Raw genomic sequence first — 144179 nt, forward strand, 5'->3', positions numbered from 1 at the left:
GCAAGCTGCAAAGAAGGCAGAATCAAGTAGTGGTCTCCTAGGGTAAACAAATTCAAGAATCATGGGCCTGGCAATGGAGGGTTCAATGATTTATACTAAACAGATAAGCAGCATTAAACAACTTGCCGATCACACTGATCAACAATCACACATGAATTTTGTGGACAACAATATTCAACAGTTCATATTATTTCAAGGCTTTGTTCATCTTTAATTACAATAAAAGAGCACTGAATAAATGAATATAAATTAGCTTTGAAGAAATAACCTGAAAATGTTCACATGATATAACAGTGCACATAATTTTTGTAATTATTTCAGGTCCTGGAACATTCCCTTCAGCAACATCTGTTTTACATGGAAATGGAATTTTCTTCCTCTCTCTAAAGATAGTCAAAACAACAATGTTTTCCTACGAGTCGGGTACAATCAGCTCACCCCCAACTAAGAGAGCATCAAAATTAAAAGTACGACAGAAACCACAGGATCAGTCTAGCCTAGCACCCACACCAAAAATACAATGGGGCATTTTGAATTTTTCTGATGAGGAAATGGTAAAATTTTCCTTCCCATCAAGGGTTATTATAGTGTGGGAAACATTACTGCAAACAAGTACTGAAGCTGGAGTGAATCACATGATCTCAGAGGGAAATAGATAAATACGAGAAAAGTTAACAGGAAGAGAAAGTACAGAAATAAGATTTTAGAAAGCTCTGACGTGGAGTTACCACAGACAAAATGGATTGAATGAATGCCCTTGGTGATTCCATGAATGCTCAAACTTGCTAATTCATAACTTGGGAACATTTTTAGTTGTCAATTGAAACAAAGACTATAATATGCTCTATATATAAATGAATGAAAATCATTCTCTTACTATAAAGTAAAACATCTCAAAATAGTCTCTTATGAACAAGATGATCTACAAACTTACATGGGCCACAGCACAAGGAACCCAGCATCATTATCCATTCACAACAAAAGAATCTACTAAAACAGCTTGTGCCAAAATCCAGTGCCATAGTTACACTCAGGGCAAGTATCCATACCGATAGGTTGAACTCAGCTACCTTAGTGTCACATACATCCGTGCAGGCAAAAACAATTCTTCCACATTTATTTGGTACAAGGAAAGACTGAACTTAGGCAATGAGAACTGATGTTAAATAGGGCAGCTGGTAGGAGCACAGAGAGGTAATTTAATTCTAAATCTGAGAAGTTTATAGCAGCATGTGCTTGAATCAGTACTGTCATTAAGAACTCCCAAAATCATCACCAATTCAGAAAAAGTAACCTTGTCAATTTTTAGTGGCAATTCATTGTGAACCTAGCTGGTTTGTGAACCACAGGCAACCTGTGAACTCAATAAATAAAGCAAAATATAAATACAAAATAAAGCCTAGGTTAGCCAAATATAAAAGGTTACAAGGCTAAAATATGAGAACTGCAAAAGACCTGCCATCATGGATACAGTATGCCTGTCTGCCTCCCCTCCATGTTACTTATGTAACTATATAATTAAAATTAAAGAGCCCAGGAGCAATGATGGAATGCAGTATCAAATTTGCACTGGTGCATCAGATTTGTTTATTCTACAAACATTAGATTTTCTGCACATACCAGAACTTACTTCAATCCAGAAGAACTTAAAATCCAAGAGTTGGTGCTAAACATTTTTTTTCAATCAGTCCCTCACACCACATGGTATTTCTCGCTCCACAATTAATTTAATATGCTTTGTCCCTTTGTGGCTGCCTTCCCTTCTGGTTTCTCCATTAAGAACCTTTGTCCATTTTCTCTATATTACCATCTGTCATGTTGAGTCTGTGTCCATCCTCACACACAAGGGCAGGCCAATTGTCACAAGCAATATTTCAGTTCAAAAGCATCTGTGGGTTTGAACATCTGACCTTTTAAGAATGCAGCATAAGAAAACCACACATGGGTTTTTAAGGTGCTTGTGGAGTTCTGAACAAAACTGTAAATGAAGGCTTACTATGGCCTGCTGTACCCGTTTTAAAATTAACTAGATAAATTTTCCTGTTGAAGAGTGAAGAGCAAAAGAGTACATGACCAAGTACAAGTGACAGTGGGTGAGAAATTCTCATGTCTGCAATGGATTTGAGCAGAGATGAAATTATTTTGCTGCAACCCCATTGCCACATCAGCCTCCTCCCATTATTAGTTTACTTAAGAATTGATTTTAAATGTAACTGCAATTTTATTTTACTTTATGTACAGATTTTCCTTCCAGGTTTGCATTGTGCTTTGTAAGTCACACAAATGCCAGCAATGATGGTAACAGCATGAATCATCATGGCTACACGACACGAAAATAAACAGCGATTCTGTGTTCTCATGTAGCCTCATGCAGCAAACCATGGAAAGAATCAGGGACAATCAGCACATTTGTTGAACTTCCCTCAACCCCCTTTTTAAAATGTAGATATTTTAAGTCTCCACTCCAATTCCAAGTCAAAGCCATATAGTCTTAAGCATGTAATACTTGCATGTGACATGGGTAAGTGTTTTGGTCAGTGTTCCTTTGAGAAAATATTAAATATCAATGATTCTGAAGATTCATGCGTTAATGAAATAAATTGGGATTAATACACACCTAAGTGGTATTAAATTAGACAATGTTTCGCTTAAGACTCTGGCACAATGTTCATCAGAAATTTACACACTTGCACTTCATTTACACAAAAAAACATTTGGAAACCAAAACCTTGAATTTACACAGAAACAGAGAATACAGAAACACAACAGATCCTACAGCACCCGTGGAAAAAGGGTTAGCATTTCAGGTTGAGGAAAGGCCATCACCCTGAAACATTAATTCTGTTTCTCTCCATAGATGCTGCCTGACCCATTGAGTATTTGCAGCATTCTCTGTTTTCATTTCAGATTTCCAGCATCCAGTATTTTGCTTTTGGGCCTGAACTGATATAGTTCACAGGGGCAGTCTACAGCATTTCAGATACAATAAATCATTCTGAAGTCCAGTCAGTTATGCAGATGAACGTAGGAGCCATTCTGCACAAAGCAATGTACTAAAAACAGCTGCATGATAAAACACTAGTTACTTTCATTTTTGACAGCATTAATTGAGGAAGGAATAGGAGAATTCTTGCCTTTCCTTGGATAGCATCATTAAATCTTTCACGAGTAGCACCTATCTGAATCTAAAACTTGCAAACAGAGCATCGGCACAGCTCAAGTATGAGCCTATGTTTTGCGTTCAAATTCTAAATGAAGTTAAATCTACAACTTTCAGACTCAAGGGGAGTGTTACCAACGCTCATACGAAAAAAAAATCACAATTAATACTTTGTTGCCTCTGATAGTCTGAGCAGTGATGAGGGGCAGCTGGAGCCCGAAAATTGGCCCTATCTCCTCCAAATTGCCATACAATGACAGCCCTACCCCCGAGCCCACTGTCCTCATCCTCCCTGGTTAGTGTACGAGCTCAGCTGTAACATCGCTTGTATTTGAGCAACCTACTAACATGGATTGTTGAGCACCTGCATGAATAACCATCTAGGAGGGGTTAAGAGGATGGAGCCATGGAACCATAAGCCAGTGTTAACACATTCAGGAAACATGTCAAAAAATCATCATCTGCTAAAATATCAGCTTGACCCTTTGGTAGCATTGTCACCTCTCAAATCATAAGGCAGAGGAATAAAATCCCATTACCATCCCGAGTATGTAACCTATGCTAACATTTCAATGCTATATTGTCAGAGGTGCCACTAAAAATTACCTCATCTACTCAGTCGCCATAAAAACACTAAGCACCTGGTGCCCTGGACAACATTCCTCCCTCAACCAAAAACAGATTTATCTAGTCATTTATCACATTTGCTGACTGTGTGCAAAATGGTTGCCACTTTGCCAACATAACAATCATGATTAAAAAAAAATGGAGGCAATGCAAATGAAGCAGTTTGATATATCCTGGTGATGTGAAAGATACTAAAATGCACATTACTTCTTTGAAACATAAAAGCTAATGCACCAGTTATATTCTAGGAAAAAAACCTACAAACCTAAAGAACCAGGAGACAGTCAAAAAGTGGATAGTTTCAACACCTAGAGCCAGTGCTTCAAAAGATTACAGACACTGTCTAACGCAGCTCTGTGGCATGAATGAGGTACCCGGATAGATTCTACAGCTCTGTAAACGATAATAACTGTACCCAAATACACAACAGACACAATAAAAAAAACTCCTATACACTTTTAAAAACATTTTATTTGGAAATCAATTTTCCAAACACAACCGACATTTATGGTTCAACACTTAAATCGGTCATGTGCAATGCCTTTCTCAGTCCCATAAAGCAGCCATGGAAAATTGTGAGCTGTAACAGTTGCAAATGCAATAGCTCTGTGACATTGTCAATCCAGTTCAAGCGAAGTGAAAACAAAGCCCGAGTGCGCACATGCACAACGACATTGGTGGAGAAAGAACAAGATACTTCCAGATGAGGAAGGGCATCTGAATTCACCTATTTAGAATTCTAGGTTGCCCCTCTCCTATTGCTGTATTTCATTATTTCCAGTTGATTCCAAGACTTCCATCTCCATCCCTCAGCAGGTAAATCAACTGATCATCTGAATAAAGAGCCTCCTCCTGACATTAGTGCTAAAGGTACCTTTTACAAGTTTAAACCTGTGTCACCTTGTTCTACACCCACAGGTTTATTGGAATCCCAGGTTAACATTTTAATTACTAATTTAATTAACCTACCAATTACTATCTTATCAAGGTCACCTTTCAGATGCTTTCTCATCTTTCTCCAGAATTCAGACATAAACCAAGTGGCCCTTCTCAAAGCTGCCTCCAATGCTTGAATGACTCCTTCATTTCTTTTCCAGCAGAGTTGGACACAGTACTCAGGTGTGGTGCGATCGGAACATTATACCCTTTGAACACAGTTTCCTTTGATTTGCATTCTCCAATTTTGTTATTATAGTTCAATAATTTTCTTTGCTTTGTTTGCTGCTGTGTACTGTTTGATATATTGAGTGCCAAGTCTATCAAGAGGTGAACATGAACAGCATGTAGAGTGCACTCTGCAAACGATACAAAGTATATTCAATGAAAGCAACAAATAATGTACCATTGTTTGTACCCACGAACAATTCTAGTAATACTTATTAAGGGTATTTTGCTGTATTTCTGAAGAAATGGGGTCTAACTTAAACCATTTCACCAACGCCCTGTGATTATTTGTGATGAATTGCACATCACACTTCTTGCCAGCATATGGGCATAAAAACAGAAAAAAGTGAATGATGGGAAAAGGTCCTTCAGCCCATTGAAGTTCATCCTTCTAGTTATCCAATGTTACCTTTATACCAAGTGCATTTTTAACACAGCGGTTTTGTCTCTACCACCCTGACTGCAAGATCAATTCAAACATTTATAAAATTGCTGCCCTCTGATCATAAAACCACATAAAGTACGTCACTCTCAAGTGTTTTACATACCTAGTTGCTATAGAATGTACCTCCCAGGCTAACTCTTCACAGCAGTGCTGAGGAAGTGCTGTCTTTCAAATGAAATGTTAAACCAAGGACCCAAGATCCCATGACACTATTTAAAGAGCAGATGAACCCTTGTCAACATTTATTTCTTAACCAAATCGCACTTATACAGATTTTTGGGTCATTTATCTCTCTCACTATTGCTGGGGCTAGACTGTGCACAAATTGACTGCCATGTTTTCCTATGTTACAAAAAGGTTACAATACTTCTAAAGTTATTAATTGGTTATTTTGCACTTTGGGAGGTCCTGAAGATGTGAAAGTGCTATGTAAATGCACTATTTCTTTCCTTTCCTAATGCTATGGATATTAGATCCCTGTACTCCTACACTTACCACAGATATACAAGACTATATATTTTCGAAATAACTTATTGTGCACCATTTTTTACTTCTCTAAGGAAAAGAATGCAGCACTTATTGGAGTGAAGGGCAGCCAATGTTGATGCTAAAATAGGGAACATCTTTTCCAGCCTTTATGTTTCATGTAAAGGATTTTAGAACCAGTGAACCAGGAGGCTACTGTTTGACCATTTGTGTCAGTGCCAGTTCTTTGCTGAAGCGATCCAAAACCAATCTCACAGCATAACTCTCACTCATCGCCCTGTATCGTCCCTAATCCAGAACTTTGAAAAGGGAGATTTAGAAACATGATCAATGGATGTCCATAATAAATTCAATGCACTATCATACATTTGATATAAATTATCTTCTGCGGCAGGTCTATGGGCAGTGCGCTCAACTCATGACATCAATGAGAAACTTCATGATATCGCTGGAGGGTTGGAACTAGATAGAATATCCAACAAGTAGTTTGAAACCATAAACCTAAAAAACAAAGGCAGCCTAATAAGCAACAGTATTCAGATAGGCCCTTTTAAAATTATGTGCAAATTGAATCTCTTTAAATCAGAAAAAGTATCCCAAGCAGTGGCAAATGTCCATTTATACCCACTACATGGTCTTTTGGATTAAACATGCACACCTAAATTCAAAACCACTTTTTTCCTCCTAAAGCGTGCAAAGTTCTCTCAAGTCAGTCAGCGAACTTACCTAGGACCATATAACAGTGAAGCCCGACTTTGATCCATGCTTTGTGCCAAGTTAGATGCACTACAACTGGCCTCAGTGGCTTGACTAAGCGAACTAAAAGTTAACTCGCACCCGTTTGTTATCCAGCAGCCTTTGCTGGAAGAGCGCATGCTGACCCTGGAGGAGGCCAGGATTGAGTGCATGTGTGATAGAATGCTGACAGTCACACAAGGCTCATACATGGATAACAGCCACAATAATGGCAGTGTCCAAAGGTATCCATGCCTTTGCAACCCTAATTTACTACAGTATCAATTGCTTTAGAGAAAACGGGCAGGAGAAAAAAAGTGTTACTCCCAGTCTCTGCACTATTCCTCCCAAAAATGCTCTTTTTTAAATGACCCTTTTGAATTGGTTTTTAAGTGTGCAAAATAGTTCATGGTAACACACCTTTCTTCACTCCCTGGTCTGCCTTTGTGTGCCCAGAAACTCACAATCCTGGAAAATGCATGTGTAAACTTGCATCAGGCCACAGCGCAACAAATGCAATGTGCTAAGTTGTTAATAAAAGCATACAAAACAGTTGGTGTAGAATATGCTGCAATTCACAACATACTCTTGCCATAGACACAAAGAAAAAGAGTTGCTACAATTAAAATGAATTTACTGGCACTCAAATTCAAGCATTTGGTTGGTAAATGCTGTACTGCCAGATGAACAATTCTCCCAAGTCTGCTATTATTTATCAATCAGGTGGTAATTTTACACTTTTTAAAAAGTTGCACATTTTGCCTAAAAAGATTGGTCTCAATGAAAAACAATAAAAGGGAATAGGCACACAAGTAGCATTTATATAGCATCTGTAATACAGAACAACACCCTAAGGCATCTTAAGAGTCACAACACAAACAATGCCATGCCAAACAAGAAATTCCAAAAGCATGCAGATGTGCTGGAGGAGGACGGTGCGATTGACAACAATGAAGCTGACAAAGGGGTAATGCACCAGTCAGAGAACACAGCTCATGACTTGAATTTGGGAGGGGTGAAAATCTGGAGAGATTCATACAGGCAGTTGCGGCAGAATTGGGTACATCTTTAGGAAACATAATTTTCAAGAACCTTGGGGAAACATTATATTTACACTGGAAACTGCGTAAAGAGTTCTTCTGTTAATGCTGGGTATATTTCATGAGTGCTATTGAACAATGTCATTTTGTTAACTGCTGACAGTTTTTAACAATTAAAAGGACGTGGAGGAAGACTGAAGGGATGCCCCTATCTATCTATATATAGATATCTATATATATATAAATATATATATATATTAGAGCTGCCATTTTGATTCCAGCCACAGGCAGCTGAGACACATCAGGGAATATCTATGGCCAGAATGATAAAGGCTGTGACTATATAGCTGTTTCAGTGTTACAGGATAAATAGCAAGCATAAAACCAGTCATTAATAATCAGCCAGGGTGTCAGTGAAAGTCCTTCTCCTGGCCTTCGCATCAGCTGGTTGGAGAAATAGGAGTTAACGTATTCCTGATGGATAGTAGCAATTCCTGCTGGAAGCGTGTGTATGAGGGCATCTGGCAAGTACAGGCGCAGTCTCACTGTCAAACAGCTTGCTGTCTAAGCTGACACATGATGAAATGGGCACCTGTGTGAGCAACTGAATGTTGCCCATGGAAATACATCCAAGTAAGGGTAATCTTCAAAAGTTCATTCATTTCAAAAAAAAAATTCCCTTTTATTTGGATAAAGTTGCCTTATTTAGTTGATTGTTAGCCAACAAACCAGCAAGCAGCACAGGAATCTGTTATATTACAAAAGGTTCTTAAACTACATGCAAAAACCACAAAAACCTTGCTGAATTGCATAGTTCATTTCTGCCCAGTTATTTCTAGAGTTTTTAGAAAATCTGGAAATAAGTTCTCAGTAATTGAGAATTACAGACCAAACTTTTAATGCATCAGTGCTGATTTTGACAGCTCACGCTGAACTTATCTGCAGTAGCAGTAATAATTTTAAATGAGTTAAGATGTAATTACGTTATTAGCCGTAAGTCCACAAAGGACCATAGGCGTCCTTCTCTGTTAGAGAGACACAAGCGGTTATACAGCTTGAGGGGCACCACTCAATGTGGGGCAAGGCAAGGAGGCAGGCCTCCATGAACTATCAGCCAGTACAGTGATTGAACCTGTGCTGTCGGTGTCATTCTGCAACACAATCTAGCCATCTTAGCTAACCAATACCCCACAAATCAGTTAAAATGAGTAACAATTAAGCAAGTGATGCTTACAGGCCACCTCAAGTCCTCAGAGATCTCAAAAGTTATTAATGGCAAAGTTCTAATATGTATTCTTATATAACTGACATTTAATTAGATACCGTGTTTTGAACCTCCATGTAGTATTAACCCACCTTTTTTAAATTTTATATAAAAAGAGGGAGTTTAGGGTCAACTGAAAATACAATTTATTCCAATGGGAGACAAATGATTCACAAACAAAAAAGTACAACTGGTGAATTTCAACATGACCTCACCTTTACAAATGATTGGTTTGGAATGAGTGGTTCAAGGAGGTATTGAAATCAAACAGTTTTGTGAAAACATTCATGTTTACAAACAAAAGGAGTGCAAATAGAAAAAAACTATAGTAAAACATTTAATGCTTCACAGACTGAGGACATTTCGCATTAATTCTAAAGGTGCAATTAGAATTTATACCCATCCTTAGCAGGCATATGAAGCTGTAAATTTATCAACTCAGTGGTTTAAATTTAAAAATAAGGTTTGGGAAGGACAATAACATGAAACTTATTAATTAATTGGACGATGTGCTTAAGAGTCAATGCGCTTAAGAGTCAATGCTTAAACTCTACAATTAAGAATTTCTAACAAAGTTGATTCTGAAGCAAGTATTTTTATCTTTACGTAAAAGTTTGAAAAGCAACAAGCTACAATTGCTGAAAATCCAAAACAAAAACAGAAACCGCTGGACACACTCAGATTAGGCAGCAATGAAGAAGCACAGTTCAATCCAACCCTCTGCGTATATATAAAGTATGTCTCTACTTTTAAACCTCAAGCATTCTCAAGTCAGGTAATGATCATTAGCATACAGTTCCACTCTGTCCCAACAATGAGTCTTAACCAAACCTTATGCACCAACTGCCAATGGGGCATTTCCATTTGCTGCACAACAGATTCCTGTGGGTAGCAATGAAAGACTGATTTTCAACAAATGATGGTGTTTTGTGTTGTGGGTTTGCATGAAATAGGGCAAGGCAAAATAATTCAAACCCATTTCAATTCGGGCTGCTGCAGTGTGCAACGAGACTGCATTTCCACTTATCGTGCACACACGTTCCTGTTCATGGAACACATTAGAACTACACTGAAGTAAACGTCTATCTCCTCAAAGTAGGTATTATAGCCAACTTCAGGTTGATGGTTAATTCAACTAATAAAAAAGTTACACATCCAAATGATCACTAATGCATTTGGATGGAACATGCATTGGCATCTGCTATGCAGAAGACAGAAAAATGGACAAACATGCATTTATACATAATGTCTTTTACATCCACTGGATATGCCAAAGCTCTTCAGTTAATTCATAGAATCAAAATAGTATAGTACAGGTGGTGGTCACTTGGCCCACTGAGTCTTTCAAACAGCAACCCAGTTATTCCCACGCCCCTGCTCTTCCCCAAATTCCTATAATTTTTTCCTCTTTTTGAAGGCTGTATCCAGCATGCTATTAGGCAGTGCATCAGAATCCTAGCCATTCATTGCACAAAAAAGTATTCCCTCCAGTTGTTGACCCTTCAGCCAATGGCTACAGTTTCCCTTTATTTACTCCATCTAAACCATTCAGGACACTTCCATAAGACCCTCTCTTCGAAACAACCCCAGCCTCTCTAGTCTAACCATGCCACTTTCATCCCCTATTCCTGGAATTATTCTAATAAATCTTTTCCCTTCTCTGTCCAAAGCCTTCATGTCCTTTCTGAAGTGTGGGGCCCAGAACAGGACACAATACTCCAGCTGGGGCTCAACTAGGAACAGGAGTAGGCCAAATAGCCCGAGCCTATCCAACCATTCAATGAGATCATGGCTGATCTGGGACCTAACCCCATTTGCTCACCATTTCCCTATATGCCTCAACACCTCTCCTTCGTAAAAATTGAACAATCTCAGGTTCAGAAGGAAGTTCCAAATTTCTACCACCCTTTCTGTGTAGGAGTGTTTCCTAATTTCACTCCTGAAAGGTCTGGTTCTAATTTTTAGACCATGCCACTAGTCCTAAATTCTGTAACCAGCAGAAATAGTTCCCATCTACACCATATGTTCCTTATATCTAGAAAACTTAAACCATATAACCTCTCAACCTTCTAAATTCCAGGGAATATAACATAAAATTTCTCCTCACAATTTAACTTTAGAGTTCAGGTAAGTCTACAGTGTCCTCCCTCCAAGGCCAATATCTGTTTCCAAAGATCTGGTGCCCAGAACTTCCCCAGTATCCAGACGTAGTCTAGCCAGGGCTTTGTATAGCTCGACATGGCTTCTAAGCTTTTCATGTTTATTCTCAGTTTTAACACAGTTACAAATTGAACAATAAGATAAGTGACCAAATAATATTGTTTTGGTGATGCTGGTTGAGGGAGTTTGGCTGGGATACCCCCTTGCTCCTCTTCAATAGTGCCATGGGATCTTATACATTCCTGAGATAACAGTAAGGGATTCAGCTTAACATTCCATCCAAAGACAGCACTTTTGAAGGTGCAACACTCCTTCAGTATTGCACCAAAATGCTGTCCTGGATTATGTGCTCTGAACTCTGGAGTGGAACTGAACCCACATCCTTCCAATGCATATGTCCTGCTGCTGAGCCAATAATGTTCCAAAGCACTTTCACAGCCAACGGATTCCTTTTGAAGTGTAGGCACTGTTGTTACCTAGACAAACATATCAGCCAATTTGAACAATTTGCACGCATTAAAAGTGCCACAAACAACTGTTTTGGTGATCCTGTTGGCCAGGGCATAATGTGAACCAGGAAAATTCAGGATATCTGCTTGACATAAAATACTCAATAAAGATAAAATAGATAAAAAATCTTGTTTACCTACGTGGTAAAGGGTTATTATCTATACTCTCACAATCACAAGACAGATAAGAAACACAATCTGCCTTTCTCTCCCCCCACCACCCCAATTAGAATGCTTATCAGACTCTTAAATGCTCAAGATAGTTTTGTCTAACCTACCCAAAAGTAGTGTTCATTACTCTTTGAAGACATTTTTCCAGGCCGAAATCAATTTTTCACCAGACTGGTGCCATATCGTGTCTAACCAGATTTAAGCTTTCTGTATTGCTTTATTTATGTAGTTTCACAAGGACCTCTTACATTCACTTTTATTTCAAGGGAAAAATGTACCGGTTCCTGTAGTCTTCCTCCATACCTTCAATCCTGGCTCTTCTCTTCACCCCCTTAAAGGACCTGAATATTTCCCTTTGCTCCTAATCAAAACTTGTCACAGCACTCAACGTACAGACTGATTAGAGTGCCAGATCTACACTTTCAGCATTACATCCTGTGACATGTACTCTGCCGATGTAACAATATAGCAGAGTATTTTGTTTCTTTTTTATTACAGCTTATTCTAGGATTCACATCCTGCACCATATTGCACTGCACTTTATTAACCGTGTGGTAACTTTCTGAATGAATAAAATGTCTCTGAGCTTGTTGGAGATTATGCAGTCTACATTTCAAGAGCAATTTCTCCATCAAATTTCACTCCAAGTGATAAATTTACCTGCAGCTCAGCGCAAAGTTTGAATCTGAACCGATTCTGCGTGCTCTATTCTAGCGCTGTCCACCAAGGTAGGATTTTCCCCCTGCATTGTGCTCATTTAGCGTGGCAGTCGCAGTTTGGCGTTTGTTTTCATTGAAAAAAAATTACAACTCTTTTCTGTTGCTTGCTCCTGCGGTACGGTCCCCACTGCGCATGCTCTCCTCACAGACCCTTATCCAGAGCCCCTCAGCTCACCAAAGAAAAATAACACGAAACGGTCAATTCCCGCTTCCCAGCGGGTTACCTGCTGCCGCTGGCCCCCCTTCCATCCCATAGACCGCGTGTGAAAACGGATTTCCCCGGGTGAAGAGGCTCAAGCCCCGCGTCCTCCCCACGGAGCAACTCCACAACACAACACGCACACTGACCGAGCATGCGCCGCCCGGGCACTCGCTCCTGGGCCGCTCCGGCGCACGCGCCAAACAAGGACCGCCCCCTCTCCGTGCAGCCCAGCGCTCCCAGCTGCGCATGTGCCAAACGTACACCGCCTCTTTCTCCTCCTCCCCCCCCCACCACTCGCCATAACGACGCATACGTCACTCTGCAATGTCAACACGCATCTGGAGACGGCAGGAAAGACAGGAGGGTAGCACCGCATTGCGGACACTGCAGGAACAGCAGTGAATGGTTTACGCTGCAGGATTGGACTCAAACTTAGTGCGTGCAAACATGGGAAGGTGAAAATGCAGCGAGTATAGACACCACCGTATCAATGCGTTTTGAGCAGTCCATTTCACAGCAGAGTCTATTTAAACAGCACACAACAACAAAAACAGAAAATGCTGGAAAAACTCATGTCTAACAGCACCTATGGAGAGAGAAATAAGAGTTAACGTTTCGAGTCTGTATGACTTCTTCAGTGCTCATAAGACCATAAGACATAGGAGCAGAAATTAGGCCATTCGGCCCATCGAGTCTGCTCTGCCATTCAATCATGGCTGATAAGTTTCTCAACCCCATTCTCCCGGCTTCTCCCCGTAACCTTTGATCTCCTTACCAATCAAGAACCTATCTATCTCGGTCTTAAATACACTCAATGACCTGGCCTTCACCACTCTCTGGCTAAAGAAGTTTCTCCTCATCTCTGGTCTTCCCTTTACTCTGAGGCTGTGCCCTCGGGTCCTAGTCTCTCCTACTAATGGAAACATCTTCCCCACGTCCACTCTATCCAGGCCTTTCCGTATTCTGTAAGTTTCAATCAGATCCCCCCTTATCCTTCTAAACTCCATCAAGTATAGACCCAGAGTCCTCAAACGTTCCTCATATGCTAAGCCTTTCATTCCTGGGATCATTCTCGTGAACCTCCTCTGGACCCTCTCCAGGGCCAGCACATTCTTCCTGAGATACAGGGCCCAAAATTGCTCTCAATATTCTAAATGTGGTCTGACCAGAGCCTTATAAAGCCTCAGCAGCACATCCCTGCTTTTATATTCTAGTCCTCTCGAAATAAATGCCAACATTGCATTTGCCTTCCTAACTACCGACTCAATCTGCAAGTTAACCTTAAGAGAATCCTGGACTAGGACTCCCAAGTCCCTTTGCACTCCAGATTTCTGAATTCTCTCCCCATTTAGAAAATAGTCTGTGCCTCTATTCTTCCTACCAAAGTGCATGACCTCACACTTCCCCACGTTGTATTCCATCTGCCACTTCTTTGCCCATTCTCCTAACCTGTCCAAATGCTTCTTCAGCCTCCCCGCCTCCTCAATACTACCTGTCCCTCCACCTATCTTTGTATCATCTGCAAACTTAGCCAGGATGCCCTCAGTTCCTTCATCTAGATCATTAATGTATAAAGTGAAAAGTTGTGGTCCCAACACTGACCCCTGCGGAACTCCACTAGTCACCGGCCGCCATCCTGAGAAGGACCCCCTTATCCCCACTCTCTGCCTCCTGCCAGACAGCCAATCTTCTATCCATGCTAGTACCTTGCCTCTAACACCATGGGCTCTTATCTTACTGAGCAGCCTCCTGTGCGGCACCTTGTCAAAGGCCTTCTGGAAGTCCAAGTAGATAACATCCATTGGCTCTCCTTTGTCTAACCTACTCGTTACCTCCTCAAAGAATTCCAACAGACTTGTCAGGCATGACCTCCCCTTGATGAAACCATGCTGACTTTGCCTGATTTTACATGCACTTCCAAGTATTCTGAAATCTCATCCTTAATAATGGACTCTAAAATCTTACCAACGACCGAGGTCAGGCTAATCGACCTGTAATTTCTCGTCTTTTGCCTCACTCCCTTCTTAAACAGGGGGGTTACATTAGCGATTTTCCAGTCCTCTGGGACCCTCCCTGACTCCAGTGGTTCCTGAAAGATCACCACTAACGCCTCCACTATCTCTTCAGCTATTTCCTTCAGAACTCTGGGGTGTAATCCATCTGGTCCAGGTGATTTATCCACCTTCAGACCTTACAGTTTTCCTAACACCTTCTCCTTGGTAATGGCCACCATACTCACCTCTGCCCCTCGACTCTCTTGAACTTTGGGGATGTCACTCGTGTCTTCCACTGTGAAGACTGACGCAAAGTACCTATTCAGTTCCTCCACCATTTCTTTGTTCCCCACTACTACTTCTCCAGCGTCATTTTCCAGCAGCCCAAAGTCCACTTTTGCCTCTCTCTTACCCTTTATATATCTAAAAAAAACTCTTGCAATCTTCTTTTATATTACTGGCTAGTTTACCCTCATATTTAATCTTCTCCCTCCTTATTTCTTTTTTAGTTGTCAGAGGTTTTTGTTTCAGCACTCAGTATTTTGCTTTTATCTTAGCATACAACAACAGTTCACTGTCATTTAAACAACAGTCTTCATGAATTACAGCTAACACAATGCATGATCAAAACTGCAGCCAAAGGCTTCGGCTCAAAGCAGCATTGAGTTGTATTTTGTGCTCAGCAGTGAAGCAACATCCTGCGCTGTGGACAAGGATTAAGTGATTGCTGGATTACTCCTGGTGCCACGTGCGAGTGACGATTAGTAATAGACATGCAAGGAACACTGCGCCTGAGTGAGACGGAGACTGAGTAGCGAATTAGGGTCACGTGGAAATTCAATGCATAGGGGAAGAGGTATCGTATACATAGGAATTATTCTAAGTTAATTAAGTGAGTAATTTAATTAAGTTAACTAAACAACATAAGTAACAATGGCAGGGCAGGTGTTTTGTTGCAGCTGTGGAATGTGGAAACTTTTGAATGCCAAGGTGATCCAAGACAAACACATCTGCAGAAAGTGCAAGCAGCTAGAAAAGTTCCGGATCAGGATTATTGAACTGGAAGCCAAACTGCAGACACTGTGCAACATAACAGAAGGAGGAAATACCTGGACGCTTTTTCCAGAAGATGGTCACACCTCTTAGAACGGGGTCGTCTGTTTTGGTCAGCAGTGAGGGACGGGGATGTGACTGAGTGAGGCAGGTAATGGGACCAAGCAGGCAGTAGTGGAGGAGCCTCAGACTTTGCAATTGTCAAATAGGTTTGAGGTGCTCACAACCTGTGCGGACGAAAGTGAGGTCTGCAAACTGGATGAGCACGCTGGCCATTTAACCATGATATAGGAAGCCATTCAAGGTGGGGGGTGGGGTAGCAAACAGGAATGTAGTGACAGTAAGGAACAGTATAATGAGAGGGATTGACACTGTTCTCTACAGCAAAGAGCCAGAGTCAGAAGGCTGCATTGCCTGCTCGGTGCCAGGGTTCGGGACATCTGCTTAGGGCTGCAGAGGAACTTGCAGTGGGAGGGGGGAGGATCCAGTTGTCGTTGTCCATGTAGGTACCAATGACATAGGTAGAACTAGGAAAGAGGCTCTGCATAGTCAGTTTGAGAAGCTAGGTACCAAATTAAGCAGAACCTCAAAGGTTATAATCTCTGGTTTATTACCTGAGCCACATGCAAATTGACATAGGACAAATAAGATTAGAGAGATGAATGCACAGCTCAAAGACTGGTGTGGGAGAAGTGGGTTCCAGTTCATAGGACACTAGCACCTGTACTGGGGAAAGTGGGGGTGGTACCATTGGGACAGTCTACACCTGAACTGTGCTGGGACAAGCGCTCTTGCGAATCACAGAACTAGGGAAGTGCCATAGGGGGAGTGCAACGAAAGTTCAACTGACTTAGTCCCGCCATGCTTGGAGTGTCTTATGAAGAGGGATTGGAGAACTGAAACCTACAAAATAAAGGAACAGACACGGTAGGTGCAGGTGAGATGTTTCCCCTGGTTGTGGAGTCTAAAACCAGGGGACAGAATTTCAAAATAAGGAGGAAGCCACTTAGGACCGAGATGAGGAGAAATTTCTTTACTCAGTGGGTTGTGAATCTTTGGAATTTTCTACCCCAGAGGGATGTGGAAGTTCAGTCATTGAGTATGTTTAAGGTAGAGATTGATAGATTTCTGATTAACGATAACGTAAAGGGTTATGGGGATAGTGTGGGTAAAAGGCATTGAAATGTTTGATCAGCCATGATGAAGCTCGATGGGCTGAATGGCCCTCTCCTGTTCCTCTGTTCCTTGAGAGGGCTTTAAAATAGACAAGGATGGGTGAGGGATCAAGCTTGGATAGATGCAGAAAATCAAGGGTTAGATTGAAGACAGGAGACCATAATAGTAATATAGGAAATGAGGGTCATAGGCTAGCAGGAAGGGACAGAGAGATAAACCTAAAAGTACATCAATAGTGAAGACTACATGTTATAAAGATAACAAAAAGATGAAACTAAAGTCTTTGTATCCAAATGTGCATTGCATTCATGAAGTAAATGAATTGATAGTGCACACTGAAGTAAATAAATATGATCTGATAGTGGCTACGGAGACATGGCTGCAGGATATCAAGGATTGGATGCTGAATATTGAGAGGTATAAGACATTCAAGAAGAATAGGAAGCTAGATAAAAGGTGGAAGGGTAGCACTGTTGTTCAAGGATGGCATTGGTGCAATAATCAGTGATGACCTTGGTTCAGAAGATCAGGATGTAGAATCAGTTTGGGTGGAGATGAGGAATAGTAGGAGAAAGTAGTCACTAGTGGGAGTGGTCTACAGGCCCCCAAACGGTAACCACAATGTAGGACAAAGTATACAAGAAATATTGTTGCATGTGATAAGGGGACTGTAATAATCATGGATGATTCTCCTTTGCATATAAACTGGAAAAATCCAATTGGCATTAGGAGCCTGGATGAAGAGCTCATAGAAAGCTTTCAAGATAGTTTTCAAAATGAGAGCAGCACACCCTGTAACCAACCAGAGCACTGGTTATATTAGACTTGGTATTGTGTAATGTGACGGGATTAATGACCTCAGAGTAAAAGCACCCCCAGGAAGCAGCAATATGATTGAATTTTACATTCGATTTCAAAAGGGAGAAGAGTGGGTCTAAGACTACTATTTTAAACTTAAATAAGGGGAACTATGTGGGCATGAAAGCTGAGCTAGCTGAAGTGAACTGGGATACTAGGCTAATGGATAGATTAATAGAAAAGCAGTGGCAGACATTTAAGGGGATATTTCAGAATACTGAGAATAAGTATCTTCCTACCATAAAGAAAAAATCATCCTTGGTTACATAAGAGATTAGCGTGTAAAATTAAAGCGCATGGGATTGGGGGTAGAGTATTGAGATGGATAGAAAACTGGTTGGCAGACAAGAAACAAAGAGTAGGAATAAACGGGTCTTTTTCCGAATGGCAGGCAGTGACTAGTGGGGCACTGCAGGGACCCCACATATTATGTGAATAATATATATTCACAATATATATTAATGACTTAGATGAGGGAACTAAATGTAATATCTCCAAATTTGCAGATGACACAAAGATGGGAAAGGGAAAGAGTAGGGCCCATTAGGGATCAAGGGGGCAATCTATGGGTGGAGCCAGAGGACATCGCTAGAGTGCTGAACGAATACCTCACATCCATCTTCACCCAAGAGAATGAGGATGAAGGTATGGAACTCAGGGAGAGAGACTGCGATGTTCTTGAGCAAATTGATATAGGGAGTGACAAGGTATTGGGAGGTAAAAACAAAAAACTGCAGATGCTGGAAATCCAAAACAGAAATAGCTGGAAAAACTCAGTAGGTCTGGCAGCATCTTCTCCCCCCACCTTGAACCAGCTTATATTTCACCCCTCTCCTATCTTTACTTAGTTCTGTTGAAGGGTCATGAGGACTCGAAACGTCAACTTTGTACTTCTCCGCCGATGCTGCCAGACCTGCTGAGGTTTTCCAGGTATTTCTGTTTTTGTTTAGGTATTGGGAGGTGTTGGCAGGCTTAAAAGTGGACAAATCTCCAGGTCCGGATGATTTGTGTCCCAGTCTACTGAGGGAGGCAAGGGAGGAGATCGCAGGGGCTCTGACCCAAATTTTTAATTCCTCTCTGGCCACAGGGGAGGTGCCAGAGGACTGGAGAACAGCTAATGTTGTTCCGCTATTTAAGGATTGTAGAGATAAGCCAGGGAACTACAGGCCAGTGAGTCTCACATCAGTGGCAGGGAAACTATTGGAGAAAGTTCTGAAGGAGAGAATCTATCTCCACTTGGAGAGGCAAGGTTTGATCAGGGATAGTCAGCATGGCTTTGTCAGAGGGAGGTCATGCTGAACAAATTTGATTGAATTTTTTGAGATGACCAGGTGTGTAGATGAGGGTCGTGCAGTTTATGTAGTTTATATGGAATTCAGCAAAGTCTTTGACAAGGCCCCACATGGGAGACCTATAAAGAAGGTAAATGCACGTGGGATACAGAGTAATTTGATAAGGTGGATTAAAAATTCTCTTCGTTGTAGGAGACAGAGGGTGATGACAGAAGGATGCTTTAGTGACTGGAAGCCAGTGTCCAGTGGCGTACCACAGGGATCTGTGCTGGGTCCCCTATTATTTATCATTTATATAAATGACATAGATGACTATGTGGGGGGGTAGGATTAGTAAGTTTGCGGATGACACAAAGATTGGCCGGGTGGTTAACAGTGAGGTTGAATGTCTTGGGCTACAAGAAGATATAGATGGGATGGTCAAATGGGCAGATAAGTGGCCGATGGAATTTAACCCTGAAAAGTGAGACGTGATACACTTTGGAAGGAATAATTTGACAAGTAAGTATTCAATGAATGGCATGACACTAGGAAGTTCTGAGGAACAAAGGGACCTTGGCGTGTGTGTCCATAGATCTCTGAAGGCAGAAGGGCATGTTAGTGGGGTGGTGAAAAAGGCATATGGGACACTTGCCTTTATCAATCGAGGCATAGATTACAAAAGTAGGGAGGTCATGTTGGAGTTGTATAGAACCTTAGTGAGGCCACAGCTGGAGTACTGTGTACAGTTCTGGTCGTCACATTATAAGAAGGATGTGATTGCACTGGAGGGGGTGCAGGGGAGATTCACCAGGATGTTGCCTGGGATGAAACATTTAAGTTATGAAGAGAGGTTGGATAGACTTGGGTTGTTTTCGTTGGAGCAGAGAAGACTGAGGGGCGACCTGATCGAGGTGTACAAAATTATGAGGGGCATGGACAGGGTGGATAGGAACAGCTGTTCCCCTTAGTTGAAGGGTCAGTCACAAGGGGGCGTAAATTCAATGTGAGGGGCAGGAGGTTTAGGGAGGGATGTGAGGAAAAACATTTTTACCCAGAGGGTGGTGACGGTCTGGAATGCACTGTCTGGGAGGGTGGTGGAGGCGGGTTGCCTCACACCCTTTAAAAAGTACCTGGATGAGCACTTGGCACGTCATAACATTCAAGGCTATGGGCCAAGTACTGGTAAATGGGATTAGGTTTCTCACGTGTCGGTGCAGACTCGATGGGCCAAAGGGCCTCTTTTGCACTGTGAATCTGTGATTCTGATTTCACAATAGAAAATACATAAAGCATTCCCGTAATAGCTGTAAATCAAGAGATGGGAGAGGGGAACTTGGCGAAATTACAATCACTAGAGAAGCCTTACTGAGCAAACTGATGGAGCTGCAGGCTGAAAAGTCTCTGGGTCCTGATGGACTTTATCCTCGGGTCTTAAAAAAGGTGGCTAATGAGGTAGTAGATGTGTTGATGTTAATTTTCCAAAATTCGCTAGATTCTAGAAAGGCTCCATCAAACTGGAAAGTGGCAAATATAACCCCTGTATTCAAGAAGGGAGGCAGAAAGCAGGAAACTATAGGCCAGTTAGCTTGACATTTGTTGTGGGGAAAATGTAAGAATCGATCATTAAGGAGGTTATAGCTGGGCATTTAGAGAAACTCAAGATAATAAGGAAGAGCCAGCATGGTTTTGTGAAAGGGAAATCATGTTTAACCAATTTATTGGAGTTCTTTGGAGTAACATGTGCTGTGGATAAAGGGGAGCCTGTAGACGTCCTGTACTTGGATTTCCAGAAGGCATCTGATAAGGTGTCACATCAAAGGTTATTTTGGAAAATAAAATCTCATGGTGTAAGGGGTAACATATTAGCATGGATAGATGATTGGCTGGCTGACAGAAAACAGTGTGCATAAATGGGTCTTTTTCTGATTGGCAGGATGCAATGAGTGGAGTTCCGCAGGAGTCTGTGCTGGGGCCTCAATGTTTTACAATTTATATCAATGACTTAGATGAGAGGAGTAAAGGCACGGTAGCTAAATTTACAGACGACAAAGATAGGCAGAGAAGTATTTTGTGAAGAGGAGGTTGCAGATGGATATAGAAAGTGTAAGGAACATATCTTTTTATTTTCTATTGGTTTGTGGATTAGAATTACAATGACTGCAGTTTAAAGGACATGCCCACTGTATATATCTCTCATCCTGTTCCAGTCCTGGAACAGTGTGTGCCATGAAAGACAGGATGGTGACGGAAAGGAGTCCTGGACCAAGGGAGCTGCCTGACAACATCATTTTAATTGGCTCCTGACCAGGTGACCAAGGTTTTGTGTGAAGAGCAGTGCAGAAGAAAGCTCCTGGCCTGCAAAGAGAAAACATCTAAAATCTCTTTTCCTCATATCTCTATAACCTGCTCTCTCTCAGAGGAAACTCCTGTAAAAAGGAAAAGGGGAAAACCACTGTTAGAGATATTGAAAAGCAAGTTCTCAACCAGTGAACTAAATACTGAAAGTGGTGGGAGACCACTTCGTGTCATCAACAAGAACTGAAAGGAATTTGGAAGACATCGATCAAAATCAACCCATCGAATCCTGTACTCCAGATTGGTGCTATTGAATTGCTTTATCCCATCCTTAGAGTGTGTGTGTGTGTGTGTCTGTGTATTTAAAAGAGGTAGAGTTTAAGTTTATAGTGTTAGAAGTTAGCAGTTCATATTTCTTTCTTTTGCAACTAGTTAAAGACAATTTGTTCAATAAACAGTTGTTTACTTTATTTTACAAACCTGGTGCTCATATTCCGTTAACCTAAATTAAACAGTTAGGTAGAATTGGGGCAATCTGGTGGTTTGCTCAAACTTTTTCACATTTGTGGCAGCTCAGGGAACACTGGGTCTTAATATTGCTGCGCACTATCCCTAGTGAGTCGTGACAAAGTTTGGGGGCTTGGGTCCGGGATATTTTGGAACAAAAGACGACGACAATTTGGCTGTAGATTTAGTAAGTAATAAAAGCTAAAGGGAAACGCCAGGTTTGTACTGTTAAAAATATGACGGAACTGGAAACTGCTAAAGCTTTCCTGCAAGTGGAAGGGATGTCCCTAAAGATTTTAGAAGGGATCCCAAAAGCCAGTTAATTGAATTAGCAAGTAAATTAAAAGTAGGATTGCCTGGCAAGGCTAGGAAGGCAGAGATAATTAAAGAGATGGCATAGCATTTGAAATTTGAAGGAATACCCGAAAGACCGAGTTCTCCAAGGGGTGGTTCATTGCATTGGGCTCAAATTCAGTTGCAAATTAAAAAAATTGGAACTAGAGGCAGCAGAAAAGGAAAGAGAAAGGGCATTCTAAAGGGAACAGGCAGAAAAAGAGAGAGAAATAACAAAGTTACAAAAGAAGGAAGAGAGAGAGAGAATTCCAGCTTAAAATGCTGACAGTGAAAAATATATACCAGTAGGTGAGGCAGGACATATTTCCAGATCAGAACCTAGTGGGGAGATGTTTAAATTAGTACAAGCTCTTCCAAAATTTGAGGAATGGGATGTTAAAGCATTCTTTATTTCATTTGAGAAGATAGCTAAACAGATGAACTGGCCCAAGGAAAACTGGACATTACCCATGCAGAGCAAATTGACAGGTAGAGCACAGGAAATTTATGCTTCACTGTCAGAGGAGATTTCTAGGGATTGATGTGGTGAAAAAGGCCACTTTGAGTGTATATGAGTTGGTCCCTGAAGCATACAAAGGTTTTGAAATTTAAGGAAAACAGCCTGGGCAAACTTACATTGCATTTGAAAGGATTAAGCAAAATATTTTTGACAGATGGATACGAGGATTGGGAGTTGAAACTGCCTATGAAGTTCTCAGAGAGACCATTCTCTTGGAAGAATTTAAAAACTCCTTACCTTCTCTAATAAGAACCCATTTTGAAGACCAAAGGGTTGCAACTGCTCAACAAGCAGCAGTAATGGCTGACAATTATGAACTGATCCATAAAACTAAATCTTTTTTCCATCACCCCCATAAATTTGAAAAAGGATAGAAAATGGGAGAGTGAAAGAAAGGCAAGTAGCCAGGGTAAAGAATGGATAGCCGGGGATACCTTGAGATCTCCTTCACAGATAAGGAAGGTACTGAGGGTGGAGGTGAAACTGGAAGGCTTAAGTGTTTCCATTGTAATAAAATGGGACACATTCGTTCAGAATACTGGAAGTTGCAAGGGAAGCCCATAGGACTTATTGGAGTTCGAAAACTGAACTCAAAAAGAAAATGCCACGGATCAAATTGTAGCTTTAACTACAAATAAGGGTGTGGAGGTAAACACTGCTGTGAATGCAGGTGAAGTGAATAAAGTAGATGAGATATATAAAGGGTTTTTGTCTAAAGGAAAGATAGCCCTTTTTCATCAAATGATGCAACTAAACCCATAACTAAGGGACGCAGGAGCTACTCAAACTCTTGTGCTGGAGAAGGACCTGGTTTTCTCTCCAGTGAGTTCAATGAAAGCTATAGTATTGGTAAATGGGATAAGTGGAGAGTATATCCCAGCTCCATTGTACGAAGTGCAATTGGAGTGTGATTTGTTGCCTGGATTGATGATTGTAGGAGTGGTTAAGAAATTACCCATAGATGGAGTTGATTTACTCCTAGGCAATGATTTGGCAGGAGTGAAGGGTTATAGCTTCGCTCATAATTATTATTTATTTTTATTCATTCGTGGGATGTGAGTGTCGCTGGCTAGGCCAGCATTTATTGCCCATCCCTAATTGCCCTTGTTCAGCAGACATTTTTAAGACTCAACCACATTGCTGTGGGTCCGGAGTCACATGTAGGCCAGTTCAGGTAGGAGAGCAAATTTCCTTCCCTAAAGGACATTAGTGAACCAGGTGGGTTTTTATGACAATCAACAATGATTTCATGGTCATCACTAGACTTCTAATTCCAGATATTCATTGAATTCAAATTCCACCATCTGCCATGGTGGGATTCAAACCCAGGTCCCAGAGCATTACCCTGGATTACCAGTGCAGAGACAATACCACTATTCCACTGCCTCCCCATAAAGTCCGAGAGAGGCTAAAGAGACGGAGAAGTTACAAGAACAAGTTCCTGGTATTTTTCCATCATATGTGGTGACCAGAGCAATGGCTATACAAAGTCCATCATCTGAGGTCGAAGTAATACCACAAGCAGATGTTAGAGTAGCTGAAACTTTCTTTTAAGGATTAGAATAATTCAAAGGAAGTGTTTAGCATGTCTTCATTAATTGAGGCTCAGAAAGCAGATCCAGAGTTAAACAAGTTAACACAGTCAGCTCACATTGAAGCTGAGACTGAAGGAGTTCCAGAGTGCTATTACCTTTAAAAAAAGAGTTCTGATGAGGAAGTGAAAACACCCTCATAGACCTGCGGATACAGAATGGGCGCTTGTTCATCAGATAGTGGTACCGCCCAAATATTGTAAGAAAATATTGCAAGTAGCAAATGAAATCCCTATGGCAGGACATGCAGGAATAGGGAAAACCCAAGCATTGATAAACAGGCATTTTACCTGGCCAAGGCTTCATAAGGACATGGTGCAATTTTGTAAAATGTGTCATACATATCAGGTAGTAGGTAAACTTCAACATGTAATTAAACCAGCACCTTTAATACCCATACCAGTTTTTGAAGAACCATTCATTCTGTCAGGTGTTAGTAGATTGTGTAGAACCATTACCCAAAACAGAAGCAAAATATATCCTTACAATCTTGGATATGACAACCTGATTTCCAGAAGCTACTCCTTTAAGGACAATTACAGTTAAGGTGGTGTTGGAAAAGTTTACTCAGTTTTTCACTTGTTATGGCCTACCAATTGAAATACAATCTGACCAAGGTTCTAACTTCATGTCTAAAATTTTCCAGGACATAATCAGTAATTTGGGTAACAACTAAAGTCTCCCACCTAGCATCCATAGACACAGGGATCTTTAGAGAAATACCATCAGATTCTCAAAACTATGATTAAGACCTATTGCCACAAATACCCAAATGGTTGAGACAAAGGATTAGATTTCTTACTATTTGCTACCAGAGATTCTCAGAATGAATCTTCTGGATTTAGTCCATTTGATTTGATCTATGGTCATGAAATAAAAAGGTCCATTAAAAGCGATTAAGGAAAAGCTCCTAAAGCAGAAAGATAAATCCTCCATGTGGGATTACGTGTCCATGTTTCTAGGAAGACTCACGAGCATGTAAAGTAGCATGACAGCACTTAAAAATTTCCCAAGCCAAAATGAAAGAATGGGCAGACAAACATGCTACAATTAGAACGTTCCAAGCAAGAGATGAAGTATTGATATTATCTTTGCTGAGTGAACCCTTGAAAATGAAATTCATTGGCCCCTAAAAGATAGTTAGGAGAGTTAGTAAAGTGACTTATTTGATGGAGCGTAGGAAGAAACTGTTGTCACATAAACATGCTGAAGCAGTCATCGCAGAGAAGATAAGACAGAGCAAGTGTGCCAGGTAGTAGGAGTAGTGGAGGATGACAGAGACAGTAAGGACAAGGAAGAAGGAGAGGTAGACAGTGCCCAAAACTAACCTCCTACAATTCGACTAGCCAATATGACAATACTGGGACAGTTAGATCCTGTATTCTCATATTTAGAGGAAGGACCAAGGGAAGATCTAATGAGATAATTTAGGAATTAAGGGAATTTGTAGGGATACACCTGGATGTACTATGTTAGCTAAACATGCCATGGACGTAGGAGACCCAGTGTCAATAAAACAACATCATCGGTTGAGCCCAGAAAAACAAGCTGTTAGAACCAGAGATCCAATATATGCTGGACAATCAATTGATTGAGCCTAGCCAAAGTGGCTGGAGTTTACTGGTAGTATTGGTTCCTAAACTGGATGGATCCACTAGATTTTGTATAGAGCACAGGAAAGTGAATGTAATAACGAGGACAGATTTGCACCCAATTCCTTGGTTAGAAGATTGCATTGGTAGGATTGGCAGTGCCTCATTTCTTTCTAAAAATTGATCTATTGAAGGGGTACTGGCAAGTGCCATTAACATCAAGGGCTAAAAGAAATATTTGCCTTTGCTACACCAAATGGGTTGTATCAATGTCTATTCATGCTGTTTGGGTTTAAAAACGCTCCAGTTACATTTCAGAGACTTATAAGTCAAGTTGTAGCTGAAGCGCCTGTGTGTTTTATTTAGATGATGCCGTAATATATAGTAACATATGGGAAAAACATGTAAAGCAATTAGAGGACCTGTTTAAGCAACTGCTGTTGGCTGGCTGAGCCATAAATCTGGCCAAAAGCAAGGGTAACGTACCTAGGTCACATTATAGGACAAGGGCAAGTGTTGCCAAGAACAGCAAAAGTGAATGCTCTAATAAAATTTCCCATTCCTAAAACTAAGAGAAATCCTGAGATTTTTGGGAATATGTGGGTTTTATAGGAAGTTTGTGTCTAGCTTCAGCACAATAGCTGTACCTCTCACTGATTTGTTAAGAAAACAGGCAAAAGTAGTATGGTCAGCAGAATGCCAAGCAGCATTTAAAAAGCTGAAGGCAATCTTAATAAATGAACCAGTGTTGGCCACCCTGACTTTACCAAACCTTTTAAAATGGCAATTAATGATTATAAATTAGGGATTGAGAAGCCGGTGGGGTACTTTTCCAAGAAACTAAATCAATATCAGAGGATGCACTCTACAGTAGAAAAAGAAACTCTAGCATTGTTGTTGTCTCTTCAATACTTTGAAGTTCATGTCCTACACGATAACAAAGAAACACTAATCTACACTGACCATAATCTGCTGGCATTCATTGAAAAGTTTAAAACTCGGAATGCGAGACTGTTTTGAATGGTTGAAACAATAGACTCCATCTATGTAAAGATTGTTCACATTGCCGGTAAAGATAATGTGATGGCAGATGCATTGTCCTGGGTGTAAAATACTGAAGTAAGTTAAAGGGGTAAGAAATGCTGAGGATTGTATAAAATTGTATAAGAGGGAGGAAGGATGAATGAAAATAAGTCATGTTTTGTTGTCCATGTGTCACGTAGCTTGTGATGAAAAGCATTTTTGAAATGCCATTTCACCTCTTTTAAGGGTGGAGGTATGTAAGGAACGTATCCTTTTATTTTATAGAAACATAGAAAATAGGAGGAGTAGGTAATTCGGCCCTTCGAGCCTGCTCCGCCATTCATTACGATCATGGCTGATCATCCAACTGAATAGCCTGCTTCCGCTTTCTCCCCATATCCTTTATAGAAACATAGAAAATAGGAACAGGAGTAGGCCAATAGGAGCAGGAGTTGGACTGTGGATTAGAATTACAATGGCTGCAGTTTGAAAGACATGTCCACTGGAACAGGATGAGATATATATACAATGTTGCAGTCCTGGAACAGTGTGCCATGAAAGACAGGATGGTATCGGAAAGGACTCCTGGACCAAGGGAGCTGCCTGACAACAGCATTTTAATTGGCTTTGGACCAGGTGACCAAGGTTTTGTGTGAAGAGCAGTGCAGAAAAAAAGCTCCAGGCCTGCAAAGAGAAAACATCTAAAATCTGTTTTCCTCATATCTCTATAACCTGCTCTCTCTCTCTCTGAGGAAACCCCCGTAAAAAGGAAAAAGGGGAAAACCACTGTTAGAGACATTGAAAAGCAAGGTCTCATCCAGTCAACTAAATACTGAAAGTACTGCAAGACCACCTCATGTCATCAACAAAAACGGAAAGGAATTTGGAAAGCAATCAATCAAAATCAACCTATTGAATCCTGTACTCTGGATTGGTGCTATTGAACTGTTTTATCCCACCCTTAAAACCCATGTTTTGTGCATCTTGTGTGTACATATATATAAATATGTATGGATTTAAGAAGTGGGTAGAGTTTAAATTGTAGTGTTAGAAGCTAGCAGTTCACTTTCTTTCTTTTGACACTGGCTAACAGCAGCTTGTTCAATAAACAGTTATTTACTTAAGTTTACAAACCTGGTGCTTGTATTGTGTTAACCTAAATTAAACAGGTAGAATTGGAGCAACCTGGTGGTTTGCTCAAACTTTTCACATTTGTTGCAGCTCGGAGAACAGTGGGGCTTGATATTGCAGCACACTATCCCGAGTTGCGACACTGGTCTCTACCTCTGATTTACTACATCTTCCCAAATTTGATCCCTTGGCCCCAGTACTTAAGTTTAAAACCCTCTCTACACCCCTAGTTATGCAGTTCACAAGAACACCTGTCCCAGTACGATTCAGGTGTAGACCATCCCTAAGGTACAGGTCCCACTTTCCCCAGTATTGGTGCCAGTGCCCCATGAGCCAGAACCCACTTCTCCCACACCAGTCTTTGAGGTACACATTCATCTCCCTAATCGGATTTGTCCTATGCCAATTTGCACATGGCTCAGGTAATAATCCAGAGATTACTACCTTTTAAATTCTGCTTCTTAATTTGGTGCCAAGCTCTTCACACTGATTATGCAGAACCTTGTCCTGCTTATGTCGTTGGTACCAACCTGGCACACAATGACTGGGTCCTCCCCCTCCCACTGCAAGTTCCTCTCTAGCCCCGAGCATATGTCCCGAACCAAATGCGCTGTTGCCTCCCAAATTTGTGCCCATTTTTCCTGAACTCCATGCTCAAATCCTTCCAGATTTCCACCCTACCTGAGCACTGAAATGGTCCTCAAAGTCACAAATTATATCATGTGACTGTGACTATGGTAAACTCTCCCTCATCTTTCTGTCTGCAGCCTCTGACATTGTTGATCACACTTTCTTCAACATGTCTCTACTGTTATCCAGCTGGATGGTACTTTACTCGCCTGATTCCATTCTTAGCTGTTTAGTAGCCAGTGAATCAGTTACAATGGCTTATCTTCCCACTTCTGTGCCACTTCCTCTGGAATTACCCTCAGGATCTATCCTTGGCCCCTCCCTCCTATTTCTTATCTACATGGTACCTTTTGTTGGCACCATCTGAAAACAGTGTCAGGTTCCACATATATGCTAATGAAAGCCAGTTCTACCTCACCACCACCTCTCTTGACCCCTCCACTGTCCTTAAATTATCAGACTGCTTGTTTGACATCTTGTACTGATGAGCAGAAATTTCCTTCAACTAATTACTGGGAAGATTAAAGACATTGTTTTCAATCCCCACAACAAATTGTTCACTAGCTACTGACTCCAGCCCTCTTCCTGGCAACTGTCATAGGCTGAACCAGACTAACATTGATGGGAGATAAATCTCTAACCATATTTTATATTATCAAGCCCTCTATTTCCACCTCTGTAAAATTACTCAATTCCACCCCTGCCTCAGCTTATCTGCTGCTGAAACTGCATTAGACGATATTTGAACTGATGACCAAAATCTTGGTCAGAGTTAAGTTTTAATCATCCACATCTTTTATTACCTCCAGGCTTGGCCAGCAGTACATTGGAAATAGTCAAGTCCTCATCTTCCATTTTCTAGACTTCCAAATCTTTGCTGCCTGTGGGCCAAATCTAGTTCACGCCTGTACTTGTGGAACTTCATTGGCTCCTGGTTCACTAATGCTGATTTTAAAAACACTCATTCTTGTTTATAATTTCCTTTGTGGCCTCACTCCTTCCTATCCCTAACCTTTACCAGCCCTAGATATCTGCACTCTCTTGCACATCCCCAATTTTAATTGTTCTACACTTGGCAGCTGTCAAGGTCCTGAACTCTGGAATTACCTCCCTAAACCCCTCTCTACTCCTTTAAGATATTGATCAAAACATAACTCTGACCAAGGTTTTGGTCATCAGCTCAAATAACATCAAAATTTGGCACTGAACTGCATCAGAAGTGCCTCAGGTGTTTTACTACATTAAAAAGGTACCATACAAGAGCAAGTTCCTTTTTGATGGAAGACTCTCATGTGACCCTGAGTGTGGTCAATTCATGTATTTCAATTTACAAGATATTAAAATGTGCTCAAGGTGGATCTGGTGGATGCCAATATGAAGACAACACTGAGAATTGTGTCTGAAAGTACACTTTACCTAAGCAAAGTCAAGATGCCAGCTATATAATGATGTACCCATGCAGTTTTCCTCATGACTTAGATGCCTTGCATATGCAAATGAATATTTCATTTGGGTCTTGCGTGAAATTTTAAGCTCAGTGGCGGTTTGTGGAAAAAAGGAAGCAGTTTCAAGGACAGAAGTCCACACCCACACGGAAACACTGCAATTTACAGCACTGGAGGCAAATCTGGTCATCACTGCTTCCTTGCTAGGACAATCCAAAACTAATATAACTGCATTAACTTCCCACAACCCTGGATCTACCTTGCCTTCAAATGTGTATGCACTTTTCCCTTAAAAGATGCAATGGTCTCAACTAGCCCACACACACTACATTTAACGACGTATAAAGAAATTTTCTGTATAAAGAAATTTTCTGATCGGTCTCTCACGCAGTGACACTTTTAAATTATGAGCCTCCATCATTGTCTCTCCATCCAGTAGAAATTGTGTTCTCAATGACCTTTTCAAAATCGCTCATGGTTTAAAAGAATCTAATTAAAACTGCTCTGGTTTCTCCAATCTAAAGAAAATCCTATTATTTCAAGTCTCTCGTTATTAGTACAGTTCCTCATCCCTGCATCGAAAGTGTAATAAAGTACACTACAGGGGAATGTCAATCACCAGGCAGGAACACCTCTTTGCCAAAACTCCTGAAGGCCCTTGATTAGGCAGTTGGCAATAAGCAAGTCTAACACGTAGCCCTGGATTTTAAACAAATGGACATTCAAGGTGGCTGGCATAATGTAAAATGCCCTCTGTAGGTCCTTTCACTAGGCTGAAAGCAGATGCCCATCATGTAGTTAATGAGGAAACACATTTTCAGAAAACAGCTGCTGCAAGGCATTCCCTGGAGGCTGCTTGAATGAACACGTGCTCGTACATCCAGGTCTTAGTACTTAAAGGGTGCTGGAATTTTGAGGGACACAAAATGCAGCAGGCACCATACACACTATCCAAGTGAAATCAAGCAGGGAAGAGCAGAGAAGACCAAGATGATCTGCCACCCTGGGCTTTTTTACTCTTCCCGCTCCCTCCCTTCCCCCTCCATTAGCAGCCTGCTTCTTGACTACTCAAAATCATGCCAACAAGCCACAGCAGGTTGCCCATTCAAGGTGTATAGCTTACCATTGACATAGTAATGAAGATGGTAGTGGTGGTGCATTACAGATCACTCAGGGAATCAGAGCTGCTATGGCAACATGCATTTTTACATGTATGTTGTAGTCTGGAGCTATGGATAGTGATGGTAGTGGCTCCAAATTTCTTTCTATCACATGGCTGACCAGGAATATCTCTCTTACTGCCTGCAATTGGCATGTTGGAAGGATTTGCAGGTTGAATGCTCCTTCCTTGGCCATTAAGTCCTTGGGTGGGACCTGAACCCAAAACTTCCGACTCAGAGGCAGGGATGCTACCCACTGCACCACAAGATCTTCCAGTAATAGAGATATGACTGTACACGAGTGGGGCCTCCCACAAGCAAGAATGGGCAGGTGTTCCGCCCACTGCCTGCTCATTCCATCCCTGAAGTTACACTGTGCACCCACTTGTTTACATGGATTCCTTTCTAGTAATTTCTCTTAAAACTCACCTGATAACTTAGTTAAATTCTTCAATTTCTGCATTTAGGAAGTGCAGCTATTTCCCTCGAAGTGAAAATACTATCCACCATCTTATTTGAAATTAGCTCATATTCCTGAAACAAACTGAATTTGTAAGAGTCTACAAATTAATTAGCATGAATTATTTATTTTGCACCCAAACCAAATTCTACCTGTAACACATTCTGGTACTTGCATGGAACACTATGCAACTAACCAGATCAACTGGACCATTTTCCCACAACTTAGATACCAAGATCAATTTCAACAGAATACAGGAATCTACTACAAAATGATCAAAAATATAAACATAATCTGGAAAAGATCTGGAACAAACCCCTTTTTATGATGAATAAAGCTCCATTTGCCAAGTAGAAAGTCCAAATCTGTAAATATAAGTGCAAATCAAGATTAAATCAGGAGGCATACCATACCTAATTTGATCTGCATAGGTGGAATCTATGTCATAAGAGTGTTGGATTGGCTATGGAAAAGAAAGCACAATTCACATTTCATTTGGTGCTCAAAGAATCCAGTCAAATTGGCAAAAGCATACAGCATGATATACCTAAAAGTTACCACTCATTTGAACCAGATGTGCAAATTGTATCCAGGCTTCTGTAGGGTGATAAAGCAATGTATCTATTGTTTACCCCCACCCAGCTAATGTGGGTTCCGCAGCCGCAGAAAATAGCCTTGTACAAGAAAATTGCATATTTCACTGCAGCCGAACTAGATCTTATTTGGTTCCTGGCCCTCAGCAGGTAGCTGGTCAGCACATTAATAATTACCATATTGATCATTTAGTGTACACTGCACCCCAACAAATGGGTAAATGTCAAGGTTCTGGTGGGATCAAAAATACCTTGAGACCAACACAACAGGCAAGTACAGCAATGCAAATACTCAGCACTTCCTGGAATCCACCTCCAGAATTGCCTGGAGCCCAAGTCAGCATACACTGCAATCAATAAAAAAAAATTTGCGGGAGAAAAAAAATATGAAGTTGAAAGACTTTGGAAATTCTGGCACAAAAATACCATTTTATTTTGTCACGTGAACACAAATTGTCCCTGCGGGCTAAAAATCATATTGCAGTACAACTTTGCAATGCAATCAGCCAACATCTTTTAGCAATGTAGGGAAGGTTATCACACGTTATCCATACCTACAGCTCAAGAAAGTACCTCGTATTGGTAGACATATGCACAAATCAAAAAAAAACCCAATAAAATCATCAAAACAGCACTTATCTAAACATCCGTATGGGAACCAAAAACAGTTTTTTCCAATTTTACTGTAGAACGCATACATTGTACCAACAGCTTTTCCAATGAACTACACACAAAATTGGTTACAGCAGAACTATGCAGCATAAAATGCTTTCAATGCAGTTTTGTACAGCAAGGGCTGGAGCCTTAGGACCATGGATTACTAGGCTAATTTACAGTACTGCTACTTACAAATGCCAATCTCCAATTCCTCTTTCTTGCATCCCCAACAAAAATAAACCTTATTGCCAAGAAACCAGAAACGAGAAAGTGACACCATTTAGCATTAGGAATGAGCAAACTGCATTCTGATTTGGATGAATGTGCATCCCAAACATGTGTTAATAAGTTTTAAACTGCTTATGAACATAAACATCTACAATAAATGACAGTGCATCAGATTAGATATCCAATATTGTTTGACGTCAAAGATTCGGGAAAGAAAAAAAACTGGATAAGTACCAATTGGCACTCTCTCTAGACAATTTAATTAAAAACCATTATAACCAATTTACCATAATTGGTCTTCCACTTGTGACTTTGCTCCCAGCGGCACTTTTAGCAACTGGAGATTTATACCAGCATATGCATTTGTCAATAAGACAAAATTTTCAAAATGGCAAAACAAAAACCAGGTCCAATCTACCAAACGCAATAGCTCTGCACCATTATCTCTAAATTCATACAAAATGAGAATCTGAATATTGCTTATTAATCAATATTAAGGGAATAGCTACCATGGTGAGTCATTAGGTACACTACCTAGTGTGGTAATAACCCATGCAGGCCAAGGCGGCCCAGGTATGATCCCTGGTCTGTGCTGTATTAGTTGCAGAGTGATCACTCGGTTCGAAAAAAAGAACTATCCAATGTTCCCACCAGATTCCTGACTGGTGATCCCTGTTGGAAGATGTGCATCTGGACAGAGTGGGCTTGGTTTTCTTTTTTGTAGATGGGTCAAACAATCTACCACCACCATTAGAGGTTCTAGTTAAAACTACCTATTTAGGAGAGTTATTAGAGGAATGTTGCTTTTATGGAAGAATACTCTAGCCTGTGCTGATGTCTTTCTGGAGGAAAATGAGACTAAAATACACAATGTGTTTTTTTCTATATTTATAATGCACAGTTAAGAGATGGTTTCGGTCAGATTAAATTAGTAACTTTCAGCACAGAATGAAGGCCTGTGGGCAATAAGGTACTTGTGCAAAGTCTGATGCAGTGATAATCAAAACGCGAAGCACAAAAGGTAGGCTGATATTACAGACTTGTGATTTTTTTGTTGGGGGAGGTGGTAATAGAGAACCAAAGCTTTTTCTAAAATAAATCTTCCCATGGGTGGTGAGTGATCTGCAATTTTGAAGAAATGGATTTTTGATTTGTAATGATACGTTAATATATTTACTTAAAAATACTCCTAAAATTGCAGGAAATGATTGCATTTATTCAAATCTTTGGACAGCTGAGTAGCTTTCAATATAGTGCACTTCAATCATTCATCCAAATCACAATTCTGGTATTAACAGCATTTGAAACGTACTTATTTTTGTCAGTTCATGTGCAAACCAGATGCAACACTCCATTGCCAAGGCAGAGGGAAGTTACAAAATACACTTTACAGTGTATCAATAGGTCACAGCTACTGCGATGAAATCCACTAAACAGATTGTCCTGCTTTTCTTCTCTGTTATAAATAGAAACAAACACTTCTCGGGGTGGGGAGAAGAGAGCAGAGGAGAATCCTGAAAAACAATCTGACTGAGTGCACACGATGAATTTTAATTACAATGGAATAAATATGACAATGACAATGATTACACATCATTGAACAGACAAAATCTGACCAATAGCCAGAGCTGGTGAATCAGTAAGGGTGTAAACTTATTACAAAACGGGAGGTTAGGAGTTTCTTTAAATTATAAAAGAAGTGCAGAGGGACATCAATACAATAGAAGATTGTACCAGTAAATGGTGGAAGCCAAGAATCAGTAATGGCTTTAGAAATGGAAAAAAATTGAAAGAGAAAAAAAAAACAGGCATGTGGAACGTGAAGAATGGGACTAAATGGGATAGTTCATGAACCTGTGCAGGCATGATGGGTTGAATGGTGTCCTGTGTGGTAAAATTCTCTCATTCAATGGCCACTAGGTGCAAGGTCATTGCAAATGTCCCACCTATTTCTATTGGTTTCTAGGAGAACTGTGAAATTTTGTTCATTTGCAATACTATAAATTAGTGCATCACCTCTACAAGTATTTCTCCAATTAACTTGAGCAACATCATTCAAAACATTCTCAAGTTTCATGATCGGGTTAGGAGTTTTAGTACATAATGGATCAATAAAGTGACATACTGTCCCAGAAATCCCTGCTGCAAGCAGTTTCAAATCAACTGGGTTTCTTTGAACTTGAAACTATTTTCCTATTCTTTGCAGTACTGCATATTAAACTCTCAGCATTAATTCCTATGCAAGCACTTATGCTTCCAGACTAAGAGTGCATACAATGTTTTCACTCCCATGTTCAATGAGGTAATTATTTCATTGTGAGGTGGAAACCCAGCCAATTTGTTTCAGTTACAGTAAATTTAACTGGGAGGTGTCATAGTAATTAAAGTGACAGATAAGTTTACCCATAACATTAGGAGTTATAACCTCGGAGGACACATTTTCTAGTAGTTCTGGGCATAAACAAACAACAGCATTTTCCCTCCGCACAGAACGAAATTAATTTTGTATCCCTGAAGTTTGTTCCAAACTTTACAACATTAACTTATTAAGTTATTTAAATTCTGCTCACAAATGCCATTCGTACTTGGAAAATAGCTATCTGAAAATCCCCACCCATAACTTTAAAGCTACATTTGCCACATTCATACAAATAAGGTTAAAATAAATTGCAATTAGTCCCCACCACTATAATAATGTAATCCCTACTGACCCAGTTACCCTTTAGATAAATCTCAGAATAATTACAATTCAAATTTATATAGTCATATAGCTTATTCAAAAAATAATAGAAACAGAATATTATAATGCAAAGTCCAAGCTGTCTGCATTATATAACCTTATATTTGCAAAAGCATTTGCATTCTTTTGAGAACATGGATCTGATATTCCACAAATATACATTTCTATTACAATAAAACTCATTAAAGAAAATATAAAATACACTAGTATAAGGCGTGCCTCTCACTGAAGGGTTTGTATACTCCAAGATCTAAAGACTATCTGCTGTTTTTGAGGAATATCTGAAAACTGCATTATCCTGGAGAGCCATATTTTAAATAAGAACTTTGAAAACTATCCATAAAAATATTGTCCATAAAAATTAATTTTAATAGCCTCTTCTTTCAAGCACCTTTGGCACCATCTATTGAAGCAATCTAGTCTGGAGGTACAGTTACCAGTAATCCTATGCTGCCTCACAGTAAGAAATGCTATTATGCTGGCTAGGTGAATTGGCTACAAAATGCAGGTGACTAAAGTATGAAGCTATCAGTTCTGCTGGTAAAGTTCATTGCAATAAGATTGCAAAGTGTGCTTGAAACAGAAGTCTTTTTTCAACTGGTAAAATTATGTCTTTAAAAAGGTTGGAGTTTTGAAAACTGTGTTGCAGACATCATTATTCAAGCCCAGGTAAGTTTAAAAAAAAAGCACAATCAATAAAAAGATGCAGTTTAAAAAAAATAAAAGGGCAGCAATCCTATATCAACCCAACTCCCTCCCCCCACCCCACAAATAAATTGGTCTCTTTACTGATCCATTTACTGCCAGGGTCACACAACCCCAATAATCCCGTGTTTTTTTTTAAATATGCATCAGCAATTTCATGAGCAACATCACATACAGCAAAGTGAATTATAATGTAAAACTGACCATAAAGATACCAGTTACCTGATTTATAGCTTTTGTTTTTAAAATAAACGCTCAATGTTAGTCGTCACTAAGATTAGCTTTAAAATAAACTACCTGTGCTGGTTTGCAAATGCCTAGATAAAAATTAAATGCAATGCCAGGCATGTATGGTAATGAAACACAGGTCAGTAAGCAAGTTAAACAGTTATAATGAATCAAATCAATTGTCGCGAAGGACATTTTGTTTGGTATTGGTCGGGGAAGAGGAAAGGTATTTATGGTTCTCATGTGATGAACAATCTTGGCTGTTAACTGGAAAGCTAACATCTTTAACAGCCTAAAGCTTGAAAAAGGCATTCATGGCCATTTGTTTGAAAGTGTCAATAGTTACACTGGAGGTAGTCTGATGGGATTTTAAAAAAAATATATAAAAAACCTCCTTAGCACTATTTTCATCTATGGAATGTCAAAATGCATTAAGTGGAAAATTGACTTTTTGACAGAAATCTTTGTAAGGTGCAAGCAAACAAAGCAATTGTTTTAAAGGGGAGGGGAAGGGTTGGCAGGATGAAAGTAAGCATAAGCTGACTCTCCTGAAACAGTCTCGAATGTTCAATAAAACTCTAGCACTTAATTTAAAACTGCATTTTGTTTTGGATTTCTTTAATTCCCTTATTAGCTAGTTTAAAAAATACAAAATTTTGCTTGCTCAGCTGGAAGATGGCACAAGATGGATGTGCTGCTACCCCCATTTTTTAAAAAAAAGGCTCACTAGCCATGTAAAATTGTATTCTAAAACCAGGATATAGAACCACATTATGAATCAGTTTTCCGGCCAAGACTCTTCTGAATTGGACTAGAGGATATAAAAGGAAAGCAGTGTTTCATAATCCACACACACTGGCCAGTGAATTCTCTTCCTTTATAGTTTGCTTGTCCTACTTTTGAACATATTGCACAAGAAAGCTTCAAACAAACACAATAAAGAACACAAAAGTACATACAACTTAAAAAGAAAAATTACAGCCTGATTATGAATCATGATGTCTCATACAAGGATCCAATTTGTACTGTAGTATTATACCCAATGTTTCAACCTCCTTCCCAGTGTAGCAAGTTGTATCTATCTTGCCCAAACTATAAAGTCACCTTGGACAGTCCAGCTGGCAAAAGCCCCAAAGTAAATACAAGTCAAGTATTTTTCAAGCACCATAACAGTTTCTGCAACTTATCAGCTTCCATAACCTATCAAGCAGGCACCTGAAGGTTATTGTACTGAAACTCAATGCAGCAAAAATAGGTACTTAGAAGCTTCTGAAATTGACAAAACAAACCTGACAATTACAATTTATAATTCCGCATAAAAAATTCAAGAATGCTTTTTTCAAAATATTCAAGTACAGTACACTCCACATAACATATGCAGTTCTACTGAGTCTTTTGCTAATTGCAGTTTTACTTCTGTTTATGCAAATCTAATTTGAGGAATTTTATCCATATGACAATTCTACCATACTCAACTATCATTAAGTTTTTAAAAAGGTAAAATCACACATTAAAACTTTTAGTGCAAAATGCCTATTGAAAAAAATTTAAATTCACTCTCTAGTACCAGGGATGGAATTCATCAGTGGCAGCTTGGGCAGAGTGCCCTACCATCAATTAGGATTGTCATGGTAAAAAGGATGTCAAACTAATAACTTGGATTGACAATGATTTATAACACTTCTGATCTTTGACCTTCCATAAACCTGCAGATGAGTCAAAATAGCCAATCATAGGAAATATATTGTTGTTGGTGTAGTAGATAGGTGAACTAACTGGGATGGACAGTCCAGCTGGCCTTACTAAAAAAAACAGAATGGTCAGATCACCAAAAAGATAACAGTAGAGCACCGATTATCAGGGCAAACAAACCTAGAGTTAGGCATCTCACACATCACAGGATATTTGCAAACATTCATAGCAAGACATTTTGAAACCATACAATAAAAGCAGGAAATGCTGGAAATACTCAGTAGGTCTGGCAGCATCTGTGGAGACTGAAGCAGAGTTGATGTTTCAGGTCAATGATCTTTCATCAATATTGGCAGGGGGGGGGGGAAAAAAACTTAATAGCTTTTCCTTGTTCTGATGAAAGGTCATCAAACTGAAATGTTAACTCTGCTCTCTCGCCACAGATGCTGTCAGATGCTGCGTCACCTGCTGAGTATTTTCAGAATTTCCTGTTTTTATTTCAGATTTCCAACATCTGCAGTATTCTGCTTTTCCACTTTGGAACCATAGTTCTCTAAAATGGTTTACTTCATGCTTATATACAGACAAACTTCCCTTTAAATCCTAGCATAAACGTCTAGCATTTTTAACCAACTTTAATCTCTCTGAAGCTGCGAAGTCAGGAAGAGCACAAACCTTGCCAAGTTAATAACTCCTTTGACATTATCTGAGTGCATAATGATGGGGTTTGCCTGTACTTGTATAGTTTGGAAACACTTGTCCCTTTACATGTATAAATTTCAAGGGTACCCTTTGAAACTTTTGCACAATAGACATACTCAAAACTATCTATAAAGTATCCCAACGTTCATTCTCACACGCACATACCCACATCAGTCTGTTTGTAAAAGATTAAAAATAGATGGGAGTTTTACAACAGTATTACCTCGTATAAACAGAGAAAGAAAACACACAATATCAAAACTTGCTACTGAATGTAGTAACACCCAAAGTCATTCATGCATATTTTCCTTAGGATGTTCGGCCTTGGTGCCTTGAGGTAAAAAATATAAAATCAGTACAGTGGAAAAAAACCACCTGTATTGTCCTTATATAGTGCTTCTGATAGATTTTGAAGAACAATGGCTCATTTCTCTGTGCATTTAAATCCTAATGAGTAAATGAGTCATTCAGTGCGTTGCATCCTATTCGCTGGTAGACTACGATCTGAAACCGGCTTGGCCCTCAAGAGAGTTTGTTAAAAAAAATTAGCACTAAGTAAGGACGTTTCACAACGGCACAGTATGCTAGGGAAAAAAAAAATCGCTGGAAACTTCAGCAGGTCTTATGCAAAATACATTGTGTGCTGAGTATCATGGTGGACTTGTACAGCCTTGGCAAGTGCCAGTGGATCCCGTCCATTGCTCTGTCCAGAGATGTGGCTCCCTTCAGCACTGTAAAGATTAAAGAGTTAAATATATGTTGCATGAAAAATGTTTTACATTTCTGATCCAGTATATATGTATGTAACATATACATGTTAGGCAATGCAATAATGTTCTCTATTTTAAAACTAAAGCTCTTCAAAGAGAAACATTTAATTTTTAAAGAATAATCCTCGAAAGGTTCTAACCATCTTACTGCAACTACAACAATCTCCAAAGCCTCAATCAACCAAAATTGGTCTAATATTAGCATCCAAATCCTTATCTCCATCAAATACTTCAGATCAAAAAAGAAATATCAAATATAAAATAGACAGATCTGAATGCTGTGCTTTTCAATTGTGGCTTTTGTAGTTAACTTGTGGCAGTTACATTTGACAACTTCAGTACTTTCAGAATCACTCCAAAAGAGATTTTTTTAGCTGAAAAAGCCCTCAACCGCAACCACAAAGAAGTAAACGTAGTTCCTTTCTTGCCTACAACTGAGAACAAAGCCTGTTGGATAATCAAAGGGGTGTTTGGCAAATCCTGTTCTATTCAGTGCAGGATTTGCACACGGGAAGAAATGCCATTTCAGGCACATGGACTGTTTCCACTTTCCCTTGTGTGAACACTCACTCAGTAAACTTAGGCCAGAGGCCCATCACCATCTGGTACTATACCCCTGAGCTGACTATTAAGGAGTACAAGATGTCTTTGCAGATTTTTCCTGTTGGGAAATACCCAATCTTAGCTTATTTTCAAGCCAAAAGGAACAGCCAAAATGAACATGCCACGTGAGGGAATGGCAAATGCCGATCATAGCACAGCAAAAAAAATTTAAGTAGTCAATGATTTGAAACATACAAGTATTTGACTTCTTAAGGCCCTTGCATATTGGTGACAGCGACTTCTAAAGTACACAGTGTTACTCAGCTGGCAGCAACACTGAGAGAAAAATGCTAGAACAGTTTTTCAACTTTGGGATTATCAAGGCTGAACAAAACCTGTGCTTCAGAAACTGGTGGCACAAGCCCCCAAAACTCCAAAATAAAAAGGGAACAGTCTCAATAAGAACTATAGTAATTACTTAAGTGGCAATTGTTTTTATAAGGCACAATATTTCTTCCCCATTCCCTTTCATACAGGAAGGTGGAACGCATAAATGACTTCCTCAGCAAGTTAACAGGAGAGACACAGCTACCTTTCAGCGAAGGTGCCAAATTTGATTATCTCTTTTCTCCATATGCATGATCCTGACAGTACAAAACTGCCTGAAACTCAACTTTGCACTCAAAACCAAAAGGAGACATGAATTGAACTCCAGTTACTTCCCAAATTATTAATTTAATTTTACATGCATGGATGCCAGAAAAATTTGAATGGTATGCTTTTGGGAACAGGACTAATTAATTAAGTGAAGTAACATCCAAAATAGAGAAATTCCATTTTCCTCAGCAAGCATACAATTATAGTGCCAACTTATATAGCTAAGCCGGCATTTTACCTGTCGTGATCTTTGTCCACAAGGTGGTATCTTGCTCTGAATGCAACCAGCCTGGCATAATATGCTGGTGCAGGAATTGAGACAGAACGTGTGCACCGCACATAAGTATGACACAGCTGATAGGTAAGGAGCTGCAATTCATCAGCTGAGAAGCAGTTGTCATCCCACAAGACATGGTAATGTGAGGGGCGGCTGGTACCCTGAGAATAAAAAAAAGAATGTTTGTGGCTACGGGAAGAGAGAAAATGCCTGGCATTCTCACTCAGTAGTTGAGTTTGAGAATGAAACACTTGTGTCAAAGAATATTCACTCATTTTTCAGAGAGTCAGGGCAGCAGGCAGCTGAAGCACACAGCTGAGAAGCTTGCAAAAAGAATGAGGCTCTGTACTCATCTCTGTCTAATTATTGAAAAAAGTAGTAAAACTTAGGACATTTTAAATAGGTTTAAATATCAAAAGAAGGTGGTTGAATTTACTGTACCTGAATTCCTGCATGACTACAAAGGTAGAAGTCAAACTCTGAAGGATGGGTGATGGTGCTGTCAACAGTGGTGCCAGCAGGGACATTGCCACTTTTACCCACCTGTCAATTGAATAATAACTTGAATTATAAAAATGATTATGCAAAAACTAAAAGCTGAAAATAACAAACAGGATTACTGAAAAAAGGTAACTTCGCTGGTTAGGCCAGCATTTATTGCCCATCTCTAATTGTCCTTGAGGTGGTGGTGATGAGCCACCTTCTTGAACTGCTGCAGTCAATGTGGTGTAGGCACACCAACAGTGCTTTTAGGGAATTCCAGGATTTTGACTCAGCGACAGTGAAAAATAGCAATATCGTTGCAAGTCAGGATGGTATGTGGCTTGGAGGGGAACTTGTAGATGGTAGTGTTCCCATGCATCTGCTGCTGTTGTCCTTCTAGGTGGTAGAGATCGCAGGCTTGGAAGGTGGTGTTGAAGAAGCCTTGGTGAGTTGCTGCACTGCATCTTATAGATGGTGCACACTGCTGGCACTGCGTCGGTGGCGAAGGAGTGAATGTTTAAGGTGGTGGATGGGGTCCTTTGTCCTGGATGGTGTCAAGCTTCTTGAGTGTTGTTACAGCTGCGCTCATCCAGGCAAGTGTGCTCCATCATACTCATGACTTGTACCTTGTAGATGGCGGACATGCTCTGGGGAGCCAGGAGGTGAGTTGCTCACTGCAGAATTCCAAGCCTCTGACCCGCTCTTGTAGCCACAGTATTAATGTGGCTGGTCCAGTTCAGTTTCTGGTCAATGGAAACTCTTAGGATGTTGATAGTGGGGGATTCAGCAATGGTAATGCCACTGAATTTCAAAGGGTGATGGTTAGATTCTCTCTTGTTGGAGATGGCCATTGCCTGTCACTTGTGTGGCAGGAATGTTACTAGCCACTTATCAGCCCAAGCCAGAATATTGTCTACATCTTGCTGCATATGAATACAGACAGCTTCAGTAACTGAGGAATCACGAATGGTGCTGAATGTTGTGCTTCATCAGTGAACATCCTCACTTCTGACCTGATAGAGAAAGGTCATTGATAAAGCAGCCAAAGATGGTTGGGCCTCAGTGACTGCCCTGAGGAACTTCTGCAGCAATGTCTCGGGGCTGAGATGCTTGACCTCCAACAAACACAGCCATCTTCCTTTGTGCTAGGTACGTCTCCAAGGGCAGCCACTCTCACCTCATCGAGTGTTCAGCTCTTTTGTCCATGCTTAGATCAAGACTGTTGTTATACTTACCTTGTTGGGGAGCGAAGGTTGGGAACTTCAACTCCCAACAGGGCTTGGAGTTTCCACACATGCACAAACCAGGAGTGGCTGCACATGTGCAATTCTGCAAGTTCTTTGGGCCTAGGACAGGCCCAGCACACCTGCACATAGAGAAAAAAGAAAAACGGCACAAAAACCTGGCTCAGGTGACTGGGAGTAGAGCACCATGGAAGATCAGTGTCCCAGACAGGGGGAAGGAAGAGGTCCCCAAAAAAAAAGGGAGAGGGGACAGGGAGAGGTCCCAAAAGAAAGTCCCAGGTAGGGGGCAGAGACAGGTCCCAGCTAAGGAAAAAAAAAAAGGAAGAAGCAGAGAAACAGGGGCAGGAAAAAGGGCTGTGGGGAGCTGACTAAGTGAAGAAGGCAGCCGAAGGTTGGAGACTCCCTGCTCCGGGCTGTTGGGGCAATGGTACTCCTTTGGAGTAGTAGTGCTCTGCTTGGCATGACTAAAGATGATGAAATTGTATTTGAGAGTTGGCGCTCGAGCGTAGACTCGGGAATCCAGGGGGACGAAATCTCGGGAAATAAGATTGAAACCGTCAGAGTTGGATCGGCTTTTGGAGAGAATTCCAAAGCGAGGTCTTCAAAGGTGAAGGTTGGAAACCCTTGTGCGATAAACGGAGTTTCAGTGAGATTTGTGATGTCTGGGTGGGTTGTTAAGAAATCCGTTTTGGCTGCATTTGGCATTTATTGTGCAGCGTGATGTGATCGACCACAGTTTGTCTGTTATTTATTTGTACCTCATAGTAACCCTGAATGTTAAAGAGTATATATCACCGCGGCAGTTGGTGAAAAATAAAACGAGCTAAAGATGTTCCAAGTAAGGAGAAGGTGTCAACACCCATGTCCTGTGTCATACAAAGCTAAGATGTCAATGTAATCATCCACAAGGGTGGTAAGGGCCTTATTTACAAGAGTGGTGACATTCTGGAGAGAAAAGCAAAAAGTGGGGCAAATGACTGATCTCCTGAAAGGTCCAAGGATGCAGCGATGGGTACGGTGAGCATGATGGGAAGGAGGTTAGTATGAGTATCCTTCAGCTGGCGTGTTGGATGGCAAAGCTAGATAGAGGAGGACAGGGCAGTTTGGGATTGCTGCTTCAATAAGTTAGTGACTGATGCCTTGAAGGACCCTTGAAAATTTAAAGAGATTTAAAGAATTTAAAGAATTATTCAAAGGGGAAATCAGCAAAATTCACCTTTAAGATCAAACGTCAGCATTCCCTGGCTGCTGGTCCAAGTCATCCATAGAATCATAAAAATTTACAGTACAGGAGGCAGCCTTTCTGCCTGTTGCGGCTGTGCTGGTTCTACAAAAGAGCAGTCGGGTCTTGTCCAACATTCCAGCCTTTTGTATGCAAAATTATTTATCGAATCAGCTTCTGTCATCTTTTTAGGTGAAGCATTCTAGACCACAGGCAGTTTTGCTTGGTTTTCTTTATAGGAGGTAGGTAAGCAATTGTAAACCAGCAGGACCAACTTGTATTTTTAGTACTCATAGCAGAGCCCAGTTCTACTGTTCAATTGCAATCATATCCCGTACTTAATCAGTTACAGTCATCTCCATAGCCTTCAAAAATCATGTTTTTGTCCTCCCCATAATTGCACATTGCTGGAAGAGCTTTGGTTATATTTGCAGGAGCTTTTCTTTATTTCTAGTCTTTTCACTTGCATAAACTCCAGTACTACTACTTAATTAAGCCTCATGGCATTGTTATTGCTGCCAAGGAGGTTATGAGGGTGGGAGGTTGTAACTGGGTGGCTAATGGTGGTAGTACTCAGGCAAAATGATGCATTAACATCTTGATAGCACTGGACTGCTAGTAAAAATATGATTCTCTACCACCTTTTAAAAGTATTCTATAATGAAAAGTAATTATTCAGTAAACAAATATCATAAAATCACAATAGACCAATAATGACAAGTGTACCAAGAATCTTTATGGAAACATAAAATTAGTGTGGTTTGTTTTAAGGGGTGAAATTTTGAAGGGGATGCAGGAGCAGAAAGACTTGGGTGTAAATGTGCATAGATCATTGAAGGCGGCAGGAGCAGTTAATGAAGCATATAGTATCCTGGGCTTTATTAATAGGGGCATAGAGTACAAGAGCAGGGAGGTTATGCTGAATTTATAAAAGATGCTTGTTAGACGACAGCTGGAGCATTGTGTACACTTCTGGGCACCATATTATAGGAAGGATGTGAACACATTGGAAAGAGTGCAGAAGAGGTTTACAAGTGAACACAGGTTTGAAGTGATTTGCAAAAGAAGCAAGTGTGACGTGAGAAAAAACTTTTTCACACAACGTGTGGTTCGGGTCCGGAATGCACTGCTTGGAAGTGTGGTGGAGGCAGGTGCAATCCAGGCATTCAAGAGAACATTTGATGATTATCAGAATAGAAACAATGTCCAAGGGTACAGGGAAAAGACAGGGCAATGGCACTGGGTCAGAATGCTCATTTGGAGAGCCAGTGCAGACATGATGGGCCGAATGGCTTCCTTCTGTGCCGTTAAGATTGTGATTTTGTTTTCCTGCTCATCGATTTTCTCTTCTCTCCTGAAGGCAATTGTTTACACTGGGATGTATGGAAGACTAATAATATCTTGTCCAACTGGTTGATATTCTAGCTTATCTTCAAGAAAAAAAATTGGCAGGCTATTTAACTTTGGAATCATGGTTGTTGAGCTCTATTCTTGCTTCACACATATAGCATTCTGACAGAGATCATGCTGGACACTCCTGCGCCATATGGTTTAATTTCATAACTTGCAGTGCATTTACCCAGAGGGATAATTCTGTATGGCAGCATATGTGCACACTAGGACACCTACCCTTTCACTTCTGTCAGCACAGAAGAGTCGTGTATGATGCCGTTTCTGAACGACGAGGTATGTTATGCCAGGTCTGTAATCCTCCTCCAGGCTAATGCAGGCTTTCCGAATGGCAATAAGCTCAGGCCAGGCGACCTATATGCAGGTTTGAACAAAAAATAAGTGACATAAGGAGTGAAATTGCAGAACATTTCTATGTTTCTGTTCAGTTGAATATTATTTCCTTGTTGTTCATTTTTCTAAATCATTTATTCTCTCAACCCCCCCATCCCATAGGATGGCTGAAAATTGTTATTTAAAATAGAGCACCATTCTAAATTGACCAGTCTTTTTCCAGGCTAAATAATCTTCTTGCAAGCCTTCAATACCACTGTGAATATCCAGGGAAACTTCAGTGCAAATGTGGCCACTACCATTTCTTGGGAGAGGGCTGCCACTAGTCAGTGCCTCAACAGTGTTGAGACTAAGGTCAGTAACTAGTACCTATAGAATTGACAACCGAACCTGCGTAATCCCATGAGGGAACTGCCACTGGGCCACTTCGCGAAGGAAAATAAAGGGATAAGATTCATCCCCAAAAGTCACCAAAATAGGCTTGAAAAGTTTGATCACAATCTTTACTTTGGACAAATAGGTAAGTACAAAGTTTCAGAAATTTAACATTAATGACTGAAAACAATGTACAGAATCCAAAAATCGGCAAATTGGCTGTTGCGTTTTCTATATTACAACAATGACTGCACTTCAAAAAGTACTTTGTGTTACAAACCGTGAAGCATTTAGATAGAGCCAGAGATGACATGAGAAATTATACAAGTGGTTAGAATTTGGAATGTAGATGGGTTCAAAAGTAGCCTTCAAATGGGAATAGGATAAATACATGCAAGAGAAAAAATTGCAGAGATATTGGGAAAGAACTAGGAATTGGGACAAATCAAAATGCTCTTTCAGAGAACCAACCGAGACTCAATTGGCCAAATGGCCAGCTTCTACACCGTACTATTATCTGATTCTAATGATTCGTTAAGCACCTCACCAACCACACACACAAACCTGTTTCATTTGTCCTTCAGAAACTCCACCCCTGTAGTAGATAATGCGTGTTGGCTTGAAGCGGGTCGATTTGTAAAACTGAATTAGGAGCTCCCGGACCATGTTGGACAAATCTTGGATCACCTCTTGACTGAACTGGAGGTCCTGAGAAGTTTCTTGTCTAGATGTCTGCACACGTACTGTTGCACAGTATCGGCTGGGATGTCCATCCATACTACCAACCACCTAGAAAACAAACTAAAATCTTAATACTTAACTGCAGTTTTTTGTGGGTATTGTGGGTTACACAAATGCCACAGCTTCAGAGGCATCTGTGGAGGGAGGGACTCTGAATGTTTAGATAGAAGATATGGAATCAATACAACAACTACTGCCCATTAAACAGAGTTTGAAAATCTGTCCAAAGTATGGCATGTTATTTCACTCTTGCATGCTCTTGAGCCACAAATGTAAAACTTTTCTCCCTTCATCACTTAACTCTCCTTGCCTCATGTAGGTTGACTCTATGGGCACTGGCCACTGGTATCAGTTACCTTATCTTTGTGGCCATTTTTCATAGGAGCCCTAATGGTTATGATGCTCCCTATTGACAACTAAGTTTTAAGCTGGCATTACATTTTTCAACCAGATAGTGCTCTGGCTGATTTTTCTCTTCCGCTCTGGGTATTAAATTCAAATCAAGTGCTTTGATCACTGCCCAGTTAACTTCAATATTTTGTCAACACACTTGCATCCCCAAACACATTTTTTAGGTTAGTCAACTTTTCAGCATTGCCAGGAATTGTTTTATAATACAACATTTAACAACTTACAGCAGCAATGGAAGGTTTCTTGCCATCTCCAGCTGGAGGGTGTGTGACATCAGCTCCCAAGAAGATGACAGGCTGCTGGAACACAGATGGCCTACATACAACAAAAATCTCCGTATTTTTAAAGTGCAATACTAGAGTTCAATATTATAATACTTAACCGATTAATCAGGATGGACAATTGTAGTTTAAGTGAATCCTCAAGTTAACAGATTATAAATATGTTCCCTCCTAATTAAATGGAGTCATTAAATCTCCAGTGTTCAGTGTGCTCAAGTTGCAATAATGATGCACATACATCACAGGAATGTCGTAGGCAAGATGATCACCCTGAAAATAGTATCCAATGATGAAGCTGTAAACTACTTTTCCTTTAGGTTTTAATGTTGACATTAAATGTACTTTTATTGCAGTGTTAATAACCTGTAGGAAATTTTAGCATTAAGAGTTCATTTTTCCCCAGCATGGTGGCCAAGATGAAGGCAATAAAAAGTGCAAAGAAAATCAGGATAGCATGTAGTATCAGGAAGCATAACTTCAGTGCAAATTACAATGTTGCATCGTTAACTTATACTTGTACATTTAATTAGTCTTGGCTTGAGTATGTAGATTGCAGATGTACGAATAATAGATGTTATCAGCATTCCCAAGGGGAGGAAGTCTTTTCTGTTCTAATGTGTTTATTACGTGATATTCTACACTAGATTTGAGAGAAACTTACCAGGAAGGCGTGTGTTTAGTGTGGAAAATGCTTCCTGTTTCTGCTCGGCCTACCAAAAGAACCTGGCAGAAGTTTGGAACTTATGATTTAGTAATATACCAATGTACTTCTTGTTTCCACTTTATTTTATAATTCATATGCCCTAGCCCACAGCTACAACACTAGCACCTCCTCAAAGTAGAAAATTGCTGAGGTACGTCACGTCTACAAAAAGCAGAACAAATCCAATCCAGCCGATCATCGCCCCATCTTGCTGGGTCAAAATCCAGGGAGTCCCAAACAGCACTGTGGGTGTACCTACACCACATGGACTGCAGCAGTTCAAGGTGGCAGCTCATCATTTTCTCAAGGACAACTAGGGACGGATGAATAACCTGCCAGCACACTTCATGCAACAGCTAATGAGAGCGTCTAGAATGGAGAATCCTCCACAGTTGTCCAACATTCTTTGTTCAACCAATATAATAAAAAAAAGTTGATCTTCCTCACTTGAGGTATGCTTTTGACCTAGAATTGCCATGTTGGCCTCCATAAGTCACTGCACTAAAGCACTGACAACTGGGAAAATGCAAAATTGAATTTACTCACCGCTGATGAGGTACAAGGACGTTATTGATGCCACCAAGTTTTGCGTTGATCTTTAAGCAGAGATTTGATAATGTTTGTGGGGATGTTTTGACTACATTCTTCACCTGAACACATTGTGTTGCCATTCCCAATAGTGTGTCACCCACACGTTTCACTTCAGCTAGAAGAGAAATGCAAGTTTGGAGATAATAAACGTCGAATTTACGATAGGTTCCAAAAATGGGAAATGGACACCTAAATTCTGCTCCTGCTGACATGAACATTTATGAAAATTATATTCAAAGATATAATCCAAATTGTTTATCTTGCCATTTTAACAGCTCTTGAGAACAAATCTATTTTTGCTAGGAATTTTCATATTAGAATATTCAACATCACAAAGTAACAAGTAGGTTTATAGCATTTCCTTTCACCAAGCTTTTTGTTAGCATTTGACGAGCTTCCAATCAGGGTTATGGAATGATCAAGCAGAGGTACTTCAGAAAGGTCACTATCCCCCTATATGAAGCAAATGGTCTATCATGAGAAAAAAATAGCCCATTAATAAAATAAAATATTAAAGTAACCTGATCTTTAACCTGTAAGCAAATACACAAATTATGAATTTCAAGTTATGAAATGTCTATATATTAGTGTTTACATTTCGAATTACTCTTGTTTTTAGTACCCACTCCCCACCATAGCCAGCACAAAAGGGTGGGCCAACACCCTGGCATCAAAACTTTGCCAAAACTGCTTTAACTGGCTTGCAGGTGGCATAGATGCAGCACCTGAAGCACTCCAGTCTATGGATTTTCTTTATGTGAGGAAATTTGCCCGTTGCTACCCATTCCTTCCAAAATTGCCTAAGATTGGAAACTCATAGCATGCAGAATTTCCAGATGAGAGTTTACATCCCATCACCTGCGTCACAACTAAAAGTTAGGGAAATTTAAAACACTTCTTACAAGTGCACAACAAAAATGAATACCAAGACTAAAATGTTGCACCTTGAGGAACCCAAAGATCTAGAAAGTTGAGTGTAGATGTAAACTGGTGGATTGTTTCAGCATCTACATTGCAGCTGCTAAAAAAGTGAATTTCATCCTCATTAGCATCCAGAATGCATCTGTAGTACATGCTTTGGAAAGATACATGACAAACAATAACATAGATTCATCTTTCACATACCATATACAGGGGTTTTTCCAGGCAGGATGACCACAATCAACTGCAGACCAACATAAGTCATCTTCAAGTGTTTAAACATGGGTTCTACACTGTCTGCACCTTGTGCATATTTACAGAAACATGGCTGCCCCTGAATAGGCATTCCGGCATCTTTTGAAATCTTACGCAGCTGGTCAGTAAAATTTCTAGAGATAAGAGAAATGCAAAAACCAAGGAACATAATTAAAGCCACTTATTTCGTGCTCTGCATCAGTACTTAAATATGACAAGTTAAAGTGGCATAGATCAAGAGCATCTACGCCCACCTATACCCTGCACTTAGTGATTGAATTTCAACCAACCAGTTTCAATTTGATGCCGTTGCCTTTGCCCTAAATATTTCACGCAATATTACAAGAATTTCAAAGACAGAACACTTGTAAGTTAAAGTAATAATGTAAACAATAAAAAGGACAATACTCAGCATAGGTATACTTTCAATTGCATAATTCAATTATGCAAACTAGAAAAAATACAGAAAATCTTGGGTTGAAAAAAAGTTAACCTAAATTCATGAGAAAATTTCCAACTCAATTTTTGATCTGAGTGCTTTCCAGCAAATGAACTTCAGATAAAAAAGGACAGGGTGCTTACTTTAAAACTTCCTCCCGGCACTGTTTCTGTGGTGCAAAGCAGGCAACTGCCCAAACTTTGATTTCAATGCCAGCATAGAACTGTTTGCCTCTCATGTCCCACACCCCTTGGTTTGGGGTAGCGACAGTCTTATTCTGAAATAAATGCACAGGGGTTGGGAAGGTGAAAAGAAACCTGTTAAAGACGGACAATCAACAAATACATCTTTTAGCAAGTATTACTTCTGTTTCTTTGCACTATTCCTACTCTGAACTGCAAAATATTAATGGAAACCCACATCCAAAGATGTGGGATTAAGAGGCTTAGACCAGTCTTTATTTTACCCAGAATTGTGGGTATAGTCAAAATGTCTATAGAAGTCAACTTAACAAGATTTTCAACACAGGTGGTCACAAATTGCTTCCTTATTTTTGGAGTGCCACAGCGAGGCAGGTGAACAAATTTAAACTATGCTTGAAACTAAGTCCACAGGTATTATACTGAACAACATAACAGGATACCCATTCCCAAAACCCTTAGTTGGTGTAAGGTTTTGAGCATATTTCTAGTTGCTTTCCAGTAGAAAGTAGGATCTGTGCAAAAAACAGGAATAAAATTAGCTAAATTTAAATAGGGTTGAGATCCAATTTAATTTCTTTTCGAAAAAAATAGTACATCTTAAATATAAACTGCTGTAAATAATTCCAAATGAATATACTAACGCCACAAATGAATTGATCGTACATAAATCCCTTGGATCTCTGCAAACAAACCCAATTTGTCTTAATATGCCAAACAATTTTACAGCAAATCCTGGGTAAAAAAAGGGTGAATTACTAGTTTTAGTGGAATAGTCCTCATTCTTCAAACAAACTACCCTCCACCTACCATGGGATAAAGCACCCAAATCCAACCATGGATTAAAAAACCCAGAGGATGGCAGACCCTTTGATAAGCTTCAGTTGTATACAACTGCCCATCCCTATGTACTGTAATTGCAACTCCACGTGGCCATCTTCAGTACTTTGGATCAGAGGGGCAAAGCAATGCAAGGTTAGGCAGCAAAATTTCAACGTCCCATTCCCCTAAACGAGAGATTTATCTTCAGACAGCTGGCGAAGAATTCAGCAATGTTAACAATGATTAATAAAACAGGCTTATGAACTACAATGTAGTTTACCAATTGCAAATACAAGCAACATTGAAGTTTTAAATCAACAAAAACAAATGTACTGGGAAGCACAAAAACAGAAGAGTACAGACATGACCTCCAGAGGATGCACAGTTTATACAGCCATTTGATCAAGGGCTACTTTTCACATCCCAAATTGTTTCTATCCCACTGCTTAATCTTCACATGCTATGGATAACTTCAACAGTATCATCTTTCAAGATAAGAAAAAAGTTTCAAGATCAAAGACAATGACATAAACAGCATTGACTAGTAGATTTACAGTCTGTCCAAGTTTAAATGTCTGTGGCTCTCATATCCAAAAACTACTAACCATTATAAATTGGCTCAACTGCTAATTGCTTTAGTTTGTGGAATCAACTCAACTGCTTCTTTGCAGCTCTCTTGCACTTTCTGTACCAACAAACAATAGTAGTGCAGAATACTGTATAGTTAACATACAATTCACAGCTGTGGCCAGAGTCCTATATTATATTATATGAAAGCAAAATACTGCGGATGCTGGAGATCTGAAACAAAAACAGAAAATGGTGGAGAAACTCAGCAGGTCTAACAGCACCTGTGGAGAGAAAGACAGAGTTAACCTTTCGTATCCATATGACTGAAGAAGAGTCATACGGACTCGAAAGGTTAACTCTGTCTTTCTCTCCACAGATGCTGTTAGGCCTGCTGAGTTTTTCCAGCATTTTGTTTTTGTTTCCTACATCATATATTTGAATTGCAAATCTATTTTTCTTAGCCCCTCAGTTCTCCCTCCATTATGGGAGAGCACCCAACTTGGCTTGTGGAGATCAAGTCTCTGAGAACCTATAAAGTCAAAGGAGATCATAAAGACAGCAAACTTTGCAAAAGCACACCTACTGTCCTTTCCTATTCCTACACCACTGCCACTTCTTTTACTCCTCACCAAAAAAATATTCAATACAAGTGTTTGGAACTTCATTTATACCACATGGTTTAATTATCACTAATAACTGATATCCTGGATCCACTGCTACAGACACAAGGAAAATATTAGAAGTAGATCATACTTCTCAAGTCTGCTTCACCACTCAATATAATTATGGCTAATCTTTGACCTCAATTCCACTTTCCCATCCTATACTCATATCTCTCAATTCCCTTACGTGTCCAAAACAAAATCTATCAATCTCAGACTTGAATATAATCAGTGACTGAACATCCAAACCCTCTGGGGGTAGCGGAATCTGAAGACACTATTGGTGAAAAACCTTTCATCTCAGTTCTAAATGGCTGATCCCTTATCCCGAGATGATAATATCCAGTTCTGGACTCTCAAGCCAGAAATTTAGTGTCTCAACATCTACTGTCAAGCCTTCAAAAAAAAAGTTATGCTATTCAATGAGATCACCTCATTCTTTTAAATGCCAGAGAACATAGGCCCATTTTACTCAAATCTCACATTCCATCAATGAATCTTTGCTGTACCTCCAAGATAAATATGCTCTTCCCTGGGTATGGTGACCAAAACTGTACTCAGCATTCCAGGTGTGGTCTCATCAAAGCCCTATATAATCACAGAAAAACTTCCTTAATCTTTTATTCCGACCCTGTTGCAATAAAGGCTAACATCTGTCTTCCTAATTGCTTGCTGCATCTATGTGTTAACTTTGATTTGTCTACAAGGCCACCCAACTCTATGCAAATACCAACATATCGTATTTTACCAAAGTGGATAGTTGCACATTCCTCCACATTATACTCAATTAATCTGCAGACTTAAGTGTCCTTCTCACAGTTAGCTTTCCCATCTAGCTTTGTATCGTAAGCAAATTTGGATATATTACACACAGTCTCCTCCTTTAAGTCATTGATATAGATTGTAAGGAGACGGCATTTAAGCATCAATCCTGTGGCTTTCCACTCGTTACAACCTGCCAACTTGAAAATAATGCATTAGTTAATGTCTATTAACTAACCTTCAATGCAAGCTAACATGGCACACCCAACTTAATGAGCTCCAATCTTGAATGGTACCTTAACCAGAGATTTTTTGAAAATGCAAATGGACTACATTCACTGGCTCCCCTTCAACTACCCTGTTATACTAAAAAAACCTTGAATAGATTTGGCAAACAATTTACCTTGCATAAAATAGTGCTGACTCTGGATAATATATGATTTTCTAACAGCCCTGTTACCACATTCCTTGTAAGGTTCCAGGATTTTCTCAACTACTGATGTCAGGCTAAGTGGCTCTTGGCTTACTTGAATAGTGGGGTTATATTTGCTACCTTCCAATGCATGGGGACCATTCTAGAAGATCAAAACCAATGTATCTAGTATTTTTGCAGCCATCTCTTAAAACCCTAGGATATAGGCTATCAGGGCCAGAGGATTTGTCAACTTGTATTCCTATTAATTTCTCCAATACTTTTTAAATTAGCAACATTGATTAAGTTACTCACTCTCATTAGGCCTTAGTTCTTCACTTTTATGGTGAACACCTTTAAGGTGAACACCTTGAAGGAGACCACACTTACTTTTGCTAGTTTCTTACTTTTTACATGTGTTGCAAGGGCTAGAATTAGAAATGAATCAACAGAGAGGTTTATAAAACATTTAGCTGCAGCTCAAGGACATGTGTATTTTACTTGTTGGTAGACAGAATAACCCTCAGGGCCAAGTTAAAGAAATTCTGGAAGAGAATTACAAAGCTTTATTGAAAGAATCTGTAGAATGAAAGCCAACATCCTTTCCCTTTAAGGAAACTCAAACTGTGACCTCGTAAGCATCAGCTTTATCAGAAACAGATATATCAATCAAACTGAGTTATGCCAGACCAGATAAGGGCCAGAGTTTTTTTAAAAAAAGTGTAATTTTTTTTGCCTTTGGTAAACAGCATTATGTCAAGCCACAAACATCACTAGGTCTTTCAGCAGTGCACCTGAAGAGCAAGTGTAGGATCATATAAACACAGAAGGCAGCCATCGGCTTATTGTATCAACTCTTTGAAAGAGCTAGTCAATTAATTGCATTCCTCTGCTTTTTGACATAGACCTACAAATTTTCAAGTACACATCCAATTCTCTTTTGAAAGTTATGACTGAATCCGTTTCCACCACCCTTTCAGGCAGTGCATTCAAGATCATAATTTGCTGCATGAGGTAACTATCCTCATCCAACCCTAGAAATTTTGACAATTATTTTAAATTTGCATGCTCTGGCTGCTGAACATTCTGCCAGCAGAAACAGCTTTATTGTAACTAAAAACCCTTAATTTTGAACATTTCTCTGCAATTACTCCTTAGTTCTCAGGGTTAGCTCAGTTGAATGGGACATAGTGCTAATAAGGCCACAATTCTGGGTTCAATCACACCATTGACCAACTACATTGAAATGCAGGTTATTTTTAAGAGGCTTGATTGACTAGATGTTGAGGCTGGTTCCCTTAGCTGGAGTGTCTAGAACCAAGAATCATAGTCTCAGGATTAAGGTTCGGCTATTTAGGACAGGAGAAATTTCTTCAGAGTTGTGAAATCTTTGGCATTCTCTACCCAAGACAACTGTGGAAGCTCAGTGATTGAGCATGTTAAAGATTATTATCCAAAAATCTATTGATATAAAAGGAATCAAGGAATATGGAAACAGAGCAGAAAAAGTGGAGATAAGGTAGAAGATCAGCCATGATCTTATTGAATGGCAGAGCAGGTTTGATAGAGCCATATGGCCTAATACTGCCCAAATTTATGTCCTTAAATTTCAATGCTCCAAGGAGGACAATTCCAGCTTCCTGAGTCATTCCCCACAACACCCCCCGGCCCTGCCCCATAAAGGAGGCACCTCATTGTTGGCTTAATTCTATTAGGTAAAATATTTGAGACTTGTTTACAAGATAAGAAACATTTTTAGGTCTGTTGCATCATACTTAAACTCCTTTTGGCAAGTTTATTTCTGGAAGAGAAAGTGAATGGTTCAGTGACCAGTCCCACGGATGAGTTCATTGCCTTCCAAGCTTAGAGACATGTCAGACACATGTCAGCAACAGACACACAACAAGATGCAGACAATGTGTCAATGCATCACTGCATTTAAAGAATTGGTGGAAGGAAACCCAAAAGAAAAAAAAAACCAAATTATCTCATCCAGTGTATTCAAACAACAGAGATTAGCTGGGAGATTCATGCAGAAATGAGTTCAGGTAACATTTTATGCAGTGACTGGATTTCACTTAGCAATGCTAATTTACTAATGATGACAAAGACAAATTTCAAGGAAAAGATTTGGTCTGATGCAAAGCACATTTAATGCTGTGCGTCCAGTCTTTCACTGTAGGAGTATAAAATTGAAGCCAGAGGAATGGAGCGATTACCTAGCTTGTGTTCCTTATACCAGCACAGCCTGGGATTTAGATACTAAACAAATTAATCCAGCATTCTCTGGAAGCTTCAACAGAATGGAAACTTATGGTCCATGACAGAACAATGACACTACATGTAACTAATTACGAGACAAAATTTCCAACCATTTACAGAAATTAGAATCTAGTGTTTTTGTGTTTAATTGAAACACATTTTGCAAATCTACCAGAAACTGTCATAAAAATTCCATTGGCTGAAACCATCTGATCTTAAAAAGGAAACAAGTTTGTGCACAAGTGGGAAGCAATGCAGAAGCAACAGCTGTAGGGGGCAAAGATGGCCACGGGGACAGGGCAGTTAAGAGGACAATGCTTTTAGCTAGGCTTTGCAAAAACGAGGGCTTGTATGTTGTAACTCGTGCAATTTGTTTATTGCCCATCTAACCTATGGCACATGGAGGGCAATGCAAGAATGAGAAATGAATGAGAACTGAAGAAACATGTATTTTATAAATGAAGTCCCCAATAAGCACATCATTTTCATATATACACAAAGGAATAAGAGTGCAACTTGCAAATCCTGCTTTGTCCTGAGCTATTTTGAATGATTTACAGTTTTCAACAATCATATGGCTGAGCACTAGAGGGCCACAACTGAAGCAGCTTGTTCAGTTCTAGCAGCTACCAAGGAGAAACACTACTGTATATAGTTCAGTATCCGTATCCAACTGCTTGAGCAAACTGGCAGATTCAGACGGTCATCTCTATAGTAGAAATTTGCCTTTAGCAGGGTATTAGAACAGAGACATACTTCTCCAAATCAGAAAACACCATCAAAAAGACTTATTTCAAAATTGTATTAAATGCTAAAATGGCAGCTTCCAAATGTGACCAGGATTAAATTTGCAGCTTCAAGTAAAAAAAGTGAAGCAGGACTGCTAAACGAGAAATTTTATTTGCATCTGTAAAAATGAAACCACTGAGAGCCCCCCCCACCACTTAAGCCACTATTTAGAGCTGACAGATCTTCCATTTTTAAATAGAGGTGGAAAAATAAAATATTTCAAACCTGAAACTAGATGCTATTATATGTTGTGAGTAAAACATGTCTCCCTGGAACATTTTTTTTTAAAGTTCAACATAAAATTAACTGGTTAAAACACATGAACTCCAATTGTCAAGATAACTTCTCTCCCAATGTGCATAACCACTTCATTTTCTGGCGCAAAATTCAATTTAGCCATCATTATGCACTGCGATATAGGACTCAAAGCTAATGGAAACAGCTCTGAATTTCTGTTTGGGCACAAATTAGTTATAAATTCAAAACAAGTAAAAAAAACTAGTGTACAGAAAATGCTTTTACAAAAAAATTTTACCACCAACGTATTTTCTCTCCTCAGGCATGATCTCCACGTTTTTTCCCCCCCCCATAAGGGGGAAAGGAAACTTAGTGCAACAAGAAATCTATTTTGGACAGTACTTTGGACACTGTCAAATATAGCAGAGCAGCAAATGAAGCAAGAATTTAAACTTGCCAGAATTAAACAGTTGCTGGTAAATACTTTTGCTTAAAATAGTTTTGCTGTATAGCTCATACATATTGCGTAGCAGTGTGCTATATCACTTACTTCAAGTCCTGTGCATTCACAATTCCAGCTGCTTCCGTCCAACATCAGACTTACCCTGCCTCCATACTGGAGCATCGGTGCAGGCAGCACTCGACCTGTAACCTCAGTCATTTCATTATGAACGACAATACCAAACTCCTTTAGATATGGATCTGGCCCGCCAATCATACTGTTACTCTTCACCTTTTTAAAAAGAAAGTTATATTAAAATGTGCCTTGTAATGATAGAGGACTTAATGGTAACCATTTACAGAAGAATGGGTGTACTTCATGCCATTTTCATAATTTGACAAAGAAATGGCAGTTCAGTAGGGAAAAGTAGTTCAGTGACAGTTTAGTGCAGCCAGTAGCCTTCATGAGGCTCAGTTACAGACATCATGGCAGCAAGATGCAATCCAATCACATGGAAGAGACAAGTGACCAAAAGAGGCATATATGTTGAGTACATTTTCTGATTTTACACAACAAAAAGTGCAGCTGTTCAGAAATTCCCAGGTTTTCACAAATGGAGTAAAAGTTTTGTTTGAACAGTCTTGTATTTTGCAAAGAGTGAGAGGAAGTTTACCACTCTTGTGGAAACAAGCAAAGTATAGTACTGGATAGTCAGTAGTACCAGCCATCAGTTATGAGCAGTGAAGTTTGGTCCAGTGCAGGTGCAACACAGTTAATTGTCCACATTTTAGGGTTCTTACTCTAAGATGATCACTGTATATACAAATAAGAAACAACACCTTTTTACAGGTAGTGTTTAAACGAGAAGGGCAAGAAGGGTGTTGTTCACCCTTCTCATTTAAACAATACCTGTAAAAATGTGTCATTTCTTATTTGTATATGCAATGATCATCTCCTTAGAATGTTAGTCGGCGAAAGACAAACAAATAAAAATGTGTAAACAGAAAGTGCACAATTTTCAGAAGTACAGACTTGTGTTTTAGTCCTTGAATTAACACAGTTGCTATTAGTTACATTAAGTAATCTGCAGTTCTAGGAGATCCTGATGTTAAACAATTCAGAAAGATACGGCTTCCATATACGTCTGTTCATTTGGCTGTGTAGTGGTAATGCTTCACATGAATCTTATTTAGAATGGCTACTGGATAGAAACTACTTTCCTTTCAAATGTCAAAGCAGAATCTCAATCTTTCACAAAAAAATTTAATTTTCCCATTCCCAATTTTCTTTTACAGGAGTATTATTCCAAAGATACTGGGAGACTTACAGAAGAACTATCATTTTGGCAACGTACTGATGTTAAGGCACCATGGGTGAGGCAAGTGCCATTCTCAACCATGGTCATATAGACACTTTCCAACAGAAATCACTAAATACAAGCAGGAATCTTGAATGATCTTTTCTCCTTTCCCAACTCAGGGCCATTTGGGGCCAAACATTCCAACCATTACACTAATTGGAGATTAGCTAATTCAGAGACCAAGGATCAAACAAAAATTCTCCAGTCTTCATGCTTCAGCATCAGACAAATTTATTCAAATTCAATAAAGCAAAAAAGGTGTTCATTTTTTATTAGCATTTGTTTAGCAAAATGTTTACATTTCTATTTCCAATAGGAGCTTACTGGTTACTTTAGCTCCAGGTGAATTTGCACCAAATTTCTTAAAATGAAAATCCAAACTTTAAATTTCATCCCCACTTACCAGACGACTAATCTCCTCTTGTCGGTCGGGCGCTGATCGTGCTGTTGCTTTGATCATTGTTGACGTTTGATTGTCTGTTAGTTTCTTGATGCAACGCTGCCCTGCTACAATGTTACATACCTACAAGTGGAAATTTAGATACAATAAATTCATATATTTAGAAGTTTATTTTTTAAAAACGTATAAATCCTGTAGGCATTTTAAGCAAGCCTTGCAAAAACTAGCTATAATATGTATACATGTCAAATGGGTAATTTTTTTCCCATTAAACTAAATGCGTATTATGTATGATGCCACATAAAGAGTGTGAGAAAGGAGAACAAGATATTGGGCAATTGCTTGTTGGTCTGAATAACTCAGACCACTCAGCTAGGCATTTGTCTCCAGTTCCTCACTCTTTGCGCCAGTTGTGATCAAGTAAATTCTATAAAGGGCAGGCAAAGAATATCAACTATTTTTTGTCACTACTACTTTGTATGCTATATTTGAATTTGCAAGGGGCAATTTAACTAGGAAACGTATGCAAGCACTCCTAGCAACAGAAATCAGCTACAAGTAGGTTTTAAAAAAATTTCATTTAGAATGATAGAACGGTTACAGCACAGAAGGACTTGGCCCATCTAGTCTGCAGTGGCTCTCTGCAGGAGCAATTCAGCTAGTCCCATTCCCCTGCCCTTTCCCATAACACTTACTTCCCTTTTTATTTTCAGGTGTTCATCCAATTCCCCTTTGGAAGCCACAACTGAATCTGCCTCCAGCATTAGTAAGTGCATTCTAAATCCAAACCAGTCGGTGCATTAAAACCGTTGGTTCTTTTGCCAACAACCCAAATCTGTATCCCCTGGTTCGTAACCACTCCTCCAGAAGGGAAGAGTTTCCCTCTACTTACTGTCTAGACCCCTCATGATTTTGAACACCTCTATCAAATCTCCTCTCAACTTCCTCTTCCCTCAAGAAGAACAATCCCAGCTTGTCCAATCTGTCCTAACTGGAACCATTATAGTAAATCTTTTGTGCACACTCTCTAAAGCCTTAACACCTTTCCTAAAGTGCAATGTCCAGAATTGGGCATAATACTCCAGTTGAGGCTGAATAAGTATTTTATAATGCTTCATCATAACTTATTTCTTTTTGTACTCTATGCTTTCATTTATAAAGCCTAGAACCCTGTATGCCTTTTTAACCATTTTCTAAATTAGCCCTGCTGCCTTCTATGATTTGTGTACATATGCCCTCATGTCTCTGTTCCTGTGCCCCCTTTAAAATTGTGCCCTTTATTGCCTCTCATTGAGGTAACCACTTCTCTATATTAAATTTAATCTGCCATATGTCCACCCATTCCACCAGCTTGCCCACATCTCCAACCGAAGTCCATCACTATCCTCCTCACACTTCACAATACTTTCAAATTTGCATCATATGCAAATTTTGAAATTGAGATACTTGAGGCATGGACTTTTCACAGTTGAGAGGTAAAGTCGCCATTTATATTGTACAAATCAGGACTGTCCCAGGTTCAATTCCCAATCCTTGTTGTTAACCAAGGACAGCATCAGGATTGCTACAGAAGGATGCAGCATCCCCGAGCAAAGGAAGAAAAAATGCCATGAGATTCCTGCGCTTTATAAGCTGCATACGGGAACACCAGTTAAGAGCAGGATCTGCCCCAACTGCAACACCTTTCACAGAGGATGCCCTGTTGACACTTGTCATGGATCACGTGAATAATGACCACTTGATGAGGTACTGCAGAGTGCCTACCTGTGGAAATTGATACTGGTAAAAAAGTCTACCACCTTGGAGGGGAATAGAAGAAAATAATTCAGGGAAGCTTTGCCGACATAACCCGGAAAGCAATTTTCTCATTGGCACCAAGTAATGACATTTTATTGTGCAAAGGGGAAGTTAAACAAAACCTTTTAATAGTCCGTGGGACACGTGTGGGCTTTCAGGTGACCCCAACAGTTGAGCTGTATTACAACTTCTCACTTTAGTATAAGTCCCTACATTTCAATCTTACCTCAAGTGGCAGATAGGTGTGCTTCTGTTCTTGTCCCACCTGCAGACAAGGTAAGTGAGGATACTTGAGCTGCAAATTGTATTTTTGTTTGAAATATTGTGCCACTGTACATTCCATTGCTTGCCCATTTTCCAGTTGCAGAGGAAACCTTGAGGCAGATAATTGACAACCATGAGAAAAGTCAGTGCTATTATGTCGTAAATGGTCAATGCAAAGGACGATTGCATATAATAAAAAAGATGGATTCAAAAATGTCTACACAAGCAGGCATCTGTAAAGAATGGATTACAATCCAACAATATCAAAAGGCATTTGGGGTGGAATTGGTACATCTTAAAATCTTCAAGGAAGTGGATGAGAAAATAGACAAGGCTAGTTATTGTTAATATAAAAAAAGAAATCCATGAACATGAACTTCACTTAGGGATTCTAATATAAACAAGGGAAAACCACAGCAAACTGTCACAAAAGCTTCCTCAAACTCATCTTCCTGACTACCTGTGTTAATTTGATTAATCTTTGTACAGATTGGACCAAAGTTCCCCCATAAGTATTACATTGCCTGTGTTACAAGCTCCAATTATTTCTTTCTTAATGCTCTGTCCAACGGTATAACTACTGTTAAGGGATCTAAAAGCTTACTGCTTTTACTTCTGACCCACTTAATTCCTAATCTCCACTCAATATCCTGCCTCTCAACAAAGAAAGGAATAGGCCATTTAGGACTAAGATAAGGATGAATTTCTTCACTCGGGGTGCTAAACTTTGGAATTCTCTACCCCAGAGGGCTCTAGAGGCTGAGTCAGTTATCGAGCTTATTAAAGAAAGAGATTTCTCAATAGTAAAGACATTGAGAGATAGAGCGATAGTACGGGAAAATGGCATTAGGTGTAGAAGATCAGCCATGATTTAACTGAATAGCAGAGCAGGGCCAAAGCCAAATGGCCTATGCCTGCTCCTATTTCCTATGTTCCTACTGTCTTTGTATCATCCTTTACTATCTAGGTTACTCTTCCTCCTTCGCCATTCTGCCTGCCTTTTCGAAATATTGTGTGCCCTAGAATATTTATTTCTCAACCATGGACACGCTGTTACCATGTCTCAGCTTATCTAAGTTGTTCAACTTATACAAGTTAAAAGTTTTCTGCTTACTGGATGCAGTAAGTTAAGCCAGAATTAGTTATATAAAACACAGGTAAGATTTATACTTTTAAAAATTCTACTGACCAAAATTAGAACTCGTGAAGCAAAGATGCTCATGAGAGCACTTTTATAAATGTTTTCACATATATAGGAATATAGATTATGTGCAAGTATAGACAGCTGAAGAATTTAACCTTGCACCACAAATACTTCTGTACATCACTATATTCTAACCAAGCATTCCAGGTTATCTAATAGACTTAATCAGTATTTCATAAAAACGCATGCCCACATGTTTAGTGGTCAAATCTTAAATTCTGTACTTGGTTCAACTTTGCTTTACTGGTGCAGGCAATTGAAAAAAGTACAGGGTATTACAAAAGAGTGAGTACTCACGTCTGGTGACTGGCCGGCCGTCGGGTAACATTACATACTCGGTATTTCCTTTTCATCTGTCCACAGTGAGTCACCTCTACTTTCAGACCTAATAACAGACAAGACAGATTAATATTAATTGCAAGCCACTCAATTCAAGGGCAATTAGGAATGGGCAACAAATGCTGGCTTTGCCAGAGCCACTCATGAAAGAATAAAAAAAAAGGACTAGAATTCAAATTGTTGAAATGGGTTACGCTGAATAATTGTTTCAAATTTTAATTGTATTTATATGTTATTTGTGGCATAATAAGAATTGTATTCAGATTCCTGGAGAAGATCAAGATATTTTGAAAGGTAGCATTTCAAGTACATTTTTTAAAAATTCATTCATGGGATGTGGGCATCACTGGCTAGGCCAGCATTTATTGTTCATCCCTAATTAACCTTGAGGAGGTGGTGAGCTGCCTTCTTGAACCATCGTAGTCCATATGGAGTAGTTACACCAACAGTGCTGTTAGGGAGTGAGTTCAAGGATTTTGACACTGTGACACTGAAGGAACAGCAATATACTTCCAAGTCAGGATGGTGAGTGGCTTCGAGGGTAACTTCCAGGCAGTGGCGTTCCCATCCACCTGCTGCCCTTGTCCTTCAAATGGTAGGGGTCATGGGTTTGGAAGATGCTGTCTAAGGAGCCTTGGTGAGTTCCTGCAGTGCATCTTGCAGATGGTACACACTGTTGCCACTGTAGAGGGAGCGAATGTTTGTGGATGGGGTGCCAATCAAGCAGGCTGCTTTGTCCTGGACGGTGTTGAGCTTCTTGGAGTGTTGTTGGAGCTGCACTCATCCAGGCAAGCGGAGATAACTTAAGCACTCAGTTGCACTGCACTAGTGTCGACATTATTGTATGTTCACAGCAGCATATTATAAGTTTACAGGGTAACTGAAAAAGCATAAGAGAGAGGACACCCTCCCATATTTCAGTTGATAACTGCAACTCTGATCTTTACAAAAGATATCAGCTTTTTGTTCTAAACATTGAACACAATTTAGAAACCAGAAAATTCTGAGACCTGAAAGTACATACTTCATCCTGTTCCCACAAAAAATACAGCACATCAATTAAATTGAGGGAATTCAATTATTTTTAAAGGATGACATTAATAAATTTCATAACTTATGCAGTACAAACTCTTATTTTGTATTTTAAAGCATGGTATTGATGTAAACAATATCGCATAACTCCAATTCATTGCAGTTCATTGGAGGCACAAGTTACAAAAATAACTGCTGAGAAATAGCAGTATATAAACTTAAAAAATTATATTTATATAATCTTAGAGCAGACCTCGATGATTCAAATTTGATTTGAAAACAAAGCTTATAAAATGAACAGATTGTAATGATATATACCACAAATAGCAAATTGGAACATATAAAACTAATTAAGGATTTAGCAAACTTACTATGCAAAATAGAACACTTTGGTCACTTAAGATAGTTGGCTATCATACCACAATGGTGAATTTCTATTGCCTACTAAAAGAAAACAAAAATCTTGGTTCACTTGGGTTTTTAATAGTCTTAAGACTTGAATTACAAATAATCGACTTCAAAGTAAGAGCTTAATAAAAATTAGGCCAACTCTCTTTAAATAGCTGAACATTCTCTATTGCAGCAATTACAAAATTGATTCTTAAAAAGTATTCAATCTTGCATTTGGACTAAGCACATTACCTCTTATTTCTTTGGTAAACTTTACGCGCTGAGAGTCAGTCAGTGGTTTGGTTTGCTCATTGATGTTCTGAATGTCTAGCACCTCACACATGAACTCAATGACTGGCTGAGCTCTGTAAAATGCAGTTGCAGATACTGGAAGACACAAGATAATCATGAGTTTCCTCGAATGTTAAAAATCAGCTCAGGCTTCAACAAGTTATTAAAATGGGGACCACAGTTCGCTCCCAGCACTTTTGCAAACATCGATGTCTTTCAGATGGCAGGAGTGTGGTGCAAGCCCTTGGAGTTCTTCATGATGAACAAGTTGATCTTAACAAACAGGGCATTGCTTCCTCGGAGGAGTGCAGTCAGAGCCAGGTTTGTAGCACCACAGGTGGCTCTGTTGTACAGGAGGAGAGGAAGAAGAGGGGAAGTGCAGTAGTGATAGGGGATTCATTAGTTAGGGGAAGAGACAGGCATTTCTGTGGCCAGAGATGTGACTCTAGGATGGTATGTTGCCTTCCTGGTGCCAGGGTCAAGGATGTCACAGGGCGGCTACAGGACACTCTTCTGGGGGAGGGTGATCAGCTAGAGGTCATGGTCCACGTTAATACCAATGACTTAGGTAGGAAAGGGGATGAGGTCCTGAAGCAGGTTTTAGGGAGCCAGGAAGGAAATTGAAAAGCATGACCTCTAAAGCAGTAATTTCAGGATTACTCTCAGTCCCACTTGCAAGTGAGTATAGAAATAGGAGAATTGAGTGATTGAACACATGGCTGGAAAGCTGACGTAGGAGGGAGGGCATCATATTTCTGAGGCATTGGGACCGGTTCTGGGGAAGGTGGGACCTGTACAATCTACACATGAACAGGACTCCTGGGAACCTGAGGGCAAATACAGAGCAGGGAATGGAGAATTAGTGAGTGACTTTGAAAGGCAGAAGAAGCATAGGTTAAAAAGTGTACAGCACAGGAATTTGGCAGTGTTAAAAGGTGTACATGTAAATGCAAGAAGGATAGCAAATAAAGCTGATAAGCTGAGGGCACAGAGACTCATGGGAGCATGATATCATCGCTTATAACAGAAACGACTTAAGAGGGGCAAAAATGGCTCAAGGGAGGATAGACGGGATAAAAAGGTGGACGCGTACCATTATTGGTTAGAAACAATTACAGCTGTGGAGGAGGGATGAAGTGCTAAATGAAGCATCAGATGAGGCCATATGGGTTAAGCTAAGAAATAAAAAAAAAGGGGCAGCCACATTGGTAGGATTGTGCCATAGATTCCCAAATACCGAGAAAGATAGAAGAGCAAATATGTAAGCAAATTTCTGAGTGCAATAACAATAGGGCTGTAATAGTTGGATACTTCAACTACTCTTAATATAAATTGAGAAACGAACAGCGTGAAGGGCACAGAGGGCACAAAATTCTTGAACTGCATTCAAGAGAACTCATCCAGCCAGTATGTAGCAAGCCCAATGAGAGGGGGCGCAATTTTAGATTTAGTCCTAGGAAATGAAGCGGGGCAAATGAATGAAGTAGCAGTGGAGGATCATTTTGGAGATAGTAACCAGTAGAGTTAGATTTAGCATTATTACGGAAAAGGACGAAGGTAGAATAGGAGTAAAAGTTCTAAATTGAGGGAAGACAAATTTTACAAAGCTGAAAGGGAACTGATGAAAGAGGACTGGATACAGCTACTAGCAGGGAAAACGGTGTGAAATCAGTGGGAGGCATTCAAAAGCGAGATTCGACGGGCACAGTGTAGACATGTCCCCACAAAGAAAAAGGGCGATACTGCCAAATCTAGAGCCCCCTGGTTATCCAGTTGCATACAGGGTAAGATAAAGCAGAAAAAGAAAGCTTACAAGTTACAAAAAGCTTAATACTGTAGCAAGCCTAGATGAGTATAGAAAGTACAGGGGTGAAGTGAAACATGAAATTAGGAAAGCAAAGAGATGATACAAAAAAATATTGGCAAGTAAAATCAAAGAAAATCCAAAGATGTTTTACCAGTACATTAAGAGCAAGGGAATAACTAAAGAAAGGGTAGGGCCTATCAGAAATATACATGGTAACTTGTGGTTTGATGCTGAAGATGTGAGCAGGGTTCTCAATGAGTACTTTGTCTCAGTTTTCACAGAGAGGGACGATGCAGACATTCTAGTTAAGGAGAAGTGTGACATATTAGTTAAAAATAAACGTAATGAGAGAGAAAGTACTGGAGGGGCTGGCATCATTGAAGGTGGATAGATCACTAGGGCTGGCTGGATTGTATCCCAGGTTGTTAATGGAAGCCAGGGAGGAAACAGCAGATGCTCAGAGGATCATTTTCCAATCCTCACTAGGTACATGCAAAGTACCAGGGGATTTGGCGTCTGCAAACGTTGCACCAATATTTAAAAAGGGCACAACGGATAGGGCAGAAAATTATAGGCTGGTCAGTCTGACTTCGGTGGTGGGCAAATTACTGGAATTAATTCTGAGACACAGGATAAAAGGTGACACTAAGAAAAGCAAGGGTTGATCAGGGACAGTTGGCGTGGTTTTGTTCGAGGAAGGTTGTATCTTACTAACTTAATTGAATTTTTTTGAGGAAGTAACAAGGAGTATTAATGAGGGTGGAGGTGCAATGGATGTTGTCTACATGGATTTTCATAAGATATTTGACAAGGTCCCACACGGCAGACTGGTCAGAAAATTGAGATCCCACAGGACAGGGAAAGGTGGCACGTTGGATCCAAAATTGGCTCTGCGACAAGAAACAAAGGATAATAGTTGATGGATGTTTTTGATAATGGAAAGCAGTTTCCAGTGGCCTTCCACAGGGCTCAGTGTTGGGTCCCTTGCTGTTTGTTGTAGCTATTAATGATTTGGACATAAGTGTGGGTGACACGATTGGGAGGATATTGAGAGGAGTTGAGCAAGTGAGACACCTTGGAGTGCATGTCCACAGCCCCCTGAAGGTGGCAGGACAGGTGAATAAGGTGGTAAAGAAAGCATATGGAATGTTTTCCTTTATTGGGCGAGGTATTGAATAAAAAAGCAGGGATGTAATGATGAAACTGTAAAAAACACTGGTTCGGCCACAGCTGGAATTTTGTACACAGTTCTGGTCACATTACAAGATGGACATAATTGCTCTGGAGAGAGTACAGAGGAGATTTACAAGAATGTTGCCAGGGCTTGAAAATTGCAGCCATGAGGAAAGATTGGGTATGCTAGGGTTGTTTTCCTTACAACAGAGGAGGCTGAGGGGTGAGTTAATTGAGGTGTATAAAATTATGAGAGGCCTAGGTAGGGTAGACAGAAAAGGCCTGTTTCCCCTACCCAAGGGGTCAGTTACCAGGGGTCATAGATTTAAGGTGGTTGGTAGAAGGATTAAAGGGGACATGAGGAAAATCTTTTTCACCCAGGAGGGTAATGGGCTCATGTAGTCATTGTTACATCACAAGATAAACCACATCTGCATTCTATGGAGCATTTTAAGTCAGTGTACAAGGCATCCACAATTCGTCCACACAATATTGGCTCAGGTTTTGCATTAAAAATAATGGAGGCAATCAACAGTCATCATTAGAGTAAATTGTTAAGTCAAGTTACAATGACTGGACGTGCAGTTAAACAAAAGTCAGAAGTTGCTGTCTGAACTGCACTGCTCCGCCAGAAGTTGTACTACATCGGTACCTCGTTGAAGTACTCAGCATTGAAACACATGGAAAGGCATGAAGTTGTGATGGTTACATAATAGATACCCATTAAACTCACCAGAAAAAAATTATAGCTTGCTCATTCCTGTGCCACTACATTGTGTAATGATGTATCAAGTTAACTGCTGATGTACAACCCCTGCGATACTGAATTAACTTTTAAGAGACATCTCATTTCTTCAGATTTTAAAATATTAAAAAAACTAAATACATTTAACTTTGTTTTATCTTAATCCCATCTTTCTTTTCCTCCATTTTATTATTGGTAAACTTTTCAGCATTGAATTAACTATTCTATTTTAACTTACACTTTCTAGTTCAGACATAGCATGCTGCATTAAGGATTCTTCAATCTAGTTGGTTCAGGAGATAAGCTTGCTTGGCCTATTTACTCAGGTCCCAGATTGTGTAGAGGGTGACACACAGATTTTGTACTATTGTTTGTAGCAGGGGACCAATGACAACATGCCCTAGCCACCGACTTCATTCCCCTCCCTCGCAGCTGCAAGGCCGAACCAGACTGCTTGCATCCTTGGTGCCATATCTGCCCCAAAGATGCCTATCTACATACCTGTGCCATCACTGGCACTGCCTATTCCCACCTCTGTAATACATCCTTTCAGTCAGCTCTTCTGCTGAAACATTCATCCATGTCTTGGTTACCTTTAGACTTGACTATTCCAATGCATTTCTGGCCAGCCTCTTCCCCCCCCAGCCCCTGTAAACTGGAGCCAATCCTATCCTTTGCTACTTACTTCCACCAAGTCCTGTTCACTCAAACCTTGTGCTTACTCCCACACACTGGTTCCTGATTAAGCAATACCTCAAATAATAAAATTCTCAACCTTGTTTTCAAGCACACCTCCCCCACATCTGCATCCCTCCCTATAAAAAGGGAAAAAGACTTGCATTTATATTGCACTTTTCACGACCACCAGACATATCAAAGTGCTTTATAACCAATAAAACACTTTTTGAAGTGCAGTCACTGTTATAATATAGGAAACACAGTAGCTAATTTGCACACAGCAAATTCCCACAATGTGATAACGGCCAGCTAACCTGTATTTTTGTTACGTCAATTTGAGGCATAAGCATTGGCCAGGACACTGGGGATAATGCCCCTACTGTTCTTTGAAATAATGCCATGTGATCATTTACATCCACCTCAGCAAGTAGACAGGACCTCAGCTTAAGATCTCATCCAAAAGACAACACTTCTGACACTGCAACACTTCCTTAGTACTGCATGGGAATGTCAGCCTTGATTAGTGCAATTGGACTTGAACCCACAACCTTGCAATTAATGGCAAGATTGTTACTAACTGAGCCATAGCTGACATAATTTGTCTAATTAATCTCAAATTTGCTCCAACCCCACAACCCTGCAAGACATCTATATTCCAAATCCTAACCTCGAGTATCCCTGATTTTAACTGCTCCACCATTGGTGGCTGTGCGTTCAGCTGCAAGGCCCCAAGCTCTGGAATTTTCTCCCTAAACTTTTCAGCCTTTTTACAGGCACTCGTTAAACCTACCTTGTTGATCATCTGCCCTAATTCTCCATTTGTGGCTTTACATCAATTTTGCTGTAAAGCACTTTGGGGCATTTTATTATAATATTGCAGTGATTAGAGAGCCAAACATCAAGCTCCAGTGGAAAAGCCCACAGAAAGTCTCTGGCCAAGTGCAATGAACGGCTAGTGACACTTCGCCCGCCACTGATAGCAAAATCTGGGCCATTAACATTATTATTATTTTTTTAAATACTTAAATCGGCATTTAAAAAAGGCCTAAAATAATTTATTGATTTGACGAAAAAGGATACACGGCCTCAAGAGTGACTTGGATTGAAAGGGCGCCGAGAGATATTACTGCATGAGGAATTCATGGTAGCCTCGTATCAGATATACCAGTATAGGAAATCAGTTGCTGTTTTCACTTATATAAACAGCTAAAAGGATGAATCTTAGGATAAGCACTGCACTTTACTCTAGGTTACTTATCCTCAGTATGACTTTCTTCATTCTTCTAATACAGTTCAGTTCTCCTCAACAAAAGGCTGCACAATTATATATCCAAGGGCATTATATTCAAGATCTTGTTCTTTATTGGCACCTTTTTGAAATAGATGAGGTTGGGAAACAAGCAAGAACTTGAATATAGCTCAGTCTAACATTTGGTCTCATTCAACCTCTAATTACAAAAGGATTATACAACAATGGAGGTGGAAAACCAGGTCTTAAAAACAAATGCTTTTGTATTGAACTGACAGATGTGCTTGCCTTTGTGATTAAGAATAATGATTAGTAGCTGCAAGAGCATTACACCTTGTGCCATCTCAAGTTTATTGTCAAGAAGTCCTTTTTGAAGATTAGTTCATAGGTGATTGTCAAAATATACCTGTATCTTGCCTGACAGTAATGCAATCAATCATTTTAGATGCTCAGCAGCAATAAGTTTGCTTAAACTTTTTAATCAAATAATTCTTTCATAGATTTGCTAATATCTTTACTTTTCCCATTATGTTAAGACACAAGAATATCTTCTAGAACTTGAGACCCAGCCAAGAAGCAATTCTTGCTGTACTTAGATGAGACAAATGTTTTGGGGGAAAAAAATCATAATTCAAGACCTGCATGAAGCTAATCTATTTGTGCTGGTTGTAGTGGTCCGTATCTTATAAGAAAAAGTTAGAGACTTAATGGATAAAAACTCATTTTCACTAATGCAGAAGTAATAAATTTCAGGAGTGGTTTAAATGGCAGACTCCTTTCTTAATATTTCAGAGATAATTAATGACCAGCTGGTACAAGGAGCCTAGAAAGAAATGGACAAGAGCATAACAGAGCAACTGATGTTTAAAAAATTTATTTTCTGGTTAAAAAATGTTGGTACATAAAGCATTTTCATAACAATGGATTTTTACTGACTGGATGACTTTTACCAGAAGATATTGGCAAAAAAGTAAACTAGAACAGCAGAGAATGACAAAGGTTAATCAGGAGAAAGAGGATGCGAGGAAGCTAGCCAGAAATGTAAAAACGGATAGCAATAGTTTCTACAGGTATTTAAAAAGCAAAGGAGTAAGTAAAGTGAGTGTTGGTCCTCTGGAGAGTGAGAATAGGAAATGGTGGATGAAATGAGCAAATATTTTGCTTCTGTCTTCACTATAGGGGATACAAAAAATATTCCTGTAATAGCCGTAAATCAGGAGGTGGAAGGGAGGCGGGGAACTTGGTGAAATTACAATCACCAGGGAAGCAGTACTGAGCAAACTGATGGAGCTGCAGGCTGACAAGTCTCCAGGTCCTGATGGACTTCATCCTAGGGTCTTCAAAGCGATGGCTAATAAAGTAGTAGATGCGTTGCTGTTAATTTTCCAAAATTCTCTAAATTCTGGAAAGCTTCCATCAGACTGGAAAACTGCAAATATAACCCCTCAGGTCAAGGAGGGAGGGAGGCAGAAAACAGGAAACTATAGGCCATTTGGCTTGATGTCTATATTGAGGAAGGTGTTACGATCGGTCATTAAACAGATTATAGCTGGGCACTTGGAAAAGTCAGCATGGTTTTGTGAAAGGGAAATCATGTTTAACCAATTTATTGGAGTTCTTTGAAGGAGTAACATGTGCTGTGGATAAAGGGGAGCCTGTAGACATACTGTACTTGGATTTCCAGAAGGCATTTAACAAGGTGCCACATCAAAGGTTATTGCAGAAAATAAAAGCTTATGGTGTAGGGGGCAACATATTAACATGGATAGAAGATTGCTGGCTGGCAGAAAACAGTATGCATAAATGGATCCGTGTCTGATTGGCAGGAGGTGGTGAATTGAGTCCCACAGGGGTCTGTGCTGGGGCCTCAACTTTTTACAATTTACATCAATGACCTAGATGATGAGAGGAGCGAAGGCATGGTAGCTAAATTTGCAGATGACACAAAGATAGGTAGGAAAGTATGTTGTGAAGAGGACATAAAGGAGGTTGCAGATAGATATAGATAGGTTGAGTGAGTGGGCTTAATTTTGGTTGATGGAGAGTATAAATGTAGGAAAATGTGAAGTTGTTCACTTTAGCAGCAAGGGTGAAAAAAAAACAGTATTACTTAAACAAAGAACGACTGCAGAATTCCGAGGTGCAGAGGGAACTGGGTGTTCTAGTGTATGAGTCACAAAAAGTTAGTATGCTGGTGCAGCAAGTAATCAAGATGTCCAATTGAATGCTATCCTTTATTATGAGAGGAATTGAACATAAAAGTAAGGATATTATGCTTCACCTGTACAGGGCATTGTCAAGACCACATCTTGAATACTATGTGCAGTTTTGGTCTCCTAATTTAAGGATGTTAGAGGCAGTTCAGAGGAGGTTAACTATGTTAACTCTTTCACTCCTTTGATTAGGTGAAGCAAATTAACTATTTAGAGCTGCTAATCAACGGGTTAAAGATAATAGCAATCAACTACATATATGTGCAGCAGAATCTGTATAAGTGATCAGTTAAGTAGCATGGCATGCACTCCACTGGATCGGATTAGAAATTATGCAAAATATTTTGATCCCAGGTAAAATGAAGGTCTCAATTTTCCATATAATGCTGAGTTTCTCTTCAAGGAAGAATGGGAAGGGTTTACCGGTCACTCACTACAAATTGATGAATTTAGTGACAAACTCTCAGGCAAACACCACATTGACAAAAGGACCAGAAAATTACAAGGCAAAAATATTTTCCACTTTACATGTATTTTTTCAACACAATTGTTTATCTGGATGCTGAAATGTTATAAACTAAATGATAAAGGCAACCAATTTATTTATAAACTATTGCCCACAAAAATCACAGTGCAAAATACAGGCCCTGAATTTACCATTTCTGGCTTTCCCTCCCAAACTATAAAGGCTCACAATGACTTGCTGAATGCTTCAGTGCATCAAAAAGCAAGAAATAAATCCAGCAGCTCAGTAGCACATTGGATATTGCATGCTATTTAATTACTTAGAGAATTGTCAGAAGCAAAGAATCTGAAATAGAAGGATTTCACATTTAAAAGCAACTGGTTACAGTAATGGGGAGGCCAGTTGTTTCACTCAAAGGGTGAGATTAAATGGACCAAAGGATTTCTTCATGTCAATTTATTTTGTGATCGTGATTAACGCCCTCAAAAAAATTAGCATCAACCTGGATGAGCCAACACCTCTCGAGATATATGTAGATTTCCTGCTTAAAATTTAATCCTTCCTCAGTCAATCTGCTTTGACGTACAAATAAAAAGTCTTTCTTGCATAGGGACAGATCTCACAGGCAAACTTTTAAGACAATTATCTGTAACCTCACTCATTGCAATGTACTACGCATGTCATTTTGAACATATGTTGTCATCATAGTTGTACTTGTAGTTTTAAAGTAATTTATTTCCCCCGATGGAGCACCATATAATATCATATTCTGTGCTCTTGGATCTTCTCTTCCAGTTAGCTCTTTACATTGCTGAAAAGAGAGACATGTTACCGAAGCTTTTCATCTTGCACTCATCAGGACACCCAAGCAATTTATACTACAGGGGAAAAGGGTGCTAACTGGTTGGCAAGTTGACTCCAACTGGCTGAGGCATTGCCATGAAGAAAACAATGGGGAGCTCCTAAGCTCCCGGGTAATTAAAAAAAAGATGCAAGGCTTGTACATATTCCTTTTGTTTGCAGAGAACAGGTCCCTGTTATGAATGTATGCTGCTTTTGGCAAGTATAAATGAGTCACATTACAAGTTTGACCAATTAGTTTAAATTAGCTAGTTAGTGTAGCGCACTCAGTTTGTTCAGCAAGTGCTGCTCAAATCACATCTAATAGTAGATGTATTGTTTTAGGTTTTGCAATTGTAGTCTGGTTGAATACAGTCTATCCTCTGCCTATTACAAATAACCGAAGGAACACCCTGTTTGATTCATTAAGGTGAGACAAGCCGTTTCAGGTCACTACTCTGCGGTGGCTACGAAGTGGTATTTGCAATAACAGGATGCCGCCACCAGTCCAAAATGACATTCTGCCTACCACACAATTGAGTAACATAGTGCATGAATTTCAGTGCCAGTGCGATGTCAAGTGCATAGATCGTACATCCCAACGATTGGCTGATCGAATCGTTTAATAAGCTGTAAAAGCTTTTTCTCCCCCTACCCTGCCTCACATCAAATGACATGCCATTGCACTAGGTCATAACCACTTTGGTTGGATCAAAGCCATCCAAAATTAGCTTGTATCAAGAAATGAGGAACCCTCTGGCCCATTTTCTTTCCAATTACAAATCATATCTTTCCATTGCTGTCAATAGTTAATTAAGGTGTACGGATTATTTTCATTTTACCCCTGAGGATAGTAAGACCATAATAAGAAATCTCAGTTTTTACCTCCCAATTGTAATTTCACTCTTTTGATGCACCAAAACTATGCACTGATGAAGCCATACTGAGCCTTTATAGTGTTAGATGGAAACCCAAGCCATGATTGAACCAAAAAGTTGTGGTACAGCAACACAAGGACTCAAACAGAAAATATTTCATTTCCTCATGGATTATGTAATAAAACAAGTTAGCTCAGCTGGATTGAATGTTTTACAAACTCTTGTTGTACTGATCTTTTGTTTTAGCTGGATAAGATTTCCTTGTCTATCACAATGGTAGTTTACAGTTGATTGCGCAATAATACCTTGTATTTTATTGGATTTTATAATGAATATTTCAAAAGTACTCTAACAAGTCAGGAAAAAAATCCAGAATGTTTTAGCATCAATGTAATAAGCGTGGTTATAGTATTTGCAACTCACCATCAATGTTTAACATCATATTCCACATGGCAGGTCGGACAGATTGATGGAAACCAAACCAGACTTCTCTACCTCCACCCAGTGGGTGGTAGTAACCCTCTGGAGGAGAGAAGAAGGAACGACCCACTGGGGTATACCTAAGGAGAGAGTGGGGAAGGGGAGATAATAAGGTTCCAGAATTTTAAAAAAAAAAGAAACTAACCTTTAAGATTATGCCTGCTAAGACATAAGATAGTGGTGGTTCAGTCTGAAGCTTCACTGACTTGAGACATTTCACTGCAGCCTACTGTTGCTTTTTCTCAAGGGCATTTCGATGATGGCAGGAAACAAATTTGCAAAAGTTTTCTCAGGTTTATATACCATGCCTGATAAATTGAAACGAGGAGGAACCATGAATTCAATGAATGCAACAACAACTACAAGTTCAGTGGGACAAATTCACACAAGAATGGGATAGCCCATTCAGCATTGTGAACCTGTTCAACTAAATCATGGAACTAGATCTCAACTCCATATCACTTGCCTAACAAAAATCAATCTCAAATCTTATAACCTTTGTGACCCAGCATCCATAGCCTCTTGGGAGAAGGAGTTCCAGATTTCCACTAACCTTTATGTGGAAAAAGTGCTTCTTGGTTCCACTCCTAAATAACCTAAGTTTAAGATTATGTCCTCTTGTTCCAGATTAAATTTCATAAGGATTAGTGTAAAAGACTACATACCTGGAAATAAAATGATAGACATATTCAACAAATGATGTGGAAACAGCTACAGACAAATTTGAAAGAAACCTGGTAGTCTCAGTAGGCCTGGCATTCAACATGTCAATGATTGCCAAGGTTGTACGTGTATGACGTTATGCAATTTGGCACAAATAGATGCAATAAAAGCAGACCGATCAATAAAATTATTGAAGTCGAATGCTTAATGGCCTGTAGTGCTCACCTTAGCTAATGGAGACTATTAATGGCCCAGAGGCTATGGATTGGACATCTGAGAACATGGGTACAAGAACAAAGTTGTATGCCACTGCAGAAGTCTGCTCACAGCTTTGTTTTTTGATGTGTGCTCTTGCTTTGATTATTTCACATTTTCCAGCCCCAATCATCTATCACCACAGGTGTCTGGTCACTCTACATCATCATACAAAGCAATGTTTGGGGGCTTTTTTCATGAGCAGCTCTACCATGTTGCCAACTACCATTACTCCAACATTCTGAGCTTGTATTTTGCCCATCAACTCATTTCCTCCAGGTAAAAGGCATTACACTATAGGAACTCACATCAGTTCCTTATCATCTAGGTATATTATTTTTGCAGTTTTCTAACGCATCGGTCAGTCCTGTTAACTCAATTTTCACGTTACTGATCCCTAATGCCTTTTAACTGTTAACTGTTTTCAACTTCCTTTTGTCTTTCTAATACCTTTTCACTGTTTGAGAGGATTGTTGCATTTGACAGAGTATGTTTCCACTTCTTTCCAGCTATATAAAACATAGGTTACTAGCTGTTTCTTTATGGTATTGTTAATATATAGAACTCTTCCATTGTCTTCACAGTTTCAAATTCTGGTGGAAAGTATACACCTGACGTTAACCCATTTCATAATCTTAATAAACTGTAAGCCTTGCTTTGCATTTCCAGCAGTTTTTAACCATTTGCAGCTTTTTCCTCTCCTCCATCCTTCTGCCAAGGGCTGATTCTAAAATTGCTAAAACTGCAAAATATTACACACACTATTTAAAAGACACAAATAACATGCAGTTATGGGCTATCACAATGTTCCAATGGAGCATAGTTTTCTATTTTTCAGAAATGCTGTGGCTCAGATTTAATCTGAAAATAGAGTAAAAGCTCATCAGCACTTACCTCATTGAGGGAAGGTGTCTTGTTACAACGTCAAGTGCCTGTACACAATCCTCAGGAACTTCACTAAGACGTCCTGCCAAAGCTTCTAACAGCAACTGCAGACTGACAACTGAGACCCATTGTATGGAAACCTTGAAGGTCTGGTCTTTGCCTTCCCCAGGAAGGGTCACTTCCAAGTCAACCTTCAGTAAAATTCCAAAATGATTAGACACCATCTTATCCTCTTAGCAATGACTTACTGTTACATGTTACACATTACATACTTGCCAACAAGGGAAACTATCAAAAGCTTCAAAAAAAAAAAGGGCTGACAGCTCGAAAGCTCCCGACAGCTACACAACATTTTCTTTCATGTACTTGTAATACATGAGAAGGAGGAAGTCCAAATGTTGAATCACAAAATTGGTGTATTTTACAAACATGCGAACAAGGAGCAGGAGTAGGCCAATCGGCTTCTTGGGCCTGCTCCGCCATTTAATAAGATCATGGCTGGTCCGATAGTAACCTCAAATCTGCATCTCGCCTACACCAGGTAATCTATCACGCTCTTGCTTACCAAGAATCTATCCACCTCTGTCTTAAAAATATTCAAAGACTCTGCTTCCACCGCCTTTTCAGAAAGAGAGTTCCAAAGACTCACGACCCTCAGGAAAATTTTCGCCTCATCTCCATTTTAAATGGGCACCCTTCATTTTTTAAACAGTGACCCCTAGTTCTAGATTCTCCCACAAGAGGAAACAGCCTCTCCACATCCACCCGGTCAAGACCACTCAGGATCTTATATGTTTCAATCAAATCGCCTCTTACTCTTCTAAACTCCAGCAGATACAAGCCTAGCCTGTCCAACCTTTCCTCATAAGACAACCCGCCCATTCCAGGTATTAGTCTGGTAAACCTTTTCTGTACTGGTTCCAATGCATTTACACGTTTCCTTAAATAAGGTGACCAATACTATACATAGTACTCCAGATATGGTCTCACTAGTGTTCTGTATAATTGAAGGATAACCTCCTTTTGTATTCAATTCCCCTTGCAATAAATGATAGCATTCTATTAGCATTGCGAAGTACTTGCTGTATTTGCATACTAGCCATTTGCAATTCATGTACTAAGGCACCCAAATCCCTTGCACCTTAAAGCTCTGCAATCTCTAACCATTTAGATAATGTACTTCTCTTTTATTCTTCCTGCCAAAATGGACAATTTCACATTTTCCTGCAATACACCCCATCTGTGAGATCTTTACAAACACACTTAACCTATGTATATCTTTTTGTAGGCTCCTTATGTCCTCTTCGCAACTTACTTTCCTACCTATCTTTGTCAACAGCAAATTTGGCAATGTTCCCATCCATCCCTTCATCCAAGTCATTTATATAAATTGTAAAGAGTTGAGGTTCCAGCCTGATCCCCATGGCACACCACGTTACTTCTTGTCAAGCTGAAAAAGACCCATTTATACCTACTCTGATTCCTGTTAGCCAACTAGTCTTCTATCCATGCCAATACGTTACCCGCTATACCATGTGCTTTTATTTTCCACAATAAACTTTGATGTGGCACTTTATCAAATGCCTTCTGGAAATCTAAGCACAGTACATCCACTGGTTCCCCTTTGCCCACAGCATGTGACTCCTTTAAAGAACTCCAATAAGTTGGTTAAACATGATTTCCCTCTCACAAAACCATGTTGACTCTGCCCGATTAACTTGAATTTATCCAAGTGCCCTGCTTTAGCTTCTTTCATAATAGCTTCTAACATTTTCCCTGTGACAGATGTTAAACTTAACTGGCCTGTAATTTCCTGCCTTCTGTCTCTTCCCTTTTTGAATAATAGGGTTACATTTGCTATCTTCCAATCTATTGGGACCTTCCCTGAATCTAGGGAGTTTTGGAAAACTAAAACCAATGCATCAACTACCTCAGTAGCCACTTCTTTTAAGACCCTAGGATGAAATCCACCAGGACCCAGGCACTTGTCAGTCCGCAGTCCCAACAATTTATTCAGTATCACTTCTCTGGTGATTGTAATTTTCCTGAGTTTCTCCCTCCCTTCCATTTCCTGATTTAAAGCTGCTTCTGGGATGTTACTTGTATCCTTTTTGTGAGGACTGATGCAAAATACCTGTTCGATTAATCAGTCATTTCCTTGTTTTCCATCATCAATTCTCCAGGCTACTCGTTTCTTAGTATTTATACAAACTCTTACTATCTGTTTTTATATTTCTCGCTAGCTTTCTCTTGTATTCTTATTTTTCCCTCCTTATTAATCTTTTAGTCATCCTTTACTGTTCCTTATATTCTGTCCAATCTTCTGACCTTCCACCTATCTTTGCACAATTATATGCTTTTTCTTTAAGTTTGATACTGTCTTTAACATTTCTAGTTAACTGCGGATGGCGCAGCGTTCCTTGGACTTTTTCTTACTCGTTGGAATGTATCTATTCTGTGTACTCTGACATATCCCCTTAAATGTTTGCCACAGCATCTCTATTATCCTATCCCTTACCCTAATTTGCCATTCACTTTAGCCAACTTTGCTTTCATGCCCTCATAATTGTGCTTATTTAAGTTTTAAAAACAGTCTCGGGCCCACTCCTCCCTCCCTCAAACTGAATGTAAAAGTTAATTACATTATGGTCGCTGCTACTGAGGGGTGCCTTCACTATGAAATCATCAATTAATCCCATCTCATTGCACAATACCATTGTGTTTCATGTAGCCGGCTCTTTTGTTGGCTTCAGAACATGCTGTTCTACGAAGATATCCTGGAAACATTCTATGAACTCCTCATCGATCCTACCTTTGCCCATCTGACTTTTCCAGTTGAAATACAGATTAAAATCTCCCATGATTATTGCCGTACCTTTCTGACAAGCTCCCATTATTTCTTACTTTATGCTCCACCCTACCAAGTGGTCACTATTAGGGGGCCTGTGCACGACTCCCACAAATGAATTCTTGACTTTACCATTTCTCATCTCTACCCAAACCGTTTCCACATCCTCGTTTCCTGAACTTAGGTCATCCCTCCCTATTGTGCTAATACCATCATTAACTAACAGAGCCACCCCTCCACCTTTTCCTCACTTCCTGTCCTTCCTAAATGTCCTATACCCTTTAATGTTCAGGTTCCAACCCATGTCCTCCTGCAGCCATGTCTTTGTAATGGCTATTAAATCGTACTTATTTATTTCTTTGTGAATTCTCAGTTCATCTGTTTTGTTTTGAATGCTTCGTGCATTGAGATACAGAGCCTTTAGTTTTATCCTTTTATTCTTTTTATAACCTCTAGTCTCATCTGTTGATTTACTATTAGATTTGTGTACTCTACCCCTTCCTGTCAGAGTCTGTTTTTCCAATTCCTGTAATAATACCTTTCTCTTGTGCCTGGTCGCTACTTTCTGATTTACCACTTCTTCCCAAATTGGTACCCTAGCTCCCACTACTTGGTTTAAAACTCTCTACTTCCCTAGTTATGCGGTTCGCAAGAACACTTGGCCCAGTTCAGGTGTAGACCATCCCAACAGTACAGATCCCACTTTCCCTAGTATTGGTGCCAGTGCCCCACGAACCAGAACCCACTTTTCCCACACCAGGCTTTGAGCTACGCATTCATCTCCCTAACCTGATTTGTCCTGTCAATTTGCACATGGCTCAGGTAAGGTAGCGGGACAGGTAGATAAGGTGGTTAAGAAGGCATATGGGATACTTGCCTTTATTAGTCGAGGCATAGAATGGAAGAGCAGGGAGGTTAGGCTGGAACTGTATAAAACGCTGGTTAGGCCACAGCTAGAGTATTGCGTGCAGTTCTGGAATCCGCATTATAGGAAGGATGTGATTACACTAGAGAGTGTGCAGAGGAGATTTACCAGGATGTTGCCTGGGCTGGAGAGTTTGAGTTATGAGGAGAGATTGAATAGACTGGGTTATTTTCCCTGGAGCAGAGGAGATTGAGGGGGGATATGATTGAGGTGTACAAAATTATGAGGGGCATAGATAGGGTAGACAGGAGGGAACTTTTCCCCTTGGTGGAGGGATCAATAACTAGGGGGCATAGATTTAAGGTAAGGCACAGGAGGTTTGGAGGGGATGTGAGGAAGAGGTTTTTCACCCAGAGGGTGGTGGGAATCTGGAACTCACTGCCTGGAAGGGTGATAGAGGCAGAAACCCTCATAACATTTAAGTAGTATTTGGATGTGCACTTGCAATGCCATGGCATACAAGGCTAGTGCTGGAAAACGGGATTAGAATTAGGTACTTGTTTGACTGGTGCAGACTCGATGGGCCCAAGGGCCTTTTTCTGTGCTGTAGACCTTGATGACTCTATGTAACGATCCAGAGATTATGACCTTTGAGGTTCTGCTTCTTAATTTTACAAAGATGAATCTCTTAACATTTATACTTGATACTTTGAGGTCAAAATCAAGGGACACCAGCATTTTCAACAGACCAAACATCACAATCAAAAGTTTCTTTAACACCCAACACTCCTACATTTAGCTCTCCACACCTGCAAAGGCAATCCATTCCCACCTGAACCTGGTACACAAGACACTGTACTTCATCTAATTTTCCTACCCCTTTCTCTTATCATTTGTATGCTTCCTGCCCAAGGGCAGGTGCTTGGCTCGTTGTCTGCTGGTGCTTTATCCTGAGCAGTTTTCTTGGCATTTTTTGTCAGTGGTGGTTTTCCATAGTCTTTCACGCTCAGGGGTAGGGCAAGGAGGCAGATTTCAAGTCTACCTCAGCCAGAACAGGAAAGGAACATGCACTGTTGGGTTATTCTGAATTGCATGATAGCCATCTAGCCAACTGAGCTAACTGACCCCTCCCTCCACCATCCTCACCACCATTTCCTCTTCTCTCTCAGTTTAGGCAATGATACTTTCCACTTCATCTAATTTGGGACTCTTCTCCACTTCCAGCCCAGCTAAGCAGATATTCTTTCATTCTACCAGTTCAGAAACACTGGTCCCTCCTTTCCCTCCGAGGTCATGCTGAAACCGATCAGTCCACTGCTTCTTCCTGTCAAAACATCACAGTGAGATTTTTTTCCTCCTCTTTCCTACTAAAAGAACTACTCCCACCCATTTTCCCATTATCCCTTCATCGTTGCTGCTCAAATGACGATGATTTTAAAAAAATTCTTTCACAGGGTGTGGACATCACTGGCTAGGCCAGCATTAATTGCTCATCCCTAAATGCCTTCAAGGTAATGGTGGTGAGGCACCTTTTTAGCGCTCTGTAGGCCATCTAGTGTAGGTACACCCACAGTGCTATGAGGAAGGGAGTTCCAGAATTTTGACCCAGCGACTGTGAAGGAACGGCGATATATAGTTTCAAGTCAGGATGGCGTACGGCTTGGAGGGGAACTTGCAGGCGGTGATGTTCCCATACACCTGCTGCCCTTGCCCTTTGAGGTGGTAAAGGTCACAGGTTTGGAAGGTGCTGTCAAAGGAGCTTTGGTGAGTTGCTGCAGTGCTTATTGTCGATGGTACAGACTGCTGCCACTGTGTGTCAGTGCTGGAGGGAGTGAATGTTTAAGTTGGTGGATGGGGTGCCAATCAAGCAGGCTGCTTTGATCTGGATGGTGTCAAAACTTTGTGTTGTTGTTGGAGCTGCACTCATCCAGGCAAGTGCAGAATATTCGAATGCACTCCAGACTTGAGCCTTGTAGATGGTGTACAGGCTTTGGGGAGTCAGGTGAGTTACTCGATTAGGAGCTTATAAATTTAAAAACCTCACAAAACAAAGTACCTCAATCATGTTCAAAGGTTGCAAGACCAGTTTTGATCGAAAACTTATACTCACCCTCTCTCGCCCAATTGGTAATGGATTTGCAGTGTACATATTCCTTTTCCCATCATAACCTGGTTGCCGATCTCCAAAAATTTGCATTTTGAAGTGTCGGACCATGGTGTCAACCACTTCTCTAAGAACAGAATAACATTCACAATAAAGATTTGAAGTTTGAACATCTGAATATACAGATTTTGGACCTCTTATTGTTAAATTGTAGAGATATTACTTCCTCAATTTCGTAAAATTGTCTGGATTTGTCTCGACAAAGACAGGAATAAAAGAAGTGTAGTTTGAAAAACAAACTGGCCTCAAAAAAGATGACTTGCTTGCAAGTAAATGCCTCCCAGTGAAAACTGTGTGCCAATGAAAAACTTGCTAACGTACCCACACCACCCATCAAAAAAAAACCCAGCAATGATCAACTTACAAAGGCAATTCTCCATAGGCTATGCTCATTTTGTACAAAAGCAATCCCCACCTTAAACAAAAAAGGATATTAAGGCTTTCTGATCAAAGTTGTATTTAAAAAGCAACTGCTCGCAAGAAGATGAAGACACAGCTTAGGGGTTGTTTATTGATATGCTGTTTTCAGCTAAGAAAAAACCCTGCTAACAAATCATCCGCCTAATGCAAGATGTATTTATTGTACTCCCTACACTCCTGTAATTTGTCAGTGGGGATCCATACAAGGATGAAGTATCGACTTTTCTCACTAGGCTCTAAATAGGGAGTGCTTTTCAAAACTCCAGTTACTAAAAAGGTTTTAAAAATCCTATAAAGAATATTAGATTCTTGTAATACTAATTAACTGGCAGCTGAGGACAAGGACTTCTACTGGTCCCATGTCTTTCTCTCACCTGTTAACCCTGCGGGGTCGTTTCTCAGGTTTAATGTCCACTTCATAATGGTAAACATCAATTTTAGGGATTTGAACCTGAAAGTGATTGGCTAGCAGACGAATAGGCTTCCCTACGGTGCCAAGACCTGGCCTGCGAGGTGGCTGAAACAAGTTGGTTGTTGCAGGAGGACCTGCAAGAAAAAAGTAATAAGTTTAAATTGGAATATCTCTGAAACGTCTCAAATTTAAACAAAGTATTTACAAATTTCCAAGAGCTGCATGAGGGTATTTCAATTTTCAGTAAATATCTAAAAATATAGAAACAAAATTCTCCCTCTTTTTGAAAGGAAATATTTCTCCCTGCTTCAAATTCCCCAGCATCATGCATTATACTCGAAAGAGTGAGAAAATGCACTCTAATTTTTCTGCTATTTAGTATCACAGGAATAGTCTGCAAAAACAGATTTAGGAGAGTTAAAAAGCAAAAAAGAAAACTTAAAGTACTAAGTGGTCATGGTAGGCATCAAAAGTCATAATAGTTATCAAAATAAGATGAATTCCTACAGTGGTACGGTTCATTTAATGTCTCAACAGTAGACCAGTAAACCAGCATTTCTGGTATACAAAGCAGTAGCTCATCATAATCAAGGTTTCATAACTGATGGTTCTTACTTGCGCACAAGGAGCAGACCTTCTGACAATCATACTATTGGGCTTCTCTTGTCAACTTAATCCTAAACTAAAAGCTGAAGAATGGATTTTTTTTCCACTCCCCCTCCCTTCCGCCAATGTCAGGTTCTAAAATTTCCAAACATTAAACAGCACATCCAGGTTATTCCTTGGAGGAGCCAAGAGAGAAAGTTAGCAGGGTTACAGACAGCTGGGCATCAGAGTTAAACCAGGCACAAAACAATTCATGTATGAGCATCCTTCAGCAGGTTCAATGTACTGCGATCATGACGTGCGGCCTTTGCTGAGTTTTGCCTTCAGAACATGGCAGACAACCATAGAATCCACTGGGACAAACCAAGCCATTAAACAGGGATGAAATCAGGAACTTTGGTAATCTGATTCAGTATGATTCGTGTAACATTTTAACCATCAGTGAAATACAAGATTTTAAGAGAGAGAGATGACTGCGTTTTCAGACAAGTGGAATAATTTTGGATCCATAAAGCAATATTTTACTAGATTACAAAGCCACTTAGTTTATTATTTACCACTGCTACCACTCAAATATTACTGGGCTGATGATCCTGAGGCTTAGATTAAAAGGTCCGGAAACAGGAGTTCAAATCCCTCCATAGCAGGTGCAGAAATTTAAATTTGACTGATTAAAAAATCTGGAATGTAAAGCGAGTGTCAGTGATGATGATGAAACTACAAGATTGTTATAACAAACCCACCTAGTTCACTAATGTCCTTCAGGGAAGGAAATCTGCCATTCTTATCCAGTCTGGCCTACACGTGGCTCCAGATCTACAGCCATGTGGTTGACTTGTAACTGCCCTCTGAAATGAACCAGGAAACCACTCAGTTGTATCAAGCCACCATAGTCAAAAGGCCTCATCTGCAATACTGCGTCCAGTTCTGGGTGCCATACTTGAAGGAGGATGTGAAGGCATTGTAGAGTATACAGAGAAGATTCACAAGAATTATTCCAGGGATAAAGGACTGTAGCTATGTGGATAGATTGGAGAGGTTGGGGCCATTTTCCTTGGAGAAAAGAAGGCTGAGAGGAGACTTGATTAGAGGTATTCAAGATCTTGAGGGGTATCGTCAAGGTAAATAGTGAGAAACTATTCCTACTCAAGAAAACATCAAGAACTAAAGGGTACAGATTCAAAATAATTGCCAAAAGGAGTACTAGTGATGAGAAAAAATTTTTCACCCAGAGGGTGGTTGGAGTCTGGAATGAACTTCCTGAGAGGGTGGTGAAGGTAGGTTCAGTCGAGGTATTCAAAAGGGAATTGGTTTGCTATCTGAAAAGCATGTGTAAGGTTATGGGGATAAGGCAGGGGAGTGGAACTAGACAGAATACTCTTTCAGAGAGCCAGTGCAGACTCAATGGGCCAAATGGCCTCCTTTTGCGCTGTAAAGATACTGTGATTCTCTGAAAACCGGATGGACCACCCAGCATAGAGGTACGCATTGGAAATGACAAAAGCCCACCCTGACCAGTCGACCCTGCAGTCATTCTCATTAACAACTGGGGATTTGTGCCAAAATTAGGAGAGCTGTCCCATACACTAGTCAAGCAACAGCCTGAATCATACTCACTGACTCATACCTTATAGCCAATCCTCCTCCATCACCACTCTTGGGTATAACCTGTCTCACTGGCAGGACAGACCCACCAGAGGTGGCATCAGTGGTATACAGTCAGGATAGAGTGGCCCTAGGAGCCCTTAACTTTAATTCCAGACCACATAAAAGTTTCATGGCGTCAGGTCAAGCATGGGCAAGGAAGCCTCCTGATTACCACCTTACGCCCAACCACAACTGCTAACTCCTGTTGTTGTAAAACCAGTTGGAAGAAGTACCAAGGGTAGCAAGGGCACAGAATATAATCTGGGTGTGGGATTTCCACGTCCATCACCAAGAGTGGCTCTGTAGCATCATTACTAACTGAGCCCTGAACAACATCTCTGCCAGGCTAGGCCTATTTTACCTAAACCTCACCAACCCATTTGTTGCAGATGCATCTTTCTAGGGCAATATTGGTAGAAATGACAAAGGCACAGTCCTTTTGGAAACCAATTCCCCACCTTCACATTGAGGTCACCTCCATCATATTATGTGGCACTATCACAGTGCTAACTGGGATAAATTCAGAGCCGAGCTGGCAGCTCAAAACTGGGTATCCATGAGACAGTGTGGGTCATCAGCAGCAGAAGAATTATATTCAACCATCTGTAACCTCATGGCCTGCCATTAGGGGCAGGGAGAGAAATCAAAGGCCCTGTGCTTCTCCTGTTCCCAGGCCCCTTATTCATACCGCACCCCACCCTACCCCTCCACCCAATCATGGATGGTTTGGTGAATCTTGAAAAAGGGGAAAAGCCATTGAAAGGTCCTAGTAAAAATGATAACCCCCAATATTGGCATCGAGCTGCAAATATCATTTGATTATATATGCGGCATGGGTCATTAATATTGAAGAGCAGCAACGATATAGTGCAGTGCTAGTTTGTGTGCACCCTATAGGTGATCCCGTGACTATCAAACGAACCAGAAAGTACAAATTTTACTGTAACAGTATGAAATGTTGTTAATTTGACAGGAAAATATCTCATTAGTTATTTACAACACTGTGCAGACGATCACATTGATTTCAGTGATGGTCTCAGGTCTCATTAACATGTTCTGTACATTGCACCATATGGGCACGGTGACAGTAAATTCATATTTGTGGGGAAAAATTCAATACTTGCAACCTAGATAAACAGCACAGCATCTTTTCCATTCTATAGTAGTAGTAGTAGTAGAAAACATTCTTCTACCTGGGTGCATGATATTATTCAATATAATTATTTCATACAAGGGGTTAATTGGATTCTATTTTATCAGCAACCTCAGGGTAGAAAGATCAAATGACTCCTGAGTAACAAAGTGGGATGATTGAACAATACAGGTCGTCACTGTCAGTGAGAAGCATTGCAGCCCTCAGGTGTCTCTGTGCAACACAACTTTTAAGAGCCCAAAGACTCACAATTGTATCTGTTTTCTTGATCAGCAAGTCAGAAGACTCTGCTGAATGTTGCTTCTCACTACAATATATTTTCGATATCTACTATGCAACACAACTTTATCACGATATTTCAATACTTAACAAAAATACTCAAAAACAGCAAGATAGAGTGGGACGACAGGTAAGTGGGTAAAAGGACAAGATTGAAGTCAATGGAAAAGACAGTGAATCAGTAACCTGTTTTACACCATGAGCCCAGTATGCACTCCTGTCCTGGCAAGCTCACCCCACAAAGCTGGCTCACAGTAAACTTTCATTAGCAACAAAATAAACAGAACTCCAGCCATGATTCCACCCTCTATTTGTAAGATAATTATGGATGACAAAGGTCATCTAGCCCAGTGCATTTCATCCATCCCAGAATGAGATACACACATATGAATATACGTAGATAATACCCCTATATTGTGAGGAGTAGGCCATTTGGCCCCAATCGCGCGCTCCGTACTACACGTACGAGGTGACTACACCCTCAGGGAGGGAGAGAGGGAGGGACGCATGCACAACAATCGCAGGGATTTCACTCCGCATGTTCCAAACAAGAACACCGACAGTTGCTGCACTGTTGTTGGCCTTTAGGCAGCTTAGGTTTTCTGATGGACGTCTCTAAAAAATAAATACTTCGGGACCACGAACCTGCCCAAGGTTGGAAGTAGCGTAGCAACTTAATATTGACAGACCAACTTTAAAGAGATCGGAACTCTCCGTTTCAGATTTATTTTTAAGCTAGTCTGCAGCTTTGGCTGCTCAGTCTAGATGACAAGAAACTCAGTTTACAACACAGAGCCCATCCCCCCATCCCCCCCTGCCCCCCCGCTAGCCCCAGGCCCTGGTGTTTGACACTGCCTGCAGCCCCCTCTCCTGGGCTTTGCCAGTCATATCCCTCATGCTGCCATTACTATCAAACCAGGGGATTAACCTTGGCTCCACAAGTGTAGGAGAGCATCACCAGGCATGCCTAGAAATGAGATGCCAGCCTGGTGAAACTATGGCACAAGACTACACATGCACTGGACACACCGGAAGCAGCATGCTATGGACAGAACATTAAAATGATTCTACAGCCAGTAGATCAGATCAAAGCTCTGCTGCACTGCTCCACCCGATCATGAATGGTGGTAGGCAATTAAACTAACTAGAGGCGGTGGCTCCACAAACACCCCATCCTCAATGACAGCAATACCCAGCACATCAGTGCGAAGGACAAGGTTAAAGCATTTGCAACCAGCTTCAGCCGAATTGCTGAGTGGATGATTTATCTCGGCTTCCTTCTAAGGTCCCCACCATCACAGAGCCCAGTCTTCAGCCAATTTGAATCAATCCACGTGATATCAAGAAATGGGTGAAGGCACTGGATATTGCAAAAGCTATCAACAACATCCCGGCTGTCTCACTGAAGACTTGTGCTCCAGAACTAAGTGCCCCTAACCAAGCTTTTCCAGTATAGCTACAACACTGGCATCTACCTCACAACATGGAATTGCCTTGGCATGCCCAGTCCATAAAAAGCAGGACAAATCCAAAACAACCAATTACTGTCCCATCAGTCTACTCCCAATCATCAGCAAAGTGTTGAAGGTATCATTGACAGTGCTATCAAGTAGCACTTACTCAGCAATAATCTGCTCACCATATCAAAGCAAAATACTGCAGGTGCTGGAAATGTGAAATAAAAACATAAAAAGCTGGAAATACTCAGGTCAGGCTGCATCTATGGAGAGAAAAAGAGTTAACTTTTGCTGAATATTTCCAGAATGTTCTGTTTTTATTATTAACTGCTCACTAATCTCAGTTTGAATTCTGTCAAGGTCAATCAGCTTCAGACCTCATTACAACCTTGATCCAACCATGGACAGAAGAACTGAATTCCAGAGGTGAGGCGAGAGTGCCTGCCCTTGACACTAAAGCAGCATTTGAAAATTAAAAGGTGAACCAAAAGGAGAGAATCTAATCATCTCCCCACGACACCCAACAACATTACCTTCGCTGAATCCCCCACCATCAACAATCTGGGGGAATACCATTGACCAGAAATCTGACTGGATCAGCCAGGTGGCTACAAGAGCAGGTAAGAGGCTGTAAATTCTACAGTGACTGACTTACTTCCTGACTCTCCAAAGCCTGCCCACCATCTACAAGGCACAAGTCAGGAGTGTGATGGAATACTCTCCTCTTGCCTAGATAAGTGCAGCTCCAATGACATTGAAGAAACGTGACAACATCCAAAATGAATCAGCTCGCTTGATCGGCACCCTATCCATCACTAATGCACAGTGGCAATGGTGTACCATATACAAGATGCACTGCAGCAACTCAAGATTCCTGTTAAACCTCTGATCTCTACCACCTAGAAGGACGAGGGCAGCAGATGCCGAGGGAGACCACTACCTGCAAGTTCCCTTCCAAGTCCCACACCATGCTGACTTGGAACTATAACCACCATTCCTTCAATCTTACTGGATCAAAATCTGAGAACTCCCTCCCTAACAGCACTGTGGATGTACCTACATTAATTGGACTGCAACAGTTCAAGGCAGCAGCTCACCACCCCCTTCTCAAGACCAATTAGGAATGGGGGCAATTAATGCTGACTTTGCCCGTGACCCTCATTCCATGATTGAATAAAAAAAAATTTCAGCCACAACTAAGTAAAATGGTATGCAAAAGGGTCATGCAGGTCCAGCAAGTGCAGGTCCAGTTGAGCTCAAGAATTTGATCCAATACATCCCTGCACAAACCTTTGAAGAATTGATGACTTCAGATATGGTTTAAAAATCCAAACTTTGTAAGCTGAAACCAAAGATATCCTTTCATTAAGTTCCAATAAGGGTTCCAATACTCCAACAACCAAAAAAGGTTGTGATGCAATTAATAAAATATATATTTTAGGTTATGCAAAGGAAAGTAAAGTAAATTCTGCTGATGACAGTCCTGCTGAAATCAGCCAATGACGTGATATACAGAATCCAAACACTTGACATGAGCATCATTCAAAATACACTGCCAAGGCACATACTTGATTTTTATAATTATAAAATCCACACAACAGAATTAGTCCCTGACTGAAAAAAGAATACTCATAATAAACCTTACAGAAAGTGATTATTTAATGACAAAAATCAGCATTTCTTTATTTTATTAATTTCCATATAGGTAATCACAAAGGAAAGCAAATAAGGAACAAATTGACAAATCAACATAGTACAAACTGTCCAATGCAAGTGGTCAATGCTGAATTTAGGAAAATGGCTAAGATTTTTACTTAGTATAAAATTTGTTTCCTTTAAGGTCAAACTTGTAGCATCCCCTCAGAATAAATGTTGTAGGAGTGTCTTTACTGTGAATTATTGGAAATTGAAACAATGCACAAATAACATCTGTCTTCATATCATATGATGGTCTATATAAAAACTTAAATGAAAATGTTATTTGCCAATGCATGGTTGGGTTATAATCTCCTGATGGACTATTACAAGTTATAGTAAAGCCACAGTGTCCATCACAAACAATTCAAATTTGTATGGATTTTCTTTTGCTCTTAATAATGTGGTTTTGCATATCAGAACACAAACCTCTTATTCAATGTCAATTGTTTTTGTGGTGACGAGGGGGAGAAGGTGAAAAAGGAAACAATTAAATATCAGTAATACTTTTGTTTATTTGGATGAGATGTTTAACAAACCACATGTGTATGATAGCACAGTGGTTATGTTAGTAAGTCAGAGGCTAGAGTTCAAATCTCATCACAGCAGCTGGGGAATTAAAATCCAGTTAATTGAATAAATCTGGAATAAAAGGCTGGTACTGATTATGGTGGCCGTGTAACTACCAGATTGTTGTAAAAACCCAAATGGTTTACTTAAATTCTTTAGGGAAAGAAATCTGGTGTCCTTACTCATCAGGCTTATTTGCAATTGCAGAACTACAGTAATGTGGTTGATTCTCAACTGCCCTATGAATGGCCTAACAAGCTACTGTTATCCCAAAACTAGCATGACTGCAGCAGCTTAAAAAAGTGGGCCCCAAGGGCAAAAAATACTGAACTTATCAGCAACACCCACATCCTGTGAATGAACAAAGCAATACACTGCAACTTAATCAGGTGTCAGCAATCTGGTCACTTGTCCATGACGTGTAATTGCCTTTACATAAATGTTTGTTACAGCCTTAAAACCATGTTATTCCATCATCATAATTATTTCAACTTTTAAAACTACTGTGTAAACTAGTTGGGAAGGAATTACAAAATTCAACAATGTCACTTCTTACCAACAATGGTTCATGAGGGTTGAGATCCCCAAGGCATCCACTATCAACTTCACAAATAATCAGAGGTTAGGCAAGTTAGGAGTTGCAATACACAATTTTCAGCTACAAATCAGCCACATAAGGGAGCCCCTTCTTGTAAAAACTGGCCCAACAATCTTACCAGGGCCTTTTCATAGGCACAATGGCTCTCCAGTCCTCTATTAGGAGGTTGTAACCCAGCCACAAACACTACAAGGCCTTCAAATTCAGGATTATTAGACTTCAACTGGATTTTCATACTTTCTCTTATTTGCCAGAAGACAAATGACTATGGTCCTAGAGAACCTATGAATTGCATGCAAACTTCCCTCTGAAAATATATATGAAGATTTGCAATACTGAGACCTCAATGTCCAAAATGTTTATGATCAGCAAAATATTTTTTGCACTAAAAATGTCAGGTATATCACTTCCTTTTCTTCTGAATTATAATCCTGTTTGCTTGCACATGCAGATTCCATAGATTGATTTCACACAATGCCAGCTACATCAGCTAAACAGGACATGATATTTAATGCATAGTTCCACTGTACAGTAGTGTGATTAGTTAAGTATGACTGCCATTATTAAATTTATAGACATGATGTAGATCCCCTCATTCTTTTTACACACAAGCTCTAACTTGCATGTGCTTACAGCAGATATGAATATAGTTTACTCAGTACACAAGCCTTGAAGCATGCAGCAAGTGAGTGAGGGTGGGATGGGAGAAGTTCTTTCCCTATAATGAATCTGCAGGGATTTAAGACTGCTAAGCATTTTAAAGTACAGTTCCTATAAGAAGACAGCACATGGACTCCATGTGGTAAGACATTTGAAACAAAATTAAACTACAGGCACTAAACATAAAATAAAAAGTTTTAAGTTGCTGAATCAGGATCTGTGGGGTACCTTTCAATGCTAACAGATTAGCAGCAAATAAACCACAGATTGAAGATAACCTTATGACGAGGACTGGTAATTGGTTGGGTAGTAGGAGACAGTAAGGATAAAGGGAATGTATTTTGATTGTGACGAGCAGTGTTCGCCGGGGGCCTGCATTGAAATTTAAATTTTTCATTATATATATGGATATAGGCAGGTTAAATGAATGGGCAAAACTATGGCAAATGGAATTCAATGTCAAGAAGTGAGGTTATCCACTTTTTAGAAAAGGCACTTGCTTGAGTTCATGTGGTGAGCAAGTGCTGAGAAAATAGGAACAGCAGAGGGTCAGCAGGATTTAGCTGTCCACGTAACTAAATCACAAAACAAAAGCACCGGTTTTAGGTGAAGTGCAACATTCCATTTGCCTCAAAGGCAAATGGAATGTTGCCCTTTACCTCAACGGGCTATAATACAAAGGAAAGTTATGCTTCAGTTGTTTAGAAACTGGCTCAAACCCTATCTGGAGTACTACATTTAAGCTTTAGGCACTGCATCTCAGGAATGATATATTGGTTCCAGATGGGGCACATTGCAGGCATATAGCTGAGAGTTCACTTTAGAGGGGTAAATTACAGAGGACAGTCTTCATAAACTTGGCTTGCAATCCTTTGTGTATAGGAGATTGAAGGGTGATCCAACTGAGGTTTAAAATTGATAGGGTAGATACTGATGAACATTTCCTCTTGTGGAGTTTGAAGATAAGAAAAAAAACCAAATCAGGATTAGAGGTTACGATGGTAAAATTAGAGCAAGACCATTTAGGTGCAAAATCAGGGAGCATTTTTTCTTCATACAAAGTATAATAATTTGGAATTCTCTTCCCTGAAGACTGTGGATTCTAGTATAATTTGAGCTTTCAATACTATGATAGAGTCCTTTTAAGGTAAAGGTTATCAAGAGATCTAGATAAGGCAAAAAAACACACAGAAATGGACTTGAGGCAGAAATCAGCCATAAGGTAACTGAATGGCAGAGCAGGTTTGAGACCTGTACCAATAAAGGTGTGCATTGATAAAACAAGGTCACATAAATTAACATAACCCTATGCATGTGACAGGTTACTAGAAAAATAATTTCCTCTGATGCAATTCAAGATGTAGCCTTTGATAATTCATTGGAAAACAGCAACCTCATGCCATGCTACTCATCCATATACACAAGCTGACATTAAGATTTTAACCAATAGTTATTTAAGTTTCAAGTTAAATTGTCTAATGTAAAATATTAAAATCCCTTTTTTCCTGATTTAACATTTTTGAAAGCTTAGTCACTGAAGTGATTAAATTACAAATGTTTTCCAATCAATCTAACTATACATTTGATTTTTTTTAAAAATGGGTCCAAATCGTGAAAGCAGCCAGAAACTCTGTACAAGTATCTGCAGGGGCAAAAACATAACAAATAAGATCAGGAGTAGGCCATCTCTGCCATTCAATGAGATCATGGCTGATATGATTGTGGCCTTAACTCCACTTTCCTGCCTGCCCCCATAACCCTGGGCTCCCTTGTAGATCAAAAGTCTAACTTAGCCTCGAATATATTCAATGATCCAGCCTCCAGTGCTCTCTGAGGTGGGGAATTCCAAAGATTAACAATCCTCAGAGAAGAAATTCCCCCTCATTTCCATACAAAATAGAAGGCCCCTCATTTTGAAACTCTGCCCCCTTGTTCTAGATTGTTTCCCCTTGTGGGGCATTCTCTCAGAGTCTACCCTGTCAAGACCCCTCAGAATCTTATATATTTAAATAAGATCACCTCCCAGCCTTTCCTCTTAAGACAACCACTTCATCCCAGGAATCAACCTAACGTACCTTCTCTGAACTGCCTCCAATACATGGATGTCCCTCCTTAAGTAAGGTGACCAAACCTGTACGCAGTACTCTAGGTGCAGTCTCACCAATGCCATGTACAGTTGTAGCAAGATTCCGTACTTATATACTCCAGTCCCCTGCTTTCCTAATTACTTGCTGCACTTGCATACTGACTTTTTGCAATTCATGTACTAGGATACGCAGGTCTCTCTGTACTGCAGAATTCTGTAGTCTCCATTTAAATAATATTCTGCTTTTCTATTCTTCCTGCCAAAGTGGATCACCTCACGTTTTCCCACATTATACTCCATCCGCCAAATTTTTGCCCACTCACTCAATCTATCTATATCCCTTTGATGACTCTTTGTATCCGCCTTGAACTCTACCTATCTTTGTACCACCTGCACATTTGGCTACCATTCACTCAGTCTCTTCATTGAAGTCATTAATATAGATCGTAAACTTTTGTGGCCCTAGCACTGATCCCTGCAGCACACAAGTTACTGTTTTCCAACCTGAAAATGACCCATTTATCCTGACTCTGTTTCCAGTTAGCCAATCCCCTATCAATACTAATATATTACCCCAACACCATGAACTCTTATCTTGTGTAGTAACCTTTTATGTGGCATTGTCAGGATGGTTGTGTGTATCTGGAATTTGGAATACTTGCTACCAATTCAGATTTCAAAACTTAGGTGCAATAATTCTCTATAGCCCAGTTAACATCTGCAAAATGAATCAATTTCAGGCAACTATTTTAATCCAGGTGCACCTAAACAACTATATCTGACAATAGAATGCATTTAAATATCCTTAATTACTAGATCCTGTTAAAATCTATAGTACTTGAAAGATTTTACATATATCTCACTTTGATGCACAATGTGGATTTGCCCTTCCCTATTTGTGTTCTTCCGTTTAACTAAAAAGTAATTCTGCTGCAGAATTTTCTTGTAAATTTCAAATATCCATAACTTTTTCGGGCTGCTTGGTAGTACAGAACTTGACTATTGCTGAAAAGAAAGAGACACACTGTCGAAGATTTTCATTTTACACTCATCAGGACAAACGCAAGAATGCAAATTTCAAAGGGAACAACAATTTATTTCGTATGAAAAAAGTGCAATGCCTGGACATGTTCCTTTTGCCTACAGAGGACAGATCCCTGCGTATGAATATATGTAGCATCTAGCAAGCGTGTGAGCCACACTGCGAGCCTGACTGATCATAAATTGTTGTTAGTGCAATTCACAAAACACTCGGGATTGTTCAGCAAGTGCTGTCCAATCATGAAATCACAAGTAACGTTATGTTCTGAGTTTTGTCAACACAAGCTGGTTGAGTATTGTCAGTGCCCTGCCTAATAGCTGAAGGGGCGTACTATTTGATATGATCTGTCAGTCGTTGCAACATACAGTCTACCTGTATCACGTACGTACCTGGCATCACACTGGCACTAAATTCATATACCATATTACTCATTTGTGTGGCAGGAAGAACATCTTTTTGGTTTGACTGCAGCATCCTGTTAGTGGAAAATATACCACACAAACAGCATGTCCCCACAATGCAATTAAGCTGTGTAACCAACATAATCGATTAGGGACTGCAATAGGATAAATGGGGCTCAAGGTACTCAGGTAGGGTAACAATTTTGAACTAACTGATTACTACAACAGCAGTGTAGGCTGGGAGCTCAACTGACTGCTAGTCACTGGTTTAATTAACTGATTGCTATTTCTGTTTCAGCAGAATAGTTCAATAGACTCGTTTGATGCTCATGATCTTACTTTTGAAACTGATTGCTGGAGCAGCATGGCAGACTTGGTCAGTGACTTCAATTGACTGTTGCTCAGGTTCTTGTAAGCACAGGTGCCTGTGACACTCGCTGCAGCGTGATGAACACTTCACTCCCAACAAGTGCAATACCACCATCTGGGGGTATGGCCAATTTTGTAGGCAGGGACTTTTTTGAGCAAAGGAACTACTGAAGTAGTATCAGAGATTAAAGATATGTGAACGTAAAGTAGTTTTGATGGCAACATACTTGTGCTTATAATTCCACAATCTTTTGCCTTATTTCATTTGAAGATACCCATTTTAAATGGGTCCAAATAGTGAAAGCAGCCAGAAACTCAGCACAAGTATCTGCAGGGGCAAAAACATAACCTGCTTGAGATACAAGAACATAACAAATAAGAGCAGTAGGAGGCCATTTGGCCCTGCAGGCTTAAACTTGGACTAATGAGTCCAGGCTAGCTACAGTCGGATTTGGCTTGACCATCACAAATAATATTAATTCCCCTCTAAGTAGTCAAATCTTCTTAGTGAAAGAAAGTCATGCATTCATATAGAGTCTTTCACAACCTTCGGAGGTTCCAAAGCACTTCACAGCCAACGTACTTTTGATGTACAATCTTTGGATTGTAATAACTTTAGAAAGGCAACAGCCAATTTGCACACTGAAAGCTCCCACAAACATCAACATGGTTACAGCTAGATAATCTGTTTTAGCGGTGTTGGTTAAGGGTTAAATATTGGCCAGAACACCAGAGAGAGCACCACAGCTCTTCTTCAAGATAGCACCATGGGATCATTTACACTCATCTGAGAGGGCAGACCGGGCTTTGGTTTAATGTCTTATTTGGACACTCTCTCAGCTCTGCACTGAGCGTCTCGATTTTCTCTTCAAGGCTCTGAAATGGGACATAAACTCACAACCTTCGGACTTGGAGGTGAGAGTGCTATTCATTGAGCCACAGATGACACTATCCAATAACAAGCTCCTTTTTTATAGATTGTGACTGCCTTTTTGACCTGCTTCCCTTATGACAGGATTTGAAGATCAGGAATTTGTTTCCACCAAAATATGCCGATTGCAATTTTACTTTTACAAGTTTTTGAGATTGACGTTTGTTGGAAAAAAGTGTAAAAATAAATTCTTTAATGACAGCACATTTTAATAATTATTTTTCTACATTAAAACAATTACTTTACTTCAGATGCACTCCATTACCTGTAAAGTGCTTTAGATTGCTCTGCAGCAAAAGGCACTATATTTTACATACACTCTGCCCCCCTTAAGTTTTATTTGAATACAATTCCAGTTGCACCCAGGTGAAAAACCAAATGAGACTAGCTCCAGAATAGTATTTTCAATCAACTTAAATAACTTAACGCAGCTGTCTTTTGTACAGGGAAACTAAGATGGCAAGTATGTCAGCACACAGAAGAACCAAAGTCTCAATTTCCATTTGTGAAAATGCACACAGTTTGCCAGAGGAGCTCTGGATATTAAGATGTCATCTACTTAATATACCTGGTGAGCTACAATAAACCATGCCGGTTATTTTTGTTATTTTTCAGTTCTTACTGAGCTCCACAAGGTTTACTCATACTGTTTAAAATTAACAAATCTAAAACAATACCTTCAGTTACAAAAATTTCCATTTATTTAGCAGCTTTAACAAAGGCAACTAACCTAATGAGCTTAAGACAAAAACTGACAAAGACAAAGCAGATATTAGGATGGGTGACTAAAAGATTGGTCAAAGAGGTAGATTTTCACAAGCATCTTAAAAGGAGAGATCGATGGACAGGTTTATCAAAGAGCTTACGGCCCAGGCAGCTGAAGGCACAGCTGACAATGGTGCAGCAAAGTGAGTGAGAAATGCAAAAGAGCTAGGGGAATGCAGAGAAAAAGACTTGCATTTATATAGCATTTTTCCATGACCATCGGATGTCTCAAAGCACTTTACAGCCAATTAAGTATTTTTGACATGTAATGTAGAAAACACGGCAGCCAATTTGCACACAGCAAACTCCCACGATAGTAATATGATAAAAACCAGAAAATCTTTTTTGTGATGTTGATCAAGGTATAAGTATTTAGCCAGGACACTGGAGATTACTCCCCTGCTCTTCTTCAAAATAGCGCCATGGGATCTTTTGCACCCATCAAAGCATGTAGTTAGAACAATAAGATAAAAGTAAAAAACTGCGGATGCTGGAAGTCCAAAACAAAAACAAAAGTAACTGGAAAAACTCAGCAGGTCTGACAGCATCTGCGGGGAGGAACACAGTTAACGTTTTGAGTCCGTATGACTCTTCAACAGAACTAAGGAAAAATAGAAAAGGGGTGAAATATAAGCTGGTTTGGGGGGGGTGGGAGAGACAGGTAGAGCTGGATAGAGGGCCAGTAATAGATGGAGATAACCAAAAGATGTCATAGACGAAAGGAGAAAGAGGTGTTGAAGGTGGCGATATTATTTAAGGAATGTGATAATAGGTGACATTAAGGGTAGAAAGCAGGACGAGCAAGGTACAGATAGCCCTAGTGGGGGTGGGGTGGGGGGGAAGGGATCGAAATAGGCTAAAAGGTAGAGATAAAACAATGGATGGAAATACATTTAAAAATAATGGAAATAGGTGGGAAAAGAAAAATCTATATAAATTATTGGAAAAAAAGGGGATCGGAAAGGGGGTGGGGATGGAGGAGAGAGTTCATGATCTAAAATTGTTGAACTCAATATTCAGTCCGGAAGCCTGTAAAGTGCCTAGTCGGAAGATGAGGTGCTGTTCCTCCAGTTTGCATTGAGATTCACTGAAACAATGCAGCAGGCCAAGGACGGACAGTGGGCATGGAGTGTTGAAATGGCAAACGACAGGGTCATGCTTGCGGACATACTGAAGGTGTTCCGCAAAGCAGTCACCCAGTCTGTGGTGGCACCAAACACATCTTCCCTTCACCTCCCCCCCGGCGGCATTCCGCAGGGATCGTTCCCTCCGGGAGACCCTGGTCCACTCCTCCATCACCCCCTACACCTCAACCACCTCCCATGCAACCACAGAAGGTGCAACACCTGCCCCTTTACTTCCCCTCTCCGCACCGTCCAAGGGCCCAAACACTCCTTTCAATCGAAGCAGCATTTCACTTGCACTTCCCTCAATTTAGTCTACTGCATTCGCTGCTCCCAATGCAGTTTCCTCTACATTGGAGAGACCAAACGCAGACTGGGTGACCGCTTTGCAGAACACCTTCGGTCTGTCTGCAAGCATGACCCAGACCTACCTGTCACTTGCCATTTCAACACTCCACCCTGCTCTCATGCCCACATGTCCGTCCTTGACCTGCTGCATTGTTCCAGTGAAGCTCAGCGCAAACTGGAGGAACAGCACCTCATCTTCCGACTAGGCACTTTACAGCCTTCCGGACTGAATATTGAGTTCAACAATTTTAGATCATGAACTCTCTCCTCCATCCCCACCCCCTTTCCGATCCCCCTTTTTTCCAATAATTTATATAGATTTTTCCTTTCCCACCTATTTCCCAATGTATTTCCATCCATTGTTTTATCTCTACCTTTTAGCCTATTTCGATCCCTTCCCCCCACCCCACCCCCACTAGGGCCATCTGTAACTTGCTCGTCCTGCTTTCTACCTTTAATGTCACCTATTATCACATTCCTTAGATAATATCTCCACCGTCAACACCTCTTTGTCCTTTTGTCTATGACATCTTTTGGTTATCTCCACCTATCACTGGCCCTCTATCCAGTTTAAACCAGCTTATATTTCACCTCTTTTCTATTTTTCCTTAGTTCTGTTGAAGAGTCATACGGACTCGAAACGTTAACTGTGTTCCTCTCTGCAGATGCTGTCAGACCTGCTGAGTTTTTTCAGTTATTTATGTTTTTGTTCAGGAAGTTAGAACCCCAGTTTAACATCTCACCCAAAAAAGCTGTCAGAGGATTTTAAGGCTGGTGCAGGTTAAATATAGGAACAGAAAGGCCATGGAGTGATTTGAACAGTAACGAAAACTTTAAAATGAAGGCATCTTGGATTGGGAACCAATGCACTTCAGCTACTATGAGAATGATAGGTAAGTGGGATTTGGGGCAGCTTCAGATATGGACAGAGTTTTGGACAAGCTCAACTTTATAAAAAGACGCTGAGAGGTCAACCAAGAATGCATTGGCATAGACTAGTCTGGAGGAAACCAAAGTATGACTAATGGTTTCAGCTGAGCTAGGGATAGAGATAGGTGACAATACAAAGGTGGAAGTAGTAAGGTCTTTCTAATGGAGAGGATATAGGTTTGAAGTTCAACTCAGTTGAAATAGGTCACCAAGGTTGTCGACAGTCGCCAAGGATGGCGATGGAATTGGTGGGGAGAAAACACAAGTTTGTGGTGGGGGTTAAAGACAATGGCTTTGGTCTTCTAAATGTTCAATAGGAGGAAACTGCAGTTCATCCAGGACTGATGTGGGAAAAGTTGTCTTGACAAAGTGGAAAATATTCATATCCAGGTTTAAATAAAACCCTCAAAATTGCAGTATTCTAATGTCCAAAAACTACTACTGTATTATTTTTAGCTGCACTTGACCAAAGGTAAACCGTCTAGGAGCGTAATCTCGGAATCCTACTTTATAGCTCCTTGCGTGTGTTGGTTCTACTAAAGACACGAGCATCGATCCAAACAAAAAGCCGGACATTAGTCGACTTTAGACAGGTTTTACTTCTAATCTCACCCCCAAGCCTTCCTTTGTAGTTAATAAAATCCGCACATATTCTTTAAATGCACCTTGCGTCTGAAACTGAACAAGCTTCGATCACTAAAACGCAATTAACCGATCTTGTTAAACTCGAGTGGCTGGACGATCCACTGACTGTTACAATACAAGCTTGTTGGAGGCGGATGTTACGTTCCTTCTCTAGGGAACGTTTTTTTTAAAAAAGGGAGTTCCTACACAACCACAGCTCTTTTAACCCATTTGTAAACAGTCAGCTCGCTGTCCTCGGACATCGCAACCCTGGATGAATGCAAAGCCGGTTTGTTACAGCTTTGCCCAGTGTGAACCCTGGCTTCCCCTCCCCAACCCCAAACAAATAACTCGCCCCTTCCCTCTCCAGCAGCGACTGGAGCCTCAACCAAGCCCGGCTACCCTGTACCAGGCCGGGGGGGGGAGGGAGGGGGTGGCAGGAAACACCCGACACAGAGCTCACTATAAACACGGAACGGCCACTTCCTCCTCCGCTTGCAGGCCGTGGCTCTCAGCCTGATCTCCGGGCCTTGCTTCCACCCCCCCCCCCCCCCCCCCAACCACACCACCCCGTCACCCTGGAACTCAAGCCGTTTCACCTGTTTACAAACAGACTCGAGGTGCGTGTCTGCCAGGGCCCCGCTCGCAGGATTTAAAAAGCTTCCTCACTCGGCCGCCGGGGAAGCAGGTCAGGCCTCAATCCCCGGGCATCCCACATATATTCACCGGAGAAACAATACATCGTGCCCTCAGCGAGAAGCGTTTCTTTTCCTCCAACCACCCACCCACCCACCCACCCCCCGGCTGCGAGCTGGAGACTGGGCCCCGAACCAACCTGCGCTCTCCCCCCACCCCCCGGGCTTCTGCCAAGTGCTGGACGGCTGACGATTGCGTTTTCCCTCCCTTTTCCTCCCCCCACCGCCCCCGGCCTCCCCGAGCGGGACCGGGCTGCCGCGGCCCGAGACTTTTACCTGGCGCCACCGGCTCCATTCCCGCGGCTGCCGACCCCCGATTCGGAACGAACACGACTCCCCACAAACGGACGCTTGAGACAACACAATCACTGCGCATGCGGCCCAGGAGCCTGCGACCGGGAGCACGCGTGCGCGCCTCAGGGAGCTTTAAACCGCGCGCGCCTGTGCACGTGCATGAGAACGGGGTCGTGGGGGGGGGGGGGGGGGGGGGCAATCGTGCACGGCTCCGCTTCTCTGGCAACTTTGAGTTGGATGTGTGACGGGATGGTTCGGACGAGACTCATGATCTGCACGATGTGAGCGGTGCAGAGTTGGCCACAGGTTTCGAGAACTGTCTCGCCTCAGTTTCTGATCTTGAGCATCGGGGACATTCTGTAAATGCGGGAGGCTGAAGGGTTCATGAAGTGCAGAGGGAGCATGCGAATATCCAAACAAAGTGAGAGGCAGGGATATTACCGGGATAAAAACAAAAAACTACTGCGGATGCTGGAAATCCAAAACAAAAACAGAATTACCTGGAAAAACTCAGCAGGTCTGGCAGCACCGGCGGAGAAGGAAAGAGTCGACGTTTCGAGTCCTCGAAACGTCGACTCTCCTCCGCCGATGCTGCCAGACCTGCTGAGTTTTTCCAGGTAATTCTGTTTTTGTTAGGGATATTACCGGAACTGGAGAACAGTAATAGTGGGTGATTGTACAGTTAGTGGAACTGATCTGCCCTTTTAAAGTTATAACAGAGTCCACTGTTCTCTGTGCATCTCTGCACAGATACTGCCTTTTCCAGCATTTTTTGTTTTTATCGCAAATGGTCCGTTGCCTCCCTGGTGCTTAGGAGCAGCAACCTAGATTGACATATCCTTGAGGTTTTACAAAGGAGTTAGGCTAGAAAAACAAAACCTTAATGTCGATAGTCTCCATATTGTTTCCTATGCCATGAGCTGGACAGGTGAAACTCTTTCGAGTTATCAACAGTCACAGATTGCAACTCTTTCAAGTACAATCACAGTTCTTGGTTTTCCGGGAGTGGAACATGAACCCACAACCCTCTGATTCAAAGGCGAGGGTGCTATGAACTGAGGACTAGAAAGGTCAGCATTTAACCACAGGGCTAGTGAAGGAAGTAAGGACATTATTCTGCAGCAAGAATGCACTTCACAAACTGAAACAGCACTAACATTGTTGTGGAGGCGGTAAATAGGGCAGTGAGAGAAGATTTAAACTAATGTGGCAGGTGTTGAGGAAGTTTCGAACGAGAGAAGGACAGCGGGATTAATAACGTAAAAGCAAAGTATTGCGGATGCTGGAAACCTGAAATAAAAACAAAATGCTGGAAAAACTCAGCAGGTCTGGCAGCATCTGCGGAGAGAGAAGATCCAAGTCCAATATGACTGCTTCGGAACAACTGATTAATAACCTTGTTGGAATAACAGCACAAAGGTTTAGCTGAAATAAACTGAGAAAATATTATCACAGAAGAATGACATAGGTGAGATGATACAATGTAAAAATACTTGCAGAAGGGGTAAAAGATACATTAAATGTGAAAAAATTGAGTAGAATTGAATAGTATATTTGTGATATCTGCACCATGTGAGAGATCCTTGCTGTTTCTTCATATATCTGGGATGGCCATACATTTCAAGAACTGTTTCGACTGAAGTATTCAAAATAGTGTTAGAAACATCAATAATAGGAACAAAACAGAGCCATGGCTTAGGGTTTGACAGGTCCTGGAAGCTAATGTCAACAGAATTACCTGGAAAAACTCAGCATCGGTGGAGAAGAAAACAGTTGACGTTTCAAGTCCTAATGACCCTTCGGCAGAACTGAAGTATAGTTAGGAGAGAGGCGAAATATAAGCTGGTCTAAGGTGGGGGGCGGGGGGAGAGAGAAGTTGAGGGTGGGGTGGTTGTAGGGATAAGCAAGCAGTGATAGGAGCAGATAATCAAAAGATGTCACAGACAAAAGGATCAAAGAGGTGTTGAAGGTGGTGATATTATCTAAGAAAAGTGCTCATTAAGAATGGATGGCAGGATACTCAAGGTACAGCTCTAGTGGGGGTGGGGTGGACAGACTAACAAAGTATTAGTTGTAGATTTAAAAATAATGGAAATAGGTGGGAAAAGAAGAATCTATATAAATTATTGAAAAAAAAGGGAGGGGGAAGAAACGGGGTGGGGATGGGGGGAGGGGGAGTTTAAGATCTAAAGTTGTTGAATTCAATATTCAGCCCGGAAGGCTGTAAAGTGCCTAGTCGGAAGATGAGGTGCTGTTCCTCCAGTTTGCGTTGGGCTTCACTGGAACAATGCAGCAAGCCAAGGACAGACATGTGGACAAGAGAACAGGGTGGAGTGTTAAAATGGCAAGCGAGAGGGAGGTTTGGGTCTTTCTTGCGTACAGACCGCAGGTGTTCTGCAAAGCGGTCGCCCAGTTTGCGTTTGGTCTCTCCAATGTAGGGGAGACCGCATTGGGAGCAACGAATGCAGTAGACTAAGTTAGGGGAAATGCAAGTGAAATGCTGCTTCACTTGAAAGGAGTGTTTGGGCCCTTGGACGGTGAGGAGAGAGGAAGTGAAGGGGCAGGTGTTGCATCTTCTGCGTGGGCATGGGGAGGTGCCATAGGTGGGAGTTGAGGAGTAGGGGGTGATGGAGGAGTGGACCAGGGTGTCCCGGAGGGAACGATCCCTACGGAATGCCACCAGGGGGGGTGAAGGGAAGATGTGTTTGGTGGTGGCATCATGCTGGAGTTGGCGGAAATGGCGGAGGATGATCCTTTGAATGCGGAGGCAGGTGGGGTGATAAGTGAGGACAAGGGGGACCCTATTCACCTCTCTCCTAACTATACTTCAGTTCTGCCGAAGGGTCATGAGGACTCGAAACGTCAACTGTTTTCTTCTCCACCAATGCTGCCAGACCTGCTGAGTTTTTCCAGGTAATTCTGTTTTTGTTTTGGATTTCCAGCATCCGCAGTAGCTTTTAGCTTTTTGTTTTTATCCCTGGAAGCTAACGTTCCTGGTTATAATGTTTTTAGGAAAGAGAGATGGAAAAAGGGAGTGGCTCAGTTCTGATGAAAGGGTAACTTTCTCTCACCGCACAAGCTGCATTTCTAGCATTTTCTGTTTTTATTTCAGATTTCCAGCATCCGCAGTATTTTGCTTTATAAAGAAAGTAAGATTTATCTAAATGTGGAGCTGGGAAGAGCAGGAATGCTCCTCGCGATCCCACATTTAACCAACCTCCCAATCGCAATTGTTTCCAACCCCAATTCTCCCCTCACTTTCCATGAAGTCCCAATATATGTGTTTCAGATGTACAGGATACCACATTAAACAGTACCACTGGAAATTTCCTCAGGGTTGTGCTGATTGGCCAATGCAACTTAGAATCATAGAATGGTTACAGCATCAAAGGAAGCCATTTGACCCATTGAATCTCAGCCAGCTCGCTGCAAGGGCAATTTAGCTAGTTTCACTCCTCCACCTTTTCCCTGTAGCCCTAATTTTTTTCTCTTGAATTGATGCTTATCCAATTCCCTTTTGAAAGGCACAAATGAATCTATCTCCACCATCCTTTCAGGCAGTGCATTCCTGATCCTAACCACTCACTGCATAAAGAAGTTTTTACTCATGTCGCTTTTGGTTCTTGTGCCAATTACTTTAAATCTGTGTCCTCTGGTTCTTAACCCTGCTGACAACGGGAACAATTTGTCTCTATCTACCATGTCCACAGCCTTCACTTTGAACACCTGAAGGACCCTAGAACAGAATACCAATTCAACTGATTATCTGGGACTGGGGTCTTGGTGCTGGTGCGGGGGTGGGGTGGGGGGGGGCAGGGGGTGAGTGTGCAGAGAAAACAGGAATTGGCTAGTTCAGCCATTAATAGTTGTGCCTCGATATGGTATGGTATGGTACTTGGATCATGCTGCCCTATTAAATAGTGCAGAAGTGTGCATAAGGGAGTAAGTATAATATCTGACATCTGGAATATGAGGTAACTTCCAGTGCACAACCCATAAATGGTACATATATGTTTATAATAAAGATTTCTGACTTCAAAGTGATGTAAATAGTAATGATTTGTGAATATAATTCTTAGAAATGAAACCATAATATATTACTAATGCACATATTTTTTACCTCAAGCTTTACATACATATGCATTTTCCATTTACAGAGTGAAGGCTGTAGAATGCCAAATTTCCTAAACATTTTCTTTTTTAATTTTTCAATGAAATACACTTTTGCACATATTTTTAAAACAAATTTTACGTATCCTACTTTGCTGCCACTTAGTACAATTGATGCGAATCTTAAAAGTAACATTAAATTCATTGCATTCTGAAAGTATTTTTGTATCTTACCACTGTTAATTCTGTCACTCATTGCTGCACATTTAACCTGCTTTCAGCCCCAAAAAACTGCAATAATTTACTTGAGCTGTATTTTAATGATTTCACTAAATTCATACAAGATTGAAAAGCTTTACATCAAAATGTGAATTAGCTTGTTTTCAATTACAAATGAAGGCTTTAAAAACAGTTATATGAACACTAATATTCTAGTTGTCCCTGAATATTTTACTGATTTGTTCAATTTTGGAAATGTGATGTTGACAATTGAAGGAGCTAAATGATAACAGCATTCTGTTGCAAACATTTTTTTATATTTACTACCACTGTGTTAAGAGTAATGAAGTTACAAACAATAAGAGTAGAATACTTAATAATTAACCAATTAAGTAAAGTCCTACAAGTTTGAGTATATCTAAGTGTTTTAAGAAACTGCCAACATATGAACTGCAATTGAAATTAGTGCATTTAATGAGTATTTGTGAAAGATTTGAACAGAATAAATAAAACTGATCTGTACATTATATTGACAACAACTAGAACACTGAACAGAAAATAAAATATGTATGAAATAAAATATTTCATAATATATTTCAATAAAAAAATTCATACATAGACTATAATAGATCTGGACATCTAAATAAAAATAAGGAAAGCTACACGAAAAAAAAATCAACAAGCTGGATGAACAATTAGTTGGTTTGGAGTTTACATTTCTAACATTTTGGACTTTGCACTACCTGACTTTTGAACATTTGATAAGTTTCATCAGTTGCCGACTGTAGCACCCTATGAATGACTGTGCTTCACCTCAACAGAGGAAACATCAACACACTATCCTTCTGTTGAGTAGTACAATGTGCACACAGTAGCAATGATAATGCTAGGACTGTCATTGATAGGGTAAATAAAATTACTACAAGCATCAAAAATGCCCAGAATACCTCCTTTAAGATTCATCTTTAACATCTCTCACTGATGCATTTTCTCGTTCAGATGACCTGCATGGTGTTAGCTGTTTTCTGAGCAATAAGTATTTTTATATGGCTTTGAGACTGCTTTTGCCTTTTTTCTTCCTCTGTACCAATTAAACATCATCCACCATTTAATAACCTGCCTAGAAATTACTGTTTCTTTTGTAACGAGAGCAAACAAAGTTTGAGACTGATACCTGAATAACTTAATTGATAAATACACTACCACAGTGTAGAACTGAGTCATTCAGACCTCAGGGTAAATTTTCATCTGTGTGTCAGGGTGTATCACAGCAATTTGTCTGCACAACATTTCATCCATCATTTGAAGCTGAAACTAAGAACAAAGATTTTGTCACATGACAACTGCAAGTTGGAGCTTTGGTTTCCATGAAAATAGATGCTTCCAGCCAGCGTTGCAGTAGTGGCGCTACAATTCATTGCAATACTTTGCTTATGGGGGTGGATGGAAGGAATCAATTAAAGTTTCTGTTCCTGAATGCTACCCTGTGATTTCTATTTAAAAAGTACCCTGGTGACATTCACACAGAATTAACATTGGGCAGAATTTTGCCGTCGGCGAGCAGGGGGCTTTTTGTATAGAAAAGTCTTGCATTATTTACAGAAATTTGTATTGTTCCATGATGCATGCTATCCAGAAATTTATAAACTTAAAACAAATAGTTTTTTAGTGCAGTAGCTCAATCTTCCCTTCACCCACCCCGGGCGGCTTTCCGCAGGGATCGTTCCCTCTGGGACACTCTGGTCCACTCCTCCATCACCCCCTAAACCTCTACCCCCTCCCACGGCACGTTCCCATGCAACCGCAGAAGGTGCAACACCTGCCCCTTTACTTCCTCCCTCCTCACCGTCCAAGAGCCCAAACACTCCTTTCAAGTGAAGCAGCACTTATCTTGCACTTCCCTCAATTTAATTACTGCATTCGCTGCTCCCAATGCGGTCTCCTCTACGTTGGAGAGACCAAACACAGACTGGGTGACCGCTTTGCGGAACACCTTCGGTCTGTCTGCAAGCATGACCCAGACCTCCCTGTTGCTTGCCATTTCAACAACTCAAAACGGACTCAAAATGTTAACTGTGTTCCTCTCCGCAGATGCTGTCAGACCTGCTGAATTTTTCCAGCTATTTTTGTTTTTGTTTCAGATTTCCAGCATCCGCAGTATTTTGCTTTTATTAAAGTATTGGAGTAGTCAGGTCAGGAAGTGGCAAAGGCATGAATAAAAGTTTTAATGGTGGAAGGGCTGACGTTGAGCTGGCAATGTTGGAGAGATGCAAGGAAGTAGTTTGGTGTTGGTTAGGATATTGGGTTTAAAACTCACCTCAAGGTTGAGCAGGATGGTAACATTGTGAACATACTTCAGCTTTGAGCTGGAGGAAGTTGTGAGTCATTTTGAATTTGATGTCAGACAAACAATTTTACAGTACAGAGACAGTCAATGGGTTGAAAAAATCATGAGGGAGAACTGTCATCAACATGCATGCTAAAGTTGACTAGATACTTGAGAATTATGTTGATAAGAAGCAGTTTGCAGGTCAAAGAGAAGGAATAGTTGAGGGTAGCTTCTTGTGCCCTCTGGAATTGGCAATATGAGAAAGTGAGGAGAAGCCTTTGCTAGAGATGAATTGCATTTGCATAGATATGAATAGAATATGCAAAGACAGTTCTGCGGATCTGGAAGATGAAGGCAAGGCTTTGTAGAAGGATAACATCATTAACCATGTTTTCTTTTTCTTTGTTGTTTTTTTTTTCTCTATGATGTGTTCTGTCCGTCTATTTCATGCCTGATCTTTTACTTCCATGTCTTACTTTACTTCTGCCCCAATATTTTTTGTCCATCTTTCTCAGCCCAATATCACTCCCTTTCTAATCACTTTTGTTGCTCATTTTTTCTGCCCTGTATGCTCCAGCTATTTATTTCCCACCATATCTTTCACCTCAAGTTTCCCTACCACATTTCTCACCATCTCATTTTGCTGCATCACTGCTTGTCTTTATATGTTTTCATCTCCTTTGCATTCAAGTCCGATGTCTCTGTCTCTTTATCCAATATCCCTTTTTTAAAATCCCAGAAGGGCAGCTGAATGTGGTGGAAACCAAATGTAATGAGTATGGATGATGAAAGAGGAAGGGCCAGGAGTGACTGAGAAATGAAGCAGAAAGGCAGCAGTAATGGGGGTTTAGCCACAGACACACCATTCAAAATTCTTTGAAGATATATTGGGACAAAGAACATTTTTTAAAAGTAGGCCAGGAATTAGTATGCAATGCACTGTTTTATGCTCAAAAAACAGGCAAAAAGAATATCAATTTAGCAGTGGCTCGGCAATTGACCCACTGCTAAATTTTTGGGTATCTTACACAGATTTCCAAAAAAGGCCTTAGATTCTTTACATAAGTTAATGGAGGGAATCTAACATCTGTTGGGTTATGGACAGAAGAGGGACAGTTCAAACTGCACTGATTTTCTCTTACCACCTGTCCGCAAGTAAAAAGATGTTTTGAATTTGTTTTTAAAGGAATAGGCAGTGCCGTATTTTCCTAATCTCTCAGTTTTTCTTGTGATCCAATTTTACTAATAAACCACAACAAATTTGTTAGGATTAATTCAGCAGGTTAGTATATTTTTACGCATTCAAAACCCGAGAAAATGAGTGTTTACCACTACCCACATTGCACATTCATACAGTAAAAGGGGATAGAGAATAGGAGTTTTACAGTATAAAGACCACAAAAAAATGAATATTAGTTCACTTGAGTTCCAGAGTCCAAAGTCAGAGTCCAGAGGATGTTTCCTTTGTGGTGGGTTCCATTCCGATGTGTTTCTGGCTGGTCAAATGATACAGAAATCTTTAATAAATGAATGATGCTGCCGCACAATGGGCTTTTCTGTGTTTAGACCACTTGGCAGGTGTTGATAGAGACTTTTAGAATCAAGTAGGCTTTGAGGCTGCTTACGCAGTCTGGCTGCTGGAGTTCTGTTCAGTTGATGTTAAAACAGCAGACTGGCTGTGAAGACCAGGGATGTAATATTAAACTGTCCAAAAGGCTGGAACCTTGGGTCATGTGACCTATCTTCTCCACAATGACTTCAAAAGCATTGTTTATCCAGTGTCTGAAATTGCCTTTGGTTTCAGGACTGATAATGTCTCAGTCTTTAGTTGTTAAAAAGGGTGCCATCTACGTTGAGGGTCTGACTTTTTGGAAGCCATTATGTCAGCAGACCCACTGACTCCGCTAGCAAAGTTGGCTTATCAAATGCAAACGACGTCCCCGTAGTTCCCTTTGAAGCTGGCCTGAGCGGTTCCAGGTGTGATGTCTGTTAGTACCTCTCCAGGCATAACAAGGTGTGACATTCCAGAAGCTGAGAAAATAATTATTTTGTCCTTGAAATTCCTGGGCATACCTCCAAGACAGAGGGCCAACCCTGTGATCAGGTGACTTGTAGCAGCCATTTAATTTTCCTTGTTCCGCAGAAAAAGACCAGTTTAAAAAATAAATAGCAATAAGAATAAAGTTTTTGAATATATAGTGATGTGTTTCTTTCTGTGTTGTAGGAATCCAACAGTTGAAAGATTTGTTGAGAAATTAGACTCTGATGACCAGGGCAAACAACAATAGCTCACCCTGAAGATGTAGATGAGACCTAAGGCCTTTTTTGGGATGGCCTCAGGCCTCTTTGTTCAAGTGTGCTTCACTCTTGCAAAGCCGAGTTTGGACGTGAAAGCAGGCTAGATTAATTTCTATCCTTTTAACTCTTAAAACTAATCACAAATAGGGGCTGCTCCTTTGGATGATTGCTTGGTGTTCCAGGCTCCCTCCTTTGGGTTATAAACTGGGACACAAATCATTCTCCTTCAGGAAACACAGGTATACCTATTTCCAGGCCCTTGTTTTAGCCGCCAGCAGGGTTACCCACTCTGAGATGGCCTGCCTGTATTTCACCCAGGTCAATACATTCAGCATTTAAATTTGTTTAAGTCCTAAGGCGAAATAATTGCCTGCCTGTCAATCACAGAAAGAAGTCCTGACCTAGGCCACTGTCTTAAAGGAATCAAGAGTTTGTGCCAGAAGATGCATAACCTCGTCCATAAACAAGGATTGGGCTTTGAGAAAGTAATAGCTGTGACTCAAGTAGAGTGCTAGTGAAGGCAAAGAAAACCCATTGAGTGGGTGAGTGGGTGAGGTGGGTAGGTGGGTAAGTGGATTAAGTGAATGGGTGAGTGGGTGGGATGGGTGAAGTGGGTAGGTGGGTGAGGTGTGTAGCTGGTGAGTAGGTAGTTGGGTCAGGGATGTCGGGTGGTTGCCGGGTTTGTTGATTGGTTGTGGGATTGTCAGATCTGGCCAGGGAGTGGTCTAATCTGGTCGGGTGGTCACAGGTGTAGTCGGGTGGTCGGGGTGGTAGTCAAGTGGTCATGGAGGTTGTTGAGTCTGATTGGGGATGTTGTCAGGTTTGGTAAGGGGGTAGTCTAGTCTGGTCAGAGGGGTAGTCGGGGATGCAGTTGAGTGGGCAGGTGTTAGTCGAGTGGTCTGGGGGATAGTTGGGTAAGGTGGGTGAGATGGGTAGTTGGGTTGGGGATAGTCAGGTCAGGAAGATAGTCAGGTGGTCACGGTGGTTGTTGGGTCTGGTCAGGGGGTAGTCTAGTCTGGTCGGGGTGGTGGGGGGGGCGTTAGTCGGAGATGTAGTCAGGTTTGGTCGGGGCGGGCAGTCTAGTCTGGTTAGGGGGTGGTCAGGGATGTAGTCGGGTGGTTTGGAGATTGTCAGGCGGTCAGGAAGAAGTCAGGTGGCCGAGAGGTAGTCAGGTGGTTGGTGGTAGTCAGGTGGTTGGCAGTAGTCAGGTGGTCAGTGGGGTGTTGGGGGTTTTGGTTATGGTGCTCAGTTGAGTTACACTGGCTAACCACTGAGTTAGACCAGGTATCAAACTGTGTAACATTTCCAAGATAAGTACGCAGGTAAGACCTGCGTATGGACCTAAGTCTCTGCCTGAGCTCTAGAAGCTCGAAGATTTAGGCTCGTTTGTATCTTGCCAGTTAGCTCAATTGGCTAGATGGCTAGTTAGTGGTTTAGAATAATGCTAACAGCAAGGGTTTGATTCTCATTCTGGCTGAGGTAGATTGGGGACCTGTCTCCTTGCTCTGGCCCTGCTAGTGTAAGGCAATGACAAACTACCACTGACAAAATCTGCCAAGAAAACAGCTGCCGATGAAGCAACAGCAGACTATGGCGCAAGAACCTGCCTTTGAGCAGAGTACACATGAATGAAGACTACAGGAACATACTTGTTGCCAATGAAAGAGTCAAAACCAGCATTTCAACAAAGATTTCTTGTTACTTGTTTGTCATTGTAAACAACTGTACAAAGAGCATAGCTGTAATTTGGTTATATTTGGATCCTGAGGAAAATTTCCTTCCATCCTCCCAAAGCATTTCAAGGACTACGGTCCCAACTTTATTGGAGGAGGGGGTGAAGGTAGGTCAATTAAAATATCAGGATTGAGCAATGTAACACCATTCCCATTTGTTTAATATTTAACACATACAAATCTGACCACTGGGGAGGCACCCACAAAAAGGCAAAGACATAAGTTACATTTAAGAGTTACCCACCAAGCTGTCAGTTTAGCAAGTTGTGGGTCAGAAGTCTGCAGCAAATTAGTTAAGCGAAGCCCTGTCATTAAGATTGACAGGAAGCCCAGGTCCCCAACCCAGGTCTCCAAGGTTTTCCTTCACACTCCTGGTTAATATTGGTTCCTATGACTTAGCAAAGCTGAGATGTTGGGGTGAAGATCATCTGGTTGTGGACATGATTTTTCACGAAGGAGAAGGAAATTCTAGAGCTAGTACCTAACACTGAAGTATTTGCCCCAGTCTACTTCAGAAATATATAATTCAGTGGTTTTGGGCCAGATTTTCATGAAGGAGATGGGAAGTGTGAGTAGGGAAAGTTCCCATCTCTGCAAACCATTAAGTATGCCCCTGCCCACCATATTTTCATTCCAGGGAAGCGGGGGTGGGATGGAGTTGGGCCCACCAACACCAGAGGCAGGCCCAAGGCAGCAACGGAAGTGGGTGGATGGCAAGGCTGGCAGGCTAGGAGGCCCGCCTCCGTTTACTGGGACATGGGCCCAGCTGTAATCATGACCTTCAAGTTGTAATCAGCCTTCAAGCCCTCACATATACCTTTCATGTCCCCCATATCTCCCATGCCCCCCCATGCCTCCATATCTCCCATGCCCCCCTTTGCCTGCATATCTTCCATGCCTCTCCATGCACCCCGCCATATTTCCCAGTCCCCTCCATGTCCTCCATTGCATCCTCCATATCCACTTTCCCACTGACTCTCCCAGTATCTACCATGTACAGAACCAATGATCCATCGGCAAGTCTGGCAAATCTTTGAAATTATCCGGAAACTGACAACAGAAATAAAGACACTTTGAGAATCTACTTTGAAAAAAAAACTACTCAGCTTATAACCTCTTAAAAGTGTCAATCAACCACAGCTATTCACAATATCAATGACAAAAGCTTTCATTCACTTACATATCTTAATCTTGTATAAATAAACACACTGACATTGAAAACTCACATCAAAGAAAAAATAACTTATTACAAGGTAATAAAGATATTAATCAAACAAAGCTTTCACCCCCCTGGAGGCTGTGTCAACATTCTATGCTGAGAGCTGAGTGCATTAGCCATTCTTGGAACTCAGCCAAGCATTCATAATGAAGCCACCTGAAACAAAAACATGTCTGGCCTTTTGTTCTAACTGCTTCTGTGGATACAGGTGCTAGATGGTTTCATTACGAGAAGGAACAGGGACAATGGGCGGAATTGTCCTAGATTTGCGCTAAGTGCAGTAGCGGGCAGGAAAAAGAACGTTTTACATGCCAGCTGTAATGGTGGCTTTTCACGCCGTATTGTCCCAATCCCACCTCATTAGTCATGCGTTCCTGGAAAACACGCCGTTTTGATGACGGGTAGCCTCCGACTCCCCTGTCTCACCGTCACCTGACCACTTCATCACGCCAGACGTCATATTTAAAGTGCAGCCGTGTGCATACTTCTCAGTGCTTCCCGACCAGGATTGCTGCAAAGAAAAGTTGGCCACAAAAGGCAAGAAGACTACAACCCCCCAGTTTAGTGATGCATCCCTTGAGTGCCTTTTGGATGCCGTGGAGGCCCGCAGTGATGTCTTCTACCCCTGTTCTGGCCACAGGAGGGGCAGCAACATCACCATTCAGCCTGGGAGACGGTGGCAACAGTGGTCAGTGCCAACGCCATGCAAAAGTGAACAGCCATCCAGTGCTGAAAGAGGATGAATGATCACCTCCATTCTGCCAGGGTAAGTCAGTCTTTTCATCACTCTCAACTCACATACTCACAAACCCATTTCACACATCCACAGGGGTCTCACTCACTGCCAGTTCAAGGAACATCACCATTCGCTCTCACACACACCTTCATTGTCCTCGTCATGTCCATGGGATCACTTACTACCCACACATGCTGGGCATACTTATCATCTGGCCTGGCAGGCATCCTGCTTACACTCTCTCTATCTGTATTCATGCAGGACAAGCTGGCATACAACAAAAGGCATAAGTCGCAGACTGGTAGAGGAATTCGTGAAATCAAGGTCCTCACAGACTTTGAAAATAGAATCATACAGTTGGCCGGTGAAGATCTGGAGCATTCCTGTGCTGATGATGAAGTCGAGGGTGAGGATCCAGCAGTGCAACACCCATCAGACAACAATGCTGTGAGTGATGTGTCCTGTTTCACAGGCCAGTGCCATACACAGGCACACCTGGGAAATAGCTGATGGAGTTGATGACGCAGGGCCTCCAATCAAGCCCTGAAGACACATCGGAAGAAGAATCTGAAGACACCCTTAAAACCCATCACAGCGTTCACCCACACCCTCCACCAGCACAGAGACACATACCTCAGTGGGACTTTGTTCTAGAGTAGCCTCTGGATCACAATCTGGTGAGCACATTGTACTGCCTGATCCACAGCAGGTGCTGCAGGGACTTCCCATGTTTCCAGCACTCGGAGGACTGCTGGAGGCCAGAAATCTGCTGAGTCCAAGTCAGATGACGAGCCTCTGGACTCTCTCATATCTCAGTTGCTGAAGCTGCAAAGGCAAGCCTGGGAACATCAGGAAAGGATGTCCGCTCCACTCCTCAGATTGCAAAGCACAATGGAGGAGTCAGTCCGCCTTTAGTCTGAGGTGATAACGCTGGCATGCCAACACACTGAGGTCAACACTTATAGAATGGCGGCTGTCATGGAGACCTTGGTTCAGGACATTGGTCCTGCACTACTGTGCAGGCTGAACTCCATTGTTGATGCCATTGTTGGCCTCCAGCAGTGTCAACGCAAGAGGGGTGTGGGGCAGATCGATCTCAATCCAGCTTCCCCTCTCCTCATGGAGTCAGCCAGGGGCCCTCAGGCACCCATAGGGAAGAGGATCAACAGGTGCACATAACCCGGGGCCATCCACCCAGGTGACTCTGGGAGTGTACAGCCCATCCGAATCCCCTCTTCCTGTGATCTCAACAGCCCCAGTTCCACAGGCTGAGGAGGGTGCCACTGCCACACAGCAGACCAGGGCCCTCCAGGTCATGGCCCTCCATGGACGCCTGTCAAGATCATCACAGACAGGGTGTAGCAGTCAGCAGGCTGACTCCACCTCCGCTGTGGATGTTGGAGGAGCACAAATATGTAGCAGCAGAGTTAGGAAGGTTAAGAAGATGTTGTTGCACAGACTGGGTATGGGTGCTAATCACTTGTACACAATGTTCACTATTGTAAATAAACTCCCAAGAAAGGCTCCCTGCCTGTAGCTTCTTGTTCTCATGAGCAGTGTTTGTGCCACTCAGATGTGAAACCTTGATTCCTGCACAAGACAAAGGCAGGTGTCTCAGTCCAGGGCCTCTTTCCTGTGCAGCCTTCAGTCCAAAGTGATGATCCGGCTTCACACTCACTGGACACATTACTGATGTCTGTACCTCAATGGTGCTTGTCATTGCTGCCAGAATGTCGTGGGCAGGCGTCACAGAGTTCCGTCATTCTCTCTTTAAGATGGGGGTGGCCCCACTTCTCGTCAGCATCTATGACTGGTGACACTGTGCTCCTGAATGGATCAGGTGCTGAAGGCTGACAAAGGATCAGATGCATTTAAAGTTTCAGTTGCATGTCCAAGATATGACGCTGATCACAGGGCACAAGCGAGCTGCTCTCGGCCAGACAGGAGTCAGACATTCACAGAGGCTGTGTGAAGATCTATGGAGTGTCCTCACTGCATGTCGTCATCATTCTCCTGGAATCAAGTGACTATTAGGGCCTCCATTGCGTCTCCATAACTGGAGCCTTATCACAGAGCGTATGTGCCCTGCCATCAGCCAGACTGGAGGATCTATGGTGTCCCCTCACTGCATGTTGTCATCACCCTCCACAAATCTAGCAGCTATGAGAGCCTCCTGAATGCGCCTGCCTCGTCTGGCCAACGCGATGGCCTCATTGCCATCATTCTCACCTTCGAGGAACTCTTCACCCTCATCCCCACCGATGTCCTCCTCATCAGATGAGATGTGCAGCTCCTTCATCTCCTCCTCAGCCAGCTTCTCCCCCCCTGCATTGCAGCGCCAGGTTGTAAAGGGTGCGGCAGGCGACATTGATGCGTGACACCCTCTGAGGACTATATTGCAAGGCTCTACTAGACCAGTCCAGGCACCAGAACCTCATTTTCAGCATCCTGATGGTTTGATCCACCAAAGTGCGAATTACAGCATAAGCCTCATTGTACCTTCACTCTGCTGCAGTCTGAGGCCGCCGCATGGGTGTCATCAGTCACTCCCTCTGTTGGCAGCCCTTGTCCCCGAGCAGCCTCTGTGGACCCTGGAAGACGTCAGGGATCTGAGACCAACTGAGAATGTAGGAGTCATGGACACTCCCTGGGATCTGTGCGCAGACCTGCAGGATGCGTTTGTGGTGGTTGCATAACAGCAGGACATTCAGTGAGTGAAAGCCCTTGCGATTGACATAGTTGACTGCTTGTTACCACGGAGGTCTGAGCACCACGCATGTGCAGTCGATGGCACCCTGCACCTATGGAAAATTTGAGATCAGGGCAAATCCCAAAGCTTTTGCATCCTGGCTTTCCTGGTCCCAGGTCAAATGCACAAAGTTGCGTGCCTTCGTGAAGATGGCGTCCATGACCTCATGGATGTAGTTGTGGGTGGAAGCTTGTGATATCCCACAGAGGTCACCTGTGGAGCCCTGAAAGGAGCCACTGGCATAAAAATTGAGCACCGTAGTCACTTTCACAGCTAGAGGCAGTAGATGCTCTCCATGTCCCATGGCGCCAAATCCTGCAGCAGGTGGCAAATGTGACTGACCAGTTCCCCAGACATGTGCAGTCTTCGGTGATACTGGTACTTGGTCTTCTGTAGGAATGAAAGGTGGCATTTATAGACCCTGGGACTAGCTAGGTGCTGATCAGCGATGGCTCACTGTGGCTCTTCAGTGGCGTGTGCGGAAGCCTGAGCTGCCCCTTCTTCCTGAGGGTGCTGCTCCTCTGTCTGCCCAGCCAGGCTCCTCCATTATCTCCATTCTCCGTAAGCCATGAGGCACACAGCTAGGTCACCAGGCCCCATGCTCCTGATGTATTCCTCCTGCAGGATGAAAGAGAGAGATGCGTGGGTTAGCTTGGGTGTTCTAAGAACCTCTCTTGGTTAAGTCTGAAGGCCCCTTAACGCACCCCAAAGAGTGCTGGCCACCACTTGGATGGCCAGAGTTTAGTGCGCTGCATGGCTGCCAAGGCCTCACCCAACTCCGTCCTACTCCACCTGCCCAATTGGCGGCAGCTTCAGTCCACTGGACTGCAAGCTGTGCTCTCAGCTCAGGTGCAGGCATTCTCCTAACCTGTACTGCAAGGCTGCACTGTTAGCTTGAACCATGGGGAAGACTGGTCCAAACCTGAATGATGACATTGCAAGGGGCTATGAGCGCCTTCACCAGTCACTGCTCCAACGCCAGCCTTAGCAAGGAGATTGTACAACATGCCCAGTGTCCAAATGTTCTGCAGTCCACTAAACCGATTGTAGTCCATGCCCGAGGGGTGTAAAGATCTGGAGCACTTGGTGGCACTTTCATGCTTCTGTGTTGCTTGAGTGGGCAGATAAGCTAGAGGCCTGATTCCAAGCATGTCAATGTGGCTGTGTCTGAATTGTCTCAGCTGCGGAGGAATGGTCACTTTATGCAAGGTTTCCCTAATGCATGGCTGCTTCCCTTCCCCCACCACTACCGCACATGCTTGTGCACTATCTTCAACCACAGGGCAGCACTTGCCCTCTACCCCTGCAAGTCGCCTCAACTGCAGTGCAGCCCTTGCCACCACCCCCCCAAACTCACCTTAACCGCATGGCAGCCCTTGCACCCCCCTCCCCAAAGTCGCCTCAAGTGCAGGGCAGCCCTTGCCCTGGCACTGCATTGTCAGCCTGCCGGGAAAAAGCTACTTGCCTGTGCCCTCACCTGAATGCGTAGCGCCTCAACCTTGAAGTCCAACAGGCGACCCTCGTGAGCGCTGCACAACGTTACTGTGCACTCACCTCTGAGTTCTCCTTGAAGTGTAGCTCGCCAGTTGCACGCCCTATAAATGCTGTTGTGAAAGACATCGGCGTGGTGCTCGGATGATCCAGTGTAGGTGGATGATTCCGGCGAGCTGGGCCTATAACAACATGCAGGTGTATTACAATGAAGTTCCCGATGTCCGATGACAGGAAGCACGGCCCGTCATTGACGGGCAGAGCGGATGATTGCAAACTGGTTTCAGATTTTTGGCCTTCTCGCCATATTGTCTGCTTATGCCGCCAAACATGTCCACCGCCAACGGGCATGGAAAAATCTGCCCAATATATTTCAAAGGGAATATTAAATGGCTTTTATTTTTGGTTCCTGCCTTAAGACTAGGGGACTAGGGTTCCCCTATGGTTCATGACTTCTCTAAGGTGCTGTGAACCACATCTACTAACAGAATGGGCCTGGTTCCATCAAGGATGGTTTGAGATGCCCGCCCCAGCAATGCAGCCAGCGAAGGCGGGAGTGATGGAATACTGCACGTGGGCTGGCTACCTGCACACTTATCCCTCGCTGGCAAAAATTGACGGAAAGGGGAATATAGTTAGGAATCTTGGAATCAGGTCCCACCCACCATTTTTAAAGGCTTCCTGACTTCGCCCTACTCAGGAAAATCCAGGCCCTTTTATGGCCATCTGGTGATGTGTTTTCCTATGGTAGTACATCTCTGGATTGACTCTGACCCCGGCCAAATATCATGTCCATATCAAAATGAATGGAACCCTTTCCAGGATACATAAGTACTCAGCCTTGTCAACTATGTTACAGGACCATCCTGAAGACTGGCAGAGCTAAAATGGCAACTTTCTACCAGGGTAAATAAATTAAATGTTAAGGAATATTTTATTAATATTATATCATGTTAACTAGATGTTGAGACAGCACTCTGAAAATAAGTTATTTCCTGTCCTGCAAATGAAATATACATAGGCAACTTCTCCCAAAGATTGAATGGAATTCCTATTTATATATATAGGTTGAATTCAAACTATGCCCAAGGTTTTACTATAGCATTGCTCCCAAACTTCCGTTCTTTTTTAAAGGGAATCTGAATAAATTAACAACACAGAGCAGTAATGTTTATTATAAGGAACTCTTAAGGCCTATGCTGCCAAATATCAAGAGGAATTAAACTCAAAGAAGTGTTAACTTAAACATCAAATCAGGAACATGGGCTTCTACCTTAGGGGTGGAGCCGTTGCCCAATCCGCAAAGGGTCCCCGAAGATAGAACCCTACCTTCCTTCCCGTCCATTGAGGAATTAAAAAAAAAAATCGAGCTGCCCGCTCCTTCCCGACTGCCTAGGCCAATTGTTTCATGGCATGAGCAGCATATTGTCGGGATCAATTTGCTTGGTACAAGCCTAATTTATCCTTGATTATCTACTTAAATATGCTGGGCAGGCAGCTGATTTCAGTGCTCCCCCCTGCCGCAACCCCCCCACCCCCCCCCCACCCCTCCCCCCACCCCATATTATTGGGATGATCGCGGGGTAGGCAGGAAGGTGGAGGAGCAGGCACCCACTCTATGTTACGTGCCCCCTGCTGAAAACACGCTCGGTGGGGGCACATAAAATGCTGCCCAAGGTCTCTGGGACCCTAAGTGTGTCCCCAACCATTATGAACAATGTATAATTTTAAGTTGAATTTATATGTATGTTTGTGTGTTGAGAAAGGTAAAAAATGATTTCAGTTTCATTTAGCTTTTGTTTATGAACCTTGGTGCCTGGGTGTCCAGATATAATTGTCACTAAAAGGTTTCCGGTCTTTTGGGTTTGTTTGTATATGCACATTTTTAATGAAGTTTTACAACCTCTGAAGTGAAAGAAGTGGGTTAAAAGTGATTCAGGAAACAAAACAAAATAAAGTAGAAAAAGTTTTACTGTCGCCTAGTGACACTGAGACAAAAAAAGGCAGGAATGGAGAGAGAGTGACTTGAGTTTGTGTGTCAGAGAAGAGCTCTCTGAGAAGTAAAACTACAAGGCTGTTGGGACAGTAGTTAACTGAATAATCAGTTATAGGTCTCAGTAAAGTGATCAGTTTAGCGGAGGTGCTACTGGAAGACAGAGTTTAGGAAACTCATTTGTTTGCCCTACAGTTGAAGAAACTGTAAGTGAATTTAGAGTGCATTTTGTTTGAGTGTCTCAAGTTGGGTGAGAAGCATCAAGCGAATGCTTGGGAATTCACCAGAGGAAAACCATTTGCAACTGTGGTAGTCCCAAGTCAGAAGCCTTTGTGTCAAGCTAGTGGTAACTCTTCACTGGTTTATGTGTCTGTAAAGATATTGCTGGGATAAAGGAATAGTGGGAATTTTAACTGTCTTCTTGTGTTTCTATTGAGATGTTTCCAAACTTTTTGTCTGGTGTAATTTAGTTTACTTTTCTTGTTTTAGTAAATATTTCATTCTTTGTATTAAAAATTCATTAGCAGACTCCTGGAAATTTGTTCAGTAGTTTTCTTTCACAGTTTCTAAAAAGAAAGTTAGGATCTATCATGCCAGGTTTCACTCTGGGATCTGACTTATCCAGTATTAACAGCAGCTGGTATCATAACACCACCAAACAAGGTAAACTATTTCAGAGTTTACACAAAATGGAGGATTCTACAGAACAAAAAAACCAAGTCTTAAGATTGAGCACAGCTTGTTTAAGGAAACAAAAAACACATTTTCTACGGAGTTCAAGCATCATCAAATCAATGCTCCAAATCAATGCTTAAAATGCCTGGGAAGCAGGCCTGCAGTATTGTTAACCTTATTTCCATCCAAAAGTCAAGGTGACTAATAGGGATTGGATTAAAAAAAAATCATAAAACAAGTTTGTTATCCTTACTTGCTTGTTCAAATTCAGTCCAGTCAGTTTTCAGACATTTGGATGCTTCTCTTTGGCATCTGGATTCTCATCTCTCAGTGGGTGTTGATTAAAGATCTTTCTACTTTCTAGTTCCTTCCTAAAAAAATAAACAATTTATATAAAAGTAGATGGATACATTTAAGGAGACAATAATAACCAAAAACCCCAGAATTCTATGAACCTGTCTTTTAAACTATGGATTCAAATGCATTTATGATGCATGTTCTCTCATGCAACCACCTTATTGACACCACAAGCTAGAATGCCAAAACAAAGCGACTGGAAGAGGCCATTTGGCCCATTGTGGCTGTGCTGGTTCTTTGGTAGAGCTATTTAATTAATGCCACTCCCCTGCTCTTTCCCTATTGCTCCAAGATAGCTGATGGTTAGTGTTGCCAATGGTATAGGGACAAAATTTGGAACAGAAAGCATCAGAATCAGGGAAAATACAATAATGAATTTTCATTTGGGATTAATTCATACTTTTTTATTAAAAAAAATATTACTGTTGTTCTTGGAGAATATTTTATGATTCAAATAGCCCAGTTCATAATTGATCAGTCCCTCTCCTTCATAATCTTTTCCTCTCTCAAATACAAAATATAACATATGAAGTGTAAATTAAGAAGTCAAGAAAGAAACTGTAGTTTGGCAGTTAAATTTAAGTCTTATCCAGGTAGTGTCTGATACTCCATTGGCGCCATTGGGCTGCTGGAACGGAGACCGAAGAGAACCTCTGCCCATCATGCTACTTGCACCTACGTAAACTCTGGGATCAGCTAATTTAAATAAGAGTTATGCAAGCTTTACCAATATAGCCTGCAATGTCTCAGAGTTGGACAAAAACACAACAGGCAGGAATTCAGAACAAAACAGGTCAGAGTCAGAGGAATGCAGAGATGGGGCAAGACCATGAAGGGCTTTAAACATGAGGATGAGAATTTTAAATTGAGACATTGGGAGATGAGAAACTAATGTAGGTGAATGAGAGCAGGACTAATAGGCAAACTGGATCTGGCTCCTGTTTGGGTACAGACAGCAGAATTGTAGATGAGCTGAAGCTTATGAAAGAATCAGATGGAGAGGCAAGCCATGGCAGCATCAGAACAGATGAGTTTGGAGGTGACAAAGACATTGCTAAGGCTTTTAGTGAAAGATTGGCTGAACCAAATAAAGTTTTGGCGAATGTATGCAGGTAGAAGATGCTTTACTTTGTTATAGAAAGGATATCTGGTCAGGAGCTAGCTTGGAATTGAATATGATACTGAAGTTGCAAATAATCTCATATAACCTGAGACAATCATCAAGAATTGGTGAAAAGAGTTCAGAGGTTATGGCAAAGGATGAAGTCAGTGGCTTTGGTCTTTTCAATATTTAGCTGGAGCCCAGAGGGAAATTGTGAATCATCCAAAATAGAGTGTTGGACAAGTAGTCTGATAACATAGAGGTGGTAGAGTGTTACAGTCCCCGTAAAGATCTCCTCTAACTTTTAAAAAAAGGATGAATTTCTTGGCAACAGATGGAAAGAACTGAAGGACAAGGTTTCATGTTTTAAGGCTTTTATTGCTGCAAACAAAGAGAATCAACATCAAACATTAACTAACCAGCAACCAAACATCAAACTAAAGAAAAGGTGCTTTTGCATTAACTGACTAACGCAACTGAAATATGTCTTATGAAACACTGTTACGCAACAGCATGCTTCTGGCAGATATATAGCATTACAGGAACAATCCCACAGTCACTCCCAGCTTCTGCCGAAGGGCCATGAAGGCTCGAAACGTTAACTGATTTCTTCTCCGCCGATGCTGCCAGACCTGCTGAGTTTTTCCAGGTAATTCTGTTTTTGTTTTGGATTTCCAGCATCCGCAGTAGCTTTTAGCTTTTTGTTTTTATCCCTAGCAGTGGTTCATTTCTCCCCAGCATGCTAGGTTAAAACTTCCAGTGCCCTTCAACAATCATTCCACTCAGCCCAGATTTTTCTGGATATAACTACCACCAGAAAAGTACACCGGGGCAACTCTCCATTCTGCAAATCTTCATGAGCCCTGTCTTTTGAACAGAACTGACCTCTTATGGGGAATCCTACTTGTCTATTAACAAAAAATGTATAGTTTCCCCTCCACAGCAGTAGCTCCTTTGTTTCTTAGATAGCAGCTGCCCTTTTTTCTGTGAGATACTATGAAAAGATGTTAGAACTGTCACTTGATGCTTCAATGGGTTTCTAATTGAGCTTCTTCTCACCTTACAACCGGATCACAGGGGCATGGTTCTGAGCTGTGGTGTTTATCATGACTTCAGCATCCCTCTTTTCAGAACTTTCTGTTTCACCTTAAGTTAAAGGGGACATAACCATCTTGTAAAGTTCAGCGTTCATGACAAGGAGGGTTTGAGAGGTGACAGAGAAGTAGAGTTGAGTGTATTCAATGTACATGGAGAAACTGACCCATTTTTACAAATGTTGTCATAAAGGGCCAGTTGTTTGATAAAGATGAGGAGATTAAGGAGAGATCCATAAGACCATAAGACATAGGAGCAGAAATTAGGCCATTCGGCCCATCGAGTCTGCTCCGCCATTCAATCATGGCTGATAAGTTTCTCAACCCCATTCTCCCGCCTTCTCCCCATAACCTTTGATCCCCTTACCAATCAAGAACCTATCTATCTCGGTCTTAAATACACTCAATGACCTGGCCTCCACAGCCTTCTGTGTCAATGAATTCCATAGATTCACCACTCTCTGGCTAAAGAAGTTTCTCCTCATCTCTCTTCAGGTCTTCTTTTTACTCTGAGGCTGTGCCCTTGGGTCCTAGTCTCTCCTACTAATGGAAACATCTTCCCCACATCCACTCTATCCAGGCCTTTCAGTATTCTGTAAGTTTCAATCAGATCCCTCCTCATCCTTCTAAACTCCATCGAGTTGAAACCGAGTCCTCAAACGTTTCTCATATGTTAAGCCTTTCATTCCTGGGATCGTACTCGTGAACCTCCTCTGGACAAATCCATGGAAACTCCCAAAAGTGGACAGAGTGGTTAGGTTTAGAAACAGTACAACGAGGAACCAGGGATATGCCTGGGAGCTGGATTTTCACTACTGCAGCAGACATAGACTAATGGAATTTCTTTGGAATATGCAGTCAGCAAAGGTACTTTTAAGGATTTCTTACCTAGCAGGAGAGAAACAAAAGAAAATGCTGTACTGAACATAGGTTTTGAAGCCTTGTGTCTCTCTGCCTCTCTCTCTCAGAAGTGCTGCCTGGTTTTGCAAAGTAACTATCTTGAAAAGAGAAATCTACTGCGAACCGAGACCTTTTGGAATAAAACATGGAAATCTGCCCCATACAACTACACCCAGGTAGACAACTGAACAAAACGGCCGCAACGAATTGCCGTGTTGAGACCAGCTAAGAAACAACTAACCGTATACCCTGTTTTACTTTTCATGAACTGTAAAAAATCCTATACGCCTATCTATCCTCCTACTCTGCCATCTGAATAGGGGTGTGTTTGTGGGCCCAGACGAATGTGACGTATGAATGGTGATTGCGTTTTACCTAGTATTTTTCAGTTCGGGAGATAGTTTCAATTAACTTATCTTGTTCTTTGTTTAAACTAAGTAACCTGTTTGACTAATCCTTTACAATCTAAAAGTGTAAATAGTGGGACTCCTACAGAATTGGCAAATCACATCTTCAAATTAAAAAAAAATCTTGTTAAGGTCAAACCTGGAATGGGAGAATACGGGAATCATTTCACCCCTCCTCACGTGGTCGTAATAGAATGCATGCTTAGACTAGTTACGTGTGGTAAATCAGAAGAGACTGGGGGATGAATGGAAATGGGAAGTGAGAAAGTATAAGTAGGAGCATACTGTCATTTTGAATGGTTTCAACCCCACTGATGTCCCGGCCTCATGTGGCTGCACCAATGATTACTAGCACTGTTTCCTCCACGAGGGTGAGGAAATGCAGCCATGCCTGTCCCCATCAGTTAGATGTTGATACCTCTGTTAATGTGCCACCTTGTCCTGCATGAGATAGGAAGTGAGTGTGGTGCAATCTATTTGGGTGATTTGTCTGTCATAGTTGAATAGCTGGTAGCATGTACAAGCAGACAGTTGTGGGTGAAGCTCGGGGCTGTGCTAAGTTTGCCAGGGTGAGGCGAGGCTATGAATTTTAGGTACAAGTTGTGATTGATAGAGAATGTTGATAGCTGAATGAAGTGAAGGTGATGAAGAGCAGTGTATGAGGATGGTTCATTTGTAAGGATATGGTATTTGATGATGCATTCACCGATCTTGACCACTTGTGTGGGTTTTTAAACTTCTGCCTGCACTACTTTGAGGTCCTTGGGGCAAGACTGCTTACATTGGCAGGGACGGCTAATTTTTCCGCTGCTCTCTCAGTGTTTGTCTGGGAGCTGCCTGGGTCCTGTGGGAGAGGACTTCTCTCCTGCAGTCCATCTCCTACATCAGCGTCTTTCGTGCCCCAATCGAGAACCTCAGAATATACTCTTTGCTCTGTTGTGCTATTTGCGCAGTTCTTCCTGCTCAGAGACTTTTTCAAAGGCATTTCCAACATCTACTGCAGCCAGAATGCACCTCCACTTTAAGAGGTCCAGACTGACTTTAAATAGTTCAGGCTAATTCTAAGTAGTGCTAGCCTAACATGAACTTAGGCCTCCTGCTGAGGTGTCCTGCTATTCAGTCTCAACTTTGGTGCTGGGCTGCTGCTACTATCATTATAATGATCAGGCAACATGATGCCTGTGTGCTGCCTGCATCGCAATGAACAGGCACAGGTGTCAGTTCATCACAATCCCTGCACCCACTTTGAACCTTATCCAAATTGTCCCCCCTAATATTTCACCTATTTAACAAATTCCTTGTATGTTTTGAAAACCTTCTGATAAGGTCAGAAGGAATGGTAATACTGTCTACATACCTTTTCAAATAAAGGCTGGCCTTGTGCAATTTCCTTTTCAAGAATTCTTCTTCCAATTTGATACGGTGAAGCTTCTTCTCATCAGGAACACTATCCTGTAACCCTAGAAATCATCATATATTGTTCGGAACATGAATTATGTAGACTAAGAAAAATAATTTAATAGGCAATATTGATCTATAAATGTGTGATATTGCTTAAAAGAGGGACATATTGCCAAAGCGTTTTATCTTATACTCATCAGGACAAACACAAGAATACCAAATTTCAAAAGATCGCAACAATTTATACTACAGGAGAAAAGGGTGCTAATTGGGTCGGCAAGTAGACTCAGAATGGCAGAGGTATTGCCATGGAGAAAACAACAGGGAACAAAAGGCTCCTTATGCTTTCAGGTAAGTCAAAAAAGGAGGAAGGCTTAAACATATTCCTTCAGTTTGCATATGCATGAATGTATTTCACTTCCAGCTAGCATAAATAAGTAATGTTATGAGCCTGATTATCTTAATTGATTGTTAGTGTAGCTATTAGCACACTCAGGATTGTTCAGTAACTGCTACCCAATCAAGGAATCACAGCTAATAATTTATGTTTTGTTTTAGGTTTTACAAGCGCAGGCTGGTTGAGTACAGCCTGTACTGTGCCTATTATGAACAGCCGGAGGAAATATTGTTTGATTAGATCAGCCAATCATTGGAACGCACGATCGATATACTTGGCATCGCACCAACACTGAAATTCATACACGACATTGCTCAATTGTGTGGTAGCCAGAATGTTTTTTGGAATGATAGCAGCATCCTATTAGCAGAAAATGACACTTGCATTGCCAAGTTTTTGAATTATCTGGAAGCATGGGGAACCAATAATACCCCATTGCTTTCTCCATGGCAATGCCTCGGCTAATCATACTCAACTTGCCAACCAATCAGCACCCTTTTCTCCTGTAGTATAAATTGTCGTGATCATTTGTGATTTGGCATTCATGTGTTTCAGTTGATGAATGCAAGATGAAAAGCATTAGCAAAATGTCTCTCTTTTCAGCAATATTCATGTTCTGTACTATAAGTGTGATATTAACACATCAGGGTCTGTTTATTGTATGCAGCTATATCGCAAGTGGATTTTTTAACTTTTAATGTTATTTTAACTAACATATTGCTTGCTCAAATTAATTTTAATAATCTCTTATTGCTGGGATGACAAACAAAAAAGAAGAATAATAAATCATCTTGTGAATTGGAAAAGGAAACAGGATTTTTGCCTCACATCAATAATTTGTTGATCCAAGGACAGTGAAATACCTAAGCTTTTATTATAGCAACAGGATTCAACAAGCCAGCATGCCTGCATCGTGGCACTAATCACTCAAAACCAGCTCATTTGTGTACCTGACACCAGACTCCCAAAGCAAGTGTTTTACTCTGAACTCAGTCACAGCAGGAGACTTCCTGGAGGGCAACGGAAATGCTTTAGCGATGTCCTCCAAAAATCAAACAGCCCCACCAACATATGGAAGTCCCTGGCTAGCGACCAACCAAAATGGAGAAGGTTAATTCGGAAAGGCACCAAACACATCACGACACATCGTCAGGAGCATGCAGAGGCGAAGTCAAGGTATTGGGGAAAACACATAAACCTCCAAACAACTCATCTGCCCGACTCTTCAAGCACCATCTGGTTTGCATGTGGCAGAGCCTGCAGACCAAGCCCTGGATTTATCAGTGATCTCACAGCCCATCAAGCCGGAGTAGAAGCAAGTAATCCTCGAACTCTAGGAACTGCCTAAGAAGGAGGATTCACAGCACTAACATTAATTGCGGGAGAAGGAATGCAAATTTACTGTGATTTTTTTCATTATAACTTTTATTAGATAGCTTTGAAAATGCAGCTATGTGTTATGAACAATGTATAATTTTTAAGTTAAATCTATCTATCTATATATATGTGTGTGTTAAGAAAAGTAAAAATGGTTTCAGTTTCATTTAGGTTTTATCTATGAACCTTGGTGCCTGAGAGTCTGGATTGTGACTAAAAAGTTTCAGGTGTTTTGCGTTTTTTTGTATATATACATTTTTAATGACTTTAAAAATGAAATGAAAGAGATGGGTTAAAAGGGGTTGAAAGTTCAGTGGTTTGGGAAACAAAGCAAATAAAAAGTAGAAAAAGTTTTACTGTCACCTAGTGACAGTGATCCAGTGACGCAGAGTCAGAAAAAGGCAGGAGTGGAGAGAGAGAGATTTCAGTATGTGTCAGAGAGAGAAGATGGGGGATTAAGCTCTCTGAGAAGTAAAACTACAAGGCTATTGGGACAGTAATTAACTGAATAATCAGTTATAGGACTCAGTTATGTGATCAGTTTAGCAGAGGTGCAACTGGAAGGCTGAGTTTAGGGAACTAATTTCTTTGCTCTGGAGTTGAAGAGACAGTGGCTGAATTTTCTGGTCCCGCCCATGGTGGGACCCATTGTGGGCAAGATGGAAAATTTGGCGAACCAGCAAAAAGTATATTTACCTGATGGTAGCATAGGCTTGAGGGTCTCCTGTGCTGCCGGCTGCCTCTGCACTCAACAGGGAGCAAAGCAGTTAGTGCTAATAGCACATGGTGCAGTCAGCCTTCTGTTCTTAAAGCAGTCTATCTTTTGTTAAGGGAGGCTGTGCTGAATTACAGGCTACTGAATACTATTGGTGTAATTGTAAACAAGGAAAATGAAACGTTAGGGCAGAGAGAGAGTTCCAAGCTCAAGGATGTGGGGCTGGAGTTTAGTGGTAGAGCTGGATGGGATGAGAGACGCCATGGTTCTATGCAGGTGGAGGTGGGGGATGCTAGGAAGCCCACAAGGACAGCTCTCAGAAGGGATTGGTAGGAGGTGACCAGGGACGTTAATTCCTGGTGTTTGGCCCTGAGAACTTGGGGCCAAGGAGGGCCAGAAGAAGTCTAATAACATCATGTTGGTTGTCAAGGTCAATGAATGCATCTTCACATTATATCTGCTACCCATCACTCCATGAACCTCTTATGCTGTTCAATGCACCGCATCACTCACCCAGCAGCAGCCCCAGGAACACAGGATTCATGCCTAACATCTAGATACTCCATCCCACACTCATATAACTACCAATGCTGTCAGCCTCACAGCTACCTCATGCTGCCACCGCATACTTCCAGCTATTCAGTTATGGCAGTCACATCTCTCAAATTTTTTTTATTCTTTCACGGGATTTGGGAGTTGCTGGCAAGGCATTTGTTGCCCATCGCTAATTGCCCTTGAGAAGGTGGTGTGAGCCACATTCTTGAATTGCTGCAGTCCATGTGGTGTAAGTACACCCACAATGCTGTTAGGGAGGGAGTTCCAGGATTTTGACTGAATGGCAGTGAAAGAATGGCAATATAGTTCCAAGTCAGGGTGGTCTGTGACTTGGAGGGGAACTTGCAGGTTAGTGATAATCAGCATGAGGTTTCGTTATCATGTATGACTTGATGCCATGAAGGTTCATGTTGAGGACTCCCAGGGCAAATCTCCTCCAACTGTATCCAACTGCTCTTCAGCCACCTCTGGTGGACCTGTCCTGCTAGTGGGACAGAAAATACCAAAGGATGATAATGGTGGCGTTTGGGACATTATCTGTAACGTATGTTTCATGAGTATGACTACGCCAGGCTCTTGCTTGACTAGTCTATGGGACAGCTCTCCAAATTTTGGCATGAGCCCCCAGATTTAGTAAGGAGGACTTTGCAGGGTTGACAGGGTTGGGTGTGTCATTGTCATTTCCGGTGCCTAGGTTGATGCCAGGTGGTCTGTCCGGTTTCATTCCATTTTGACTTTTCTGTAGCGATTTGGTACAACTGAGTGGCTTGCTAGGCCATTTCAGAGTGCAATCAAGAGTCATTTAAGGGTCTGGAGAAAGGATAGCAAATTTCCTTTCCTGAAGGACATTAGTTAACCAAATAGGCTTTTACCTCAATTGATAGTTCCATGGTTACCGTTATTGGGATGAGCTTTTAGTTCCAGATATATTAATTAATTTAGTTTAAATTCCACCAGCTGCCATGGTGGGATTTGAACCTGTGTCCCCAGATCAATAGCTTGGGCCTCTGGATTACTAGATTACCGTGTCATTACCACTAAACAACCACCTTCCATTATGATGGTATAAATACAGTGCTACAACATCACTGACATAATTACCTTCTCTCCTGCAGGACAAGGTGACACACAACAATAAGAAGCAGAGGATAAGCAGCAGGGATAACTTTTCCAGAATCTTCTGAACCCTAAAAGGGAGATGGCTCTTTGCATCATGTGGCTGGCTGCAACAGAGCCTGTGGCATTTGGTGTCACAGACAACATTGAGGATGATGGTATGTTCCTGCCTTATGCCCCTTCTCAACTTCAGCTCAATGCTGGCATGATTAGCAAGTTGTAGGTGGTCAGCACAGGCCTCTTGCTTTCCATCCCTACCCACCTTCCCTCACCCCAACCTTCCCCTTCCGATCTTCTGCTTGAGTATACCAAAGTCCTGCTGTGTGCCCAGCACCCCAGGAGGAGAAGGAGAGGAAGCAACAACTCAGCACAAATAAAGAGACCTCAGCCTGAATTTCATGCTTGACGGTGCGCCAAGTCGGCGGGAGCGGAAGCGGATGTGGAATCTGCTCCAGGCCGCGGTCACGTCACAAACGTGATTTCACACTTGATGGCCAATTAAGGTCTGTATCTTCTGAATGGTCAGGAAGGGCTGGGCAGGGGCGGATGCCTGTCAGGTGCCGGGTCCATGGTCATCCCATTATTGGCGCCTGGCGAGCACTTTAAAACTGTCAGTGGAAGTTCCCTGAAGGCTGCCAGGGAGAATCTTTAGAGCTGGTCCAGAGACTGGAACAAAGGCCTCACCAACGGCTGGAAACATCAGGCAGAAGGGCAAGTCGGGTGGGCACTTGGCCCCCCATGTATCTCTGACGAGTGCCTCGCGGTCCTTGTGGAGGAGGTCGGTGTAAGGCGGGACACTCTCATAACCAGGGATGGCAGGAGGGGGCCACCACACCTGACCAAAAAAGCCTGGGAGGAGGTGGCAGCCAAGGTGAGCAGCCACGAAGTTGTGCAGCACACATGGGTGCAGTGCCAAAGATTTAATGACTTGCTGCGCTCAGCAAGGGTGAGTACCGAGTTGGCATGGATCAGTGTGGAGAAGTGTTAAGGGCTGGCCGTCCCACTGTGGAGCTCATGGGTGTTAGAGTCCAAGTGCCAACTGTCAATGACGCTGGAGCTGGCCTGAGTGCCTTGTGGGTCCAGGGCCAAGACTCGGATGTGCCCTGCAAGGTGTTCCTCAAGTTGAGTTGGATAGGCTGCAATGGCGCTGCAGGTAGACAGTGGGCTAATCAAAGCTCCTCTGTCCTTTCAGCAGAAGAGGAGCCATAACACCATCGAGAGGTCAAGGACAGAGGACCCCCAAACCTCTTAATTTTGACGAGATACGAAATGGATGCATTGGAGGTGGAGAGCTGCCATCCACCTTGTTCAGCTGATCCTGGAGGGGCAGGGATCTCTGATGAAGACACGAGTGCAGTGCACAGAGGTGAGAATGTTGGATTGTGCAAACATTCTTGTGTGGTCTCATCATTAATGGGAGCCTCAAACCTGGAGTCCCCATTGATCATTGAAAGATGATGGCACCATGATGCAGATCTCCATTGTCTCACCAGGGTGCTGGGCATACATAGTGACAGTGTGATTACTTAAACTAAAGACATGACATTCTTCCCCCTTAGATTCTTCAGCTTACGCTTGAACGTAGGACCTCAAAGAACCACCCTTGACGCCAGGGGACCACGGGGCTTCAGATGCACCTGCGTCACACCCTCTCTCTGAACCAGGCACCAGCGCAGATACCAACACCTCGGTGGGCATTAGATTGTTGGCTAGAATGCCGGTGCACAGCGGTGCGGGCACTTCACACTCCACTGAGCGAGTGGCGACTCTCATGGAAAGACAACTCCAGGAAAAGAATCAGGGGTTCCTGGGGTTGTGCTCGGACCTGCAAGCCCTCACACAGGCAATGACCTCAGGTGGTCAATGCCAGTGTGGGAGATGGATGAGGCACCCAGTATCCCAGCTAGGTACCCGTCCATCGATGGTGAGCAGGGAAGAGCCTTGACACCGGTGAGTGTCTGAGGATGTAAACGTCATGGGAGCTGCCAGGGTACCTTGCACAGACTTGCAGAATCTGCAGCTTGTGGTCACAACTATCTGGCCATTCATTGAGTAGAAGCCCCTCCTATTGACAAAGGCACCCTTTGTAAGCTGACCCACATACACCTTGATGGCCACATGTGTGCAGTCGATTGCATCCTGGATGCAGGGGAACCCAGCAATCGCTGCAAACCCTCTGGCTCGTTTAGCCTGGCTGGCCTTGTTCGTTCAGAAATGAATAAATGTTATTACCTGCTTGAACAGAGCATCAGTCACCAACTTGACACAACTGTGGACATTGGGACACTCCACAAACATCCCCCGCTGACCCCTGGGAAGAGCCGGAGGCATAGAAGTTGAGGGCCACTGTGACTTTCAGGGCCACTGGCATGGAATGTCCACCAAGATAGTTGGAGGTGGTCTCAGGCCCAATCATCTGACAAATGGAGGTCACAGTCTCCCTGGAGAGGTGGAGCTTCCTTCAACATTGCACCTCAGACATGTTGAGGTAGGTGCATTGCTGCCTGTAAAGCCCGGCAACAGGATAGTATCGTCTTCTGCGTCTCCTTATGCCTTGGACTACCTGCAGGCCCTGCGCCCCTTGTGCCTCCGCCTCTCCTCCCACAGGTCACTCCCCTGGAAGCTGGATTAGGACACCTGGCCTCCTCTCCCTTCTGCCCCTCTCTTCCTCCTCAGAGGAGGTGCCATCAGCTGAGAGCACAATCCCCATTACCAGGGTAACAGAAGGCTGCCTGGGGCCTGGAAGGGTCCACACATTCAAAATTCTCCGGGGGCCTCGGAGACACCAATGAGTCCTGAAATGAAGCCTAGAAATGCTAAAACTGAAGCTCAGGACAGAGGTGAAGCTGTCAAGTTCAAATAAGCAACCAGTAGCAAACTATCTCCTAAATGCCTCGCTACTCACAATGGCAATGCTGCTGACCCTTTTTATCCCGTTGAGGTTTTGTTAAAAATGGGTTGCCCACCTGCCTGTTTTACCCGTGCAACGAGGGTGAAATCGTATGGGCAATGTAAAATCGTGAACAATTGCCTCTTTAATGGCCTTGAGTGGCCTTTTCATTGTTGGCGGGCACAGCTCCAACGCTTGTGTGCACCCGCTCACCTGAAGATTGCTCGCCTGATGTCATCTTGCGCTATTTCATGTCCATTTTGGTCAAGTGCGCGCCGCCCACAAGGCGTAAAATTCTGCCCCTTGTCGCTTAATCTGACACTCATAGCCACCAGCTGGTGCCTCAACTATTTACAATCATATTAATTACTTGATGAAGGGACCGATTGCACTGTAGCCAAATTTGTTGATGATACGAAGATAGGTAGGAAAGCAAGTCTTGATGAGAATACCAAAGAGGCAGCAAAGGGATATAGATAGGTTAAGTGACTGAGCAAAAATTAGGCAGATGGAGTATAATGTGGGAAAATGTGAGGTTGTTCACTTTGGCAGGAAGAAGAAGCAGAATATTTTTTAAATGAAGAGAGACTACAGAATGCTGCAGTACAGAGAGATCTGGGTGTCCTTGTACATGAATCTCAAAAAGTCAGCATGCAGGTACAGCAAATAATTAGGAAGTCAAATGGAGTGTTGGCCTTTATTGCAAGGGGGATGGACAGGAAAGTCTTGCTACAATTGTACAGGGCTTTGGCGAGACCTCACCTAGAGTACTGTGTACAGTTTTTGTCACCTTTCTTAAGGAGGGACATACTTGCATTGTCGGCAGTTTAGAGAAGGTTCGTTCGGTTGATTCCAGGGATGAAGGGGTTGTCTTATTAGGAAAGGTTGAGACGTGTTCTTATTGAAACATATAAGATTCTGAGGGGGCTCAATAGGGTAGATGCTGAGAGAATGTTTCCCCATGTTGAGGGCACAGTTGAGGTTTTCCATTTAAGGCAGAGGCGAGGAGGAATTTCTTCTCTCAGAGGATAGTTAATCTTTGGAATTCTCATTGGATAGTTCTCTATTACTATATTAGTCCCTTCATCAAGTAATTAATATAGTAATAGAGAACATTGGAGGTTGGATCACTGAATAGTATCAAGGCTGAGTTAGACAAATTTTTGATTGCCAAAAGAGTTAAGGATTATGGGGGCTGGCAGAAAAGTGGAATTAAGGCCATGATCTTATGGAATGGTGCAGCAGGCATGAGGGGCCATGTGGCCTACTCCTGCTTCTATTTCTTATGCTCTTATGTAGCTTAGAACCGGCATTGTGTGTACCTCAGAGAGTTATATTGCGTTGGGATCTGCATGTGATATGTCACTGCATATGAATAGGCTGCAGCTATGCTGGGGGAAAGGATGGTCTGTGACAGCTCCTTGAAGGGCAAGGTCACAGACAAGTAATGCTGCAAAAGATTTAGATTTGGATCTTGATGGGCCAGCATACAGGATAATACTGTTGAGCATGCACATTGAGATATTGAGTGAATTTGTTGGTCTTTCTGTTACTGTCAAAGAGCTTGGAAGAGTCCAGCTCAAAGTTGGTAGTGGGCATCGCTAAGAGCCTGCCCTCTCCTCTGCTCCATTTCCCTATTGTCCTGCAGACCCAGAGGCACTGAACCTGCAGCCTCCAAACCCATTGCAGCCAATGTGTTGACATTCTTCTGCCCTCCCTTTGATGATGCAGCAATACTCCCTACCCCAACACCCCCAAAAACACTCCACAGTACTTCCAGAAACTCTGCAATAGAAGTTCTTCAACACCTTAGCTTACATTCAAGTTGGGTGCCTGGCCCTTAAAGTAATGCAATTGATGGGCCCCTCTTACAGCTGAATGCTTATTCTTTTGTGACTGACATGCAAATTCATTGAATGAAGCTGCATGGGCCAAATTTGGCAGTTAGGTATTACATCGATGGTAGAATTGTATGATATCATGATAGAGCCAGTTCTGTTTCTTCCAGTGCACCCAGGGTATGGTGGCACAAGTGCCAGTAAGCTGTGTGGCTGCACTGGAAGCGGTCGATGGCACAGTGCGCAATCCCAGAAAAGTATTCTGTAGCTCCATTTTCAGTGGCTCCATGGATCTGAATTTCTGGCCCACAATTTAAATATTACTTTAAAACTTTAAAATGTTACTTGAATGATTGTAGGAGATTTTTATTTCCATCATGGTCTTCGATGCTCCCAAACAGAACATTGCAGATGAAATCCAATACCAGAGTTTAAGCTGCAACTTCCTGTTTACATCCAAATCACATGGTGGTCCTTACCCTATGAAATTAAGACGAGAAGAAAATGGATTCACCTTTGCTACGATGCCGTTCACACATTTTCTGCGTTGCTTCCTGCAGTCTGTCCATGTCATTTTGTAATTCCTCATCAATGATTTCTTGCTGAGACTGCAGCACTTCCATTTCTTGTTGGAGTGTACTTAGATGTTTCTGTAACATGGCCAGGTTTTTACTTTTTGACCTTACAATAAAAAATATAACAGGTCCATTTTACTGTGTTTCTATAACATCAACCATGATATTGTGAAATGTTTATAGAGATCAGCAAAGGGACTCCATTATCAAGGAGAAAATACACAGATCAAATTCATTCAAATAATGAAAACGAAGTTCATATCAAAGCCAGGAATAGATGTTTGCCACATGCTACAAATCTGTGGAGGATCAGAAAATGCTGCTTCATTTTCTATGAGCTGGTCCAAAAACATATTCATTTACAGAAATCTCTTCAATGTCCCAGTCTGCTTTCAGAATGTTTGACATGTACTTCCCTTCAGATTAGGCGTCTGCAGTGATCCAACAAATTCTAAATTACAGAGAGGAAATTACTTAAGCACTAGTGGGCTGTTTTTAACTTTGCCAGCCTGGCAGAAAGAGAATGAGTTAGCAGATAAAATGGTTGCAGCGATAATACCCCCTTTGATCTCACAGGTTGCAATTTTAACTTGCTCTTTTGAGCAGTTGAGTAGGACACCTGAAAGGCTGAGGGGCATTTCCTTAACTATGTAGTTTGGGCTCCACTGCCATCCTACCTATGCAAGGTTGACGTTTCGAGTCCTCATGACCCTTCAACAGAACTAAGTAAAAATAGGAGAGGGGTGAAATATAAGCTGGTTTAAAGTGGGGGGGGTGGGGGGAGAAGTGGGGGGGGTGGTGGTTGTAGGGACAAGCAAGCAGTGATAGGAGCAGATAACCAAAAGATGTCACAGACAAAAGAACAAAGAGGTGTTGAAGGTGGTGATATTATCTAAAAGACCTCTACCTCGCGGAGGCTGAGCGTCAACTCGCAGACACTTCCTCCTACCACTCCCTGGACCATGACCCCACCACTGAACATCAAGCCATTATTTCCAGGACTGTCACTGACCTCATCTCCTCTGGAGATCTTCCTCCCACAGCTTCCAACCTGATAGTCGCCCAACCTTGGACGGCCCGCTTCTACCTCCTACCCAAAATCCACAAACAGGACTGTCCCGGCAGACCGATCATGTCAGCCTGTTCCTGCCCCACGGAACTCATTTCTCGTTATCTTGTCTCCCTTCTCTCTCCCCTTGTCCAGTCCCTTCCCACCTACATCCGTGATTCCTCTGACACCTTACGTCACATCAACAATTTCCAGTTCCCTGGCCCCAACCGCCTCCTCTTCACCATGGACGTCCAATCCCTCTACACCTCCATTCCCCACCAGGATGGTCTGAGGGCTCTCAGCTTCTTCCTTGAACAGAGGCCCGAACAATCCCCATCCACCACTACTTTCCTCCGTCTGGCTGAACTTGTTCTCACACTGAACAATTTCTCCTTTAACTCCTCTCACTTCCTCCAAATAAAAGATGTGGCTATGGGTACCCGCATGGGCCCCAGCTATGCCTGTCTCTTTATGGGGTATGTGGAACATTCCTTGTTCCAGTCCTACTCCGGCCCCCTCCCACAACTCTTTCTCCGATACTTCGATGATTACTTCGGTGCTGCTTCATGCTCTCGTCGGGACCTGGAAAAATTTATTAATTTTGCTTCCAATCTCCACCCCTCCATCATTTTCACATGGTCCATCTCTGACATTTCCCTTCCCTTCTTTGACCTCTCTGTCTCAATTTCTGGTGATAGACTGTCCACCAATATCCATTACAAGCCTACCGACTCCCACAGCTACCTCGACTACAGCTCCTCACACCCCGCTTCCTGTAAGGACTCCATCCCATTCTCTCAGTTCCTTCGCCTCCGTCGCATCTGTTCTGATGATCCTAACTTCAAAAACAGTTCCTCTGACATGTCCTCTTTCTTCCTTAACCAAGGTTTTCCAGCCACGGTAGTTGACAGGGCCCTCAACCGTGTCCGGCCCATATCCCGCGCATCCGCCCTCACGTCTTCTCCTCCCTCCCAGAAACATGATAGGGTCCCCCTTGTCCTCACTTACCACCCCACCAGCCTCCGCATTCAAAGAATCATCCTCCGCCATTTCCACCAACTCCAGCATGATGCCACCACCAAACACATCTTCCCTTCACCCCCCCGGCGGCATTCTGTAGGAATCGTTCCCTCTGTGACACCCTGGTCCACTCCTCCATCACCCCCTACTCCTCAACCCCCACCTACGGCACCTCCCCATGCATACACAAAATATGCAACACCTGCCCCTTCACTTCCTCTCTCCTCACCGTCCAAGGGCCCAAACACTCCTTTCAAGTGAAGCAGCATTTCACTTGCATTTCCCCCATCTTAGTCTACTGCATTCGTTGCTCCCAATGCGGTTTCCTCTACATTGGAGAGACCAAACGCAGACTGGGCGACCGCTTTGCAGAACACCTTCGGTCTGTCCGCAAGAATGACCCAGACCTCCCTGTCGCTTGCCATTTTAACACTCCACCCTGCTCTCTTGGCCACATGTCTGTCCTTGGCTTGCTGCATTGTTCCAGTGAAACTCAACACAAACTGGAGGAACAGCACCTCATCTTCCGACTAGGCACTTTACAGCCTTCCGGATTGAATATTGAGTTCAACAACTTTAGATCTTGAACTCTCTCCTCCATCCCCACCCCCTTTCCGTTTCTTCCCCTTCCCTTTTGTTTTTTCCAATAATTTATATAGATTTTTCTTTTCCCACCTATTTCCATTATTTTTAAATCTATACCTTTTATGCCCTATTAGTCCTATTTCACCCCACCCCCACTAGAGCTATCTGTACCTTGTGTGTCCTGCTATCCATTCTTAATTAGCACATTCTTTTAGATAATATCACCACCTTCAACACCTCTTTGTTTTTTTGTCTGTGACATCTTTTGGTTATCTGCTCCTATCACTGCTTGCTTGTCCCTATAACCACCCCCACCCCCACTTCTCCCCCCATCCCCCCACCTTAAACCAGCTTATATTTCACCCCTCTCCTATTTTTACTTAGTTCTGTTGAAGGGTCACGAGAACTCGAAACGTCAACTTTGTTCTTCTCCGCCGATGCTGCCAGACCTGCTGAGTTTTTCCAGGTATTTCTGTTTTTGTTTTGGATTTCCAGCATCCGCAGTTTTTTGTTTTTATCTACCTATGCGAGGGTCTGTTCCTCAGCGGCAGCTTCTTGCCACCTGAAATTTTTCCCCTGACTGTTGACCAGCAGACACTTCACATTAATGTTGGGCAAGAGACGACGATGCAGATGAGTACCAGGACTTAAAATTTAACAAAAAACTTCCTGTCAGCCTTGGCCCCACCTGCAGGACTCCATGGGGATTTAAAGTCGGGGCTTAGCATCATAGAACCACAGAATGGTTACAGTGCAGAAGGAGGCCATTTGGCCTGTCATGTCTGTACTGGCACTCTGCAAGAACAAGTTACCTAGTGCCACTACCTCACCTCATTTGGTAGCCCAGCAATTTTTTCCTTGTCAGATAATAATCCAATTTCCTTTTGAAAGCAATGATTGAATATGCATCCACCACACTCGCAGTCAGTGCCTTCCAGAACCTAACCACTCAATGTGCTAAAACATTTTTCTTCATGTCATCATTGCTTCTTTTACCAATCACCTTAAATTGGCATCCTCTGGTTCTCGATCATTGCACAAATGGAAAAAGTTTCTCCCTATCTACTCTGGCCAGACTCCTCATGATTTTGTATATCTCTATCAAATCTCTTCTCAACCTTCTCCTCTTTAAGGAGAAACGCCCCAGTTTCTCCAATCTATGTAGCTGAATTCCTTATCCCTGGAACCATTCTTGTGAATCTTTTCTGCGCCCTCTCTAATGTCTTCACATCCTTCCTAAAGTATGGTGCACAATAGTCCAATTGAGGCTGAACCTGTGTTTTATACAGGTTTATCATAACTTCCTTGCTTTTGTACTCTATGCCCCTATTTATAAATCCCAGGATCCCATAAGCTTCATTAACCACTTTCTCTTCTGCCCTGCCATCTTCAATGATTTGTACTCATATACCCTCAGGTCCCTTTGTTCCTCACCCTCTTTAGAATTGTACCCTTTTGTTTTATACTTTCTCTCCCTGTTCTTCCTACCAAAATGAACCACTTAGCACTTTTCTACATTAAATTTCATCTGCCACTGTGATATCTTCGCAGGACAAATTAGAGACTGTATGTCATATACAATGTCAAGTACCAACTGACATTAGTTTAATCTGGTTTTGACTAGATATATATACATACACAAATGGCAACAAGAGGGTGCTACTACACTATTACACTCCTCCCTACCCCTTGATGACAAAGGACATGATGTTCAAATTCCATACAACTTATATACATTTCTTGATTTTCATTTAGTTACAAATCCAACTTAACCATTGATATCCTATTCCTAAGAGAATACCTCTTTCCTTGACCCAAACTTTCAGAACTTGAGGAAGGACCTAGATGCATCTGGGCTGAATCTGAGGAGAAGTTTTCTCCAAAAAAAAGTCTGATTTTGACCTTGACCTTCATTTGCTTTTTTCACTTCATCAGATATGTCTGTCTGACTTTGAGTCAGATCTGAACTGGTTTCAGGCACAACCTGTGTTGGAGTAAGTATTGGTACTCTATTTGTATTCTAACTATCCAATTAATCAGACTCATTTGATTCTTCCAACCTCCTTATTCTTCATGAACCTCTGAAGGTAAAACATGATCTATATGTACAAACCTAACCTTTCCACTACCAAACATCTTCACGTAATACGTGCAAGGACCACATAATTTCATGTCTCTTCCTGGTAACCACTTCAATCACTTATGATGATGTTATTTCACCTTAACCTTCTGGTTCAACTTCAGATTTGTTTCTTTGCCCCTATCATGAGTCTCTTTCTGCCTGGATTGTTTCTCTTCAAATGACTGTGCTAAACGTGGCTTCAGCAATGAAAATCATGTTCTAGGTTGTCTTCTAAAAAAATAACAATTTAGCTGGTGTTCTGCTGGTAGTAGTGGGAAGTGTGTTGCCATAAATAAACAAAAAATTCACCAGCTTGTAATTCAACGTCATCTGACATTTCTTCCAGTTTGTGCCTAGCATTTGTTTAACAAGACCACATTTAATAATTTGTACTGTGCGCTCTGCTGCTCCATTTGAAGCAGGATGATACGTGGAACTCTAATGTGTTTTATCCTGTTCATTCTCATAAATTTTACAAATTCTCCTGAACAAAACTTAGGTCCATTGTTGGGCACAATTTTCTCTGGGAACCCATAAGCAACAAACAAACTGTGCAAAATACCTAGAGTTTTACTAGTTGTTGTTTGATTCATCGGAAACCCTTCAACCCACTACGAATGGCTATCTATCACAATGAAGAGCTGTTGCCCTTCAAATTCTGCAAAATCTATGTGCAACCCCTGCCACACTCCAGCTACCCATTTCCACGGTTGCAAAGGCACCAATGGTGGCTTCTTTTCTACAGCTTGACATGCTTTACACTGTTCCACTGTGTCTTCTATGTCCCTATCTAATACTGGCCACCAAAGATAGCTTCTCACTGAGACTTTGTCAAGCTTAGCCCTAATCAACAGACAACCCATTCTTACGCATAAAAATGGCCTGATTTCAAAATCCTGTAGCTGTGTTGGCCACCCATTTGCGATATAATGTTATACTCTTGCCAATACAGGGTCCCTACAAATTGTTCTGCCAATGTCAAATGCTGTGACTGGCAAGTCATCCACTGTGTGCAAAGAAGAATACATCTTCTTTGTTGGGCTCTACCTCTGAGGGGAGTGGTAATCTAGACATCGCATTGGCATTACAATGATCTTCTGATTGTCTGTACTTAATGTCATACTGATAAGCAGAAAAACTCAAAGCTCATCTTGGCATTTGGACTGCAGCTAAAGTGGGTACTGGAGACTTTGGATTCGAAATAGCTGTCAGTGGCTTATGATCAGCATCAATTGTGAAACTATGACCATAAAAATATTTATGAAATCTGACTCCAAAAATCAAAGACAATGCTTCACATTCTATTTGAGCACAATTTCGCTCACTAGCAGTGAGGGTGGCGAGACAAATGCAATTGGTCTCTCTTCAACATTATCCAACATGAGAGATCACAGTATCGACTCCATATGGAGAGGCATCACATGCTAGCTTAATCTCTTTGGACACATCATAATTTTACCAATTTACCATTTACCAATTTACGTTTACACAACTGGAATGTCATGTCACACTCCTTTGTCCAATTCCACGAAACACCCTTCCTCAAGAGTTAATTCAATGGATGCAAATAAGGTATAAATTTACCATAGTAAATCATTAAACCTGAAAAAGACCTGAACTCAGAGATATTCTGAGGAGTGTGAGCTGTGAGGAGGATGCAGAGATGCTTCAGTGTGATTTGGACAAGCTGAGTGAGTGGGCAAATGCATGGCAGATGCAGTAAAATGTGGATAAGTGTGAGGTTATCCACTTTGGTAGCAAAAACAGGAATGGCTATAAATTGAGAGGGGAATGTGCAACGAGACCTGGGTGTCCTAGTACACTGAAGGTAAGCATGCAGGTGCAGCAGGCGGTAAAGAAGGCAAATGGCATGTTGGCCTTCATAGCGAGAGGATTTGAGTACAGGAGCAGGGATGTCCTGCTGCAATTATGCAGGGCCTTGGTGAGACTACACCTGGAATTTTGTGTGCAGTTTTGGTCTCCTTATCTGAGGAAGGATGTTCTTGCTATAGAGGGAGTGCAGCGAAGGTTTACCAGACTGATTCCTGGGATGATGGGACTGACATATGAGGGGAGATTGAGTCAGTTAGGATTATATTTGCTGGAGTTCAGCAGAATGAGGGGGGACCTCATAGAAACCTATAAAATTATAACAGGACTAGATAGGATGGATGCAGGAGGGATGTTCCCGATAGTGGAGGAGTCCAGAACCAGGGGCCGCAGTCTGAGGATACGGGGTGGACCACTTAGGACTGAGATGAGGAGAAATTTCTTCATCCTGAGAGTGGTGAGCCTGTGGAATTCGCTACCACAGAAAGTAGTTGAGGCCAATACATTGTATGTTTTCAAGAAGGAGTTAGATAAAGCTCTTGGGTGAAAGGGATCAAAGGATATGGGGAGAAAGTGCGAGCAGGCTATTGAGTTGGATTATCAGCCATGATCAAAATGAATGGCAGAGCAGGCTCGAAGAGCTGAATTGCCTACTCTGCTCCTATTTTCTATGTTTCTGTGTTTCTATGTGTGGTGCATTTCTTACTGCTTGAATCTTACTGTTGATATGATGTAACCCATATGTGATCCAAATATACTACAGCGTTTTTAAGCATTTGACATATCTGTGCCTTTGCTGAAACTCCATGCTTTTCCAAA

The 144179-nt window shown here is 41.5% G+C and overlaps 2 protein-coding genes across 5 annotated transcripts in view; both read right to left on the reverse strand.

Moving 5' to 3' along the window:
* LOC144695950 (protein argonaute-1) overlaps window positions 1–12812 on the reverse strand; it is a 111154-nt gene extending 98342 nt beyond the window's left edge. Inside the window, exon 1 of the mRNA XM_078567057.1 lies at window positions 12705–12812. Within this exon, the coding sequence (XP_078423183.1) occupies window positions 12705–12729 (25 nt within the window). The 5' untranslated portion in view covers window positions 12730–12812. The remainder of the gene's footprint in view (window positions 1–12704) is intronic.
* Window positions 12813–32727: 19915 nt separating this feature from the next.
* Window positions 32728–102577, reverse strand: ago4 (argonaute RISC component 4). Of its 4 annotated transcripts, none has more exons than XM_078567060.1 (19): window positions 102459–102577; window positions 84165–84336; window positions 83317–83437; window positions 77503–77684; window positions 75634–75770; window positions 65123–65257; window positions 63407–63494; window positions 61868–62015; window positions 59848–59967; window positions 58247–58375; window positions 51070–51203; window positions 50437–50621; window positions 49267–49426; window positions 47961–48051; window positions 47149–47373; window positions 46096–46230; window positions 41959–42060; window positions 41479–41678; window positions 32728–40001 (listed from the first exon to the last, which is right to left on the reverse strand). In XM_078567060.1, exons 1-19 carry the CDS (start codon window positions 102556–102558, stop codon window positions 39893–39895), a joined length of 2673 nt encoding a protein of 890 aa, XP_078423186.1. In that variant the 5' UTR covers window positions 102559–102577; the 3' UTR covers window positions 32728–39892. The 4 variants fall into 4 exon arrangements, with proteins under 4 accessions (XP_078423186.1, XP_078423184.1, XP_078423187.1 ...); XM_078567058.1 differs by having other exon boundaries at window positions 58193–58375; XM_078567061.1 differs by lacking the exon at window positions 102459–102577 and adding an exon at window positions 102087–102175 and having other exon boundaries at window positions 58193–58375.
* Window positions 102578–144179: the final 41602 nt, after the last annotated feature.

Source organism: Cetorhinus maximus, chromosome 21 (assembly GCF_964194155.1).
Source record: "Cetorhinus maximus chromosome 21, sCetMax3.hap1.1, whole genome shotgun sequence".
NCBI lineage: Eukaryota > Metazoa > Chordata > Chondrichthyes > Lamniformes > Cetorhinidae > Cetorhinus > Cetorhinus maximus.

What these genes read in the sequence shown, in the direction of transcription:
- ago4 (XM_078567058.1), bottom strand. Translation starts at nt 102,558, where the DNA reads ATGCGCAGTGATTGTGTTGTCTCAAGCGTCCGTTTGTGGGGAGTCGTG. An exon ending in GTGAATGCACAGGACTTGAA is followed by an intron (nt 51,204 to 58,192) that starts GTAAGTGATATA and finishes CATTTATTTCAG; the next exon opens with AATAAGACTGTCGCTACCCC. An exon ending in GTCCTTGTACCTCATCAGCG is followed by an intron (nt 48,052 to 49,266) that starts GTGAGTAAATTC and finishes TGTTGTATGTAG; the next exon opens with GCCATCTGTGTTCCAGCAGC.